The 144,179-nt window shown below is 36.5% G+C and overlaps 12 protein-coding genes across 13 annotated transcripts; 10 read left to right on the forward strand and 2 right to left on the reverse strand.

Moving 5' to 3' along the window:
- Positions 1–27,551: 27,551 nt before the first annotated feature.
- On the forward strand, positions 27,552–31,706 carry LOC116723162 (frizzled-7-A-like). The gene has a single exon (XM_032567845.1). It carries the CDS (start codon positions 28,035–28,037, stop codon positions 29,733–29,735), a length of 1,701 nt encoding a protein of 566 aa, XP_032423736.1. The 5' UTR covers positions 27,552–28,034; the 3' UTR covers positions 29,736–31,706.
- A 6,222-nt stretch (positions 31,707–37,928) lies between these two features.
- On the forward strand, positions 37,929–39,210 carry LOC116723164 (putative gustatory receptor clone PTE03). Its single transcript, XM_032567848.1, has one exon. It carries the CDS (start codon positions 38,050–38,052, stop codon positions 38,983–38,985), a length of 936 nt encoding a protein of 311 aa, XP_032423739.1. The 5' UTR covers positions 37,929–38,049; the 3' UTR covers positions 38,986–39,210.
- Positions 39,211–42,115: 2,905 nt separating this feature from the next.
- LOC116723163 (olfactory receptor 52J3-like) lies at positions 42,116–43,223 on the forward strand. The gene has a single exon (XM_032567847.1). The coding sequence runs from the start codon at positions 42,127–42,129 to the stop codon at positions 43,072–43,074; it is 948 nt and encodes a 315-aa protein (XP_032423738.1). The 5' UTR covers positions 42,116–42,126; the 3' UTR covers positions 43,075–43,223.
- Positions 43,224–46,495: 3,272 nt separating this feature from the next.
- LOC116723535 (olfactory receptor 6N2-like) lies at positions 46,496–47,873 on the forward strand. The gene has a single exon (XM_032568555.1). The coding sequence runs from the start codon at positions 46,635–46,637 to the stop codon at positions 47,559–47,561; it is 927 nt and encodes a 308-aa protein (XP_032424446.1). The 5' UTR covers positions 46,496–46,634; the 3' UTR covers positions 47,562–47,873.
- Positions 47,874–49,921: 2,048 nt separating this feature from the next.
- LOC116723575 (olfactory receptor 5F1-like) lies at positions 49,922–51,144 on the forward strand. The gene has a single exon (XM_032568602.1). It carries the CDS (start codon positions 49,922–49,924, stop codon positions 50,855–50,857), a length of 936 nt encoding a protein of 311 aa, XP_032424493.1. The 3' UTR covers positions 50,858–51,144.
- A 1,015-nt stretch (positions 51,145–52,159) lies between these two features.
- Positions 52,160–53,161, forward strand: LOC116723547 (olfactory receptor 5F1-like). Its single transcript, XM_032568570.1, has one exon. It carries the CDS (start codon positions 52,204–52,206, stop codon positions 53,137–53,139), a length of 936 nt encoding a protein of 311 aa, XP_032424461.1. The 5' UTR covers positions 52,160–52,203; the 3' UTR covers positions 53,140–53,161.
- Positions 53,162–56,479: 3,318 nt separating this feature from the next.
- On the forward strand, positions 56,480–57,994 carry LOC116723399 (olfactory receptor 5F1-like). The gene has a single exon (XM_032568250.1). It carries the CDS (start codon positions 56,483–56,485, stop codon positions 57,425–57,427), a length of 945 nt encoding a protein of 314 aa, XP_032424141.1. The 5' UTR covers positions 56,480–56,482; the 3' UTR covers positions 57,428–57,994.
- Positions 57,995–61,351: 3,357 nt separating this feature from the next.
- Positions 61,352–62,953, forward strand: LOC116723409 (olfactory receptor 151-like). The gene has a single exon (XM_032568268.1). It carries the CDS (start codon positions 61,396–61,398, stop codon positions 62,329–62,331), a length of 936 nt encoding a protein of 311 aa, XP_032424159.1. The 5' UTR covers positions 61,352–61,395; the 3' UTR covers positions 62,332–62,953.
- A 583-nt stretch (positions 62,954–63,536) lies between these two features.
- LOC116723405 (olfactory receptor 142-like) lies at positions 63,537–64,970 on the forward strand. Its single transcript, XM_032568263.1, has one exon. It carries the CDS (start codon positions 63,851–63,853, stop codon positions 64,778–64,780), a length of 930 nt encoding a protein of 309 aa, XP_032424154.1. The 5' UTR covers positions 63,537–63,850; the 3' UTR covers positions 64,781–64,970.
- Positions 64,971–71,722: 6,752 nt separating this feature from the next.
- On the reverse strand, positions 71,723–98,339 carry agpat3 (1-acylglycerol-3-phosphate O-acyltransferase 3). 2 transcript variants are annotated; one of them, XM_032567807.1, is made up of 10 exons: positions 98,098–98,339; positions 85,020–85,077; positions 84,021–84,252; positions 80,570–80,739; positions 80,309–80,470; positions 78,262–78,415; positions 78,071–78,173; positions 76,102–76,177; positions 75,797–75,995; positions 71,723–75,689 (listed from the first exon to the last, which is right to left on the reverse strand). In XM_032567807.1, the coding sequence occupies exons 3-10, from the start codon at positions 84,196–84,198 to the stop codon at positions 75,598–75,600; spliced, it is 1,134 nt and encodes a 377-aa protein (XP_032423698.1). In that variant the 5' UTR covers positions 84,199–84,252; positions 85,020–85,077; positions 98,098–98,339; the 3' UTR covers positions 71,723–75,597. The 2 variants fall into 2 exon arrangements, with proteins under 2 accessions (XP_032423698.1, XP_032423699.1); XM_032567808.1 differs by lacking the exon at positions 98,098–98,339 and adding an exon at positions 92,175–92,198.
- Positions 98,340–102,206: 3,867 nt separating this feature from the next.
- Positions 102,207–116,239, reverse strand: LOC116723507 (pyridoxal kinase-like). Its single transcript, XM_032568513.1, has 11 exons — positions 115,990–116,239; positions 114,537–114,591; positions 110,889–110,993; positions 109,132–109,215; positions 109,007–109,041; positions 108,802–108,887; positions 108,672–108,717; positions 108,027–108,138; positions 105,435–105,571; positions 105,277–105,343; positions 102,207–103,272 (listed from the first exon to the last, which is right to left on the reverse strand). Exons 1-11 carry the CDS (start codon positions 116,068–116,070, stop codon positions 103,136–103,138), a joined length of 945 nt encoding a protein of 314 aa, XP_032424404.1. The 5' UTR covers positions 116,071–116,239; the 3' UTR covers positions 102,207–103,135.
- A 5,133-nt stretch (positions 116,240–121,372) lies between these two features.
- On the forward strand, positions 121,373–135,675 carry chpfa (chondroitin polymerizing factor a). Its single transcript, XM_032568207.1, has 4 exons — positions 121,373–121,891; positions 125,471–126,035; positions 128,614–128,796; positions 130,099–135,675. The coding sequence occupies exons 1-4, from the start codon at positions 121,602–121,604 to the stop codon at positions 131,359–131,361; spliced, it is 2,301 nt and encodes a 766-aa protein (XP_032424098.1). The 5' UTR covers positions 121,373–121,601; the 3' UTR covers positions 131,362–135,675.
- The last annotated feature ends 8,504 nt before the right edge of the window (positions 135,676–144,179 follow it).

Genomic DNA, 144,179 nt, shown 5'->3' on the forward strand with positions numbered 1-144,179 from the left:
ACTTCTTTACTAAACAAAATAAATTCTAAAAATAAAAATTTTTGACAAACTGTCATGGAGTGCAGGGTCTGGTGGTGAGGCAGACGCTGTAGACCCAGGTACGGAGTAAAAATGGTGGTTTTAATGCACAGAGTTACAAACAAAAATCCAACACAGTCCAAAAACCGAGGCAGTACTGCTGAGCGGAATCCAGGGCTCAGCGCAGGTAGCAACAAGGCATACAAATGGACTAGACGCCAAACACACGACTGAACAGACGCCAAATGAGACGAGGACCCGACAAAGACACACAGGTGACACTAAATGCACAGGAGGTCATTAGGGAACGAGAAACACCTGGGAGTAATCGAGGGGAGAACAGGACGACACGGAGACACAGAGACACAGAAAACTCGAAATAAACACACAGAAAAACACGGAATATGACACAAACCAAAGTAAAACCCAAACACGTAGCATTAGGGGAAAATAAATTCTGTTAATTTCACAAACTCTTCAGTATGTTTTATTTTATGTACATAGGAACAGAAATATAGTTACAAATGAACATAAATCATAGAAAATGTAGTGAATAATTACTAGGTCTTGGACATTGAGACAAAGGATTTTACAGTCAAAACCACATTAAGGCTTTGACAGTCGGTAAACTTTTATTATTGGTCATTTAAAAGATAAGAATGTGCCAAGAACATGTGTCTAAATTGTACGTGTCAAGTTCCTGGTTCAGGAACCAGAGGCAACAGTATATAAGAGATGGTTTCCAATCCTTCCAAACACTAAACCCAAGGCCACAGAAACCAAGCTGAAGAAGAGAAAATAAATCTGTTGTCAGGTTGGTGAAAATCACTTTACCAGCATATCCATTTATTATTTTACACAATGATTTTCTGAATGCATACTTTCTTTATCTTTGCAGACGGTGATTTAGTTTTCAATCAGCATCTTTTCCACAATGAAGACTCTGACTTTGCTTCTTTGTGCCTTCTTGGCTCTGAACCAAGCTGCTGGTAAGTATACCTCCAATATAAGAATTGATAGCTGCTATTTGATTTCAGAACAGCTTCACTGAATATTATTCAGTTGTTCACAATGCCGCTTACAAACAAGATAACATAGTAATGTAAATTTGATACTAAAAGCTTTGTTAAACTCACAGTTGTTCCTGAAGGACAAGATGGAAACTTGGAAAATGCAGGTCAGTAAATCTTAAAATGTTTTCATATGACTAATATATATATATATATATATATATATATATATATATATTTTAATTTATTTATTTTTTTAACAAACCAACATTTTTCCCCAATGAAGTCCTTCAACCTGAGGCTGGGGACACTGTTCCAGATGGTGAGTCTGATTCATTTTGTTTGTAATTTATTGATACATTAATTGCTAAATACTGCTCATCATATTTATTTTGCTACAGGAAGGACTTTACATCAGAATGTTAGAAACCTCAGTTGAACTCTTACAATATTTTTAGTCATTTTAAGAAAAAATGTTGTGGTGATAACAATGTCAGTTTATAACAATCTAAATATTGTTTCAAAAGATCAAAAATGTGACTGCCTTGTGTTATCAGATTATTACTATGGTTATTATTTCACTTGTTTTTTTTTTTTTACAAATGAGTGCATTTTTTATCTTTTTGAAAGAGACTGACAGTAAAAGTTAAAGTTTTTTTTTTATTTTGTTGTGCAGTTTCATTGATAAAAGTATAATAATTATTAAAACACTCATTCAAAAATCCTTTGTTTGAAAACTGACTGACTCTTTCTGGAGTAATTTCTTGGATGGCTACTTTTTACTTTCACTTTTAGAGTAAATATATGTTGATATATTTACTAGAGTACATTTTTGGGTCCTCTGCCCAGCTCTGTATTTACCAGAGAGTTTTCCTGTGTGTTGTCAGGAGACCCCCAGGTCATGACTGTGCAGTCTTGTTCTTGGGGCTGGTCTCTGTTCAATGGTCGATGCTATCGGTACTTTTCAACGTATTCAACTTGGGCTCAAGCTGAGGTGATCTCCCGTCCCTTTTATCAAAAATGTTCTTGTACACTATTAGTTATCTGATACTAAACATTACCTCTGTCACCTCTGCAGAAAAACTGCTTGACCATGCAGGCAAACCTTGCATCAATCCATAGTTATGAGGAATACCAGTTCATTCACAGGCTGATATTAGATTCAGTGAATTCCCACGTAGAGACGTGGATTGGAGGCAGTAATGCACAAGAGGTATCAGTACAAATGCTTTTTGTAGCTTTTTCAATAAATTATTGAATGAAATATATAATCTGCAATATTATTGTTTCCAGAGTTCTGTTTGGTTGTGGAGTGATGGAAGCAATTTTCTGGATGCAAACTGGTGTGCTGGACAGCCTTCTAGCGGAAGCCGCTGTGCAACAATGAATTTTGATGGTAAATTAAATTATGCAGAATGATTTCCCGTTTCTGAGAAGATTCAAGGACTCAGTTTACTTTGATAATATACATTCTTTTATGTCATAATCAATCAATTGTCTTAAACCAGTTTTAGCTTCTTGTAAAACTGAGATCTGTTTGTTAGTATTAAAAGACATTAATGATTATTTTAGAGTTTTTCTGCATATTTTGGTTTTCTGACTTCTCTTTCTGCTGTTCACAGCAACTGGGTGCTGGAGGACCTATCATTGTACTTACACTCGCTCATATGTATGTGTCAAGGGAAACTGATGACTCCACGGCTCCCCAAGATGTTAAAAACAAGCAAGCAAATGAAAACCTATGTTTTTGTTTCTGTTGATCTGCATTAATAATTTTATGTCAAAAACATTGTATTTTAATTAAAGCCTTTTGGGTTTTGCTTTAAATCTTTACATGTAAATCTAATGCATGTATACACCATACTAATTGTAGTAACACAATGTGTGCAATAAAAAAAAGATTTAAAAAAAATTGGATTGTCTTTATTGATGCTTTTTCATCAATACTCACACACTTTTTGTACATGAAAACAAAAAGTGTAAAATCAAGACAAAAACTAACAGAATTTAGACACGAGTAACTCTTAAGTCCATCCACAAGTCTCAGGTAAAGGCCTGAAAGACCAAAGTTGAGTCCACAGTGAAAGCATGCAAGTCTCAAGTCCTAAACCTTTAATGTCAAATCTTAAACAAATAATTTTACCAATGACGTGATTGAATAAGAGTATTATCACTTTTAAGATTCATAAACAACCAGCAAGACAAAGTAAACTTACAAAATGTATGAAAATTAATGCCAATGTTTCCATCTTTTTTACAAGAAATATTAAGTGAAATAAACAAAACATCCAATATATTTATGAAATGTTAAACAAACTGATCCACTGTAATGAAAAACAACAAAGAAAGCCCAATTAATTAATGTTAACCAACATCAACAGATAATCTTTTACAGTATTATTTAAAAATAATCAAAATTATTCATTCAGCTCTATAATAATCCATTTGGTGATCAAGTTCATTTCTCAACGGTTTTGCTATCCGCCATTAAGGATACACTAACTTTGTGGGTTCAGGACAAAAACACACAGAGTCGCAAAGTACACATAATAATCAGAGGAAATAATTAAATTTAAACAATGGAAATAGTAACTATAGCAAACCACGTTATACTTGTAAACACCTCAAGCATTGGTGACACGACCACCATCTTGGATGATGTCACACGCCCCTAATGCCCAGTTCACACTTTGCCCCCATTTTCCCCTTACAACAATCTTAGAATGTTCTGCATTCTAAGATTGTCGCTTGCGATAATCACAACCGATCATCCTGCAGTGTGTGGTGTGTTACGACTGATCGGGTCTAGTTGTTAGAACCTCGGGACAGCTCCCATCTGAACATATTCAACATGCTGGATTATCTCAGTGTGTGGGGTTTTTCTCTGACTGATAGTGAGAACGCAGCTTGTTGAATGTGACAGGTAGCCAATCAGGAAGAACAGATTCCCTTAAAGAAACGACAGAACAGAAAATAATTTAAACACACAAATGGTATAGACAGAAAAAAACGTAACTTTAAAAAAAAATAGAGCAGTCGCGTTCGCCGTCTCCACGCTTTTATCCAACCCCTTTTCTTTTTGTTACATTTTTTATGATTAAAATAAGCTCACAAACTGTCGCTATTGCTTCTACATTGTCGGCCATGTTTGTTTACTCTAAATTCACGTGTGTTATAGTGGGCATTTCCTGTATTTTCGGTCTGGAATCTGAATGTCGGTGAGAAATCAGTTTGTGTGTGGTGTGTTGCTCTTGCTGTGTGGCTGGCTGAACACCACACACTGCATGATCGGGCCTATCCAACGCGTTATACCTACGATTTTGGTCGGCTAGTGTGTGGTCTCTCAGGTTTTGAAAATCGGCCGACGATCGGCCGACAATTCTAAAATTGTGTAGTGTGAACTGGGCTATAGTTGATTTATTTCTCCTGAGGAAGCTGCATGTGTAACAGGGTTCTATTTTAACAATTATACAGATGAAAAGTTTGTCAAAATGTATTTATTTTTTAAATTTATTTTATTTAGTCAATAAGTTGTTTTTCCATACATTTTTGGTGTATAAAGTTTTGTTGCGCTGCTCTTGACAGTTGGTGGTTACCATAGCAACCAGTAACTGATAGTTCCTCTTCCTTTTTCTGTTGCCATTAGTAACTATGAGGCAGAAGCTGCTGGACAGTTGAGAATCGAGAGATGTTAACCACCAGCTTGATTTCCTCTTTTGTTAGAATAAATACAGAGAACCTGAATGTGTCTGTCGTGAAGCCGACCTGCTGGACCTGAGACGAACACAGACGGGTTACATCTGGTACCGTGACCTCGTGGTTACTGAAGATCAGCTTTGAGCTAATCTGACGTCCAAACGGTTGAAGTCATTCTTCACATGAACATTCGGGTTTTTCTGCTCTTACAGCACTTTGTGGATCAGATAATTACGACAATTAAGTTCAGCTTTTACCCGATTTTCACACGGTTTGGTTTGTTACAATGGCAGAGATAAAGTTATGATGCAGGATGTTGTCAAACATTCAAATTTTGTGGTGTCGTGCTGAAATACTGTGTTTTACGCACTTTAACAAGGGAAAGCCTATGGCAGAATAAATGCTTAAATGAGTTCTTTTTTTTTAATATTAATGAAGAAACAAGTTAATCTCTCCTCCCTCCACACACAATGGTTGTCTCTTCTTTTGTTTTTCCCCATTCTTTTTCTATTTACCCATGTTCGTGATTTGCTCTTATTTGCAATTTTAGTGTTTTCTACATAAAAGCATCCAGCAGGTTTTGGCTCAGACTTTTACAACAACTCTTAAAACAGAGAGAGGGGAAAAAAATGAGCAACGACTGGTATTTCAGAGAAGGAACATTTAATATTTTTCTTGTGTTGGATCCAAACATTAAACATTAAAAGAGCTCAGCTGCTGGCAGTAGCTACTGATAGGATCTTATTTCATTTCTTTTTTCCCAGGTCATTTGATATTCAATGTCAGCGTAAATGCTTTCAATTACTGTGGGTGTGGTCATCTCAAGTTTTAACATTGTCTTTGTGTGCAAACTAAAAATCGAGAGCTGATCAGATTTGTACAAACCAATTAGATCAATAGATTCTAAAACTAGAGTGTTTTGAACCTTTGAAACTGAGGGCTGTGTGAGAAATTAAGGGCCTGAAATTATGTAGTCATTAATAGCATTGGTTGCCATTTATCTAAAATCTGACATAAGGTGCAAGAATCTTGCATCATCCCAAGAGTGCTTTATAACCATTTAAGGTTATTTAATAATAATGCCTCTAAAGGGTTAGGACTTTTTAAACTGGACTTGGCTCCAGTTTCACTCACTTTTGTCAACACCTGACCGTTATCAAGGGATTTTATTAAAAAGTTGAATTATCAAGGCTTAGTAAACATTCTCCATGCTTGGTAAAAATTCCTGTAATACCAAGGAAAATACAGTTTGAGACTTATAAGAAATTATTTTAGCACCAACAAACCTCTATACAGATAGATAACATTTCTAATGAATTGTAAGTTGGTTATTTGTTAACTTCTTACAATCTTATGGCTATCATGTACAGTCAGTTATCTATAGGCTAATTGGCTAAGGGCTAATAGCTACCATGAAAGCTATTACAGAAGTTTTGGAACCTGTTAATAACATCTTAGAAAACAGCTGTTGTTGCTCAATGATATTAGCAATACAAACTAATAACAATGCATTTCTCTTAACTTTAAGGTAAAATACAATATATATAGAGAGAGAGAACTGTGTGTTCCTCTTGTTTAAAGAAATACAAACCATCAAAGGTCCTTATAGTACATAGTTTATATTGGTTACTGATGCAAAATTTTAAATGCAAAAAGCTGTTTTTATGTCCTAGATCTGGTAGTTTTAGTATATTTCCCACTGGTAACTCATAAAATCCAACTTCTGAGTACAAAGAGAATGAACTACTCTTTGTACTAGTTCTAAATTACCATAACGTATGGTAAGTTAGCTATACGCCAGTGCTGAACCAGCTAATAGCTAACATGTTTATTCTATGTTAATTTAGCTTTTAGCTAATTTAGCTAAAAGTAATAGCTAACTTAGTTCATGTATCATAACTAAGCTAATGGCTTTTATTGGTAATGATATTATTATAGGCTATATTAGCCCACAAAACTTCAAAGAACAACAAAGGTAAATCTTGTCAACAGTGCTTGTGTTTTTACATTTTACATTATTAGTGTCACAACAACACTTTTTTGTCAAATTGTTTGCATTTTATACATTTTTAGTGTCTATTTTTGTTATTGCTGTTGTTTATTATGATGTGTGCTGCTGCCTTTCTTGACTATGTCATCCATGTTAAAGAAATCTTGATCTCAATGGGTTTTAATCTGGTTAAATAAAGGTTTGATTTAATTTAATTTAATATGATAAACTAAGTAAAGTGATGCATCTTGTAAGTGATGTGTTTATTTTTTATCGAAGACATGACTTACAGATGCTGTTCGTCTGCCCATTTGAACCACTCTTTAAAACTTTTCAAAACAGTTTTAAAGGATTACAATAAAGCCTCTCATTCTCGAAAACAAAATATCTGGAGCATGCCAAACTTAAAATGTTTGCACGTATAGTAACTTGGAATCTGAAGAAAACCAACAACAAAAACCCAAATTCGATTGAACCCTCAAAAGCACACACACTTGTAACCTCATGTCGTGACCTGAGCAGCCTGTATTTCTCCTACCAAGCTCTCGTAAAATATTACTGCTGCTGGAAACAACACAACCCAGGTTTACAAGGCTGCAGAGGCTGCGTGTGTGCATGTGTGGGTGGGTAAACCCATGCAGGGTTACAGCCAGGCCACAGAGACGCAGCAAGAGTGGCTTACTGACCACAGCGTCCTGCGCTCACACGAACGTTCGTCTCTTCATTCATTCATGCTTTTTGAATGAATGATGCCTGATATCTTACTTTGTGCAAATATTCTGTTCCAAGAATTATTACAGTGGCTTTACCGTGGTAAAACTGTTTCTGATTCTTTGTGAAAATAGTTTCGGTAACAGTTTAATATTTTAGCAAATAAGCTTCATGTTTTAACATAGTAAATGTCTGTTAAATTTCTCTGACACCAAATACTGAGAAAACAAAATGGAGATGTACTGAACTGTGACTCAGAGAGTAAAGGGAGGGGTTTTCTTTTAACTATCTGGCATCATACTTGTGCGTGTGCATTTTCGTGTGTGAATATGTGTGCAAAGGCAGTATATTTAAAGAACATTGAAAACACATGTCTGGAGCTTGATAAAGAATATTTTAGGCACTGGGTAATTTGGCATGATCGTACTCAGCAGAAAACACACAAAAAGCTGCCTTTCATGGAGGAGCTTTGGGAGAATAGCATGTATTAATAAAAATATGAATATCAGAGACTTATTTGAGATAAAGTAGTTTAATTCAGATGGCTTTAAGAAGCAAATGAACATGTAGGAAATCTATAGATAAGTGGGTTTGCACTGTGGCTCATGCTCTTGGGTTAGTAAATGTTTGTATGTTTTAAGGATGAGTGGTTTACTGGCTCTTCAATAAACCAAACAAACATCTGCTCTAAATATTTAATTAAGTTAATAGCATATAGAATAAATTAAATTAATGCATCTCAGTGTTTCAGGTTCTTGGAACTGACTAAATGACTTCTTGGTGGAAAACTGGGGCTGTTTCACCTGTCATGGGGTTTAAGGTGGAGTTTATTCCTCAGAACAATAGTACGGTAAGTGAAAAACAATTACAAAATGTAAATAAATTGGTTGGCATTTGTGAAAATTGCTATTAAATCCAAAAGTCTAGCCCTCTTGTGCTTCATTTAATGTTCCCTCTTACTTTTATTGGCGAGGAACATAAAAAAGCTAATCACCTCAAAGGTTTTCTATTGGATTTAAGCCTGGATTGTATATATTAACAAATGAATATTGACTTTTTGCTTGGTGAACTGTTCTGCTGTAATTTGGCAATGTGCTTTGGAATGCGTTTTATTCCACAAAAGAAAACACTTTCTAATTTTACACCAGTAAAATAGCCAAAATCGTGAGTTTTAGATGCATGAAGCTGGGATTGCAGAACCAACATAAATGAATAACAACTTCCAGCATTTATTGAGCAATATTTATATGATAAATGTCACATTAATAATGTTATTATCTGCATTAATATCAAAGTATTTGTCAGATCACATGGCTAGTGGAGGATCATCTAGCGCGCATGTGTCAAACTCGAGGCCCGTGGGCCAGATCCGGCCCACCATAGCTTTTTATGATTCCCTGTGAGTTTTAGTCTAAACACTAAATGTGCTAAAATAATACATTATCAATCAAATTAATGTAATTTTTATCTGTTTACTGCCAAATTATATCTATATACAATAGATAATAATTTGCAATCTCTCCAGTCTCTTGCAAATTATCATGGAAATTCATGCAAAATCAACAAATCCCTGCACTTTCTCGCATTAATACATAATTGGTAGTTTATTGCAGATTTTTCTCAAAAATTATCAAAAACCTTTTTACTTGTTGTACTAAACAGCTGCCTAAACCTTAATTGATGTCAGATTTTAGTCCATGATCTATTCAGCTAGTAATAAAAAGTAGCATCTACCGACATAAATAAATGCAACTGTGGTGCTAATTTGGAAATATTACAAATATTTTTAATATAATTTAATTTGAAGAATTCATTGATACTTTTAACAGTTTGTGAACGGGTTTTATCAATGCATTCTGGCACAACCGGCCTACTTTTAACCTTTTTTTATTGCTTTTCTTACTTGAGTGTAATTTTTGGCTACTCTACCCACCTCTGATGAGACAAAATGATGAAGAATGAAGCTGATAGTAATCTGCTCTTTTCTCCTACTTTTGATAAAACAATTTGAAACTGTGTCCAGCTCAATATAACTTAGGCAAGTTGCAGAAAACCATGTCAGTCACCACATTGCTCCTGGCTGCTAGAGTTGACATGTTTGATTTATTTACTCTCCGTTAATCACAGCCATCCATAAAAGCAGCATGTTAACTGATAGATAATTGATTTAGTGTTGTTCACCTCCTTCACACTGCAATGAAAGACTAGCGTTGTCTTGAAATGGATCCATCCCAGAAAAGTGTATTCTGAATCTTTGGTTCTTTTTTTTTTTTCAGGTGTGAAATATTTTAGTTTAGTGAGATAACATGACAGGAAAACGGAGAGTCATAAAAGGTGGAGAGTGGTGGCCATCTGGCTCAGGTCAAACTCCCACTGAGCGACAATCGCCGTGGTGAGTGTGTGTGCGTGTGTGAGTGTGTATCCTGCAGTGTGAGGTGATGACCACAGCTGGGTGTGGGGACCCTGGACCCACAGGAGGTCAACCCCGTCTTCCCCTCCTCCTCATGTTCTTCAGACTTTTCCCTGGATTTCTCCTCGGTTTGGTTCCACTAAATATTACCAAAAAAAAAATAAAGAGAACATATTTTTTGATAGGTTTTGTTGCCGTAAAAGAAAAATAAGTTTATGTAAAGCTTAGTGGGGCAGCCATTGTGAGTTCTCCTCCTCCATTACTTTGCATCAATTAGCACGTCACCTCAAAGACTTTTGTGTGCTCTGTGGGGGAGGGTAAGTAAAACACCAGGACATTGTGTATACTGGGGAAAATAACAGATTTGCCTCACCGTTTAACTCACTTTAAACCTCCTCTGCAGCCACGTCTTTTTGTTTTCAGTATTTTCCTTCTAGCTGATAAAGTAAGAGAACTCCAAGTCAATTTTTTGGGGATATTTCACATCGCTTTCCTATGATGTAATCTCATGCGGTCGTCATTCTTGCCATTGTTTAACCACACACACTGGCACGTCACATTCTCCTGCATCTTCGTTGTTAGAATGTAACCAGTAAAACCAGTGCAACAATTTGCTAACATTGATCAAACACTGTCTGAAAGAAAAAAAAGTCTGAAAAATATGAAATCTCAGCAAAGTCAGAATTAAGGATGGAAAAAGGAAATTAGAGTTCTCTGTTTTTGTTCCTCGTTCCTTTACTTCCTTCCTCTCTTTTATCTGATCTCAAAATATTTAAGAGCAGATGAGAAACAAAGTCAGGCGCATCAATCAGTTTGGAAAAAGGTTTCAAACTCTAAGGATTTTGGGTCTCAAACACAGTAACAAATATCAACATGTGGATAAAACTGAGGATTAAATGTAAACACACGTGTTATACAGCAGAAAAATACTCAAAAGCGCCCCAGCAAGTCCACAAAATCACTCTTAGATAATCATTTTAACATTTAGACTTGCACATGAAAATTTCTACAAACAGATGTGCAACTATACAATTGTACATCTTTGAAAAGCAGAATTAGAGCCTCCTGCACAACCAACAAGAATGTAGCCAGTGGTTTCAGAATGGTAAGTCAACAAAAAAACTCTTGCCTTTTCCAGCAGCCATTGTACATTACATACAACGGTAACTGAATAACTTAAATCTTAATTTTCTCTGCACTCATTTGTAGATTATTCATAGATCATATTTGCATGTGCTTGCTTTTTATTTATTTATTTACTTTTATTTTCTCACATTGAATCACTTACGTCACTCTTAGGTATCTCTTATAGTTATATTTCTATTATTAATATTTAAGACTTAGGATGGAGCAGCTCGTCAACTAATAAGCAAAGTGTATTCTATTCTAAAACAAGCTGGGAAATGTGCTGGAGCTCCACTTGGGTTGCTAGGTAATGGGCTGGTCTAGCTGTGGTTACTAGGCAACAGCACAGTGCCTTCTGATTTGTTATGTTACATTCCAGAGGTTTTGAAACAGCTCATTTTCCAGACACGAAACTAACTAACGAACGAACTAACTAACTAACTAACTAACTAACTAACTAACTAATAAAAAAAAACTTTCTCCAGTTAAATAATGCTGAAATTTCACCAAACTAAACTATAATTACATTATTTTAAGCCATCACGTCTGATTTAAAGTGATTCACTTCAACAGAAAATATGTAATGTGCTCCAAATTTATTTTTAGAGTGTATAGTGGCAGCTCTAAACCTATAGGATGGGGTTCTCTTATAGCAACATTAGCATAACACAAGCTCTCTTATAGGAGGTAGAAATGTCTTATCACCTGAAATCTAATAGGCCTTCACCTCCTTTGAGAGTTCAGCCTTTCTTCTGCTTGGGATTGGCATTCCTCCACAAGCAAAAAAATGAACTGAGATGGTATCAGTTGTTAGGAGAAGTTGCATGCTCAGGCAGCTTTTATGCTAACATGCTGCTGCTGTGAGAGTTTCTCCTTCCCTGCCTCAGGGAAGACACATTTCCATTCTGCTGCTTAAACCAGACAAACCAGTTCAGCATAGGACTCCTCGGCTGTTTATGCTGACAGATTTGTAGGAAGTCACAACAGCCAACAATCCTGTAGTGCCTGAGCGTTGACTTGATCTGGCCTGTTCACTTCCTGTCCAAAACAGGAAAAATAAAGACCCGCTTCTCACCGACAGAGTGAAGAAGTTTGAACTACTAAGTGAGTGAGAGCAAAGTGAAGAGGTGGACAGAGCTCCCAAAAAATATTCTCAAGTAAGAGTAGAACTACTTCAACAGCCATCCAGGAAATTACTCAAGTAAGATTTGGTAAAAAGTCGACTCAAGTACTGAGTAACTAACCATATTATTATCGATTTAATATTTAAAATTTATATCATCAGATGGACAAAATACAAAGTGGAAATTTTGGCATTTTAAGGATGAAAATTACAATAATTTTGATATAAAAAAAAAAATAACAAGCTCAGATAAAAAAAGTTTTTCCTAAGTTTTTCTTTCTATAAAAAACTCATTAAACTTTAACACAAACTGCAGGTGTGTGTCTGGTGAATTTTTAATTTAAAAAAGTTTGTTTTTCATGGGTAGAAAATCCAGAAATAAGAGTAGAAATACTTCACAATAAAATTACTCAAGTAAAAGTAAAAAGTACAGCGTAGTAAAAGTAATTTTTTTCCAAAAAGTTACTCTAATAAATGTAACTTAGTAAGTATAAATACTCTGAATGTGAACCACTTCCCCCACAGTAACATCAGCAAGACCAAAGACAGGAGGTTGGACAACGGGGAGCTGCAGGAGACACCAGATCCCTGCAGAGCTTCAACTTTAGTATGCACATCACTGATGATCTGTGCCGGTTCGTTAACATAAACACTGTAAAATATACTCAGATGGTGTGGGAACTATCAGCTCATCTTAAATGAGAACAAAACAAAGGAAATATCTGCAGATTTGAAAAGAAAGTTTATTCATATCATAAATTACGTAGATAAATGTTTTGTCCATGTGAGTACATGACAGAAATGCTCCTTTATTTGTTTCAAGTTTAGTTTTTTAATATGTGGGACATTACATGTTATTAAACATTTATATGTGACGTTAATGAATATAATAAAGATAAATAAATGTTCATTTCTAATAAACATTTAACACAGGAACTGAAAGACATTTTAAATGTCCAAAGTACATAAACAAAACAATAAATAACATAAACACTGAACTCTAGCAGTGTTTTCATTACAAATATATATCGCGCTAATGTCGAAAACCCCCCACAATTTTGCGATTGCGCTGTTTCCATTAAATAAGAAATTTAAATCTTACGTGAATAAATTTGTTTGTGTGATAAATCATGATAAAACATAGTTCGCCATCATCCAGCTACTTCCTATTGTCTTCTTCTTTGTGGTTTCCACCAGTAGCAACATCTGGTTTACTGTGAAAAATGTCTCTCCATTGCAGTTTTGCAAAATAAAGTAGCTTCAATACAGCCAAAAATCCTTTCATCGTTGCACCAAAACTTATTATTGGAAAACGAGAGTTGTTTCAAAATTTATTTTCAAAATGTCAAATTTTGCATTTATACTGTATGGCCAATGGAAAAGCTGCTTTTGTAAACAAACATGACCTCTGAAAAAGGGGCGAGATGAGTCATCCAGTTTTTGGTAGAAAGAGACAAGCAACCATACAAATGGAAATTTATCATGCGATTAATTGATTTACTGCGACAGGCCTATTAAATTCAGGGCCACACTGGAGGAAAACTGCTATCAAAACAAGTTCGTCCACCTAAACTGGCAGGTTGGACAAGGAAAGCATCAAATAGAGAAGCAGCCAAGAGGCCCATGGTAACTCTAGACGGCCTGAAGAGATTGATAGCTCAGGTGAGAGAATTGGTTGGCATGACAACTGGGCTTTTTTTTGGAAAAGTACCAAGGAAGCCATTATTGAAATAAAGACATAAGAAGTCCTGTTGGTAGTTTGCCCCAAGCCATGTAATGGACACAACAAATGTAGAAAAGGGTGTGGTGATCAGATGACACCAAAATGCAACTTTTTTGGCAGAAAATTAACACTAATGAAAACGCCACCTCAACAATAAAACATGGTGGCGAAGGTTTTATGCTGTGGGGAAGAGTTTATGGGAAGATAAAACTAAATGCTGGGTAATCCAGGAAGAGAACATTTAAGAAGTTAAAACAGACAGATGGTTTCAAAGGCCTAGTTAAAATATGGCTCTAATTTAATTAAATATCTGTGGCTGACTGAAGTTTGCCTGTTTTGCAAAATAAAATGAGCACAAACGTCCAATCTCTAAATGAGCAAAGTTGGTAGAAACATACTCCAAGGATGGAGCTGTTATTGCAGCAAAGGTTTGTGTTAAATATTAACTGATATGGGATGAAAAAAAATAATGCAACATGTTATTTTATTAATTTATTTATTAAAATAACATAAAAAACATTTTTCTTCCACTTCCCAGATGTTCCACTTGAGATTGTTTGATCACATAAATTCTACTGAAACACGATGTTGCTTGTAAAATGGCTTATTAGGGACATTTTAGACAAAAAAGGTGGGGATTAATCTCAAAATTTTGAGATAAAAAGATTTTGACATTTCTGAGCTTGAAAAGTCAAAGATTTGCTATAAAAAAATCAGAAATTTTGAGATTAATCAGAAATGTTTCTAAAAAAAAAAAACAAGGAAATTTCTAAGCTTCAAAAGTTGAAGATTTGCAACAAAGATTTGCTCCCAACAAAACAACTCTGAAATTTTTACATTAAACAAAAATTTTCAAGAAAAAAACTTGGAAATTTCTAAATTTTAATAGTAAAACATTTGCTAGAAAAAAACTCAGATTTTAAAATTATTCATTCTCAAAAATATTCCAGAAAAAGTTTCAAAAGTCAAAAATTTTTAAGTTTTAAAATTCAGAAAATTTTCTAAAGTTGAAAATCTTTTACTTTTTATACTAAAAAAGTCCTAGTTTTTCCTTTTAATTAATTTCAAAATGTTTGTTTTTCCTACCACATTTTCAAGCTCAAAGTTTTCCAGCTTTTTTCTAGAAAACTTCTGAGATTAGCCTAGAAATTTTAGATTTCTTCTGGCAATTTTTTGACTTTTCAAGCTGAAAGATTTCAGCTTTTTTCTAGAAAACATCTGAGATCAATCTAAAAAAAAATGTCTGAGTTTTTTGCCAGACATTTATTCCTCTTTTTCTACCTACAGTGGCACTAATACGTCGTTGTATATTTGTGTAGGACAATTATGAAAAGGTTCGTGTTGTGTGCTTCTGAAAACAGCAAACTGTCTCCCTGGTTTTACAGCTCAGTCCACCAACAGAAGGCAGATAGTCGTCAGCTTCCTGCCACACATGTTGTCAGTGTGGCAGGTCTGAAGTGATCTATGCCACCCAGAGCACAAACTGTTTACCTCCCTGCCATCTGGTACACAGTATCAATATCAGAGCTCTGTGCTAAGGATCAGTAACTACTCCCAACCTCTAAAGCAAGTTAACTGAATCATCACCTCTATCTGATAAATGTGTTTCAACACAGCATGATGTTTAGCCACATAAGCAGACAAAGTGTTTTAGTTTGATGCCCAACATCCAGAAGATGGATACTGTGTACATTTTTGTGCCTTAAAGGTAAACTAGTTCTCATTTTACAGATACTTTACTTCTCCACAGTGTTGCCATGAAGTTGGCTTTTGTGCTTTAAAGAATGTGTCTCAGCAAATGTTGGAGGTAGTGTTGTAAAAATTCCTAAGCGAAGCTCGTTCAAGGTGCTGAAGTTTACCAGCGTTCAGTTGGGCAGCAACAAAAAAAAAATCCAGTTTTGCTAAATGTAAACCTAAACAAAGGAAGAACTCAGAACAGGATTTAAACCCAAGACCTTCTGGCTGCAAGGCAACAGAGCAAACTGTCATCTGTTATGCTTCCTTGATCATGTTAGGATTGGTCTATGTGCTACAAAAACATTTTCATTACTTTTTTGTTTGTACAAAATCATTCCTAGGTAATAAGATTTTAGTCAGCTCTTCTCAGAATGAGATGTTTTATGGCATCTTGTCACTTTAAATCCAAATAAGCTGCTGCTGGCCACACCCCCCAACTCAACATTCACATTCCTTGTGAAAATGTCTGCAAACAGATGCGCAATTATACAACCGTACAATTGAAAAGCACAAGTAGAGCCTCCTGTACAACCAACCAGAATTCAGCTAGTAGTTTCTGGATGGTAACTCAACAACAAAACCTTTGTCTTCTGCAGAAGCCATTGCATAGAGCGTAGAGCAGTAAAACCAGCTGACCAAATGTGCTGGAGTTCCGCTTGGGTTGCTAGGTAACGGGCGGAACTCTGCTGGGGTTGCTAGGTGACGGTTGAGTGCCCTAATTGTGGCTCAAAACTTGGGTTGTTTTCAGAAGCAGTTGAGACACAAATGGAAGTAATAAACCTACAAACATGTTTTTTGCTTAAGCAGACATCTGAAATCCTCTTTTCTCTTGTTGACTCAGTCTGGTTTTAATAGTCCTGTCACAAATAAAGAAAATTGGCCCAAATGTCCTGGATGTCTTAATAATTAAACAGTGTTTTCCAGATCACAGCCTGAAGGTAATGCCATCCGGTTTCACAGTCATCTTTTGAAGGGATATTTCCCCAGGGAGGCGATGAGTTACTGGACAAGACCTCAGCTCTTTTGTGTACGCTGTAAAGTAAATACATGGCTGCTGACAATAGGACGGGATTTATTTCCCATGTTTGAGTCGGGTTACAGATGTCTAAAGCCCTGTTCAAACAAGAAACCCGTGGTGTGAAAACGGAACATATTTACAAATGAATACATCACTTTCACTTTACACAGAATGAAATCTGGAGAGTGTAGAGCCCTACAGGCTGTTTGCTGCCAACTGGAAGCTTTCAGGACATCCTAATGAGAGCAGCTGTACATAATAATGTGAAATTATAAGCAGCTGCTAGAAGTGTAACACCTGTGGCAGAAATGGCCAGCAGTATTTGAGTATCTTATTAACATGGACGGTTGGTCAAAGATCAGAGAACAGAATAACGGTGAGTATCAGATAAAATCATGCAGCTTGCAAATGGATTAGGGTTTTTCTCCCCATTACTCTTAACATAATAATGTCCTGCACACTTTAATGCACTATCAATTTGATCAAAAGGGAAATGTTGTTGGCTCAATATGTTTGGTTTTTTTTCAGGAAAAGTATCCTGATCCTTTATCCATTTATCTCACTTTAAATGTAATAGCAGGGATTGTGTTGCAACAAACACCAAATAGTATAAATCTTAAATGGGTTTTAATGGTCCACTTGTAAGCTAATTTTATTTAAAAAATAGCTGCAGTATTATTTATTTCATCCATCCAGATAACTAGAACCATCAGGGAATGGTGCATGACTTTAGCTAACGTCTACAGATCATTATTTGGAAAACCATAAATGTTCTAACCAATAAAAGTTTAATTTTGAATGGATTAAAACAATGTTATGGCTGCTGCCAGAATTTAACTGGCCTAAATGTTGTAATCTAGTATTTTTATCGCCAACCTTCAGTCATTTAGGACTTAAAACAAACCATAATTTACCAACTGACATTAAACTTATTTCTCTGGTGGATACATAACTTGATGAAGGCAAAATTTACATATACAAAAACAACAAAACATAAAATATTATGTTTAAAGTACAAAACATTTAAAATCTTAATCAAACCAACACTTTATTTGACTTTTTGCTAATGTACATTATTTATTGGAGTAATTTAACCATATTTCATATTTTCTTACAGTGGATTACAGTAGGAAAGGATCTAAATCACGAGCTATCAACGCCGATACAGATAAGTCTGGGACAAAGCAACCGAAATTGTAAAAGTATGAAGTGGTTAGGCGGTAATGTGGCTAGCAACCAAAATGACATAATGATTGTTTAGGCAGTTTTTGTCAGTTTACTCGTGTTTATTTGGGTTTCAAATCAACTTATTTCCATTTTGTGCCTATAAACAAAACATTTTGTATCCCGTTCTTTAACCATTACATGACCCAGAAAGGAAATTAGTTGTTGTGAGTCAGATTATAAAATTTTCTTAAAGAGTTGTAGATATCAGATTTGTGGAAGGCCTAACTGGAAGTGTTCTTCTCCTGTCCCGCCCGCAAGACATAAAAACATTGTACGGTGTTTTTGCAATTACTTTGAGATTTCAATAATGTATTTCAATCAAGGTTATAATCTTAACATAATGCAACTTTAACAGATTGATCATCAGCAGTTTACCCCATTGTATTATAAGCCTGGCGGGCCATCAGGCTTTACTTCCTGCCCCGCCAGGCTAAGCATTGTTTATTTTAAGTGATTTAAAAAAAAAAAAAATATATATATATATATATATATATATATATATATATATATATATATATATACTAGTAACAGTTATAGCAAAGACAAGTTAAGATTAATATACAATAAAACATCAGTAATCTTTAGCAAACAATAAAAAGACAATGACATTTGATTATGCATACATACCCTACAAAAAGACTAGTTCTATTTAATTCACTGCAGTATTTTCTTTGTTGATGGTTTATTTCCAGAATTTCCTGTCAGATTTTAAAAGTTGTTTTAACACAAAAACACGGTGGGGCAACTTGTGGCCCCCACCACCAGGCTTAGCTAGATTTTTTGGGGGGAAACTCAAGTCTTCACGTTTTTAAAGTCCAATAAGAACAATTGGACACAAGCTAACTTGCATCACCAAAGTTCATCTGTTCCTCAGTCCTCCTAACTTTGACCATATTTAATTGGTTTGTGTCTCCTCTTCCAGTTGCAACAATATATTTTTGTAACGTAACGTATGGGTCTTGGCAACTGGGCAATCTGGACTTCTTGTCCAAGTAGTTGAGATATCAGCCTCCGAGCTTCCTGGAGCCTGCCCTACCGGCCCGAACACCCCCTCTGCAGGTCCAAATAAATCGCTCTTTCATCACGGTGTGTGTGTATGTAGTTCAGTACTGTAGACTCTCTGTGTTGCAATGACAGACACAAACCAGCTGCCCACATTCCTCTCTCTCTCGCCGTCTCTGCTGACTTCTTACAGGGATCTCCCCTCCCCCACCGCTCAGCAGCATGTCCCACACATACCTCTGGCTTGCCATATATACACACACACACCTACCCGTGACACATTCACAGTAACACAAGGAAACTAGGCGAGAGACAACTCAAACTATACGATCTAATCCTGTGGAACCACATTTTGCAAGTTAACCTTCTGAACTGGTTTTTAAGACATCACATGCAGCCCAGTGGGTTTCCACCATGTTATAGCACAGAACAACCCCTACAGCTGTGTGATCTATTTCTGCTTTCCACCATATAGTTACTGTGACTGCTGCCTCAGTGTGGGTTCTCTTTATAGCAAGAGTTTTTAGCCTGCAGTACTTACTGAGTTCTTTTTCAGTTTTTCAGAAACTCCAAAAGCTTTTAATTTAGTTACACATTGAGAAGTCACTCAACATTTTCACTTAAACTGAGTTCTTCCCACAGATGTAGAATCTTAATGCAATGCCCTGCAAAATGCATTCATGCACCAAGAATTAAAAAAAAACCATGATACACTTAAATAAAATCCTGTCTAAATAACTGCCTTCAAAAGGCACCAAATTAGTAAATAATTTGCATTCAGAACCATTTTTTCAGCGATTGCAGTTGCAGTTACTTCTCTGGTATGTTTCTACCAGCTTTGAGCATCTAGATAGTGACATTTTGTCGACTGTTCTTTACAAATTAGCTCAATCTCCATTAGATTTGATGGTGAACGTCTGTGAACAATTTTCCTGCCAGATTCTTAATTAGATTTCGGCCTGGACTTCAGGCCATTTAAACACATTAATGAGGCGAAGCCTGCAAGCTAGTTCAGACAGGATTTCTGCTGTACTGTAGCTTCACATGTGATCTTTCTAACATTGTTGAATAAATCAAGCTAATGATTTGGGCAGCAGACTTCCAGCTGTACTCTGCAATTCACTCGCTGCACCTGACTGGCTGCATTGTTAGGGTAATGTCCCTTCTTCAAAGTGATCTTTGAGAATTTTTGCAGAAATGGTTTTCTTCCAGGATTTCACTCTCAATAGCTCCACCCATTCTTGCATCAACTCTGACTAATGGTGCGTTCCAGTTACCTGGAAAGTTTGAATTTGGACCTGGATTTGACGTCAGACGTAGCAGCGTTCTAGTTAAGAAGTCATAATTTCAACACCCATAAACATTGTTTGCAATATCTTCAACAAACATAATTTTACGCTTTACTTTCAATAAACAAACACTACTTTTAATTTGTTCAGTTTATAATTGCAGTTGTGACATTGGTTTTAGAAGCACTCATATAAATCTAAAGTCAATGCCACATTTTGCTGGTCATGTGAAGAGCGGCCATATTGAAACGCAATTTCCACCTTATGAGTCGTAACTGGTTCTTGTCGGCGTTGCTCCCAGTTTCCCATTGGGAAATCTGACTTTGAAGGGCATTCTACTTGATTTTTGCAACTGGGAAGTTGGGATTTCCCAGTTCAACCACAGCTGGAGTGTAGCATTGCATTTTACTGCCATCGTCATGGGTACTATGGGATTTTGGAAATGTCCAAAATATTGTCCAAAAAAGCCAAAAAACAGTGACTTTCATCAAATATGTCAAATTTATGGAATGCCTAATTGATGCCGTTGTTCTCTGTCCTGCCCAGAAGACATAACAATGTTGCACGTTTACTTTGCAACACCCTTTCTATGTACATCATTGGAAAGCTAAGATTCTTCAGATTCCAATCATGTTTTCCAATCAACGATACAATAACAACTGTAGACACAGTAAATGCTTTTGTCAAACCAATTAGAAATGCAAAATAATGTCTGAGTCATTGTTCAAAGCCTCATATCATTGACGTCTTAGATCCATCTCGAACAAAAACTGTGTTTTTACATCCACAAGTGTCCAATTAATGAGCTCCAATAAAATAATCCAGAATAAGTTTTATGTCGACAATCCAACATAATGTGAAACTGAAAACCTTCAAAATATCCTGACAGTCAGCCAGGTCAATATCCATGTTTTGCCTTAAGTTTGTTATTAAGTCACACTTTTTCCAATTTCTTTTCCTGGATTCAACATTTGTGCTTTAAGCCTTTTCCCTGACCTGTCTGATGTGTTTCTTGGCCTTCACTGTGATGCATTTTTATAAATCAGCTGCATTTATACTGGAAGTAAATGACACAAAATTGACTCTATTTACTAACTAGGGGACTTCTGAAGGCAACGCGTTTGAACAAAAATGGACACCACAGTTAAGATGCTTTTCTAAAGAAATCTGACACCATGTGTTGGTTTAATCACATAAAATCTTAATAAAATGCATTTAAGTTTGTAGTTTTAACATGAGAAAAAGGAAAAAAAGGAGTGTGAAAACTTATAAGGAAGCATAACCCATGATCCCTAATGTTCATATTTTTCTGTTTTACTTGAACAGTTTCCAAACATCACCGCCAAAATGTGCAAAGCAAGCGTTAAGCTTCCCAAAATCTTACATCTGATAGTAAAGCAGGGAGGCCTACAGGTTTTATAACACCAAAAATGTATAAACACCACCCAAAATTATGTCTTTGTACCACACCCACAGATTTTGCACATAAACACACACTGAGTGACTTCATGTTTACAGTATTGAACCCATGAACACCCACCTTAACGTTCAAGCTCTTTGGAAATTACTTTACTCTTTTTCTAAAACAAGAGCAACTGCACCTACACAAAGCATGAGGATGTGAAACTGTAGCTGCTTTTTTTTTTACAATCGTCATAAAACCTTTTGCTTAAGAATCTATGAATCATCAACGTTGAGAGTGTTTGTCAGAAACACTTAAGATTCTGGTTAGACCAACTTGGTGAGCCAACATGTCCTGTAAGCTGAAAATCTCCCTAACCAAACTAAACTGTGTTTTTCCACATCAGCTCAACATTTAAATAGTTGTTCAGTGTTGGGTTTCACATGGCAGCTCAAATGCTTCACGTAGTGGTCACACTTCAGTGCAGTAAAAGCACGGTCCAAACCATCAGAAATCCTTTTTGGCGGCGTGCATCTCGTCGTGTTCTGCTTTAAGCTCGCTTGCCGGCCTAACCCATTTCTTTTCTCCTTTTCTTTCTCTCCCTCTTTTCCTCTCTGCTGCAGACTTGAGAGCAAACAGTGACCGACTGTCTGGAGTCCCGCTGGAACTGCCCACAGCTGCTTGACCGCTGCAGACACTATCCACAAACATATGCGCGCACACAAACAAACAGCTATAGTTAGTCGTGATGGAGTGCGTCCCATTTGACCCGGTGTGGCTGCTAACTGCTGGGTTTCACACCGCAGAAAGCCGGGAGGAGGCAGGGACAGAAGCACAACAATCTCTGCTACAACTGCTCACTCGGTGGCCAAAAGTCTGTGTTTGGACAAAGCTTATGTGGAATGGCGCTCATGGCAGCTTCATTGGGATGATTTGTCATCATTTATCACTGAGCTCCAACAAATCCTCACATTACACAGCTAAATTATAATCAATTGTCGTAAAAGTCGGCTGTGTTCGCTCTTCTGGTTCCTAAAGCAAAACATTTGTCTTCTCCATAAACACATTTTTTTCACAGAAAAGCTTCAACGGTTAAGATGATTGGGAACATGATTTTGGTTTGACATAGGTTTACATTGTACGCTCTTAATAAATGGCACAGCTTAAAGCGACTGTTTATAATATCCAGGAAATTGATGCATTTCAAGTTGGACGAAGTCCAAGCTGCAGGCGCGGTTTAGTTTACGGTAAAGCTTCCCAGACTTTCCTGCTGGAGATTTAGGAGCTCCACATTCACTGCATGGCTGTAACATGGAAACGTTACCACTAAGTAAATTGAAAGTAAATTGAAAGGAGGGACTAATAAATACAAGAATATGAAAGAATGAGGTCAACGGCCAACACTCTGTGTATATCTACTTAGATAAGATAAAAGATAAATGTTTTATATCGATTATAATGATAATACTGGGAAATTCAAGTAATACAACCTAACTTTCAAATGAAATAAGACCTTTTATTTTTAAAGTATTATTATGCAAAATTCCATTTGGGTCTAAAAACAATCCAAATGCTTAAAAAAATGCCCAGTTGGCGTTAAGTTTAGTGTTTTTTCTGGTGTCTGGAAAATGAGCCATTTCAAAGAATCTTCCAAATGTAACATCACAAATCAGCAGGCACTGCCCATCACCTAGCAACCCCGGCTAAGTCCAGCCCGATGCCTAGCAACCCAAGCAGAGCTCCAATATGTTTGGTCACCTGGTTTTACTGCTGTATTGGCTGTACGATGGCTCCTGGAAAAGACAAGTATTTTTTTTGTTGACTTACAATTTAGAGACCACTTGCTGCGTTCTTGTTGGTTGTGCAGGAGGCTCCACTTCTGCTTTTCAAAGATGTACAGTTGTATAATTGCTAATCTGTTTGCCATTTTCACATGTCAATGTAAACGTGTGAGTTGGGGGGCGTGGCCAGCAGCAGCTTATTTGGATTTAAAGTGACAAGACGCCTTTGAACAGCTCAAAACAGGCAGAAGTGAGCAGATTAAAATCTCATTATGTGCAAAAGAATGTAATGGACATGTTTTGTTCTGCCCATAAACATATCCTGACCTGTTCAAGGATGCAAAACAGCTCACCTTTAAAAATTAATAATAAACATAAGAAACTGATGCATCACTTTTACAGTCATGGCTCACCAGAGTAACTGGGGTTTAAAATCCTTCAAAATGCCAAATAAGGATGTTTTAATCATGAACCTGATGTGCCCAAAATAGCTGTCTGAGGAGCTAACTTCTCCTTTAGGAAGAAGACTTTAGCAGCTTATGAATCTAGCAGAGAGAACTGAGAAGTATTTGAAATCAGCCATTCCACCGTAATGACAGTCATCTCTATGTGGAGGACACAGAAAACAACATCCATCATTTCCAGCTCTGGCTGTCCATCCAGCTAAAACCCTAAAATGTAATCAAGGTTTTCTAACTTAGGCTTTGTTCTCTATAAAAAATACAAAAACCAGATTAAAGTTTGTCTGCAAGAACAAAAGCAAAGAACAGGAGATCTGGAATAATGCTCTTTGGAGATATCAGCCTAATAGTGAAATATTTGGACATTAGACATTCCAAGAGAAGCACGGAGGTGGAGGTGTCATGGCTTTGGAATGTGTTGGTGCAACAGGGCTTGGCCAGTTCAGCACCACAGAATTCAGCACGACTCCCACCATGTGTCAGATGGTGCTTCAGAAAAATGTGAAAAACATCTGCAAAAGACATTATGGACAGGATCCTACAACACAAAAGTTACCCAAAAGATACCAATAAACTCCACAAAGAGTGGCTGGGAATTAAGAAATGGAAAGAGTCAAAGCTGAACATGAAAGAAACACATCAAACGTCTCACAGCTGAAAGTAAGGAGTTTCCTGACTTTCTTCAGACGGGCTACAAGAGTTTCTCTGAAGTTATCTCAACCAAATGGGATAAATCCAACCATTTGGTGTTGGGGCGAACCTTTTCCTTTGACTAGAAGGCGTTTTTGCTTCCATCTTTAATTAAATAAGTAAAATGATGTTCATTTGTTTAAGACAGAGATAAAAAATTAGATTGGATGTCAGATGTGAACATTTCCTAAGAAATACCTGATATTTGTTAGTAAATATACCTGATATTTGTTAGTAAATATCAGGTATTTAGCGCTAAATTTGAGTTTACAGCCTCCTATTTTTATCTTTCATAATAGCTGTGATAAAAAGATTTTATGATGATTTTAAAGTCATGGATGGAGACTCATCAGACTCGAGAAACATTACATCTTCATTCCTACTGACTATTCTATAATGGACCAATCTTTTATGCAAATTTTTCAGCAACTATTCCCAAATTTCTATAACTTAACCAAAGTCTTCATTGTTCCATCCACATCAATGATCTGAATATTCATACGTCTTGAACTCTTTTCACATTTGATCATATTACAAACACAAAATTTGGTGTACTTTATGAAGATTTTATGTAACAGACAAACATGAAGGAAAAGAAAAAGGACACAAAGCCCTGGAAGTAAAATCTTCACAGCTATAAAAAAGTAAGTTGGTAGGAACTGGTGGGTGGAGCGGCGACATGTCAGATCAATATCTTCACCAACTCCAGCCTTTAATTGTTATACAGCTGTGATCAGCTCTGCAAACAGAAGCGCTGAGCTTGAAATGAGTGAGTGTGATAAGATTAGAAGCGTAGTTCTTTCACAATACAGCACTGACACCAAATTGGAACGACTGGATCAGATATAAGATAAATTCATGCTGGTCAAAGTTTTAATTTAGCTTTATATGTTAAACAGCAGCAGTGGGGCTTTGAATGTTATCTAATTACAACACCTCGCAAAAAAACTATGAAAATCAAACCCACGTCTTGTTTTAATAACAAATATCCGTATATCTTTTATGTCTGGTGTCTTTTTTTAACCAGATTCAGAGCAGAAAACTCTCCTTTTGGCTGAACCTCTCCTCCTACTTCTTTTCCTTCTCCCCCTGCCCTCTTTGACCTCTCTCTTCTTCCTGTCCCTTCCCCCCACTGCAGCCCAAACCCCCACCTCCTTTCATCCCACTCAGGGCAGAAATGGACCAAATGCAGCAGGGGCCACCATGCAACCCCACCCTCCCACACTGGGTCGTCCTTTGGTCTGATTGATCAAGCTGCCACACTAAATTACAGCTGCTTTTGCCTGTTGTTGCTCTCAATTCCCACAATGATGAAGGGAGCTGCGCTGGATTGTTCGCAGTGAAACACGTAACCGCCCGACCGCATGAGGTGCCTGTTCATATCTGCAGCTTAAAATACTAGAATCCGTTTAGGTTTCTTTAATTTTTCCTATGGTTTGCATTTCCTAGACGCACAGAGAGAGACTTTGTGCACAGCAGCAGGAAACTCTAATAGTCCAAAGTCTTTAATGTGCCGAAAATACGACATGGACATTTTTGGGTATGTAAAATAAAACTCAAAATCAAAAACTTTGCACCTTGGATTTTGCTTCCAAGTAGCCAAATCTTTTAATACCTTTAAAATCCAACTTGAAGATTTGATCATCAGGTTTTCAAGAACTCTATATGTATTTTCTTTTAATGAGAAACAACTAAAAACTTGGGCTTTTGGAAGAAAAATAGCAAAACTGTATTAAATATTTAATAATAAACGATTAAAAAAGCCTATAGTTAAATTAACAATAAAATTAAAAAAGGTGTCTCTAAGATATTTTCCTCCATTTCTGTCAGTTTTACCAGTGTGAAATGCCAAAGATAACATTTTGACAAACATAAGATAAGACTCACTCTTGAAAAACAAAAGAATTCCTAAAGAGTTTTTAGCAGAAAGTTTGGAGTAAATCGGCATGTCTTTAAATACATCTGAACAATCAGTGGACAGAAACCAACCAAAACCTCACCATCTTTATTTCAGTGTCACAAAAAGAAAAAGATGAACTGCAAACATTAACGTGAATAAAAATAAATAAACGATAAGCAGTCAAAGATTTACTTTGGGAAGATTGTGGAAATATTGTCTGAGGTTGAGCTTTTATTAAATTTAAATTCGTTTTTGGATGTTTTCAACAGAAACCAGTGTCATAAAACAAACAAAAAGTGGTTATTTATTTACATCTTATAAAATATTATTGAAGTATAAGCTGTTTTCTAAGTAAAAAAAATGGATGATCATAAAATCAAATTTAATTTTTTTGACTTATTTTCTTTCATAATTAAAAAGAATCAAACAAAATTAAAAAGAAACTATTTCCCAATATGTATCCCAATATTTCACCATGAGATGTTTCTGTCTATAGAGGCTATGTTAGGGATGAGTATTTTCAACAACAGGCTCACAAACAAAATTGACAACAAATACATTTTTAAACAACTTTTAAAAAAAGTTGTTTTGTAGTTAATAAATATGCTGGATAAAAACTTTTTTAGATACGGTTGTGGGAGGAATTAAGTGCAAAAGAGAAAGGTCTCTTTTGATGGTTTCACAGTTAGAAATGTTTAAAATTTGTCCTTTCCTTTTCTCTTCGTTGTTATAGTTTAAAATTATATTTAGACCAAATTAAAACTTGTACTCATCTTTTATTGATTAACAAAATGGAAAACTGTCTATTTTTTATTTGTCGCTTTCTTTATCTTATCTTAGAAAAAATAATCTAATAAACTCTTTTTATTACTGATTCTCAATGACAAAAACGAATTATCAAAATATGCCATTCAGTCTTCAACCACAAATCTCTTTTTTAGGGCATCAAAGGTGTAACATATTGAGAATATTAGGTGTACCAAGACGAAAGATAAAGACTTAATTAAAACGAGCAAAGATCCCACTAGAAAACTTAATTGTTTGGGTTTTAAAAAGTCTCCGGTGTAATGTAATTACTGTAACATACTTTCCTTTGGTGGGGAAATGAACACCAATCAACATCGAGTCCTGTAGGAAAACAAACGCTCTGATTGGCTGAAAGCGCGGTGTTGGTTTTAAGGCGGCCCGCGCTCGGTGCTGGAGAAGGGCGGGTGTCTGGTGAATGGAATGGGCGCCTTGAAACCGGCGGAATCCTCGCGGAGAGAGGGGAGCGAGCCTCTGGACTTCGAACCGCCCAGCATGTGAGCCGACGGTCGGCGTGAAGTTTAGCCGAAAAGCCCTGGAAATACTGCCCGTTTCTGAGTCTGGATTTTGGACTGAGCAACAGCTGAACGCGCTGGGGTTGTTTTATGTAGATTTTTTTTAAACAGACGTGAGTTGAACTGCAGTTTTCCACGGAGTGTGAGTGAAGAGTGGACTGCTTGGAGTCACTTACAAAGAACATTAAGAAGTCATGACACGACGAACGTTTTACTTGGATTTATCTTCGTAAACTACAAGTGAAAAGTCGACACAAGCCTCTGAAACTCAAACAAAGTGGACTAAAAGTTAGGGCTGTCGACATTTATCGTGGATTTTTCACCGTTTTCGGACGTTTTTAAGTCTCTCTACTTGGATCAAAGTTTTTCTATCCCACCCCCTCCTCCTCCTCCTCTTCAGCTATGGCGGCGGCCAGGTTCACCGCTGGCTCCGCGCTGCTGCGGATCATGTGGCTGCTGTGCGGGATTTCTCTCTCACCCACTTCTTCTGCTCAGCATCACAACAGCGAAAGTGGGATATCCGTCCCGGAGCACGGTTTCTGCCAGCCCATCTCCATCCCGCTCTGCACCGACATCGCCTACAACCAGACCATCATGCCGAACCTCCTGGGCCACACCAACCAGGAGGACGCCGGGCTGGAGGTGCACCAGTTCTACCCGCTGGTGAAGGTCCAGTGCTCCCCGGATCTCAAGTTCTTCCTGTGCTCCATGTACGCCCCGGTTTGCACCGTGCTGGAGCAGGCCATCCCGCCGTGTCGGTCGCTGTGTGAGCGGGCACGGCAGGGATGTGAAGCCCTGATGAATAAATTCGGCTTCCAGTGGCCGGACCGCCTCCGTTGCGAGGCTTTCCCCGTCCACGGAGGCGGGGAGATCTGCGTGGGGCAGAACACATCGGAACCCGGCAGCCCGTCTTCCTCCTCGTCTCCCCGTGCACCCGAACCCGTGACCCCTCCACCCATAGGTGGTGGACAGCACACTCATCGGATCCCGCCCAACCAGTTCTCCTGCCCCCTACAGCTGGAGGTGCCGCCCTACCTGGGCTACAAATTCATGGGGGTCAGAGACTGCGGCGCCCCCTGCGAGCCCACGAAACCCAGCGGGATCATGTATTTTCGGGAAGACGAGGTGAAATTCGGAAGACTTTGGGTCGGGATCTGGTCCATACTGTGCTGCGTGAGCACTCTGTTCACGGTGCTCACCTATTTAGTGGACATGAGGAGGTTCAGGTACCCGGAGCGGCCCATCATCTTCCTGTCCGGCTGCTACTTCATGGTGGCCGTGGCCTATGCTGCTGGGTTCTTTCTGGAGGACAAGGTAGTATGCGTGGATAAATTCAAGGGGGAGGCCTATAGGACTGTGGCTCAGGGTACCAAAAAGGAGGGCTGCACCATCCTGTTCATGGTGCTCTACTTCTTCGGCATGGCCAGCTCCATCTGGTGGGTCATCCTGTCCCTGACTTGGTTCCTCTCCGCCGGAATGAAATGGGGTCACGAGGCAATAGAGGCCAACTCCCAGTACTTCCACCTGGCCGCGTGGGCCGTCCCGGCCATCAAAACCATCACGATCCTTGCAATGGGCCAGGTGGACGGAGACGTCCTGACCGGAGTGTGCTTCGTGGGGATCTTCAACGTGGATGCGTTACGCGGTTTCGTACTAGCGCCGCTATTCGTCTACCTGTTCATCGGTACTTCCTTCCTGTTGGCTGGCTTCGTGTCGCTTTTCCGGATCCGCACCATCATGAAACATGACGGCACCAAAACAGAGAAGCTGGAGAAGCTGATGGTTCGGATCGGGGTGTTCAGCGTCCTCTATACGGTTCCGGCCACCATTGTGATCGCCTGTTATTTCTACGAGCAGGCTTTCAGGGAGCAATGGGAGCGCACCTGGCACATGCACACCTGCAAGCGCTTCGCCGTCCCCTGCCCGGTCCACAACTTCGCCCCCATGACCCCGGACTTCACCGTGTTCATGATCAAATATCTGATGACCATGATCGTCGGCATAACTTCCGGTTTCTGGGTCTGGTCCGGGAAGACCCTACAGTCCTGGCGGAGTTTCTACAAGCGTCTCAGCAACGGGAACCACGGAGAGACGACGGTGTGAGGGCGAAACATGCGCGAAAATGAGGTCAAAAAGCTTTCATTTCATTAATCCTAGTTGGATTTTTATTTTTTTTAAACTGAGTTAAAGTGTTTTACTGTTGTGGCAGCAGCACGCAACACCTTTAAGGAAGTTGGAGAACCTTCCAATATATTCACTAACTCCCCCGTTCCCCATTTTGTCAAAGAAATCATGACTTTTGTATTCTTGGACCATAAACTGCTATAAAATGGCCATGCAAAGACTTAACCCTTTATATATACATATATATTCCTTTGTTACAATTTGAATGTACTCCCTGTTCACCCTTGAGTTTGTCAGTGGACTGTGCGAGAAAAACAATGAGATAAAATAATTTCATTCATTCATTAGGGAAATTACTGCAAAGCTTTAATTGATGTTAGAGTTTGCAGGGTACATTCTCTTCTGCTTTAAATGGGAGGAATAGTTAATCATCATGTTTATGTGCCAAGTGGCTGCCTAGATTTTCCTCTTTTTTTAATCTTCTGACTGATGAATATTCACTTCTGTTTTGAATGTTCACTCCGAAGTTGAATGAAGTTATGTACTGGTTTGCACAGTGATCGTAAATGTAAAAAAAAAAAGACTGTTACACCACAGATTGACCTGGATTTTGCTTTTTTAATTTTTTTTATTTTTAAAGGCCACACACACATGCTTACAGAAACCTGGAGACACAACGGCTCATTGTTAGTCTCTGTGTGTGGTCTCTCTACTTTTGGATTACCCATCAAAAAAGCTTTTTTTCCCCCTCTTTAAAGCCTTTAAGGCACCCAAAGCACCATTTCAGTGATCCAGATTTAATCCATGGGAGTGCAAATGGTTGTTCTGGAGCTCTAATGTTATTTTATCCGGGATAAAATTGTACTCTGAGTTAGCACCTGCATTCTGCTTGGTGTAACTTGCCTTATTTTTCTTTTAATTTCATGAAGTGTTACATTCTTGCAAGCCGACTGAACATTTTTAGATGTTTTATTTACTTGTTTTTACTTATCTGGGTTTTTTTTACAGAAGCTTGAAAATCTGAGAAGTTGCATGTTGTTTCTGTGTTAGAAGGAGGTCAAATAGAAGAGTTTGTTACTGAGGAGAGGGTTGTTTTAGGAAATAAAAAAACTGGTTTACCAGATTGTGAGAAAAGAAAGTTAAGGTTGTGTTGTACCTGACTTTTAATCATGATGATTTCCTAGTTTTTTTGATACAGGATTGTATAGAAATATCACCTTATTTTAGGCTTAAACCTGAGTTTAATTGCTTTTAGTTAAAGTGAGACGACTCCTGTTGAATGTCTTTGTCTTATCTTGATTAGGAGAAGTAATTACCGGAGTCGACTTGACGCTTGCAGCATTTAAAACAAGTGACTTCGTCATTCAGACTAAACAAAGAAATTAGTGGCGTTTTGTCAGGAGTCAGCTGAAACCGCCTGCTTCTCGTCTCGTAGCACATTTTCTCAAACAATGAGAGCAAGTCAGCAGTTTGACCTTCGCGGTTATTTAAATTCCTAAACATGCCCTGTTGTTTTTTATGTATATTCTCACTAAAATTGTGCATACTTTGTACTTCATGCTGTATTTAAAGGCAGTTTGTATATACCATGCTGTTTTCTTCTTCTCCTCCTCCTCACATGGATGTACTACATACCTCAAGACCTGGTTAAGTTCTGCTCAACAGAAAAATGTCACTTCATGCATTTTTACCAAACAAAGCAAAGTGATTCTGTTATTGCTACCAGACTGACACGTTTAGTTTGTTCTGTTTGCAGAAGGAAAATTAGTTTTTTTGTGTTTTCAGAACATATGCAAACCAGCCAGCAAACAGAGACTCTTGATTTTTAAATGCATATTGTATTTAAGGGGGGGAAAAAAATACTCATTTTGTCTTTTTTTACTTGTATTTTTTTAAAAATGAGATAAGCCCATTGTACATGTACAGTTTGAATAAAAATGATAAAGTTTGTAATGTGGTGATTATCATTTTGTGAAGTGGACCTTGAGTTGTGCTAATGTTTAGTCAACATTAGCAAAGTTTACAGCAAAACAATAGATAAAGCTATTGAGCTGGACTGTCGGATAATTAAAGTTTCAGCAAACGTATCTGGAAAAAACACATTTTAAAGTGTTTGTTTCTAGGTGTTGGAGCTGTTACTGTGCAGCAGCATTTGGTTTTACAGCCCTCTGAAGAAGTGCTTGAGGGATGAGTCAGATAAGTTTATTAGTCCAGTCTGCAGATTCACTTTCAGCAAACACAGCAAAGAAAAGCTAAATGAAAGCAAAGGAGCTAATTTTGTTGGCCTTTAATGTAGATGTAATGTAAATAGACTGTCGTCTATGTTTAGCAGTCTATAAACAGGACGTAAGTGTGACACATTCACCACTCTTAAAGTTTTATAACATCAAATAAATAAAAGTATTAGGTTATAGGAGGAGTCATTGTTGTTCTGTTTTGCAGTTAGCTAGTGAGTCATCAATGAATTAAAGTGCTTCAGATTATCCTTTACTTGGCAGCCATGAGTCATAAAACTGTATTTTTAAAATAAATACTACTTGGAAAAAGTGCATTAATCCTTGGGAGGTTCTTTCATTTTGTGCTCCACCCTGATCACTGAGAGCAGGGTGTCCAAATCTGACCATTTTGTAAATATTTCATGCTTTATTGTTGAGCAACCAAAAAATCCTCAAGATCTTAGTTTTTAAAAAAATGTTTTGTATTTTGACAATTTTGGCCACCCTTGCCTTAGAGACAAAGCTAGCTCTTTTTAAATAATACTATAGAAATATTATGTATCATAGTGTTTCCCATTTTATATAGGAATGCCATTATAAGCTTCAGTCCTCACTATGCAGAAAACCTTCTGCAGTTTTGATACGACCTTGGAATATGCCTGACATAATAACAATAGGCAGAAATTTAAAGAGGAGCAGCAAAAGCAATTGAGGTGGATTAGCAGAGCTTACCAACAACTGATGGTGTCATCCAGGATATGTTGCTGTGAAATATCCTCTCTACAGATATTGAGCTGATAGCATCTCATGAGATTGTCATAAACTAACAGTTTTGACTCAGAGGCATCTTCGGGTGTGCTGCAAGACTGACTGCTACTGGAAATCCATTACAACTCTGAAGATTATTGGATGATATGAGTTCTGAGAACATTTGATTTTCTTTTTGGATAAATAAAGCAATTTTTTAACTGAAATGAATGAAAGTTTAAGCAATTAAAGTTTTTATTTTATTTTTTAAAATGTTCACATTTTGCCTATTTCATACATGCAAACTGTTTTTTTTTTATCTCAAGAATTTTGATTGGAACACTTTTGCAGTTTTGATCAAAGTTTTTAAATAAACTTGTTCATTTGTGTAATTTAGACACCAATAATACTTTTTAATCACAACATTTTTTGTAACGCTCCTTCATTTCAATCATCATTATATAGAACAAAAATGCATTAATTTTAATAATTCTTTTTGTTTTAGTTTGTAATTTTACAAAACTCTTAAAAATCATCTATTTAGAATTTCATCTATTTAGTGAAAATTATTGGAAATTATTTCCTCCTGTTTGAAAATAATTATGAATAAAAACAGTTTTTCCAGGTTGGCAGAATCTCCTTTTCAGCTGAAGACAGTTTGGTGTATTTTGTCAAACCCTTTAGAGTTAAACTTTGGCTTCTGTTCTTAACAGAAATGTGAGTAAATTTATTATGATAAACTGTTAAATTATGGTAAACATCAGTTAGAAGTAAAAAATGTCCTGGTAATTCTTTTTTGTTTGTTTTTTTACAGAAATTTTTCATATTGTGTAAAGAGAAAACAGCAGAAAGGCAAATTATGTGATTTGAATATTTAACTTTTTCCAGAGTTTAAACCCTATCTGCAACACATTTTTTTAAACGAGAAGAAATAACTTATGTTACTTATTAATGTTCTAAAGGAAATTAAATTAAATTAAAATATGACAACCGCATGTGCTTGGGATTTTTACCAAGAGTGAAAACGTGACTATTTATTTTTAATTGCTTGTGCCTTTATTGTTTTCCTGTCTGGGACGAAAGTAGCAGAAATCATTAAATAAAACACGATTGCACTAAAATAACCTTTCATATTCCTAACATTGTAGCTGCTGAGACAGAGTTTTAGGCTATTTCTTTAATTTATTGTGATAATAATGTAAACAAAAGCAGGAAAAATGAGACAGCAGTAAATTCCTAAGTCCACATCTTAAAAACTCTCACACGTCCCAGTACTTGATTCTAAGAGACTCTGGTTCTGTAATCCTCTGCATAAATACTGAAACCTCGACTCATGCTCTGAGTCTGTTTCAAAGTGCCACAGGACCACAGCATGGTGAGTGAGTTGTAGTTTATCTCCCCTGCTGCTGTTCTCATTTCGTCCAGCAGGGGGCGACACGCACCGACATGTAAAGTTAAATCCACTTTGAGACGTGGAGTGATACTTACATCTGGTGGCAGTAGCTGCTACATGCAGCTTTTCTTAGTAATAAACGCACAAAATTAATTTAGATCAAGGTTTCATGTTTGCATCTGTAAGGTTTCATATTTTTGTTTTTAAAACACTTATTAGACGCAAATCTGCATCAAAATTATGCAACAAAATCCTAAGAACCTTGTAGGAATGTTACATAAATTATAAAATGCTTGATAAAAAGTAAGTAAAACTAATAAATAAATTGAGAAACATAATTTGTTTAAATAAAGACCAAATTTTAGCTTACAAAAATATTTTTATTCAAAACAACTAATGAAAGAGTTCAATAATCACAGCAGTAATAAAAAGTATTGCCTGATAAACTGAATTATTTAAAGACAAACCACACCCAAACTTAAAGTACAATAAAACTACAGACATAACTACGGTTAAATTATGATTTAATAATCTTAATTGCTACAAATCAAATAAAAGCCAAAATAAAAAAAAATCTTCCTGAGTACATTTATATAAAAATCAACGACGACTTCTTCTCTCAACTCTTCAGGAAGGCTATTCACAGGATGAGGTATAATAATAATAGTAACTGATGGGATTAATACTATTATTGGTTTTAAAACCCTGTTAAAATCTAATGTAAATTTGGAGTTTTCCAAATAACTACCTGAAATTTATTTACTTATGATATTTAAAGAAAACCAGAAAGCAGAGCATTGCAGTTATCCACTGTGTAGATTGTAACTCCCCACTCAACATTTACACTCGCCCGTGAAAATGTGCAATTATACAACCGTACATCTTTGAAAAGCAGAAGTGGAGCCTCCTGCACAACCAACAAGAATGCAGCAAGTGGCTTCTGGACTGTAAGTCAACAACAAAACACTCGTCTTTTCCAGCAGTCATTGTAGAGCACATGCAGTGGTAAAACCAAACGTGCTGGAGCTCTGCCTGGGTTGCTAGGTAACGCGCTGGGCTTCACTGGGGTTGCTAGGTGACGCTACATTCCGGAGCATCTTGAAACGGCTCATTTTTGAGACAGCTAAAAACCACTAACTTATTGTCAAAAAAAGCTGGGTGTTTTTCTTTAAGCACGTTGGCTGTTTTTAGAAGCAGTGGAAACCCAAATAGAAGTGTAAAGATGTGCAAAATGTGAATTTTGCATAATAGGTCCCCTTGAAAAATATACATCAACCATGACAGCCCATTGGTTGATTTTGTTGAAGATCATTGGACTAATCCGATTAAATCTTTGACCATGGTTCTAAATTTTGCGATTTGAACTGATAAGAGATAGAAAAGTAAAATGAATGGAAGTCAATACAAAGTCCTAATATGGATATAAATACAAACATGTGTGTGTGTACTTGTATATCTGCATATGTAAATACGTAAAATACGGTTAAATACTAACTGGAAAAGGATTTATATTAATGCAATTACTTATTTCATGTCACATATTTAATTTAATTGTTAATATTTTGTAAAAAAAAAAAAAAAAAAAATCAGTATTAATTGGCATTAACGGGATTTTTCTGTATTTTTTTTTTGTCAAAACAGCCAAATTTTGCTGATCATGATTGATTTGTAAAAGCAAAAAAAAAACAACTTTATATGTGGTGTAGATAAACCTAAATGTGGAGCCATGCAAACGTACTCATACCCCCTGGATATTTTCCCTTAAGTAAAAGCCAGTTGCATTTTGCATAATTAGTTACTAGAGTCCAGTCGTGTGTATGGAAAAATTTAAAACAAGCAGCATGATAAATCTATGTATGTAATCTAAATATTTTTTTGGCAGGTTTGAGGTTATGCAGCATCTAAAATAGTTTTAATAAAAGTTTTAACTTGACAAATCTGTAATCTGAACATATCTGTGAAAAGTCAATCTGATGTAATCAGTCTGGACATCAGGGATTATGTTTATGATGCCAAAACATAAAAGTTTGCTCCCTGTTGTTGTGACATGAAAACACAATGATTAAACCTCTGGGTCATTAGTCCGCTCTCTCTCTGTTTTCCCTGGACATTAATTTAAATTTAATGCTCTGGGACTGTTTTCCATGAAGATGCAACTGTGACTAAACTCGCTTTACCCCACTGTGGGGCAGCTGACATTAGAGAGGATACGAAAAGAAAAAGCAACCCCTATAAAGGTCAAATACTGTATATACGTTGTGTTTTAGTATTAAAGAAAATAAGACGATCAAAGACAAATTTTATCTAAATAAATAATAAATGTGTAGTTTATGAGCAAATCTGTATCTCGCTACGTTTCCATTGACCATATAAGAAACTCGGGAATTTAAAAAAACTCAAATTGTTAAATTAAAAGTTTTTGAGCTGGGCGTGCCCTGGTGGCGTAGTGGTTAGCGCGACCCGTATTTGGAGGCCTTGAGTCCTCGACGCAGCTGTCGCGGGTTCGACTCCCGGACCCGACGACATTTGCCGCATGTCTTCCCCCCTCTCCTTCCCTGTTTCCTGTCAGCCCACTGTCATATAAGGGACACTAGAGCCCACAAAAGACCCCCTGGAGGGGTAAAAAAAAAAGTTTTTGAGCTAGGGTGAGATTGTTTCTTTCGGCTGTTTTTCACAAAACAGCAATAGAAACACTTATTTTGCATCACGAGTCACATGACCAACAACCGGATGTTACTACTGGCAGAAACGACGAAGAAGACAACAGGAAGTAGCCGGAACATGATGACGCGATGTGTTTGTTAATGACATCACCTGACCAAACTTCTTCATGTGTGATTTTAATTACCCAAAATGTTTTATTCAAATCAACCCCAGAAGAGTGGATTGATCAAAAATATTGATAATATCAATAACAAGTCAGTGTCAGTATCAATATCAGATTGATAATAGTGTTGTAAGATCGATACTTTAGTTTCAGACTTCCACGTAAACTTTTATTCTCGTTTTCTATTATTTTATGTTTTCTCTATCTCAAAAAATATTTTGTTTAGATTTATTCTCAAGTGGCTGTTGCACTTAATTTAGGAAAAATCATTTTAATATGTTTTTAAAGTATTTTGTAGAAACGTATAAACTTTGTCCAAATTCTGTCTGAGTTTTGAACAAAATAAACCAAAGGAAAATCCACAAAAACACCAGAAGGTGAGAAGTTCGACTTTATATCAAACTTAAATAAAAAGTATTATTGGTATCAGTACTGCATTGTTTATCCATTTTTGTAACTAGTCAAAGGTCTGCAGATGTGAATTACATTATGCTGTAATCTGGTACAGTGCATAAAATGATTTTTGGTTGAGCTCTAAATGATCCTTTCTTAAATAAAGTTTATTGTTAAAAGTATTGCGATTCTAAATAAACTAAATAGTAAGAAAAGTACATGGATATCTGAGCAACTCTCTTTATTCTGGCATTCAGCATATATTTCTGGTAGTTATTGCTGATATAAAAAGTTTAGTGTGATTTGATGTCAAAAAGTTTTGTCCTATTGTACAGAGTATTTTCAAATGTTTCGTAAAAATGTTTGGAATGTTTTTTGCTGGTATTGTTATTGTATGAATGTGTTTTACTTTACGGTTGGCGAGCCGAAGGAACATTTCCATCTTTTTGCACTATAATATCTTATTTTATTTCATCTTTCACCCCAGTTACAGTAGTTTTCTTACTTTTTATGCAACCTTTTTGGGTAATTAGCCTCTGGAGATGAACTGAGCTCTGATTGGACTCAACAGGCACTAAATGAAGACTCACCTGACTTTTGTCCGGGGCAGGCGGTGAATTATTGCAGCCGGCACATCCCATCACCTTCACACTCTGCAGCTCACATTCATGGAAAAAGCATCTAGGATTGACAGAGAGACGTGCTCAGATCAACATCATGATCAATGCAACCATGTTGGGTTCATTCACCTTGTTGGGATTTAAGGACAGTTCAGCAAAATACCGCCTGACCCTTTTTGCTCTAACCCTGCTGTGTTACATTGTGATTATATTTGTGAATGTGGCTCTTATTCTTACTATCATACTAGAGGAAAAGCTTCACAAGCCCATGTACATCTTCCTGTGTAATCTGTGTTTTAACAGTCTTTATGGGACGGCGGCTTTTCACCCTAAATTTCTCTTCGATCTGTTGTCCAACACTCATGTCATTTCTTACGCTGGTTGCCTCCTGCAGGTTTTTTTCATCTACTCCTATGCAACAACAGACTTCTCCATTCTCGCTGTGATGTCTTACGATCGGTATTTGGCCATCTGCCGCCCTCTGGAGTATCACTCCATCATGACCAAACAACGGGTCACTTTCTTGGTGTGTTTCTCCAGGCTGGTGCCAATGATCTGCCAGTCTGTCGTCGTGATCATGAGCTCCAAGCTGATTTTATGTGGCTTCCAGATAGAGAAACTATACTGTGAGAACTGGTCCTTTATTAAACTTTCATGTTATTCGACAACGTTAAATAATATAGTTGGATTTTTTGTCATAATTCTGTATTGTGGCCACGCTCTCTTCATTTTATGCTCTTACTTTCAGTTGGTCACGTTTGCTTTAAGGTATCCAGAACGCAGGAGGAAGTTCCTGCAGACATGCATGCCGCATCTAATATGTCTGATTAACGTCACCGCCACGCTTCTTTTCGACGTCATGTGCGCTCGATACGGATCGGAATCGGTGCCGCAGAGTCTGAAGAACTTCATGGCGATCCAGTTTCTGATCATCCCTCCGATGCTTAACCCGATCATCTATGGTTTGAATTTAACTCAAGTTCGCAACAGTTTCTTCAGATTGTGCAGGTACAAAAAGCAGGTGGAGGGGTGAGGATGAGGTCGGCCATATGTATGAAAATATTTATTGCATTTGCAACTTTTATGGTTTTTTATCCTGGCATTTCGTTACGCCATAACTCAATATTCTAACAAATTTTACAAGAACTAGCTGCAGAAATGATTGAAAATGTTTATCATTAGCTATTTTAAAGGAAACTTGTGCAATATTTTGTTTCAAAATTACAAACAAAAAAATAAAATCCAAAGATTACATCAAGATTTTTGAGTGTTACTTTAATTTTTTTTTTGCTTCCTTTACTGTTTCTTCTTGTTTGTTTGTTGTTTTCCAAATATTAACAATTTAAATGACAACAGACATTGTTTAGCATATTTCCAAAATGATAAAGGATTGGTAAAACAGTTTAGTGTGTTTGCTTAATGTGGTTAAAAAGTGAAAACGCCACAAAAGAATCACATGAAAACTAAAAAGTTAAACACTAAAATTGTCAATAATTCTAAAACAAAACGGAAAACTCTGATTTAAACATTTAACATTAACAGCAAACACATTCTTATATTTTCTTTCTTCAGGTTAATTTTATTAAATTATAACACATGGCAACTAATTTTCAATTGAGTATTTAACACCTAACTAGGGAAACAGCCCAGTTTTGTACCCTTGACCTCTAATTTCTGCACATTGTGGAAGTTGTCATGTTCAGGAAAAGGAAAAATTGTTGCTCATTCATTAAGGGACTAAAACTACGATATCTTAACTAAAAACTGATTTGTTTTTAGCTGGAAACAGTCTGATGTCCATTTTCTGGTTTAATCTTATTATACAGTCAGAAAATCCAATTCAATTTTTGGTTTAAACAAATTTTAAGAGGCATCTGTACATTTATGTGAATCTAAATAAATTATTACAGTTCAACTAGTTCAGTGATTGTAATTACATCTTCCAGTTTCCATTTGCCGTCACTTTGCTGCTGGAACAGGAGCAATGAAGAAGGATTTATATTTTTATTTATATTTCTCTTCAGAACGTGAAAACCCACATTATAGATTTATTAGACAGGGATAGATGTTTTCCAAGCAGTTTCTGGAAACCCTAAATTTGGTTTCTCATAAAATTAGAAACTAAAAGTTTGTCTATTCACTACAGCATATTCACTGGATACTTGGTTGGGTCTTTTTTGAATGAATTATTGCGTCAGTGTGGCGTGGCATGGACGTAATCAGCCTGTGGCTCTGCTGAGGTTTTAGAAAACCTTTAGACTGTTTTCATAGAGGCCTTCAGCTCGATTGCATCAATGGGTCTTGTGTCTCTCATCTTCAGTGTCAAACTCAAGGCCCGGGGGCCAAAACCGGCTTGCCGAAGCTTTTTATGTGGCCCTCTAGGGAAAGTTACATTAGTCAGTCCCTCCAGTTTTTCACAATCACGGAAATTTATGCAAAACAGACCCCTGCATTTTTTTTTTAGCACTAATGCGTAATTATGAGTTTTTGCAAGTTGCAGGCGGCAGTATTTCTTTAATTTTACCCTGCTGCTTGATGCCAAGTTATAATCGATACAGCGAGTAACAAAAAGTCACATTTACTGTGATAAATGAGCGCAAATATTTCTAAATCAGAACCTCAAAATCAGAGAGTTTGATTGCAAAAAAATCACAAAAACCATCAAAATCCTGGAGGGACTGATCAGTGTAAAAAGATGTTTAATATTATTCAATTCCAAGAAGTACTTATTGAATGTAGATAGCTATTTATTAATATTTTAACAGTTTTAATAGGCTTTTAATCAATACCTACAGGCATTACTGGCCCTTGAAAACAATCATGATATTTATACGGCCCAAAATAAAAATGAGTTTGAGACCCTTCAATTAAAGGTTACCTACTATGCTTCCTTGAGAAGCTTATAATAGATCCAAGCTATATAAAACATGTTCAGTGCAGTTTTTACACAAAATCATTCTCAGATAGAGATTTTAGTTTGAGGTTTGAGTTCCTTTCAGAATGAGATGTTTTAGGGTTTCTGTCACTTTAAATTCCACGGCTCCCAACTCAACATTTACTCTCCAATTTGAAAATGGCTGCAAACAGATGTGCAATTATACATTAAACAACAATACAGCTTTGAAAAGTAGAAGTAGAGCCTCCTACACAACCAACAATAAGGCAGCAAGTGGTTTTTGGATGGTAAGACAACAACTAAACACTTGTCTTTTCCAGCAGCCATTGTACAATGCATACAGCGGTGAAACCAGCTGATTAAATGTGCTAGAGCTCTGCTTGGATTGCTAGGTGACGGGTTGAGCTCGGATAGGGTTGCTTGGTAACGCTGCAGTGTGACTTAACAACAAGGAAGTTTGTGAAATGGCTCATTTTTCAGACACCAAAAAATATTAACTCACATCCAAGACAATGGCTGGGTGTTTTTTAATCGCGTGGGTTGTTTTTAGAAGCAGTAGAAACCCAAATATAAATATACCGTATTTTTCGGACTATAAGCCGCTACTTTCCCCCCCACGCTTTGAACCATGCGGCTTTTCTGTGGATTTTTCTTCAACCACCAGGGGGCTCTTTAGCATGAAATGAATCACTGGAAGTCAAAATTGTAAATCAAATAAGAAAGTGCTAATTTTCTTTTAGAACAAGCACATGCTAGCAGCACGACGGAGAAATGTTTTCAAACTCATACCCCCTCATCATGGAAACAACACGAAGAAGTTCATATGATGCAGCTGTTGAAGTTGAAGGCTATCGATCTAGCAGTACAAATTGATAGTCGCTAAGCTTGGCGTGAACGAATCCATGGTTTGGCGTTGGAGACACAGGGCTGCGTCCTTAATAGCAGATTTATTAGGGACGCTCCCTCTGCTGCGACCTTGTGGAAAACCGAGAGCGGCGGAGATACCAGCGGCTTACAGCCCGGTGCGGCTTACATATGTACATTTCCAGTTTTTTAAAATAAACTTTGTAGGTGCGGCTTATAGTGAGGTGCCCTCTCTATAGTCCGGAAAATACAGTAAATGATTAGCAAAATGTGAATTTTGTATCATAGGTTCCCTTTAAACCCATCTGAGACCAACAAAGTGGAAGAAGGAGGAGGCTCCCTTCAGATTCAGCTATAAATTCACACCTTACGCAAACAGGTGTGCAGACGATGAGATATTCACTCAGTAGCCAGATGAATCACTCGTCTGTTGTAGTTCTTTTTTCACTCTCAGGTTTCAATGCAACAACCAGCTATACAGTCGCATTATTCTCTCTTACTCTACTATGTTATTGTCTTATTTTACTGGTAAATGTTGCTCTCATTTTAACTATAATCTTCCATCAGAACCTGCATGAACCCATGTACTTTATTGTGTGCAACCTGTGTATTAATGCGCTTTATGGGACTACAGGCTTTTACCCTAAGTTTATGTATGACCTGTTATCTGGAGCTTATGTCATAACCTATGCAGGATGCTTCCTACAAATATATGTTGTTTATTCTTATGCAATGGTTGACTACTCAGTTTTGGCACTGATGGCTTATGACAGATACGTGGCTATTTGCAGACCGCTGACCTACCACTCTGTGATGACTCGGCAGAGGACTGTTGCTTTAGTTTGTTTGTGTTGGATGGTTCCTCTGTGGTGTGAGCTGCTGGTCGTCGGCCTCACATCAGTGCTCAAGCTGTGCGGTTCCCACATCGACAAGCTTTACTGCGAGAACTGGTCCGTTGTTAAACTTTCTTGTGGTTCGACAAAAGTAAACGACGTAGTTGGTCTCATTGTTATTGCGTTTTATTTGGTTCATGTTCTCTACATCGGCTGGTCATACGTCCAGCTTGTAAAGTCGGCCCTGAGCTCCAAAGAGGGCAGAGGAAAGTTTATCCAGACCTGCGTGCCACATCTCATGTGTCTGTTCAACGTCAGCACTGCTTTGCTCTTTGACCTCATGTACTCCAGGTACGGATCGACATCTGTGCCGCAGGGTTTAAGAAACTTCATGGCTGTGCAATTTCTCATAATTCCACCAGTTGTGAACCCAGTTATTTATGGGCTGATCCTCACAAAAATCAGAAGGAGGATGATGCTTTTGTGTACGTTGATATACCAACGATTCAAACTAAAAGGGATTGTCTGAAACATGTTTCTCTTGCACCTACAATGAATGGTTTACAGGGTTCCAAAGTGTAAAAGTGTGTGAAAAATATCTAATTAGTTTGAATACTACCAGTAACCAGGATCTGTTATATGTTTTTGTAGAAAATTGCCCTGATTTGAATTTTTTTTTCTTTGATTTCATTGGCTTTTGACACAGAATGAAATATTTTATTTGTTGTGCATCGTTTCTTTCATGTGTTGATTAGTTTTATTTAGATTTTTTGTTTTATATGTTTGTTCAGTACTATGGTTAGTTTTACTGCTTCAAAAGTGCTTATAAAAAAGTTGGCTTGGCTTGAATTGATGCTACAGTATGTAAATAAACTGAAATTAAATGCATTACAACATGCACTTTTGTTAAACTTATGGATCAGTTTGGTCTGATCAAAACTCAAAGATAAGTGCATCATTATTTAGAAAATAAAAATATTAATTTTGCAGCTTTTTGTTTCTCTAAACTTCTGTAGATCAAGGTTTTGGACGTGTTGTACTTAAACTGGGTCTGTTTTAGATGAAAACTATTGGTGATCTTTTTTTTTGAACTTATGAACAAAGACAATAAAGACCCAAAAAATGTGCTTTAAAAATATTTATTAGTCTAGATTCAAGAGTTTCTTTTAGCTAGATTTTAAAATGAAGCTAATTAAAGTTTATCCAGGTTCTCACTCAGCATCATGTGTCATAATTTAACATACACTTAGTAAATCCCATTTTGCAAAATGCTTTGTTTAAAATGTACAAAATATAAGAAAAGTGCTTGGAAATTTTAACATTTAGAAATTTAAAAAAGAAAAATTATCAACTTGTAAAATTAAAATTGTGTCGGAAAACTTTTGTTTTTCGTGGGAAATGCTAATAAAAATTAATTGCACTCATACAAAAGATATAAAAAACTACAATAGAACAGATTTGAGCTTATGTTTGTTCATTTAAAGCATAAACTTACTTATGTTTGCTGAAATAATCACAAGGAAAATTATGATTTTATTCATATTAGATTTTTACACAAATGTACTTCTAATCATTGGGTCATTAAGTATTTTGTAGTGAGTTTTACTTTCTTGGTTGTAGAGTAACAACAACATTCTCACGGCGTAAAACATGTATCCAGTTTAGAGGAAAGTACGGCACCTTTAGGGGGATGATAACTTTGGGTTACAGCCCAAAATACTATTCATGCTTTATATGAACTTTGAGATCATTTCACAGGAACTTGGAGCGTTTTTGGACTTTTCAAGGTAATCGTTATACCTAATACTTTGATGAAGCTTACCGGGAACTTTCATGGGACTTTCCTGGAACCTACCAGAAACTTAAAGGAACTTTAATTGAAGTGCTTTCCTGTAATTTATGTGAAACTTTCTTCAAACCTTTACGTAAACTGTCAAGTACTTTAAGGTAATTTATTTGGACTTAACTGGGGTTTTAATTTGACTTTTTCAGAACCTACTAGGTGCTTTCTTCAGACTTACAAGTTATTTTCATACCAATTTGCTTTCAATGTAAATGTCTCCTACTTTTATGGAACCTTGTAGATCGCACAAAGTTCTTCCATGGAGCCTTCATAAATGAAAATATTAAAATATAAAGATACTTTGGTTTTATTTAGCAGGGACTTTCATGAGACTTTCCTGAAATGTACCAGGTAGCTTAGATTGAATTTACCACTTACTTTCATAGAAATTACCAGGTACATCTATATAGCCTCCTATTTATTGTTGGTGTTTTCTTTACCAGATACTTTCCTGGAATGTCCATGAAATACCTTCCATCACTTTTTGTTCCACTTTGAAGGAATAAAAGTAAAGTAACTTCCTGTTTGTAGATTAAACAATAGTTCAGTGTGATGTTCCAGAAGTGGCTGCAGTGGGAAACCGTTTACTTCAGGGAGCATTGTGGCCAATATCAAGGTAATTATTACCCAACGGTTACTCTATGCTGCCCTGTGGGATCGGATCAGAAACAAACATCTTTAAAATCTGCTTGAACTGTACAGGATTATCAAGAAAAACATAATATTTACTATATAAAAGCTAGAACATTTGTTTTTAGGTGTTTGTTTTTATAAATTGTGATTCAGTGTCACATAGGAGGTCCTCAGAGAGCGTTTTGTTGTTCCTGTGTCTAAAGCGTTTTGTGGCGTAACTATAGTGAAGGTGGTCAACAGGTCATTAATGTCACTGTCCTCTGAGAGTAATTAATCCAGCATGAGTCACTGTGAGCACAAAAACAAACTCTTTGATAAGTTACCTTTAGCTACAGAACAGATAATAGTAATTTATTAACTAAATCTTAATTCATTTTAGTTATTAAGTATTACTCAATTCAGTTTTGTAGTTTTATTTTTTTCCTCTTTCTAGTTGGTGGGAGGTTTGCAGTTTTCAGATTAAAAGGAGACAAGTCAAATGTTTAAAATGTGGGATTTTATTCAATAACCTAATAATGAATATGTTTTCTCACTGATGTTACTCTGACGTATTCACAGCAATGCTTCATTTAAAATTAAAGTACACAAAGGTCAACTTTCTATACCACATGTGTCCAAATCAAGGCCCGGGGGCCAAATCCAGCCCGCCATAGCTTTTTATGTGGCCCTCTAGACACCAAATTACATCACTCAGTTTATCTAGTTTTTTTTTTGTTTTGTTTTTTGCAATTACAGAAATTAACTCAAAATCAACAGACCCCCGGATTTTTTTAGCATTATGCGTAATTATGATTTTTTTTGCAAATATTCCCCATAAATGGTCAAAAACATTTGGGTTAAGTGACTGCTACCTCCCACCTGCAGGCGGCAGTATTTCTTTAATTTTACCCTGCTGCCTCAGCCTTGCTTGATGCCAAGTTATAATCGATACAGCGAGTAACAAAAAGTCACATTTAATGTGATAAATATGCGTAAATATTTCTAAATTAGAACCTCAAAATCAGTGAGTTTGATTGCGAAAAATCACAAAAACTATCAAAATCCTGGAGGGAATGATCAGTGTGAAAAGATGTTCAATATTATTTAATTCCAAGAAGTACTTATTGAATGTAGGCAGCTGATTGTTAATATTTTGACAGTGTTTTATTAATACATACTGAGACAACTGGCACTAGAAAACATTCATGATCTTGATAAAGTCCAAAATAAAAATTTGTTTGAGTCCCCTGCTCTTAAATTCAGGTTTTGATTTGGAAAAAAATGGAAAACCATTTATTTCTTTACTATGCAGTACTTTGTATTTAATCCATAGTTGTATCTAAGTTTAATTTAAGCAGCTGATGTGTAAGCTGCCACGTTAATCCAAATTAAAGTGTTGGTTTGTGTGCTAATTCTCCAGAGTAGAAAGAAGAGAATGACGTCTAAAGCCAGTCGATGATAAAGACTCATTCATTTCCTTTGTTATGTTCACAACTCTTCAGCTCTGACTGAAACAGGTTCATCAAATCCTATTGTGAAGGAAAAAACTCCTGATGTGTTGCCTAACTTGTCTGGTGTTTTCTGTTGGTGTAAACTTGTTAGTTTTGATGCATTGCTGAATTTAAGGGGATGAAATGGAAAACATCTCCTTGCCGTTTTACTTCAACCTCACCATGTTTGTGAACATTGGACATTACCGCTTTGCAGCTTTCACCTTCTGCTTGCTCCTCTACAGCTTCATCATCTGCGCCAATCTGCTGATGATCCTGGTGATTTCCCACTGCAGCGCATTGCATCAACCCATGTATTTATTCATCGCCTTGTTATCAGTCAACTCTCTGTACGGTTCTGCTGGATTCTTCCCCAGGTTTCTCATGGACCTGCTCTCTGATGTCCATTTGATTTCTCAACTGGCTTGTTTTACTCAGATTTATGTTATCTACACGTACGGTTCAAATGAACTGACCATCCTGAGCATCATGGCGTATGATAGATACGTGGCTGTGTGTCATCCTTTACATTATCACAGAAAGATGACGTCTAGAGCTGTTGTTCTGCTGTCGGTTCTGGCCTGGATCTTTCCAGCTCTAAATCTTACGGCAGGAATACTGATGTCTTCCCGCCTTCCTCTGTGTGGTAATGAGATCCAGAAAGTGTTTTGTGCCAACTGGAATGTGGTGAAATTATCATGTGTCAACACTGCTCTCTATAATGTTCTAGGAATGCTTCTGACCATCACTACAGTTTTTCTCCCACTCTTTTATGTGCTTTACACCTATTTACGGATCCTAGTTGTATGCTGGAAAAAGTCAACAGAGTTCAATGGTAAAGCGTTGCACAGTTGCCTACCACATATCGTTTCTTTTATGATTTATTCTGTCGCTGGATTTTGCGATATCGCCTTGAGTCGATATAACCTGGAGGACATAAATCCATTTGTTGCTGTTATTTTATCCTTTGAGTTTGTCGTCATCCCTCCAGTTCTGAATCCTCTTTTGTACGGCCTCAAGCTGCCAGATATCAGGAGGCACATTTTAGGTTTATTTTTCCATAAAAGATGACATTAACCCAAACATATTTCTACAACTGAAAAGATTGTGGTACGGCATCAGGAAACGAACCCTAACGATTGATGATGGTTAAAATTTGGCCAGACCATCACAGGAAACTAATTTAATCCATTAATGATTCAGTTTATTTGACAAACTTCTACCCTTCAGCTAATACAAACTCATGTTTTTATGCACATACACGGAATATAAAAAGTCTACACACCCAGATAAACTGCCTGTTTTATTCACCTTTAATGTGACATACAGATCTGAAAATAATTAAGACCCCGCTGCACTGAACCCCATTGAAAACCTCCTGGTTATTCCATCAAATATTGATTTCTGAACTCTTCCTGAGTTAAAACATTACTATTATTGTTTATAAATGAATATGAAATTGTTTTCTTTGCACTATTTGAGGTCTGAAAGCACTGCATCTTTTTTATTATTTTGACCATTTCTCATTTTGTGCAAATAAATGTAAAATTTTTTCTTTATATCCAGGTAAATCAGGGGTCTGTAACATTCAATCAGAACCATTTTTGCCCTCAATCCAGCTAAACGCTCTTCTATATCTGTACGTGGAGTGAAGCTCGAGTTAAACATGGAAATCAATCAATGTCCAAACATAAAACTGTTTAAAACGTCGTTTAAGAGGATGGTCATCACTGCATATCAACATGAGAAATAACTTATGTTGTTAATGAAGCTGTCATATGTTACTGCATTGTGGTGAATTTATTAAGAAATAATTTTTAACATGTTAAAGATGAGCCTGTGTGAATTGCATGCCCTTGCTTATACGGGCATGAAATTATGAATGGGTTGGAAAATACTAAGAAAGACTGTAAAAACATGAATAGTAATTCACTGAATGATGCTGCAGATGTAAGAGGGGAGTCCATGTGTAAATATAACTACTGTTCTTTTGCTTTGTTTGCTTTTGTCTTATTTATTATTTAGCAGCTTTTATTTAAATTATTTTTATTCTTTTATTACTATGTTCAATAAAGTCAAACTCAAACTCAAATAAAACTTGTTCAGAGCCGTTAATGTTTCCTAACCATTGTAAAAAAATAAAATAAAATTTGATAGGAAATCTTTTAAAAAATAATACTTTTATTTCTATTTTTAGCTTTTGTCCCTCAAAGGGATATTTATCAAAGTGAATAAATGTGGCAAACACGTCTGCATGAATTTATGTCTGTTCTCTTTGGATGATTGGCAGGATCTGATCAGAAAAAAATAAGTCCAAACAATGAAAAGCGCATGGCCAAAATAAAATGTGTAATTAACAGCAGGAACAACAACCTGAGCTATTGAGGCAGAACAAGCCAGCTTAGTAATCAACAAGTTGATGCAGTAGATCTTTGGTATGTGGGATCTACAGAACCTTGATGTTACTGTTGTTACTGAGCTAATAAAGATGAGGTAAAATGGAGTAATCCAAGCAAGAAATACATAAACACCAACCCTTTCCCAAAGGGAAAATGTAAAAAGAAAAAAAACTAGTTTCCTACTTAATGGTGGTAAACTTGACTGTGACAAAGTCAGAACCATAGCACTGTCTACAAAATCAAAATTGGGAGATGGTGGCAGGAGTTCATCCTGTAAACATTCGCCTCTGTGGTTGCGTCTGGTGAAGATACTTCACCCATTTTGCCTGCTGGTGGATGGTACTTCTATCAATATACCCCAGGGGACACTGATAGAAGTACCCTAGAAACTCATGAGATCATGAGCATCTTTTAATATGTCCAACCAACAGTTCTTTAACTTTGAAGCTAAACTGTTAGCAGTAAAAGCAGAAACCAGCTCCCTGCCAGTGCAGTTGGGTAGAAGCAACAGCTTCTTCAATCATCTCTCCAGGACTCAACAACATGGAGTGTTACAGAGTGTTGACAGAGGCCTTAAACTCTAAGCCTCAGCCTGAGTCAATCAAGCTGGATTGCATGGCATGTTGAACTATGGTTTGCAGTCATCCATCCAGGCATTAGCTTTGGTTCAAGAAAGATGAGTTTGATGCAGAGAATCAGTTAGTAAAAGGGCCACTGCAATTAATTTTAAAAACAACACAAATGGAAACCAAGCTACTCCTGATACTTGAATCACCTGGCTGAGTAAAGTATTTGGTCCAGAATGTTCTGTAAAAGATAAGACATCCAAACACTGTACTTAATGAAGCGACAGTAACTACTGTTGTGGTAGATCTTTTTTTTTTGGGCTGTTCCATCCCGAGTCACCTGATGTTTACACTTTCTGTGAAACACGTCACTGCGAAGTGTGAACTCCTGGCAACATCACAGATGAAAAGAGTCAGGCTGATGATTCGACTTGTAATGGGCAGAGGCATGTTGAACCCATCTGCTATGATGGATAATGTTTCAGTGACTTCCATGTTTACTCTATCAGGGTTCAGTGGCACATTCAGCCACAGAGTCACTCTCTTTCTGCTCACCTTGCTGTGTTATTGTGTGATTTGGTTGGTGAATCTGACAATCGTTTTAACAATTATCATGGATAAAAACCTCCATGAACCAATGTACATCTTCCTCTGTAATCTGTGCATCAATGGACTTTATGGGACTGCAGGATTTTATCCTAAATTTCTCCATGACCTCCTGTCCACCACATATTTAATTTCTGTTCCTGGATGTTTTCTGCAGGGTTTTGTGATTCACTCCTCAGCCTGTGCTGACTTATCTCTGCTCGCTCTAATGGCTTATGACAGATACGTGGCTATATGTCGTCCTCTAATGTACCACTCTATGATGAATACAAAAAGGGTCGCTGTTTATGTATTTTTTGCTTGGATTACTCCATGTTACCTCATCTTTATTAGCTCAGTAACAACAGTAACGTCAAGGTTCTGTGGATCCCACATACCAAAGATCTACTGCATCAACTTGTTGATTTCTAAGCTGGCTTGTTCTGCCTCAATAGCTCAGGTTGTTGTTCCTGCTTTTAATTACACGTTTTATTTTGGCCATGCAGCTTTCATTATTTGGACTTATTTTTTTCTGGTCAGATCCTGCCAATCATCCAAAGAGAACAGACATAAATTCATGCAGACGTGTTTGCCACATTTATTCACTTTGATAATTGTTGTTGGATCGTTGATGTTTGATTTGTTGTACATGAGATTTGGCTCACAGGAGTTTTCGGAAAATGTGAAAAATTTCATGTCAATGGAGATTCTTGTCATTCCACCAGTGATAAATCCCCTGATCTACGGTTTCAGACTGACTCAGTTAAGGAAAAGAGTCTCTCATGTTATATGCTGCCGTGGTTCAGAGTTTAGATAAAGTCATGAACAAGTGTAGTAAGTCTGTGGTGTGAAATTTCATGAATAGCTAAATGTAATTCGTTTATTTTCTTCTTTATTATATGCTGGTATTTTATACAGGTATTTAAAGCTTTTAATAGATTTGTAAATTGTCACTGCATTTAATCTATTTTTCTTGTCTGTCTATTCTAAATGCTAAAAGTCATGGACGTCTTACCTGGTAGATGCTGTGGTTAATTTTGTGACTAAAATAGGTCTGGACTTTTAAAATTTAACTGAATAATTATTAATTATTAAAATGTTGTAGAAAGCTTCACATGTGTGGATATATATTTTGAGAGCAATGAGAAAAAAAACCATAAATGGAAAGAAAAACATGTTTTGGCTCAATGTACAAAATTAAGGACATAAAACTATCCAGTCCCTACAAGGGAATAGATAGAAACCTATACTGACAGGAAAACAGCATTTTATACTATGTAAATAGCCATTCATCAGCAACAAAATAAAAAACCCTTTCTCGGGCGTGCCGTGGTGGCGTAGTGGTTGGCGCGACCCATATTTGGAGGCCTGGAGCCCTCGACGCAGCCGTCGCGGGTTCGACTCCCGGACCTGACGATATTTGCCGCATGTCTTCCCCCTCTCCTTCCCTGTTTCCTGTCAGCCTACTATCATAGAAGGGACACTAGAGCCCACAAACGACCCCCTGGAGGGGTAAAAAACCCCAAACCTTTCTCTCTTTAATTTCTAGTAAGCTTTTTGACAATACAAATTTTATGGATGGGTGCAGAAAAGAGCGTTTAGACTTTCTCAATGTCGGTCATTTTGACTGATGGCGTCAAAAAAATCCAGTCATAATCCATTCTTACCAATAAGATCTTGACTGAAAATAATGACTCATTCAAATTTCATTTATTTTCATTTGATTCAAGCTCAACAGTTCAAGTAAGAGGTTGTGTCTGCGCAGAGAAAAATAAATCTTCTGAGCCAGTCCTTGGACATTTATATGTCTGATACAAGTGGGTCTTGTGAAACAAAAAAGTTTTTTTTGTCACAGTTTACTATTGTGAGTAGCTGCCATATTGAATCTTGAAGTTTGAAAAGTTTGCAGAAGTAAAATGGCGTCCATTGCCATTTCTTGTCCTATATTATTAACACATTTCATTATCAGTCAAGATTGATACAGACAACCAAAGAGTGAGTCATGAGTGGGAGAAGTTCCTGATTGGATGTTCAGATCTTATGTGAAATGAGTCTAGTCTCAAAAGAGTATATAAGAGGAAGACTACATGAGAGAGATGGAAAGTCTCTGAAATGACGCTGCTAAATATCATCATCATGTCTGTTTGACAGAACATTTCTGCTATGATGGATAATGTTTCAGTGATTTCCATGTTTACTCTTTCAGGGTTCAGTGGCACATTCAGCCACAGAGTCACTCTCTTTCTGCTCACCTTGCTGTGTTATTGTGTGATTTGGTTGGTGAATCTGACAATCGTTGTGACAATTATCATGGATAAAAACCTCCATGAACCAATGTACATCTTCCTCTGTAATCTGTGCATCAATGGACTTTATGGGACTGCAGGATTTTATCCTAAATTTCTCCATGACCTCCTGTCCACCAGGCATTTAATTTCTGTTCCTGGATGTTTTCTGCAGGGTTTTGTGATTCACTCCTCAGCCTGTGCTGAATTATTTCTGCTCGCTCTAATGGCTTATGACAGATACGTGGCTATATGTCGTCCTCTGGTGTACCACTCTAAAATGAATACAAAAAGGGTCGTTGTTTATGTATTTCTTGCTTGGATTACTCCACTTTACCTCATCTTTATTAGCTCAGTAACAACAGTAACATCAAGGTTCTGTGGATCCCACATACCAAAGATCTACTGCATCAACTTTTTGATTACTAAGCTGGCTTGTTCTGCCTCAATAGCTCATGCTGTTGTTCCTGCTGTTAATTACACGTTTTATGTTGGCCTAGCACTTTTCATTATTTGGACTTATTTTTTTCTGGTCAAATCCTGCCAATCATCCAAAGAGAACAGACATAAATTCATGCAGACGTGTTTGCCACATTTATTCACTTTGATAACTGTTGTTGTATCGTTGATGTTTGATTTGTTGTACATGAGATTTGGCTCACAGGAGTTTTCGGAAAATGTGAAAAATTTCATCTCAATGGAGATTCTTGTCATTCCACCAGTGATAAATCCCCTGATCTACGGTTTCAGACTGACTCAGTTAAGGAAAAGAGTCTCTCATGTTATATGCTGCCGAGGTTCAGAGTTTAGATAAAGTCATGAACAAGTCTAGTAAGTCTGTGGTGTAAAATTTCATGAATAGCATTTTACAATCAGTAAATGTAATTCATTTATTTTCTTTTTATTATATGCTGGTATTTTATACAGATACTTAAAGCTTTTAATAGATTTGTAAATTGTCACTGCATTTAATCTATTTTTCTTGTCTGTCTATTCTAAATGCTAAAAGTCATGGACGTCTTACCTGGTAGATGCTGTGGTTAATTTTGTGCCTAAAATACGTCTGGACTTTTAAAATTTAACTGAATAATTATTAATTATTAAAATATTGTAGAAAGCTTCACATGTATGGATATATGTTTTGAGAGCAATGAGAAAAAAAGAATAAATGGAAAGAAAAACATGTTTTGGTTCAATGCAAAACCCACACAAAATTAAGGACATAAAACTATGTCTAGTCCCTACAAGGGAATAGATACAAACCTACACTGATAGGAAAACAGCATTTTATACTACCGTATTTTCCGCACTATAAGGCGCACCACATTATAAGGCGCACCTTCAATGAATTGCCTATTTTAAAACTTTTTTCATATATAAGGCGCATCGCATTATAAGGCGCATAGAATAGACGCTACAGTAGAGGCTGGGGTTAGGTTATGCATCCATTAGATGGAACTGCGCTAAAGGGAATGTCAACAAAACAGTCAGATAGGTCAGTCAAACTTTATTAATAGATTACAAACCAGCGTTCTGAAAACTCCGTTCATTCCCAAAATGAATAAACAGCTGTTTTATTATTTTCCCCGAGGTAAAGTAAGTGACGCGGTATTTTCGTGACACAGTTTATCTTTTAACAACAACAAGGTATAACATATAGTGGAGGGGAACTTTTCCTCGATTCAATAAACACGTAAAAACAGTCTGATACTGTTACGGTAAATCAAACGTTAGTGCGATCACAATATATATCCACTTCCGCACCATTGATTCGTTCATGTTAAATTCTCTGGCTGCTGCTCTATTCCCGTGTTCTACTGCGTGACTGATCGCCTCGAGCTTAAACTCTGCGTCGTAAGCGTGTCTCTTAATAGGAGCCATTTTGGGGTCTTTACACAAAACCCGGCGTGCACCGCGCGCTTCTTCTTCTACGGGGGAAAATGAAGTCGGCGGCTGCTTACCGTAGTTGCGAGACCTGTTGTGGCTCAATATTGGTCCATATATAAGGGGCACCGGATTATAAGGCGCACTGTCGGCTTTTGAGAAAATTGAAGGTTTTTAGGTGCTCCTTATAGTGCGGAAAATACGGTATGTAAATAGCTATTCATCAGCAACAAAATAAAAAAACCTTTTTCTCTTGAATTTCTAGTAAGCTTTTTGACAACACAAATTTTATGGATGGGTGCAGAAAAGAAGAGCGTTTAGACTTTCTCAATGTCAGTCATTTTGACTGATGGCGTCAAAAAAATCCAGTCATAATTCATTCTTACCAATAAGATCTTGACTGAAAATAATGACTCATTTCATTTTATTTTCATTTGGTTCAAGCTGAACAGAAAATCCATATTTTGTCACCACACATCAAGCAAATAAATACATGCAACTTTTTTCTGCAGTAAGAGAAAAACAAATACTCTCTGGGATCCTAGTACCTGCAGAAAACCCCCCAATAAATTATATCATTACACTTAAATTATAAGCTATTCATCTCACAACCTCCTGGTCTGAATGAACAGTTTGTAGGTTATGTCTCAGGGTTTTGATGTTGATCTGAAAGATGAATCTATGGTGCACTGGACACTGGAATTACAAGCTCCACGTCAGCCAAACCTTTTAAATGGGGGAACATTTCTTCAATTGAAGCGATCGGAAGTCGTCAAGACTCTCTGAGCAATGGGATTTCCTGAAATCCCTTCACAATAAACCTCCCCTATCGCGGATAGGCTCTCCTATCTGCATTGAATATGTGCAGATTCTCATATTCATCTCATTTTGCTTATCTTTACATAAAACCCATCTTTGGCGCAACTACAAAAAGAAGAGCTTACAGAAGTTGACTGTGGCATACAATGATTCTCTGAGAATACTATGGAGACTCCCAAAGCACAGTAGCACAATCATAATGGTTGTCATTAGAGGCTGGGCCAGGCAGTGCAAAAAGGCCTTTGTACTCCAGCCCTGGTTGTGTTTGGACTCTCCTGCCTCGAAAGTGGGCAGGATCATCATATCAAGCAAATTCTTGCTGAAGCTGCCAATGGAATCTCCCCAGGGACAGTAGATCCCTTTTCCATTCGTTGTTGTACCGTCCAGCTCCTTCTGTACGCAATGAAGCTGAGTAAAAGAATGACCTTTGCTTTACCTTCTAATTAAACCATTAAAAATATTTCTAATCTGAATATCATCTCCAATCTGAAATTTGGTGCCGCTGAGCCACAGCTGTGGCTTGTGGGAATTCCCCCGCAAGATCAGGAAAAGCCCTCATTCAGAGTCCTGCCGACTTCTGATCGCTTCATTTGGAGAAATATTACCCGATTTAAAAACTTTGGCGGAAGTGATGCTTGTAATTCCTGTGTCCAGTGCAGCAGAAAGCACAGATTCATATATTAATCTTTTTTGCTTGTCTTTAGATACAGCCCATCTTTGGCACAATTACAAAAAGAAGAGCCTGTAGAAGTTGACTGTGGCATACAATGATTCTCTGAGAATACAATGGAGACTCCCAAAGCACAGTAGCACAGTCATAATGTTTGTCAATTGTGGTGTTAGAAGAATAGAAGAAATGGATTAATGCCATCAGCCAAAATAACATTGAGAAAGTCTAAAGACTCCTCACAGAGATCTGGACGTTGACTCGTTTCTGTCCCAGTCCGCAGCCAATGCACTAATCAAAAGCTGATTTCAAACTAACCCTGTCCGGTGACCCGATTGGAACCACAGCTTTAAAGGAGTAGGGTGGGAGCGGGCTGCAAGTGTTAATGACAAAACGCCGGAACCGGGTTTGAACCCAAGCAGGTGCTAAAGGGGCGGTTGTTTGTGTAACCCTGCGATTTGGAGATCTGAGGAGAAATTTTGGATGGTGCTACTATTCCAACTGGTGTTGGGTTACCAGTCACTGTTTTGAACTGTTGACCATAGCAACCAGTAATGTTGAGACACAGACAATGCACAGTCTAGGTTCAGAAGCAGTCTGTCAGATTTACTGAAAGAAAAAGTGAGCATGAATCTGAAGGCGCTAATTGGATGTTTAAATCTCATGTGAAATACGTCACTGCATCTTAGTCTCACAAAGGAAGATAAGAACAGAGCAAAGATGGGAAAACTCAGAAATTACATTGCTAAATATCATCATCATGTCTGTTTGACAGAAGATTTCTGCTATGATGGATAATGTTTCGGTGATTTCCATGTTTACTCTTTCAGGGTTCAGTGGCACATTCAGCCACAGAGTCACTCTCTTTCTGCTCACCTTGCTGTGTTATTGTGTGATTTGGTTGGTGAATCTGACAATCGTTGTGACAATTATCATGGATAAAAACCTCCATGAACCAATGTACATCTTCCTCTGTAATCTGTGCATCAATGGACTTTATGGGACTGCAGGTTTTTATCCTAAATTTCTCCATGACCTCCTGTCCACCACATATTTAATTTCTGTTCCTGGATGTTTTCTGCAGGGTTTTGTGGTTCACTCCTCAGCCCGTGCTGACTTGTCGCTGCTCGCTCTAATGGCTTATGACAGATACGTGGCTATATGTCGTCCTCTGGTGTACCACTCTATGATGAATACAAAAAGGGTTGGTGTTTATGTATTTTTTGCTTGGATTACTCCATTTTACCTAAATTTTGTTGGGACAGGCACAGCAATAACATCAAGGTTCTGTGGATCCCACATACCAAAGATCTACTGCATCAACTTGTTGATTTCTAAGCTGGCTTGTTCTGCCTCAATAGCTCAGGTTGTTGTTCCTGCTTTTAATTACACGTTTTATTTTGGCCATGCAGTTTTCATTGTTTGGTCTTATGTTTATCTTGTCAAATCCTGCAAAATGTCTGAAGAAAACAGAAATAAATTTATGCAAACATGTTTGCCACATTTGTTCACTCTGATGATTTTTATTGGATCTGTGTTGTTTGATTTGCTGTACGTGCGATTTGGCTCGAAGGAGTTGTCGGAAAACATGCAGAATTTTATGGCGATAGAGTTTCTTGTCATTCCACCAGTGATAAATCCCCTGATCTATGGATTAAGATTGACACAGTTAAGGAAAAGAGTCTCATATGTTATATGCTGCCGAGGTTCTGTGTGTAGATTAAAGGCATAAACGAGTTGGGCAAATATGTGGTGCAACCTTTCATGAATTGCATTGGTGGTTTTAAGAAAGACTTTGCCTGAAAACTAAACAAACATCTAGTTCATAAAAGTAATTTGCTATATGCTCTTATGTTATACAGTTATCTAAAGCAGTGGTCTCCAACCTTTTTATTACCGCGGACTGGTCAGGACTTAGCGATTTTGCTGCAGCCTGGGGGGGAGGGAGGAGAAACCGTCAGATAATGCCTCTGCATTTGGTGTTCCTGCTGAAGCCACTTTTTTTTTGTCCCAATTTTCCCTTTACCACAATCTTACAACGTGCTGCAGTGTGGTGTGTTACATGGTGGTGTGTTGTCTTGGTCCTTTTATCGCAGCCTGTGGGGTTTTCCCTGACTGGGAGCAAGAACGCAGTCTGTTGAATGTGACAGGTAGCCAATCAGAAAGCGAGGTGACATAAGAACGGAGGGGAATCCCAAACAGTTGACATGGCAACTGAGAGTCCAGTGGACATCAGAGGTGATATATGAACATGTTTATTACTATATGTAAATGTCATTTTCATATATGTTTATTATATGTGGTTATGTTTATTCAGTTAAAAATGTTAACTACGAAAAAACATAACTCGCCTCCAAATCATAGTGCAGCAAATAGAGCTGCTGCTCCCGTCGTCTTTTATCAAACGCCTTTTCTTTTTACGTCTTTTATCGCTTAAAATGAGTCCACAAACTATCACTGCTGTTTCTACATTGTCATCCGTGTTTGATTATTATAAATTCACTGTATGTTATGTTGGAGATTTTACTGGATTTTCTTCTGGAACCGGGATGTTCGTGAGTGGAATCGGTTCGTGTGTGGTGTGTTGCTCCTGCCGCGTGGCTGGACACACGAACCGACCGAACCTGTTGGACTTTTATCGGCTCTGTGGTCAAAGAGGTTTGGAAAATCGGCCGACAATCCTTAAATCGTGCCGTGTGAACCAGACCTAAAACTCACAAGCTCTACTCTACTCTCGTCTCGACCACTGCCCTAACGCTCTCCGACGCTGGTTGCTATGGTAGCGTTTACATATCCCTTCTAAATCAGATACAGATGCGCCACAAAAACAAACATTTTACTTTCGTGAAAATTTTAACTCACGATAACGACTAATGGGAGCCCTGAGCTTGTTTCTCTGCAATGAGACGGACCCATCTGGGAGTGATGAGAGACAATGACAACCGAAGTGTTGCTTATGCACAGGGTGCCTGGTCTCTAGTGGCGAAGCAGTTTGAAGCTTCATTGCCTCATTAACGAGCCGGTCACCATATCATGCAGAGCTTGGACTGTGGGAATCACCTACCGGGATAAAAACCATTCTCCTGTCTCTTCTGTGGGCCTTTTCCCCTTTGCAAAGAAACTTTCCAAAGACATCTGATCTGTTTCTTACTCATTTTGCTGCTTGTGGAATCAATGTTGGCGCGCAAGATGTAACCGAGAGAATCCGGTTAAAGGATTTTCAAAATAAAAGATCCTCCAGACTCAAATAATACATAAAACGGAAATATTTAATTATTTCTTGTGCGGCCCAGTACTAATTGGTCCACGGACCGGTACCGGTCCGCGGCCCGGGGTTTGGGGACCACTGATCTAAAGCATTTGTTGTACTATTTGTAAAATTTCATTCTTAATTTCTTCTTTACAATCAGTCTGTTGTAAACCTTAAAAGTCTTGTATGTTTGAGTAGTACAGCGGTGTCAAACTCATTTTTGTTTTGGGCCAAAGCAAGATCCTGAATGCTCTTAAAGGGCCGGTTGTGCCAGAATGTATTGATAAAACCTGATCACAAACTGTTGAAATATCTATGAATTAGTAAAATTAAATGCTATTGAACATCTTTTCAGTCCCTCCAGGATTTTTGTGATACTTTTTGTGATTCTTTTCAAAGTGTTTGTGTTACTAATTTGGAAATATTTGAGCTTATTTATGGCAGTAAATGCAACTTTTTATTTAGATCGTGGACATGAATTAAGGCTGAGGCAGCTGTTTAGTATAAGGCAGAAAGTTTTTGACAATTTTTGAGACAAATCTGCAATTAGGTATTATCCACAATGATTTTCAAGAAACTGGATGAACCAATTGATATAATTTGGCAGTAAACAGATAAAAACTGCATTGATTTGATTGATAACATAATATTTAAGCACATATTTAGTGTTTAGTCTAGAGGGCCGCATAAAAAGCTGTGGTGGGCCGGATTTGGCCCATGAACCTTGAGTTTGACACATGTGGCCTTGTAGTTATTGTGGTTCATTTTGTGCCTAAATTATGTCTGTTTTCTTCTCCTGAATATTTATTAAAATGTTTTTAAAATCAACAGATGCCTGTATGTTTTGAGAGAAATGAAAACATCATAAAATAATTACCGGAGAGGAGAAAGGTATTTTTTTGGCTCTATGTAAAACTGATTAGGACATTTTTACAAAAGCATACTTAGTTTGGTTTTAGATCATGTTACAGTAATAATTTTACCTTAAAATATGCACATTTAAATATATAACACAATATCTTGTCCCTACAAGAAGACAGTTATAAGCCTAATTTAATAGAAAGAAAACAATTCATGCTATGTAAATTGTTATTTATCAACACCAAGGTAAAATAACATTTGCTGATCAGTTTCTAATTATAATTTTTTACGAACTGTATCAATCTATCAATTGATGTTATTTATAAAGCACCAGTCACTAAAAGCATCTCAGAGTGGTTTACAGAATTATAAACAACAAATCCATGAGATAAAATCGAACAAGATAGAATATAAAGGACAGAATATACTAATATCTGAAAAGTACTTTTGTGAATAATTTCTGAAGCTATACAAAAGATGTGGCTTCAACATGTTTTCCTTCTCACTTTGTCAACTTTTAGTACATCTGGTCAAACACTGAAAGGTGATTTAATTTAGCTGTCAGTGGGATCAGAAAACCAGAAGAAAACTTTAGTAAGATGATTCCTCTGCTAGCTTAAGACCGTCTGCTGCAGTGAGACATGATGAAGCCTTTGCCAAAAGGGCAAACTAAGGTTTAACTTATCAAGTAAAACAAATAAAATGATTAATTGAATCAAATATTCAGAGACTTCTTTAGATTCAGTACAAAAGAATCCATGTCGCATGTGAAACTTCATCGCATAGAAACACATTCAGGTATTATACTATGATGTTATTGACAATCACCATTTGGATCAGTAGAATATTTTACCAACTAGTAAACAAACTCCATACAGAAAGCAAAAGAGACCAATAGAAAATGTGAATGCCACAATACTCTGCAATAATCAATTTTCCTGCATAGTTCCCAGGAGATGTAACTGTAAAGTCAAAGGGATTACAAAACTATTGACACAAAATAATTCATTTTATCTGCAGCAGTTTGATGAATTGGTGCAACACACCCATTTTCCTCACCGGAAAGTAAAAGATTACATCTTCGAAAAAACTTTTAGATCCAAAGTCAGTTTGTTTATTGGAAAAACAAGTCATGTACACACCAGTAATCCTCCTGTTCACAAGAACAGTTCAAGTAAGAGGCTGTATCCGTGCAGAGAAAAATAAATCTTCTGAGCCAGTCCTTAGACATTTATACGTCTGATACAAGTGGGTCTTGTGAAACAAAAATGTTTTTGTCAGTTTACTATTGTGAGTAGCTGCCATATTGGATCTTGAAGTTTGAAAAGTTTGCAGAAGTAAAATGGCGTCCATTGCCATTTCTTGTCCTATATTATTAACACATTTCATTATCAGTCAAGATTGATACAGACAACCAAAGAGTGAGTCATGAGTGGGAGAAGTTCCTGATTGGATGTTCAGATCTTATGTGAAATGAGTCTAGTCTCAAAAGAGTATATAAGAGGAAGACTACATGAGAGAGATGGAAAGTCTCTGAAATGACGCTGCTAAATATCATCATCATGTCTGTTTGACAGAACATTTCTGCTATGATGGATAATGTTTCAGTGATTTCCATGTTTACTCTTTCAGGGTTCAGTGGCACATTCAGCCACAGAGTCACTCTCTTTCTGCTCACCTTGCTGTGTTATTGTGTGATTTGGTTGGTGAATCTGACAATCGTTGTAACAATTATCATGGATAAAAACCTCCATGAACCAATGTACATCTTCCTCTGTAATCTGTGCATCAATGGACTTTATGGGACTGCAGGATTTTATCCTAAATTTCTCCATGACCTCCTGTCCACCAGGCATTTAATTTCTGTTCCTGGATGTTTTCTGCAGGGTTTTATGATTCACTCCTCTGTCTGTGCTGAATTATCTCTGCTCGCTCTAATGGCTTATGACAGATACGTGGCTATATGTCGTCCTCTGGTGTACCACTCTATAATGAATACAAAAAGGGTTGGTGTTTATGTATTTTTTGCTTGGATTACTCCATTTTTTCTCATGTTTATAAGCACAGGCACAACAGTAACATCAACGTTTTGTGGATCCCACATACCAAAGATCTACTGCATCAACTTGTTGATTTCTAAACTGGCTTGTTCTGCCTCAATAGCTCAGGTTGTCTTTCCAGCTTTTAATTACACGTTTTATGTTGGCCATGCAGTTTTCATTGTTTGGACTTATTTTTTTCTCATCAAATCCTGCAAAGCGTCTAAAGAGAACAGAAGTAAATTCATGCAGACGTGTTTGCCACATTTGCTCACTTTGATGAATTTTGTTGGATCGGTGTTGTTTGATTTGCTGTACGTGCGATTTGGCTCAAAGGACTTGTCAGAAAACGTGCAGAATTTCATGGCGATGGAGTTTCTTGTCATTCCGCCGATTATCAACCCCTTGATCTACGGGTTGAGACTGACACAGTTACGAAAAAGAATTGCACATTTCTTATGCTGCACAGGTTCAGTGTGTAGATAAAAGTCATGAACAAGTCCAGCAAATCAACTCCTGCTACATTTGATACACTGACACCAATTATCACCAATTTAGTGTAATTGATTAAATTATACCAAATTGGTAGAAATTACAAATTTCACCAAATGTATAATTTTTTCTTTTGTTATAATATGGCATATAGTCTAAGACCAGTGTAACCTGTAATGGCTCCTCTTTTGTAACCAAAGTATCTAAACATGTAAAGGATTTTTAAAATCTACTTAAAGTCAAAGTAGAGAAACCAAATAAGCAGCAAATATATAAAAAAAAAAACTTGGAGATGAAGAAAATAACTAAATAAACCAGAATAAATAAACAAGCAAAGGAAACGATTAAAAAAAATCTGTATTTGTAATGACCAACTGTGTAAACAACTTTCACTATAAGGTTGCATATATTAGATTTTGTAGTGTGTAAATATACATAGTAAGAAATATGCAAATCCTCTCAAGATTATCTACTGTTGTTTTAACTAAGAGTTGTTTTTTCTCTGCTTGAGTCTGAAGACAGGTGTTTCTAAAAAGAGGACTCCTCTGCAACATTACAACAATGTTGATTTGTTTTGTAAAGTCGTGTTCAGTAAATTTGAATGAGGCTCATTTGTCAGATAAGAAACACATTTTGAAAATTGCAACTTTTAAGCAGGATATTAAACATATTTTCCACCAAGTCTATATTTCTGTGTTAAAATTTTTTATTTTTTTTGGTCGGATGTAATATTCTAATCTTAAATGTAATTTTTCATTACTGTAAGCAGAAAAATATAATTAGCAGAAATAAAGGCTTATAGACATCAGACTGTAATGTTTCACTTAGTGAATCAAGCCACTAAAATAAATACATTTTTCAATAATGTACTAATTTACTGAGTCTCACTGTTTGTATTTGAATCCATGCTTTTACAAACTCGACTAGAAAACAACTTCTTTTTTTTTTTTTAACTTATCTCTTGTTTTCTACTGAGCTTTCCACAGCTGAACCTCAGAAGCAGCTTATTTGGATTCAAAGTGACAAGAGGCCCTAAAACAGCTCAAAATAGGCAGAACTGATCAGACTAAAGTCTCATTAGCTCAGAATTATTTCTACATAATTATTTTAACATGTTCATTGCCAAAAATGCGATGAACATGCTTAACTTATTCAAAGAAGTATAATAATTGGTCACCTTTAAGATGTAGTCATAAAAATAGAGTTATCAAGTTTATTTTTTATTGAGATGATCAAAAGTCTCATAACTGACCAGCACTAATCAGAAATGTGTCATTCAAACAGATAAATAGTTTGTTGCTAAGCCACTCAGGTTGGGGAATATTCAGTTGTTGTTTTTCTGGCTCTAATTGGTTCGTTAAGTTTGCAGAAACCAGAGGCTGGAGTCTGAGCGCTGCTCTGTCAGTCAGAGTGGTTATTAATATGTGAGGCAATGGGAGGAGAGCCAGAGAGCAGCACACTGAGCTCCATCATGTTGTAACGTCTTACAGGCTGGACTCTTTGCTCTCTGATTATGGATAATGTTTCTGTTGTAAGAACCTTCACTCTCACAGGAATAAATGAGACTATGGACTACAGAACTACAATATTCTCACTCACTTTGGTGTATTACTGTGTGATTTTATTCCTAAATATCTCCCTCATTGTTATTATTGTCTTGGATGAAAACTTGCATGAGCCCATGTATGTCTTACTGTGCTGCGTTTGCATTAACGCGGTTTACGGCACCACAGGTTTCTACCCTAAGTTCCTGTTAGACCTGCTGTCGTTTGCTCAGGAGATTTCCTACGAGTGGTGTCTCTTCCAGGCCTTCGTCATGTACTCGTTCGCCTGCGGTGAGCTGTCCATCCTGGCCGTCATGGCGTACGACAGGTACCTGGCTATCTGCCGGCCGCTGCACTACCACTCGTTGATGACGAAGAGAAAGCTCTTCCAGCTGGTGAGTTTCTCGTGGCTGACGCCGTTCTGCGTCTACTCCGTCAGTATTCTGCTCACTTCCAGGCTGGAGCTGTGCAGGCTGAAGATTAAGAGGCTGTTCTGCATGAACTGGATCATCGTTCAGCTCGCCTGCCCCCACAGCGACACTCTCTCCAATAACGTCGTTTCGTACGCGACGATGTTCCTCTACGTGTCTCACGGCTTTTTCATCATTTGGACTTACATGCACCTCGTCAGAGTGTGTGCAACCTCCAAGGATGACAGGGTGAAGTTCATGCAGACGTGCGTGCCTCATCTGGTCTCTTTGATCACTTTCCTGACGGTGATCGTGTTCGATCTGATGTACATGCGCTACGGCTCGGCGGATATGCCCCAAAGCCTGCAGAACTTCATCGCCATAGAGTTCCTCCTCATTCCCCCGATGATGAACCCGCTGATTTACGGATTTAAGTTGACCAAAATACGAAACAGAATCCTGAGTTTGGTTTATCTTAGAGCCCAATGAGAACATACTGATTTATTGATTGACAAATTGTGATTGTTTCTTAAGCACCACAACATAGAAAATGATTCCTAGAACTGAGATAAGAACTGATGAATCCAGAATGTAAACATAAGATAAATAAATCCTGATTTATTTAGTGTTTTTCTTGTAAATTAGCTGTTTTAATGCCAAATAAAATCGTCTCACATTACATGGTTTCTTTCTGTATCTTTTCAGGTTTCCAACACTGTAAAACATTTGAGCCACATTTAGTTGTGACTGCTATCTCCTACTATTTAAGTCAAATAAATTTAGCCAGTTTTAGATGTTGAACCTAAATGTGAGTTTGTGAAAGATAAACTTACAGCAGTAATTTGTGTTAACTTTTTATTAATTTGATTAAACCTCTAGGAGTTGAATATTCTAGAGTTTTTAGGTTAGCATTTAAAAACACTGAAAGAAGAAAAAGACAGGAGTGGGAACCATTTCCCAGAATGCTTAGCGGCATGTTTCTGTAGCCTGAGATGGAAATATGTTACATTGATCTGCCTCTTGTGTTTTATTAAGGCAAATGTTTATTTTAATGTCCTGTTCACACCAAATGTTTTTGAGCTGAATTCATTGTTGTGTTTAATAAAATTCATTATCAGATCAGAAATTTTATTTATGCAATTTGAAGCAAGAATTTAAATTATTCTAAAGTAAAATAGTTATTTTAACTTGACATTGTGATTGAAAATGATAGATAAATGTGGCTCTTTAACCAGGTGAGGGCAGTTTATTTCTCATATATTGTGAAATTTGATTTAAATTGCAGCATTAAGTTTAAACTCACAATTCAAGATTAATGAACTTAAAAACAATGTTTAGACAATTTGTCTCTTGTTGTTGAATCAACTTCATGAATTTTAATTTCTGACTTTAAACCAAAAATGATGTTATTATTGACTTGAATTGATTTTCAAGGCAGCAGGTGGACTTTCATTTTCAAGTTGAACCACCTTCAAATGTTTTACAGTGTAACTGAACAGGGGCCTGCTACGCCTCCTGAAACGCAGCAATCTGCAAAAGTGTTTCTCATTTTCTCACCTTTTTCCACTTAACAACAACAAACTTTAATATTTCCTCTAACAGACTGACAGAAAGTGATGCATTACAATGAAGTAGAAAACAAAACTCTAAAAACTGTGGCGTTCATTTGTGTTGAACCTGTTTTTACTGCAGCAGCAGCTGCACTTTGCACATTTTTCTTCAAAATAGACACTGATTATCTGTGAACATTCGTTTTTAGGTCTCAGTTATATTTACAGTAGGTATGGGCCACTGTAACATCTTGAGTTTATCTGTGTTCATCCTCCCATCAACTCTGACCTGTGAATTTCTTATACTCAGAGCAAATTACACGGATAAACTTAATTTAAAAGGCAATCATTTGTACTGGATTTTATTTAGGGGCAACAGAGTAAAATTGTGTCAAAACATGTCACACTTAATAAAAAATGGTATCCTTCCACTTCACAATCATATATTAATAATCTCAGTAATGTACGTTTAGGTTTCTGGCTGAATATTTGAGCAACATGCTGTATTTGAGATTTTGTTTTATCTAGATTTATATTATAATCACATTGCCTTTACATAAGACAGTAAATTCAGGTTATGTCTTTTAAGTAACAGCTAAAAGCAACACAGACACTAACAACTGTAATTTGTATTTTAAAAGTTTCAAATTGCATCTTTGCACTCATTACCTGAATAAAAACTAAAAATATACAAATATACTATTGAACACTTTGAAATTGGGGATAAATAAAGTTTATTCAGTCGTCCATATAACCAAGCATCAGCTTCCTTTCTGACATTTTTTAGTGAATCTAAAGTTTTATCTTATTTATCAGGCTTGTGTATCATTTCAGAGGCAAATAGTCTGATGAACAATCAATTAAGTTGATCTGGGATTTGATTGGGTTTTTCAGACACGTTTATTCAAACTTCACGCCAAACTTTATTTGGGCCTGCGGCAATTAATTTTTTACTTATCGCTATTTTAACCCTTCCTTCTTACGACATCATAAACAAATTATTTCACATGGGCTAAATCCAATATCAGTTAATTTCTCTTGGAAATTATATTAACTTTTTATGAATTTTTGAGGTAATAATATATTGTGCAAATAATTTATTTTATTGTAAATTATGTAGTAAATTCTCTGTTCCTCAAAGTTTGCTTTTTATCATTTGTCAGTTTAAGCTTAAGTTTATATTTAAAATGATAAATTAAGAAAGCTTTAAAGGTTCCCAAATAAACTGTAGATTTTAATATTAACTTGTATGTAGCTGTGATGGATGGATAAATAACATTTAGCCAACAATATGGGAGACTGACCTCCGCTATGCTGCATTTGTTTATTTCTTGTGATGTTTCTTTAAAATTTTCTTCTTCTTAAGACATTTTTCCAGCTTAAGTTTAGTAAATAAAAATAAATCATGTTTGCATTGATTCTATCTGATGGTTATTTATATCATAAACATAAGGGGTTGCTCATTGAAGACTTGCATGATATTAGTGATTCTTGTGATGGTGATAAATATTGAGTAGCGTACATTTTACTCATTGGTTTGGTTTCTCCAGCATCCTGAAAGCCATTTGGTTCATCTGTCAAGCTGCTCGTTGCCTTTTGTTTGTGTTTGTGTTCAGAAAATGGAGAGTTTCTCTTTGAAGCTGCATCCTTTCTATTGTTGCCTTCAGCACTTGCTTTGTATCTTTGTTTCCTTTCTTCCTTCGTTTGGTTGCCTCCTTGAGTTCTTTTGGTTCTTGTTTGTGATCAGTCATCATTTGTTCGAGTTCTTAATCTTTTCTCTTACAACTTGTCTTCAAAGCTGCTGTCTCCTTCGTTTTTTCATCCAGAACTTTCTTTTCCACTTCAGTCTTTTACTTGGTAGCTTTTATTAGCTCATCTTTTGCAACACAGCTTGCTCTTGGGCTTCTTATCATGTCATCTTTCTCCCCAAGAACTGTTGTTCTCCTTACTGTCCTCCAATAATCTCCTGCCGATCTCTTCTTCTACTGCAGGGGTGTCCAAATTTTTTGCAAAGAGGGCCAGATTTGATAAAGTCAAGATGCCCGGGGGCCAATAGTTTGTTCGGACATTTTTTAACTACAAAAGTGTCATGCAAATACACACTGTTATAAAACAATTTTCATTGTCACAATTATCTTTATTTTTCAAATGACAAAAAAAAACAAATATAAGCCACTCAGGCAGATGAGAACAACTCTAAAAACACAAATTCTGCTTTTCTTTCATATCTGCAGAGTCAGATAACATTGAACAAACTGTATGAAATACCTTAAATTTACATGAGTTTAAAAATATCTTTGCCTTAAGAACATTTTAAACAGGAGTTATAAGTAATGCAAAGTTGTCTGTTATTATTAAATCTTAAAACAAGTTAATTTTGCTCTTGTCATTTACAATATCTTTCAGAAAGTAATAGTTTGTATCACATCTACAGGTTCATAACCAAATCTTACTCAAGAGTTTAATAAAAATAAGCGCCATAAATCCAAGTGCATAAATGTTCTTTTGGCTTTTCACTGCTGATAGTGACAGACGTTACCGTTCAAAACACTCAGTTTTATGTCCTCAACTCTCCGTGCCACACTGTTACGTGCCAGGCAAACATTCGCAAATTCTTGCTTCTTCTCAGGGCAAATGTTCTCCACCATTTTCAAAACACAGTTTTGATAAATGTATCTTCAGTAAAAGGTTTGCCATGTTTAGTTATTAACATTAACATCGTAGCTTGCTTTGGTGGTATTTTCTTTTGACTCAGGCCCAAAGAAATCGCTGTTGTGATTCCAGTGCAGGTTGGAGCTGCTTCAGTTTTTCAGCACGGTCACTCCCTGTTAGCTTGTTGTATGTGTTAGCATGTTTAGTCTGGTAGTGTCTCTTTACGTCAAAATCCTTAAACAAGGCAACCGTCTCATTACAAATTAGACAAGCACAATTGCCTTGATTTTCAGAAAAGAAGTATTGTAATTCCCATCTCTCTTGAAAGCGGCGGCCCTCACTGTCAACTTTCCTTGTTTTCTTTGCAGTGGCCATGGCACAAATGAACGGAGAGGGGTTTGCTGCACGGAGGCAGAGACTGATAGTATTAAAGTGGTGCTGCCACCATTTGGTGAAAGGAGGAATTACAGTTTCAAGTTTTATGATTTATTTATTCTGTTTCACAGTGAAGGCGGGCCATAAATAATACATTATAAGACCGAAGCTGCGGGCCGTATGAAATCTGACCGCGGGCCGTGATTGGCCCCCGGGCCGGACTTTGGACATGCCTGTTCTACTGCCTTTTTCCTTGAAGCGTTGATCTGATCATCTTTTTCTCTGGTTTATTTAAAGGCGATTCTTTGAACGTGTTAGGATTGGTCTATGGTCTATAAAATATGTTCATTACATTTTTGCACAAAATCACTCTTAGATAGTGAGATTTTAGTTTGGTTTGAGTTCCTTTCAGAATGAGTTGTTTTAGAGCATCTTGTCACTTTACATCAAAATAAGCTACTGCTGGCCAGCTTTTAGCCAACACAACGTTTACACTCGCATGTGAAAATGGCTGCTAACAGACGCACAATTATATAACTGTACATCTTTGAAAAGCAGAAGTGGAACCTCCTGCACAATCAACAAAGATGCAGGAAGTGGTTTCTGGATGGTCAGTCAACAACAAAACACTTGTCTTTTCCAGCAGCTATTATACAGCAGTAAATCCAGCTGACTAAACATGCTGGAGCTTTGTTTGTGTTGCTAGGTCGTGGGCCGGGTTTTCCGGGTATTGCTAGGTAACGGCATAGTGCCTGCTGATTTCTGATGTTATATTCCAGAAGTTTTAGAAACGGCTCATTTTTCAAGCACCAAAAAACATTAATATATTACCAAAAAGAATGGTTGGGTGGTTTATTAAGCACTTTGGCTGTTTTTAGAATTAGTTAAGACCCAAATCAAAGAACCAAAAGGTGCAAAATGTGAATTTTGATTAATAAGTCCCCTTTCACATGGAGATCATTCTCAGCTTCCCAAGCTTTTTTTCAACCAGCTTTTCGTTGGAGGTCGACTACATTTCTGTAATTATTTATTTAATTTTGTGGCTCATAAAGTGAATTCCCTTTTGGTATATTTTTAACCAGGCCAATCAGAGAACAGAAGGAGAAGTTGTAAACTATAACACTGAGTTTCTGGACCTTTGGCTATTGAGAAACGTCTGCTTCCCCAATCACTAACATTTGACTTGTATAATGTGTCAAACCTAAATAAAAATAGGTAAGTGCAATTGTGTAACTTAAATGTACAAGTATTAGGTTACATTCTTCTTTTTCTAAATAAAAAAATATATATCAAAGAATTATTGAAAATATTTTGATATATTGAATAGTTTTTAAGAATATTAAGCAGACTTGAGTCAATTTGAGCATTTTGATTCGAGTTAGACTCCCCAGATGGGGAATTGTGATTTTTTTTCGGCCCCCCTAGTAACTGCATCACACTCATAAAATAAAATAAAACAAATGAGGCCTACCTTATTTAAAGAGAAGCTCATTCCGACGACGACTTTTCTGGGATGCAAAAAGGTTAATAACCTCATGCTTGATGACAGGAGCGTGTTGTTCCTCCATACTGCGACGCGGCGGGCCTCATCCAACTGACAGGCGATAACTTTACACGGTTCCCAACCAGACTTGACTTGTTTATTTATTTTGTAAGATAAATATTTTAGATAAATAATTCCTTGTTGGGTCCAAGCTGCGACTCCTCTAAATGGCAAACACCGAAAGCAGGAAAGAGATTTGTTAGCTAGTAGCTACACTTGCCGTTAGCCAAACACCCGCGTACACGTCCACGCTAGCCACGTTACTGTACGTCGATCCTCATTGGCTGAATCGTCCCAAACCGAGGAGGCGTGGCCAAACGTCTGTCAATCATTCTTCTGCGTGCAGGCGGCCATAGAGAAACGGACGGCACTGATTAAATGAGAAGTTAGTCCTTTGGAAAGACCCAGGGATTGGTTCTGCTGTAAATTTAACAAAATGTGATAAATTATTTTTAATGTGTTTATTAGGTATTTTAACATGTTTAGTTTAAACACCAGTGAGGGTTTATCTCTACTTGCTCACTTATACCAGCCGTCCCTGTCAGTATGTAACATTTATAAAATGTTTATTTTTGTTGTTGTCCCCTCCAGGGGGTCTTTTGTGGGCTATAGTGTCCCTTATATGAAAGTAGGCTGAAAGGAAAGGGGGAAGACATGCGGCACATATCGCCGGTCCGGGAATCAAATCAGTGACGGCCGCGTCGAGGACTCAAGATCTCCTAACGTGGGTCACGCTATCCCCTACGCGACCACAGCACGCCCCATAAAATATGTTTTTACATATTTGCTAAAACTATGTTGTTACCTTATGATACATCTGTAAAAAGACAGACCTCTTCCACCTCCTGCCTGAGCTGTTATTGCCATCTGAACAATTGTACTGCTCCTGTCAAAAATCAACCAATCAGAGTCAGGGGAGGGCCTTAGTGCTGTCAATCACTCAGGTATGCAATGCTAAATGTGCTAATGCTAGAAAAGGAACTTAATGCAGAAAAACGTCTTATTTTCCATCATTTGAGCTGTAGCATTCATGGCGGGCTCTACTGTTGGACGACGCTGTAGCAAAGTAAGTCTCATACCGTAATGTCACAACATAGTGACAATTTCAGCAGCTATTTTTTTAATTATAGAAGTACTGCAGCTTTAAATGGTGATCAAAACACAGGAAATCAATAAAACAGCAAAATATACCACAAACGTTTTAGATAGAATCCCTACAGATATCCAAAGAATCCATTAGAAATCAAGTTTCTCTGTTACACAAAGCATGATGACTACAGTGGCAACAGCATCAAGAAACACACAGGCATCTTCCCCAGAAAGCCTCTTTATTCAGATTCAGAGTTAATGCCACAGCAGTTGCATCACCAGTCTGTAAAAGAATCCCTGAGTCAGAATGAACTCGATTCGCTGCCTGTGCAGTAAAGCACATCATGCAATAAAAAAAAGAAATAAAGGAGTGCAGTAAGAAATGATTAATGACTGCTCGGACTGAAAACTGCTGTGGGAGCAAAATTTAACCTCGGTCTCCTCTGGTCGCTGGAGGCATTCATCACTGTAACACTTCTGCTGCTGCCCCCTAGTGGTAGATTTGGTTGTAGCCTGAAATAACGGTGCAGTCAAAGACAGTGCAATGTGGAAAACCAACTACTTCTAAACAAAGCATTGTAATTATTTACATTATGTACATAAAACCCATTGATTTTAGGGAGGAATACTAATAAAAGCAGCTACGCACAGCTCTAGTTTCTAAAGGACATTCAGATTTAGCTTATTTACATATTAATGTGTCGCATATTAATTTAGTGAAGTTTGTGGATGCGTCATGAAAAACAAAGGTGAATGAATGCGACTCTGAACATGGGTGGAGAAGATGCTCTCCTTTCACCTGCATGGCTTCATGGCTGCATGTTCATACAGAGAAACTCAGACAAAGCCAAAGAAATCCAAGGGTAAGAGTTGCTTTGTGATTAAATCCTTTAATAATCTCAAGTGTTTAAATGGAAGAAAACATAAAAATAAAAGCTGTAGAAAAATAACAAAAACAAAAAACTAGCCAAACAGCCGATGCAAGAGGTGCAACTAACGGGGAGAACTGGAGATTTTTCCAACGTGAAATGCTTATAGCTGGGCTTTAATTTGTTAATTGGAAATTAAAGAACAGAAAAATAAAAATATTTTGGACTTTTCCCCCCCCAGAAACCTAAATTTGGTTTTCAAGAGTGACAGAAATTGTTGGGAAAATTTGTATCAGTTCTGGTTACAATAAATGTAAATATAAGATCCTTTTAAGTGGCATAAAAAAACCTGAATAAATCACAGAAGCTGCAAATTTACCAGATAAAAATGTCTTACATTTTCCAATTTCACATGAGTTAACTTCTAAATATTAAAAATATAAATACTAATAATAATCAAGCAGCACTAATTTATTAAGGGACTCAATTAAATAAATAAAGTTGTCTATAAACATTATTAGATGTTATAATTTAGATAAAAATTTATGTATCCAATATTTCAAAGATTGGTGGAAAACATTAACTGAAATTTGAATGTATTTGTAAAAAAATTTGAAATGTTTTCAATATTTACCAATTGCATGTTTAACAAATCATTTGCACACAATTCCAAATTAATTTAAATGATCACATGTATAAATGCTGATTTAAGATCTATTTATTCTTTAAATTGTGTGGTTGTTTTGGCCCTTGATGCTAATTAAGGTTTGCACGAAATCTGTCCGTTTATAGATGACTACGGAAAGAAGAACTGGACATTTCTCCGCTCAAAAATAATGATGCTTTGCTTTCAAAATGTGAAAACCTGCGTGCAATTTTATATTCAAGAAATCAAAATCTTCCTATAATGTATTCAACAGTGATTTTTATTCAAACACAACCAAAAAGTTTCCTAGAAATCATCTGAAATTATTTAAAGTGGATAACAAAAGATTTTTCTATATAAAAAACAACTCAGAGATTTAAAAAAGTGGGTTTGATGCAACAAAAAACCAACTTCCTATAAGTCATTTAATCAAATAAAGCAATTTATCTTCTCTTACAGATTGTTTTTTTAAATTCCTAAACAAAACAAATAATTCCTTTTTTGTCCACTTTGAACATTTAAAGTGATTTTTTCCCCCAAACAAAACCCTCCCAAAAAGAAATCCCTTCAATTAACATCTTCCTATTAGTCCACGGTTTAAATGATTCAGTCATTTTGCTAATTAACTCTTCCTACTCCACCATGCATTATTGTAAAGACAGAAATGAAGGGTGAAGATTTAAAACATAACAAAAGTGGCGTTATGCGTTTCAAAGGGAGGTAAATAAGCAATCCCTTGCCTGAGCAAGCTTGATTTAAGGCAAAGGTTAAAAATACTCCTACTGCAGTCTATGCTAACAGCTGTGTGGCTACATGAAAACAGTTGGTGACCTTTGACCCTTGATTCTGCTGCCATTCATGTTCCACCGTGAGCTGCGTTTCAGTGTCGGGGGGGGGGGGGGGGGGGAGGTCGAAACGGCACGTTAAGGAGGTCGGAGGTCGTCCGCCTTACACGTGGGTGAGAAAACGAACACTCCTAAAGGTGGAGTGTTTGTTTGAAATCCGATAGGAGAAATGGAGGAAAAACGGGAAGTTTGTGTTTTAAATGAGGGCAGGTTTCCTCGGTTTTCACATTCAGAGTCCTTGCTGCAGCTCAGCAGACACCAGCCCATCTGAGAGTCTAAAGTCAGGATTATAACTTTATATTTAACTAATTTTTTAAAAGAATTTCCAACTAAATTAACGATTAATTTCACCAGAAATAGATTACAATGAAGCAGATGATTAGAGATGCACCAAAACATCACTCTTCAGTGTGGAAGTGGTTGCTGAAGGAAGAAAACAAGTCGTTTGTAGACGTTTGACTTTTTCTTAAGCAAGATTTGTTTTGAAATGTTGCCGAACTTTTGGAAACCTTTAAGTTTTACCTAATATGAAAAACATATAAAATCTTACCAAGTGTGTTGGATGTAGTTTCTGGTGTAAATATCTTACTACACATTAAATAATACAAAAACAAGCTTATTACAAGTAACTTTTCAGCAAGAAATAGCAGCTTGTAAAGACGTAATAGTAAAAATGAATGTATTCATTTTTCAAAAAGCTATAGTTCCACTGGCAGATTTTATTTTACCTGTAACGTGGGAAAAATTTAAGTTATAAGGTAAAAATTCTGCCAGTGGAACCAGTACTCTTGTTTTTAACCAGTATTAAGAAATTATTGATTTAAAATAAGCAATTATATTTAGCTGAAAAGTTACTTTTAAAGTTAGTTAGACTTGAAATATAAAAACTAAGATATTTGCACTAAAAACTAGACCAAATGTACTTGGTAAAATTTTGTGTTTTTGCAGTGTACAATAAGGTGACTGAGAAATTACTAACATAGAATGCTTAAATATTAGTGAACCGTTTCTTTTGACAGCAATTATCTTCTTATTTTGCTTCAAAAACACTTTTAATAACGTTAATGTTCTTAAATCCAGAGGCTTTAGCTGGAGGTTGGATGTTGGGTTATGATTGGTGGATCTCTAAATGTCTTTTCACTGAATTATTTCCTATTTTTTTGCATTTAGTTCAATAATTTTAGCCATTTTGTGGTTTAGTTGTAGAAATCTGAGCGCTGTGAAGCGGCCTTTGAGTGGTTTGTGTGAGCTGATTAAGGAAAGCCAGGCTGGGCCGAAAGGCACCGATTTCCATCAGAACAAGGGGAACGATGGATCCTGGTGTTGGGAAGAAGCACTGCCGCTGGACAACAGAAATTAATCGGTGTGGATCAGGATGTGTTGCGTGAGCTTCAAAGGAATCAACAGCTGACAGGAAGTGGGCGTGGCTTTTAGAAAATGATCTCAGGCTTATGATTCTTGTTTAACGGACTTAATTGGGAGTTTGGTGGGTTTACAGCACTGCATCTCCCCCCCTCCTTATAATCTGTGATAAACCAGAGAGCGTCATTCCCACACCTTCTCGTCTTCGTCTCTTCCTCCGCTGAAGGCAGGATTTTCTTCTCGTTTTTTGACTCTGGTGTTGGTTTTGTTTTCACAGGTGGGCCTCCTCCCCGGCCTGCCAACGGCAGGAGGAGGATGGAGTTGGACGGGGAGTGAGACGCCGCGGTGAGACGGGGTCGGGGGGGGTCACACAGTTTACTTTTTTTTCTTGGCCTCTTGGTCTCCGTAACTGGAGCCTGTTCTCTTCACCTCTGTGACCCCGATGAGACGGCGAACAGCAACTGAGGCTGGCAGAGGACAAAAAGAGAAACAAAAGAGAAACAAAAGAGGACATCGACGTGAACACAGTGGATTATATTTTCCTTCCGGTCCAAGCGGCGCCTGTTGAACCTACCGATGATGAGGAAGGTGATGAAACCGATGATGAGGAGCGGGGAGCCGCTAACGATCACCCCACATGCTAATTTGATGAGGGGCGACAACAGAACGGTGGCCCAGAACAGGAAGTTGAGCAGCGTCCACGGGCGGCGCGGGGGGATGATTGTGGGTCCAGGGAACTTTCCTTCCTTGTCGTACTGCTCCTGTAAGGCGTCCTGACACACAAAACAACAAAAACATTGCATTCAACACACAAAAAGACACACACATCTACTGAAACATGCATGACGAAGGTAAAGACCCAGTTAGGTTCCATCTTACTTTCTCCTGGTAGAGCTTGTGCAGCCAGTTGGCACACTCCTGTTCATTATCCGGAATATCCTCCACAGAAAACCGCCTGGACGGGAGAACGTCAACGATTAGAGGGATTAAAGTAAGAAATCCACCAAAAACAAATCATCACATCCGGGGCACCGATTTATCAGAGCCGATTTCCTTAACTTTGATTGGCCGATACTTTCATGTTATTGACTGATCTTATCTACCTCAGCGAAGGTCTAAAATTCAGCCACTGTCCTTTTCTGCTCTCACATGAGAAAGGTTTTACTGATAGACCGTCCCACCAGGTCATGTCTGCAGTTAGCCCTTCCAGACAGCCAAATTTGCAGAACTGTAACTCTGTCACACTTTGCGCTATCTGAAAAATAGCAACGGTTTCTGAAAACGGAGACGTTACGCTTTCCAGCATATATCGGGTTATTACAGTAATTTCACTCCTGCCTTTCCAGGGAGTGAAGTTAATCTGGGGGGCACTTTGTTCATAGAGTTAATTCCAAAAATAACTTGCTAGATATTGAAAGTTACAGTTGTTATGGATAAGTGGGCAAATATATTTACTCACAGGACATTTAAAGAACTGTGTACACTTAAAATAAGCAAAAATATTCAGACGGAGATTTGAAACTTAGGTCTTAAAGGTCACAAATTATGTTTAGTGACTTTTCAGACGAAAAAAGTTGGTATTAATCAAAATCATAATTGGCCAGAAAACCGCAATCGGTTCACCAGTACTGGTTACCAACAGTTGTAGTTCCAGTTGGAAGTAAATCTCTAACAGAAAGTTTTTGTTTTAAGTGGCAACATTTAATAATAATAGCCTAAAATGCCTCCATCTTCAACTTTGTGGGTATTTTTCCTTTGGTAAAAGATTTCCAGCTCCAGGCTCAACACATTTTATATTTTCTACCAACTCCTGATTAGTTAAACACAGAAACTGAAATCTGGTTCTTTTCCCTAATGTCTTTTGGGAATATTTAAAGTTTTTCCTTGTTATTTTAAAGTTATACTTTGAGGTGATGAATATTTTGTAATTTATTTACTGATTGTGATGCATCACTTACCTAGCTTATTTTAAATATTATTACCAATTACATGACATACATGTGAGGTTCTTTCAGAGAGGTTTTATATTATGTACATTTAAGAAGGCTGAAAAATATTAATGATAACTTGGTGACCATAAACACACTTTTTGGGATGGCTCCTGGCTGTCGGTGCCAAGTGCCAAAATAAAGTTCAAATACTCCAAATCTGTTTAATGGTGGTAATAAAAAAGGTTTAAAAATGTCTCTGTAATGGGATAAATTCTCACTGTCTTAACTTGACATAATTATTATTTATCAGTTATTTCTGGAACATGCCAATATTGTGAAAAATGTATAGATACCAATTTTAGTTGTTTTTGCCATCTATTCTTTTTGTTCTTACTGAATTTTATTGTAATTGCGTATTAAGAGGACAAGAATTTCTTTAATAAAGATTATTATCACTCATTTTAATTTTAAAATAATTTTTCTCCTCACCTTTAATCACAGAAATGTATTTAAAAGTAGTAATAACATGTTTTCCCAGATCTTGAAAATTAAAGTAAATTTAATAGTTTTCCAGACTTTTGAGAAACGTGGTGTGCAGTGCATGCTTTCAGCCACCAGAGGGCGCTCTGCTAATTCATTTAAATCCCAGAAGGTAACTGATTTGTCTTTCCCAATAAGGAAATCCTTGTAAACCAGACACATTAATGCATTTCTGTCTTATTAAGTTTAAATAATCAATAATGTTGTTGTCGTTATGGATGGATTTCATCCTGTCTGTTTTTATTTGGAAGAATGCCTGACCAATAAAACCATTATTATGAACCCATTAAGACGCTGGAGTCCAGCCAGCTGATAAAGGACACAACCGAATCAATTTCTCATGTTTTATTTAAAAAGAGAGCATAAAATGAACTCACTTAACACGCAGGTCAGCTTTGTATTTTTTGCCGTTGACGATGTCCAGCAGAGTGGGAATCTGGTTGTCCTTGAAGTTCAGAGTCACATCATACACAGCAGTGACTGTGAAACAGAGGAAAACAAAATGAGAAACAAAAACCTGTGGGTTTTATCCCAGTTTGTGATGTCTGTGTTTGCTGACGAACAGCACCTGTGCCTTTCAGACACTGCATCGTGGTGGTGAATCCTTTGGTTCGGGGTAGAAGGTGATACTTGAGCTTGGGGAGGCCTTTACTCTCCGCCACCTGCATGCTGATTTGGTGTTTCTTCTCCGTGAAGCGGGTTCCTTCACAGTACAGCAGAAACTGTGGAGGCAGAAGCTCAACTTATACACAAAAAACATCAAAGTGAAGGGTTTGGGTGTCCTCTTTTCTCTAGTCCCATTTAATCTGCTTGGTTGAATTACAGATCAAATGCACCTCAGTGAAACATGAGGCTAAAACAATGTTACCACAAAACCTCACAGGACCACTAAAGCTGACAGATGGAGGGCAAACCAACTTAACTCTGCCCGACTTATCAGGGTAATAACGTCTGATCTGGTCCAAATAAAACTGATGCTTTTAAACATGCTGAGAAAGAGACGGATGAGACACAGGAAGAGGGTTCCTGCAAGTTGGGTTTAAGACTTTTTAAGACCTGCATCGCGACAAACGTACAAAATAAAATCGCAAATAAATAAATCGGAGGGATTCGCAGCAGAAGTGAGCCAAAGGCTAAGACGAACATTGTCCTGCCAACTGCTGATAAATTTGCCAATGATGGATTTAAGAAAACGTTAGCTACCTCTGACATGTTAGCAGCTAGTTAGCGGTAGCTAACTTAAACTTTTGCCTGACGGAAAAGTCCTGTGGAAAAACCCCCGCTACTAATGTGAGACCAAATAGTCAAACATTAGAGACCTGTGATTCACATATGTTATGCTAAGCTAAGGCTAACTTACAAAAGTAAGACCATTTAAAACTTTAATTTTAGATGTATTTAAGACTTTTTAAGGATGTGCGGACAGCCTGAAGGAAATAATCTACTGCAGCTCTGTGCTTTAAAAAAACCAGACAAACATAACGGGGAAAAACTCAAAGTATTGGGACAATGTTAAAAAACTTGAGAGACCCGACTAAAGTTAAGTTATTAATAAAAAGTCTTGTGGAAAATTTTATTTCCGATGGTTTTTTTTCTTTAAATAAAACCAGTAAAGAACCACCTTGATATCTTGATAGTCTCCATTTGGACAGAGACTGTTAAAGAGATGCTCCCACTGATATGATTGAAAAGCTGCCATTTTGAAAAATACTGCAAAGATTTGATGAAGTAGTTCGCCTGGACTTGGATTTTTTATTTTATTAAACGTTTTCCTACCTGGCACTTTTGCCCATTCCCCCTGTCTAAGTTGAAAGATTTAAGTTTTTGAATCAGTTTAGGTTACAGAAACCTCATAATTAATTTTAATTATCGTTGTTTTGTTTACTTATTTTGGAAACTTCAACTATCTTCTAGTTCCACTGGTAAATGTCCTTTAGATATTAAAGTTTTTGCCATTATTTTTATTATTATTTTAGCCAAAAATGGTGAGTGATACTATTATTGTTTATCGCAATCATTTCTGGGGAAATTTCATCCAGCAAAACTTGTTATCACCACCAATCTATCTGTGATAAAATGTGTATTTAATCTTTATGTTTCAATTCAGGGAGGATATTTTATTATCTTAATTCTATGAGATGGACCAATCCGAAGAATTAATAAAATTATATTTGAATAAGCGAATGTCTACAGGTATATTACAGGGTTGGCCGTAAGTCTCCATACATAGGAGAATGTAAAATGTATATTTCTTTTATATTTCAGATTCCCAAGAAGATACGTTTGACAAAAGAGCAAATAATTTAAATTATACTGCTGGCTGGATCGGGAAGCAGTCTCATGGTTGCACGAGACTTTAATAGAAAACATGGAACGAGCATCAAACACGACACTGTAGCAAAACTTATTTGCAAGTTTCAGAAAATTGGAAATGTTGCAGAACAACGATGAAGTGGTCCAAGACGTGCAGCGATTACACAGAGTCCCACAAAAATAAAAACAGTTGTCCAATATAAAATGTTTATTTTTTCTATGTATGGAAACTTATGGCCCGCCCTGTAGACTTAAAATGAATAACAACCCATCCCAGTTCAACATGCCACCACAGCACTCACCCACATATATTCAGGATAATCTTTGAGCCTGTCCAGGCCTGCAAAAACCGTTTCTCTGTCCTCTTCCCACTTTCTTTTGCAGAAAACGATTTCTAGAAAGTACCAGGTCCAGCCGATCAGAGGGACCTTCAGTAGCTCGTGTTTGGCCAGCACTTTTGAACTCTAGAGGCAGGAAAGAAACTTTTACAGTTAGAACGATGTCAAAATAAAAACCTGAGCTTCCTGCCAATGTGTGTAGACACAGTTTGGAGCTTCACTGACCCCTAAGACCCCGTATCTTTCACACATGGTCCAGCCACACAGGAAGTCGATTTCAAAGTTGTGGTTGAGGATGATGATGACGTGCTCCTTGCCGAACTTGTCCACCGTAGCCTGGTCAGTGTATAGGGTGCATTCTGTGCCCGACCACCACTCCAGCATCATCACCAGCTCTAAAAAATAAACAAAAACAAATGACAGAATTAAACGAACTTCAAGAAAAAATTTAAAAAATGCTGAATCTGCTCCAGTGTTTAAGGTCACCGTTTCAAAAATATCTGTCAGGGGTTAGCGTTAGCAGCTGAGTCACACAGTCTGTTGTGGAAGTAGGTGAAAGTTTAGCATCCAGCCTGGTGTCTGCTCTGTCACACATGCAGTAAATAAAGAAACTCTGCTGCTCTCTTTATAGACACAGAGCCTCACACTCTTTGAACTTTCTCACATTTTATCACATTAATGTAGTTTATTCATCCAACATAAGATAACATGTAATTGAGAAGTAAAGTGCAAGATGAGTTGAGCAGAAACATAAAGTAGAATTGGTGCAACCTGTTTTTTCACTTCCAATATGACACCGATATCGCAGCTATGAGAATTAGCCAATACTGATCAGATATCAGCACAAATCATACACACTTCTACCTATTTTGTAGTATGGAATATTAGAAAATGCTTTATCAAGCGATATTACTCAGATAACAATAGTCAACAACAATAGGTATGCAAACAACTGACCGCTGACTTGTTTTCTGGATAATATCGGATCAATATCCTGCATCAGCAGAGTCATTTTCTTTCTGTATAAGATTCAGTTCAGTTTTATTCAAGTCCTGCATGGGCAATTCATGGCGCAATAATTATATATATAAAAAAATACACAAAAAACTAAGGGACAAACTATCAAAGACAATAAAGTGTGCCAAAAAAAGACATTAGATCTAAATTGATACATGATAGGAAGAGTACAGCAGGTTATATCATCGACAACCAACAGTTGCTGCTAACATCGGTAATATATGGAACAAAAAAACGGAGAATTTAAAAACACAAACTGTGTCTATTTACACCCAGCTGTTATGTGAAGGCCTCACAGGTTTGTTGGAGAACATCAGACAACAAATAACATCTTAAAAACCAAGAAACACAGCAGACATGTCTGGGGTGAAGTTATAGAGAAGTTGGAACTATGCTTGGGTTGCTAGGAGACGGGCTGGGCTGGCAGTGGTTGCTAGGTAACGGCGCAACGTGACTTAATATTCAGGACATTTTATAAAACGGCTCATTTTCCAGAAACCACACAGCAAAAACACAAAATCATACCAACTAATTTTGATGTAGTTTCTAGTGCGAATATCTTAGTACACTTTAAATAAGACAACCCAACTTAAAAGTTACTTTTTTAAGAAAGCTATATTCTTGTTTTAAGTAAATAATTCCTTAATATTGATGAAATATTGGCAGATAAATTAACTTGTAAGATGGAAAAAAAATGTCTTGCCAGTGAAAACAAGTACTTTTTCATCAATACTAAGGAATAATTTACTTAAAACAATCCTCTGTATTGGCGGTCTAGCCTTTCTGTAAAACAGTGACTTGTACAAGTGATTATTATCTTTTTTTGTGATGTTTTTTTTATTTCTTAAATTATTAATATTATTTTTCTATGGACCTGTTTGTGTCTTTAAGGGTAAAGGTAGTTTTATTTATATAGCACATTTTCAGCAACAAGGCAATACAAAGTGCTGTACAGGATTTAAAAGGAAATACAAACAAAATAACAAACCAAAAGATAGAGCAAAAGAAAAAAAAGCTAATTATGTTGATCCACAAACTAGATACTCCTATTCAGGGTTGGTAACTATCATCTGGTTCGATTCCTTTTCTGGTTTGAAAGAATAGGAGTCTAAAAAGTAGTTTTTCTGGATTCCAAGTTCTAATGCCTGTTCTGGGTTGCTAGATAAGTGTAAATATTCTCTGGTCTTTCTAAGTGTGCTCTACATTTGTAAAAGTAATGAGTACTCTACAGTTTCTAAGTAATAATAACTAAATGTTTCTGTTCTGGAATAATTTTTTCTGGATTCTAAGTTTGTTCTAATTCCTTTTCTGGGTTGCAATAATAGGAGTCTCTGCATAATAATCTAATATTGATCTAAATAGTGAGTACTCTACAGTTTCTAAAAAATAAGCTAAACAGTGACTAATAAACTAGAGTCTCTGTTCTAATTAATTTTCTGGGTTAAAAATAAGTACTCCACGGTTCCTAACAAAATAAAATAAAAAAGAGGAAAGGACACATTAGGGCACATGGCAACATTAGGACAAAACAAAGACATGAGTGAAGGCGGTGACATCACAGGGCCTTGAAACCACGTTGCTCAGCCTCCCCGCAGAAGTCCGATAAGATGTTGTTATCGAGGAATGTCCTTGGGAGCGCTCAGCTCCACAGCTGCATGGACAACAGGAGGGGGTGAGGTGGGAAGGAGCGTTATGTTTACATATCTTCAAGGAGGTTGGAAATATGCAGCCTTTCCAAGGCAACACAGGGAAAGCCAATTCAGATACTGAATGTCTTAGGTGGGGTAGATTATAAATTTCAATCTTCCCTAAAGTCTCTCCGATACATCTCAGTTCCCAATTATCCAAATTAGTTTGGTCGTTCCACAGAACTGAAACTAGCAACTTCTCAAAGATCGATTCCATCCCGTTAATGAGTTTTGAGTCCTCAGTTGGGCTGCGAGTCTCAGCAAGACTCACATCCAACTTGCGTCTCTGTCCACACCAACAGTCTGAATGTTCGCTAGTTCGGCCAAGTCTGTCATAAATTTGTCAATTAGCCAGGTATCCACAAGCTCCAAACAGCAGAAATCCTGTTATCATGAATAAATCCAGGGTGAATCCCACCGGGTGTGTCCCAGCAGGACAAGAGGGCTCTCCTGTTCCCAGTCTTCTCATAAAGAAAATTTGATCAATTGAATTGAGAGATCAGTTGACCAGATCCATAATTTGCGGATTTGGAGGATGTGCAAAGAAAGGCTCCAAAAATATAGAAAAAGACAGGACAAAAACAGAGCAAGCAGGGTAGGTAGGTGCAGGAAGGGAGCAGAGAAAAAAGTGTCCAACTTCACCGAGAGCAAGAGAGGACAAAATAAAGCTAATGATGATGTATCCTGCTAAAATGTCACTTGTAAGATAGTGCATTTGAAATAAAACAAAACAAAGATGTCTGCGCTAGAAACTAGACAATAATATCAAGATTTTGTGTTTTTGCAGTGCCAAAAACAAGCTGAGTGGTTTTATTAAGAGCTTTGGCTGCTTTTAGAAGCAGTTTAGACTCAAATGGATGCACAAAAATTTGCAAAATGTGGATTTTGCCTAATGCTTCCACAAGGCTCTGTACGGCATCACAGTGGGTACAAACGTTACGCGACACGCAGCGGGAGTTTGAAGTACTCACGACTCCACAGAGAGTAGGAGAGCCTGCAGTTGATTCTGCGGTAGAGCTGCCTGTTGATGGGCCAGAACACGCAGGTGCAGAGCTGAATGAAGTTTATGATGAGGCCGCTCACCACAAACACGAAGCCCATCAGCAGCTGCAGGATGAACAGGTTCTTCAGGTAGGCCAGGAGAGCCATGGCTGAGGAGCCTGGAGGGGCTGAGCGGGCTCCTCTCTACACACCACGACCAACCTGGACACCGCACAGAACCAAACTACATTTTACAACCTCACTGGTATTTACACCTATATTAATAATCAATTATTCAGATAATTAATCGGTTAATTGAATAAATAATTGGTACATTCTGCAGATTTTCCACGTAAGTATTTTTATACAATACTAGAAATACATTAAAAGATGTGAACATGCAAATTAATTGTGTTTTTAAAATAAGAAATTAATGTAAAATGCAATAACATAGCAATCCTTTAATGAACGGTTGATCAGTTGTAGCATCTGCAAGAAAAAATACTTCTAATGTGAAAAGCTCAACTCCTTGACTTATCAATACACTGTAGGAATAATTTAACTATTTTTGGGTTAATTAATTAATAATTGGATGCAAAAGATGCCTGATTTAATAGTATTTGAACCAGGTGAAGCTAAAACTAAGTCACTAGAGGAGTTCAGGATAGAACCAATTTACAGAAAAGTGAGGTTCTTTTATCTTTAATGCAAAATTTATAGATCTTTTGTATGGTTTTGGATTAATTACTGCTCTGAGTGTGCTCTTCTTTCAGCAAATTGCCTTTTTTGTCTGCATACTCCAGTAAACGATTAATCAATTACTAAATTAGTTGATGGTTAATCAAATAAACTGATTAATCACGATTAAGCCAATTAATTCAGCCTCAGCTTAAACTTTGATAAAATAGTGTCAACTTAAAGATGTTGCTGCCTCAGCTTTGATTAACTTCAGGCAAATATAACAATTTTCAGAAAAACAATGTTCTTACCACAGTGGAGTTCCTTTACAAGCCGCGTTTACACGGCCCGTCAGCCAAAACCACGGACCTGTGAACAGACAGCAGGTCAGAGAATGAAGGGACACATTATGGCAACAGTGATATTTATGCCAACTTATTTAAAACAACAAAAGTATAAAATAGTTTCTCTTTTCCAGAATGTGCTACAGGACAAAAGGACTTGAAGAGTGAATAGTAAGTAGGTTTGTTCCATCATTATAAACCTTATTAAAGACACAAATAGGTTCATATGAAAAAAAGTATTAAAAATACAAATAACTAATATAAAAAGATAGATTTTTATAAAGATTTGTTTATTTGGGTTCCCATTTGCCTTTGCTGTAACAATGTAGCCATTATTACAAAAACAGTTACACACCTACAAGATTTTTTCTACTTTTCTACTTTGTTTCAGTAAAATATTGTATGCAGGTTAAATGAAAGGACTTCCAATAAAATTACAGCTTCTGATGACGTTTAAAATGACAATTTTGTTCCATAGTTCAAAACGTTTGGACAGAACTGCACCAAGATGCTGTTGCTGTAAAACCACAGTTAGCATGCTACAAGCTGTTTCACACAAAAGCTAATGGATAACGGGATGCACTCTCTAGTTGTTTAAAAGTTTTTGTTAATATTGTGAAAACCTGATGGTTTTACTGGGGATTATGCTGTGAGAATTGCATATTGTAGCATTGGGACTTGCAACAAAAAATAAAATGAAAAATAAAAGCAGAGGCTATTTATTTTTGTATTTAAGCTGCTTCGGTTCTGAGGTGAAGAGATCTGAGCTTCTCAAATTCTTATCTGGAAAAAAAGATTTTCTTTACATTATAGCACCTCAAACCCAAATATCCATATTTTAGAAACCAATTACTTGATGATATGGATTCTGGGTTACTATGGTGGTGAAGAATAAGACATTATGGCAGAAATAATGACTGATTTTATAAGCAGATAATGTCCAGTTGCAGGATTAAGTGACTTATACTATAAATATTAGATCAATTTAGTAAAATTATTTAAAAAGCTGAAACCTGCGTTTAGAAAAGCAGCCAACACACAATAGCAGCAAGGGAAGATTTTGTTTTACAATTTTTTAGAAAGCAATGTAGGTCAAACGTACAATTACAGTGTGTGTACTGAGGTGACTGCACAACACAATACTGAATGGACTGTTCTCACATCTGCAGCAAAGCCCATTAAAGTGTAGGTTAAGCCCGTTTTAACGCGGTTCCGACCAACATTTCTAATCTGTTATCTTGTAGAAACCCCTCAGTTCCTCAGGGACGCTCCACTATTCTGTAGGGTTATTCTACCACAGCTTAAAGAGGAAAAAAATTTAATCCCAAACACTATTTACAGGAGATCCTCTTCTTATATTCTAAATAGATTACAAAAAGGTTTCAAAGTGCTTATAAGCCCACTGCAGTCCTTTTTTGGATATAAATCCGTCACTGCCAGCTACACCTGAGCAGCTTGCAATGAATCAGACATATTTTGAAACAAATGCAAAATTTTTTGAATATTTAACAACAACTCACACAACAAAGGCCTATCCCTACTGCGAGCAACAAGTCACAACTTCCTCAAATGCGTAAAAATCAACCAGAAACTGTGGTTGCAGTCTGAAGTGTTACGCAAATACTACAAGTTTTCAGCTCTCTTTTATTAACTGGTATCTATTTTGTAAATAACGTTTTGCTAGAGTTGCATTTATTTAGTTTGAGGGTTAAGTAAGGTGAAAGTAAAATACTGCCTATTAATTCAATTATAACCAAAGGAAAGCAGCAGCAGCAACTTTTAAACACTTAAGTAGACTTATTTTACATTTCTAGTTGCTGTGAACAGAACCGAGAAGAAACGATTAATCGTGATTAATCGTCAACTAATTTAGTAATCAACTGATTGCTAACTGGCGTATGCAGTCTCAAAACAAAAATAAAAACATATGCAGAAACTGCACAATGAATATATACATTATGCATTTAAAATATAAATACATTTGTCTGTAAATATATTTTAACTTCAACCTTTTAATATTTACGAAAGGAAATTTGTATTATTGCATTTTAGAAAATAAAATGTTTATTTTTTTATTTTAAAAAGGAATTAAATGTGTTTATTTGCATATTTTAATGAATTTCTAACACTGTATAAAAAAGGCCTCAGTGTTTTAATGAAAAATCTGTAGAATGTAGAGTTTTTTTTATCCCATTAATCAATAAACAATCGACAGATTAATCGTTTACTAAATTAATTATTAGTCGCAGCCCTGGAACAGAGGCAGCTTGAATTTAGGCCAAACGGATGTTATGAAGCCAGACTGTTGCAGGTAGGGGAGAGGTATTTTCCAGCGCAATCAAACCCACACACACACACACACGCCCATACACACACACACAGCAACTTAATACACACAGAAGGGATAGAAACGCGAAGCAACCCTGTGTGAGGAAAAAAAGCTACATATTAAATTCAAATTCATCCCAATTTAGGTCAACTTTTGAGGCCAGTAAATGCAGAAGTGTTCAAACACGCAGCATTGCGTTGGTTCCTGTACTGAGAGCTCATTATCAGTTTAATCGACCATAAATATCTCAGCATGATCCTACAAACGTGACCTTTGTGACAATGACGGTTATATTACGAAACATTTTATCTTAAAAGCCAAGAAAGCTGGTGTTTAATAGACGTATACGAACATAAGGAAGGTGAGGGAATAATTTACTACAACCAGAACGAGGAATGGGAGGACAAATCAATTCCTAGAATGCCAAGCAACCTTAAAAGACGACTGTTTAAACACATTATTCACTGGAAAATTCACTGGTTTCTGTAAGTTTCACCAATTTAATGAAACCTAGAACTTTTTAAAGATCAAAATCACATAAATTTCAGACCCACGTGAATTATGGAAACCATAACTTTTATTAAACTTGCTTGATAAATTAAGAAAGTTGCATATCTTTTATTAAATCAGTGTTTTTTGCTAGATCCAACAGACTTCATATCGGCTACGCAAAAAGTTTAAGCCAACTTATCATAAATCATAAATTCATATTTTCAAGACGAGCTTCGTTATAGATTAACACTCTGGTCATCACAACTACAAGAACCAACGTTGGATTTGATTATCTAAATAGGCCAGTTTCAGTACTTTTTAAAGTACTATTCATAAGATGGCACAGTTGCTATGGTGTGTAGTCATGGCAACAGTGTTTTTACAATTGGGAGCAGATGATTAGCGTCTCAAAAGCTCAAATAAAATTTGAACTCCGAATTGAAAATGATGCTTCCTGGATGCAAAGCTTTCAGTCAGAGGCGTCTTTAGATCTGTTGCGAGACTGACTGCTACTGGAGATCCTTCCTTCCTCAGCATTACCATCCATAAAGAGGCTTTGAATATATTTATATGTATGTGTTACAACATAAATTTTCCAGTTGGGATAAATAAAGTATTTCTGAATTGAAATTAAGGAAAAATAAAAACCACCAGCTGTAGATTAAGTGGAATTTAAATTGTATTCACAAATTAATCACCTTTTGTGAAATGATTATCAATGATGATAAAAGTGACAGTAAAAACCATAATGTACGACATAAAGTCAGAGACTCGCAAAAACAAATATTGTGTGATAAAATAAAACTGATCAGTTAGACCAAATTAGTACACCAGTTACATTGTAGCAAAATAAAAACAAAACTAACAATACTACCTATATTGTCTAACTGAGGGATGAAACTAATGATTATTTTAGTAATCAAATATTCTGATGATAAATTCGATGGTCAGAATTGCAGATTTTCCATCTTACTACTTACAGTGTTAGAAATGCATTAAAAGATGCAAATAAGCAAATAATTACTTTATAGAATAAGAAACCAATGTCATTTCCTAAAATGCAATAACATAGCATTCCTTTAGTGAACGCATATGTTAAAAAGTTCCTAGAAAGAGATTTATTTTATTTTATTACAAATTTTGAACAAAGACAAAGCAAAAGATGACATGTATTTATAGACAAAGATTTTTTTTATCTTAAATGCAATATATATATATATATATGTCTTGACGTTACTGCAATAGCAGCCAACGATAAATCAATTACTAAATTAGTTGACAATTATTTCAGTAATCGATTAATCGTGACTAATTCGATTAATCGTTTCACTACTAGATGATTCTGCATTACAACAAAAAGTTTTTGTTGTAATGCAGCAAAACTAAGATGAATGAATTCAAAACTTTACACAAACCTTGTAAATGTGTCCCTTTTTCTCTGATTAGTCCCAGAAAAACTGAAACCACACCAAAGTTAACTTCATGTGAATCAACTCTCACTTCTATCCATTGCTTAGAAGACTATCAGAAAATCCCAGACTCATTTTCCAGCCTCTCTCACATTTGTCAAAAACATAAATTCAAATTTTAAACTAATAAATAATGTCCAGATTTATCAGATTTATACACATCTTTTACATTTCCAGTCAGTCGCTGTGTTTCATCTCAAGCTGCCCTACAGAAACCGTTTGCTGCTGCGACATGCTGCGCTGCAGAATGAGGCATTTCCAAATAACTCATGAACTTTGCTCTCATTTCTCTTTCTACAGACACTCCCTTCTGATCCTATCAGTGTGATGCCACACACAGCACCTACAAAACACTCAACTTCAACAAATCTCTTCACAAACGGCTTAAATAACTACTCTACTAAAAAAAAAATATATTTTAAGCTTAATAATGTCTTTTATACACATTGAACAGCTCTGCAGTGCAGCTTTCTTTTATTAGTCAACAGAGCGGAGAAAAACTGGTTCATTTGTAAACAAGAGCTTTTCATATCATACTGCTTCCATCCTTTACCAGAACAGAAACTTCTTCCCTCCTCGCTCTGCAGAATATCTCCAATGTTGTGGGTTTTTTTCACAAAAACAACCAGGTAATCTCGCCGAGGAAGACCTCGCATCATGAAAACAGTCCACAGCTAACTGCAGCTGTGTGGGTAATTATATTTTTCTGCTTATAATCAGAACAAACTGCTATAAACACAACAGTCATACATATTAGATAAATGCCAGCAGTTTGGAGTAGCAATCCAAACAAAAAGTTAGTGACTTTTTTTCTTTAACTTGATCAAGACTGTTAAGATATTCATTTTGACTATTTTCCCATAATTTTAATTTCTTCTAGTCTGCATCAATTGGTTCACAGTGGGGGGTTTTCCTCCATAGTTCCTTATAATGCCTATTTTACCAGCTACCAGTAGTATTTTAACCAAATCTCTGTCCCTTTTTTGTACATTTTCTTCAGATAAATTACACAGATGTAATGTTCATATGAATCTTGTAGCCAAGTATTTTCAGTAGTGAATTATTTAACACCAAATTGGTGTTATTGTATCACATTTCCAAAAGATGTGGGCAATATGTGCCTACAATTTTCCACAATCTCACCAATGAGGTACATTTTTACTTTTTATATAAAGAGTTTTATATGAAATTTTCATATTGAATTCTGATCCTCGTTTTTCTTTTATGCATTTGGTGTAAAAATTGTTTATAATCAACTTTTTTATACAAACAGGATATGATTCTAACTTTACTTCCTTCATATGAGTTGATTATTACTTTAATCTCAGAGTTAACGGTTAATTAAAAAGCTAAATGAGTGAATGAATGATGGGAATCTGAAAAGATCTAATAAGGAACGTCAACGTCCTGTGCAGTTTTGAAAATATAGACGTGTTTAAATCCGTCGCAATAAGCAATCAATCAATGAGGTTCAATAATTTCCATTCTGATGATTAATATTTTGTTTACTGAGCCTTCATAATCCTTTTTATTTATTGTTTCGCTTGTGTGTGGTTTTCTTGTCCATGTTATTTATTGCTTTTGTTTGTTGTGTTTTAGTTTGAATATTTAAAATATCTTCCAGATCCCGTGTTTATTGGTCTTTGAGAAGATGAACTTGCATTATTGTGCCATTATTAGTATTTTACTTGAAAATTTTCTCAGAATAATATAATTTCTGGGCCAATTTATCGCCCAGTAAAAGTAGCTATTGACGGGCCTGGTAAAGGTAGTTTTATTTATATAGCACATTTTCTGCAACAAGGCAATACAAAGTGCTTTACAGGAATTAAAAGAAAATACAAACAAAATAACAAACCAAAGGAAAGAGCAAAAGAAAAAAATAATCTAATGTTGATCTAAAGTATGTAAACTAGATACTGGGTTTGCTCATGAATTATGGGTGAAAAAACAAAAACACGCACAGGTGGTTTGGCGTAAAAATATGTTTGGATGGACAGAATGAAAGCAGGGCCCACTTGTGAGAGGCTGGAGGACAGATAAGTAACGGTGACTGGGTTAAAGCTGCTTAAGGCTGGGCAGCTGCCTCTGCGCTACATCACCTGAACACGGCTACTAAAAATAATAACCTGCATTTCTATCAACATTCACCGCCAGAAAAGCTGCGCAAACGCCAAACAAACCAGAGGAAAGGTGAGACACTTTGGAACTGGTTTAACTTTTAAAATTGTATTAAGCCTGTCACAATAAACAAGTAAATTAATCACATGGTAAATTAAAATCAGAGGTGGGAATTGTAACCACAAATTATACTCAAGTATGTAAAAAAATATTTTAGTAATACGTTTATTAAAGTACTGAGTAACTGAGGTTATTATCATTTACTATTTAAAAATTACATGATCAGATGGAACAAAATATAAAGTTGGAAATTTTTGAATTTTAAGGGCGAAAATGACAAAAAGTAACAAAATCAGGGATTTTTTTTTTCCTAATCAGTTTCTATCAATAAGAAATTTAACAAAAACTGCAGGTGTGTGTCTGGTGAATTTTTGGTTAAAACATGTTTGTATTCCAGTTGCAGTGTTAATATCCATTTGCATTTAAAGTTTATTGATAATTGAGAATGTGTTTTTTCATTATTATGCCATCACTATTGCAGGACTTGAAAATGGCCTCAAAACAACAATATTATCGTTTATCGCGATAATGCTTGAGATAATTTATCGTCCAGCATAATTTGAAAAATTACACAAGATGTTCCAGACCGCCTTAAAAAATATGCAATAAGTGAAATTTTTCTGCCAATCGACCTGTATGAGCTGAACTTACCAGTAGACATAGTAGGCCATGGCCATGAACACCATCGCCCCACAGATCCCAGTGAAGATCATCACAGCGCTCTGGTTCAGCATTTTGGCTCTTTGTTTGCCACCAAACTCAAAACCAAAGTAAATAATGTGAAAGTACAGGCCTGCGGAGAGCAGCGGACAGTCACAGGCTGGCCTGCTTCATAGCCATGATAATCCCAGAGCAGGAAAAACGGGAGATTATGATGATGACAGCAGAATACAACCAGATCCCAGGACCTGATGGAGGAACTGCCTGATCAGCGTGGGCGCCAAGTAAAGCGTTACCCATCAGCAGCAGGGAGAAAAATCACCAAAATAAACACATTTCCATCATGGAGAGGAGTAAAAACCAAATTAATAACCTCTAAAGAGGATCGTTATGGATGGTTTCCTTGAGAAAGGCAGCAGCAGCTACACATGTACAGTAAGCAGAGTCTTGGATTCCCATCCTCTAATCCAGTGGATCAGATTAGTGCTGATTACCAGGCTATGTGCACCCTGAATATGTCACATTGCATTAACATTAACAGAACCAGACAGAGTTCTGCTCTACCAGGAAGCCGATGGGATCTGTTACGGTACAACAACCACTCTGTGGATTTCCTACATAAATATCAGCTTCTCATAGGGTTTATCGTATCGTTGATCATTTATTGTGATACATGTATTATTGTTATTATGATAAATTCCAATTATTGATGTTTAAACATTCACAAAACTGTCAGTATTGTTGGGATTGTTCATTTTACTACTGTATTTTCTGCACTGGATTACTAATGAATGGTCTATTTTCAATCTTTTTTCATATGTAAAGCACACCAGACAATAAGGCGCATTATGCAAAACAAAACAGATAAGTCAGCCAGTCAAAGCAGTATTTGTATTTGTGGAGCTATGATCACAGAGTGCACCGATTGCCGTTTTCCAATCGATTAGTTCAATCAATTAACAAGCCTGACCTGCCGATTCAGATTACTGTCGTGTGCAAATTTTACAAAAATGAGACTAAAATACATCTCAATGCAGAACGTGTTGCCCAATGAAATCGCCAATGCTGATGGCAGCAACCACAATTCATTTTCCTAAAGTATTTTGGCAAAGAAGCTACACTGAAAGCTGAAAATAATCATTTTCTAAAGCTATTAAAAATAGCTTTCAATGTATTATTCATCTGATAGTTGAATAACCTAAGTAATAAATAAATAAAAAAATTGTTGTGTATTTATTCAATAATTTAGCAGCAAAAATGTTTTTTGAATTGAAAATGTTGATTTTTTTTGTCAATAGTTTTTAATTAAAATGTGAATAAATACAGACCGAGCATTTAACTTGACTACAAGTCCTACCACTACTAAAAATAAATCCCTCCACTATACCAAGTTTGAAATGTGAATTAAAGGTAAATATAGTAGCACTTTGCACGTTATGGTTGAATAACCTAAATAAAAAATTTAAAATAAATTTGTTGTTGAGCTCATGTGTATTTATTCAATAATTTAGCAGCAAAAATGGTTTTTGAATTGAAAATGTTTCTTATTTTGTCGATAATTCTTAATTAAAATGTGATTAATTACACACTATCTTGCAATTAACTTTTAATGAATCCCGCCACTACTAAAAATAAAATCCCTGTAATGTGAATTAAAGCTAAATATTTACACGTCGTGATCCCTGCGTGTTTATGACAGCAGCATCAGACAGAAACCTCTGGATGTTTTTTCCTGGTATTTATAAGCCGACGGACACAAACCGTCACAGCAGGAAAGTGTTAAAGGTCACAGAACCGTCCGGAGGCTCAGCAACCAGAAGCAGATAAAAATACATTGTGATCAGTGGAGAGTGAATTCTGTTCATGTTTCACTGCCCTCACTCTCTGCATTAGTGCGCCGCCCTGAACCCAAACCACCTTAAGGAATACCGCCGTGTATTTTAAGGCTGCACTTACACTACAGCCAAACGTTTCTGTCGTCGGTGAGTAAAAACGGCAGCCAGAGAGTTTTTAGTTTCAGGGCTACAGCGGACAGACACGGAGAAGCACAGCAACAAATCCAGACGGATAAGACGTAATTATACACGTAATGTCACAAATAAATTCATTTATTTTGCTACAGTCATTTTAAAACCACATGCATTTTTTAGATCTAAATTACATACTTTTCTAGAATTAATTTCTTATTTTTTGCAGTTTTCACCACATTCTGAACATTTGTAAACAAAATAAATCCTTTGATATAAAGACTGGATTGTCATCATTTTATCTCTGTTCCCTTTATTCAAATAAAAAAACTACGCTTTTACGGCTTTCTTAGCAGTTTATCATATCGTTTATCAACTATCGCGATTTTTTGTCATGATAAGAATTTTTATTTAAACAGTGTCAGTGTTGTGATTGATATTTTTACTACTTTCTTCACTGTTTGTTCAATTAAAGTATCAATAAATATCAATACATTTGAAAATATGATCAAATGCATTTACCATGCTCAGTTTAATTACATAAATCCCACATATTTTATGTGATGGTTTTCTAAAGAAGCGTATTACAAATGAAGATATTTTTCAGGAGCAGTATTTTTGTTTGTGGGGCTGTAATGTACAGTGCAGAAACAGCCTAAAAAAAGAGGTAATAAATACTCCTTATCATCAATTTTATCAACATTAACACCAAATATTGTGATAGAAGTTTGCATCTATATCACCGAACCATAAATTCTGTGTTTTCCACCTACTGAACACCTGACTCTAATGATTGGGTGATTAACAGGAGCTCTTGGTAGCTGAAGTGGTAATGCAATCATTCGGATCAGGTGGGCTGAAGGACAGGTGGATCAGGATTGATAAATGTGTTTCTGGTACAACTCTAAACATTAAGAGCTACGATCTTACAACTTTTAAATCTGAATCGAAAGTCTGAAGTCTCACATCTACAGGTCATTCAACTTTACAAAGCCCGGTCATGCATTAGAGTCAGGTGTAAAAGTTGCAGGATATTAGCTTTCTAGGACTGGACTTGTGCATCCCTTGTCTATAAAGACCAAAACAAAATGGCCGTCTTTTTGTTTTGTAATAAAAATACCAAAGGGTAAACTATTAAACTTAATGTGTGATGTGGCAAATCAGTGTAAAAACAAATTATGTAAAAAAAAATAAATCAATCTTAAGACAAAAGTCCACAACATATATAAGGCATATCTTAGGGTGTTTTCCCAATCCAAAATTGGGAAATTTTGGATTGGGAACCAAAATTGCAACATTTGTCACATTTTTCAGCTAATGCAGTTCGCTTTCCGCTTTCTCACCACACCACAAAACAATGCAAACGATTTATTTAAAAACATGTTCCTCTCCTCGCCTGTGGGGGCGCTGCACCAAGAACCACTGAAGGAAATGACACAAAACTTCTGACGACTAGAAGAACTTTCCTACTTCACAAAAGGTAAACAAAAATGGAGGAGTGTGAGATTTTAGCAGTTGTAGGATTTCTCTTTTGTCTTTTGTAGAAGAGAACTACCCTGTACATGTTTGTTTTGGTTATATTTACCCAGAATGCCTTGCATTATAGTTCGCTTCCTGCTTTTGGAGCTGGTTCGATTGTCATTAACATTTGCTTTCAAACTGCACCAGAGTTCCCTTTAACTGAACAGAGACGTAGGTTTGTTGGCAATAAACAATAACTCAATTAATCGTATGATAAATTAAAACGAACTCAATAATTTCCATTCCATTTCCAAACTAATCTGATTTTCTAATTGAACTAGAGTCCAATTAAAGTGGACCAAACAGGGCCAGTGGGAATTAACCCTAAATGTTTGTCCTTCAAAAACATGCATTTCACAAAAATAAAAAAGCCTGCATGTTTGAAAATAACCAACTCTAAAAACGCTAAAAGTACTAAGCCATGATAAAGCTGACTGATACCAAAACTATTAAGCTATTTTATCGCTTATTAAATACATAAGGTAAAAAGAGCTCTATGTATTTCTGGGTTATTCCTGAATAACTTCAGACATGCAAATGGTCAAAGCTAATTGGCCCTGCAATCCTAAAACACGATTATAACCTCTTTAAAGCCGCCTCAGCACTTTGCGTGGAAGAGGCCACACTAACAGGCTGTGCAGTGACTGATTACACTGGAGGATCCCTACGTGCCTCGTTTCTGTTTTGGGGAGGACTAATGGCAAAAGGGTGAAGTTATTGCTACGAGTACAAACGGCTAAAGTCGCTGTCATCCTTCAGCTAACTGCATTAATGAAAGAGTAAAGATAAGGTCTTATCAATGTTTATACACCTCAAAGTCCTGCAGGCCAACGCCGAGCTTGATAGGAGGATCAACGGGTTACTACTACGTGTCTGCATGGGAGTGAACTTAGCACAAACACGCTTTGCAGAAGCTTTAATTTGAACTTGCACATTTTTCTCAACAGCAAAACAAACAATTACTTTCCAAACTTTGGTTCATGGCTCAAAAAACAGGCTGTTGGATGTTTAAGAGCTCAATTAAACAAGACTGAACATGAAAAGACCAAGTATTTCACAACCTCAGGATGGAATAAAATTAATATTTCTCACAATTAAGCTATTTTAAACAACAAGCCATTTCTAATAGTGTCATTTTCCTACTTTATGCTGCAGCTTTTATGCACTTTACCGCATAAATTTTACCAAGTAACATGTGCATTATCCAAGAGATTAAAGAAAAGCAATTATGCCATAGGTAGGGCTGTCACAATAACACACTTTGCTGAACAATAAATTGTTCCAGAGGTTATTGCAATAAACAATAATATTGTTTTTTTTGAGAGCATTTTCAATGGTAACAGCACAATAAAGCAAGAAGGCATTCTCAAAGATCAATAAACTTTAAATTCAAATGAATATTTAACACAGGAACCGGAAAACATTTTAAATGTCTAGTTGAGACCAATTCACCAGACTGAAGAGCATCATCGTCTAGTTTTTGTCAGAAAGAGAGAAAAGCAAAAATTATTGAGATCGTTTTAATTTATCATGCGATTAATTGACCTTTGGTTATTGTGACAGGCCTAGACATTGGCTTTCCGAATGCAAATTAATCAGGAAAATCTGAGGGGAACAAACACACTTCCCCATCTAAACTGTAGTATTAATATAGTTTCTGGTGCAAATTCTTTTTTAAAAAGTTACAACAAAACTGTAACTTAACACTGTGCATTGTAACATTCTCCTACAAGTCACAATATTGCTTTTAGGCAAAAAAAAAAAAAAAAAGATGCCTTAGTTTTAAAATGACATTCTAGCACTGAACAATGCACTGGTTCATGCAGAATGAAACGAACTCCAGTAACCTTTCTGCTTGTGTGAGCGTCGCAGCATAGGTCACTAGTAAATATAGCCTGTCATGACTAACTGTGTGCAACTCCAGCTTTACAGCATGCGTCTCTAAACGCAACGCTGCGCCACGACAGCCTTGATAAACTGGGCAGCACTGACAAAGCTTATCTTATCACACACACATGGCTTACTGCGCTTTGAGTTAATGGGTAGATAACTTACAAACTGACTTAAAAACACATGACATTCGTTTGTTAATAATAATAACAGGAAGAAGAACTGCCACATTATCGCCATTATGTAAATGAATGAAATCTGTCAGGGAACTCTAACATAAAATTGCTGCAACTCAGGAGAAGGAAGCTAGCGACACATGCTAGCATGCTAAGTTAGCTAAATTTATGTCGCAACCCGCAAAAATATATGTTTAAAATTACTAAAGGAGGAGTTGTTTTATTTATCTATTATCTGATCATAAATAGCAACTTTTCCCACACCGACTGCATTGTGTCTTAATTGTAAACTGGAGCTAAGCTAAGCTAGTTAGCTGCTGACATTAGCAGCCGGAGTCGGAAACGGTCCCCTGCTCTTACCTGCAGGAGGATCAGTCTGGAGTCGGTGGGTTTAGCGACACTTCCCTCCGCTTTTTGCTCCCTCCGAGGGCGAAAAATGCATCTGTGAATGAACGCTGCGTGCCTGCTCCTCCTCTGGCTGGAAAAATATGCAGCACAAATGAGTTGAAGTGGCCGGATTTAGACGAGCGCTATTGTTTGTCCGTAAAAGCAGCAGCAGCACATTTCCTCAGAGCCCAGTTGAAGGTAGCTGCTGGTCCCACATCCGGTCCGGCCCCTCATTCATTTCCACCGAGATCGATCCAAAACTCCGGCTGCGGACCTCTGCAGGTTCTGCCAGACCAATTACAAGGAAATCAGCCATGTTTTGTTAAGTTTTATTTGGTCATTATTGGTGAAAACTCCCCTATACGCCCCATTCATTCAGCACAAATAATGCTTCAACTCCATATAGTTTCTGATCTATTCAATTGTGAAATTATAGAAGAAAGCAAATCGGAGTGACCGTTTTTTATAATATTCACAAGACTAATTAGAATGCACACTAGAAACTAAAAAAAATAGATGTCTAAGCTGGACCAAGGTATAATCGATCAAAGCTTCAGGGTTCCAAAGAGTGCTTAACTTTTCCCAACAAATACATCTTGGTACATTAAAATATATTTGAAAAGATAGTTACTTAAAACTTAGTTAAACTAAGAAATTATTATACACAGACTGACATATTTAAACATCTTAAAACAAAGAAATACTTAAAGAAGGAGGGTATTTTCTTTGAAAATTACTTTTCAAAGCACATAGTTTAGAAGAATAATGATGAAAAATCAAACAAGATTAGTTCAATATAAGCTACCCTTTTTTGTATCATACATATTTTTAACTAACAAAGTTATTGATCAGAAACGGTCAATAACTTTGACCATTTCTCCATAATAATAATTTTTAATGTGGATTTTAAAACAATGCACATTTATTTCTAGAGTCATAAGTAGTAAACCCTTGTTTGATCTACACTGTTATGAGAAATATTGCTGACTTGATTTTCTTCTTAATGAGGGTAATAATCTAAAGCTCTTTGATAGGAAAACTGTTTTTAAAAAGTATCAAAATATGTTCTCAAAAGGTTAAGTGGAAGAATAAATGCTGTGGAAACTGAGACTTTAAAAAGGGCTGTAAAGCAAAAACCATTCAATAAGTTGGATAAGCTTTTGCTTCTTTAACACGTCGACAATGTCACAGTTTGATCGACTGAAAGCAGTACTGATGCAGTAATTCTTGCAAAATGAGCAAAGTAACCAAGTAATGAGTATTAACTCTACAATACAAGGACATTATTGTACATTATTGGTCTTTTTTAATATTCCAAATGTTGGTTTTGTTTGTCTGCAATTAATATAAATATTTTTTACAATGCTCTAGTCCAAATTAATCTTTAAAAACATAATTGTCTAAAGTTAATGCATTTACTGTTCCATAATATTCTAACACCTGTAGTTTGAATGAGATGAAATGAGATACTTTTTTTTCTTCGAAGTTGGATTCTTATTGTACATCCTTTCTCATCTTCAGCCCCCTGCTGGTGATTATAGAGAACTACACCTCAGATGTCTAAGATAACAATAATGTAACTTTTTAAAGTATCTATATTTTAGCCAGAGTTGGGTTTACTTGAGTAACCTTTTAAAAGAATACTTCTAGGAGTATTTTCTACCTCATTGTACTTTTTATTTTTACTTGAGTAATTTTATTATGAAGTATTTCTACTCTTACTTGAGTAAAATTTCTGGATTTTCTACCCACTGAATGAAAAACAACGTGGTTAATGTTTTAATCAAATATTCGCCAGACAGACACACCTGGAGTTTTTTGTTAAAGTTTCATAAGTTTTTTATTGAAAGGAACTGATTTTGAAACATTTTACTTTTCCTGATTTTGTTATTTTTATGAGTTATGTGAATTATTGTCATTTTTGTCCTTAAAATACCAAAATTTCCACTTAACTTTGAATTTTGGTTCATCTGATGATGTAATTTTTAAATATTAAATGATTGATAATTTGATCAGTTACTCAGTACTTGAGTAGACGTTTTTACCAAAATACTTTTTTACTCTTACTATACTAATTTCTTGGATGGCTACTTTTTACTTCTACTTGAGTAAAAATAGTGCTTATCTTACCTGAGTACCATTTTTTGGGTATTCTCCCCACCTGATTTTAACAAATGTTGCTTTAGTGCAATGCTTTTGCATGTGTCCTTTAAACCAATGAGATTTATTTCTTGCAAACTCCTAATAAATAAACAGTTTCTGCCTTGCTGCAGTGTATAGTGCTGCAGTTGGCCAGACGTAAAGCCCTGCCAGGTCATCTGGGCTAATGCTGGCTGGTCTTATTGTGGATTAGTGCTGGCCAAACAGAACTGTGTCACCTGGCTCTCATTACACGACAAAGAAACCGTCTGGCATGACAACTAAGGCTTCTTTACCTCATATAGATTGGTTTAAGCATCATACAGATGCAGTCAGAAGTTTAGATATTTAGTATGGATTGTTAATGTAAGTTCCATGAATTAAAAGACAAACAACCCAGAATTTGATCCACATGTATGAATTTGTGTTTTTACTAGATAACTTATGATCATCCTCAGATGTTTGTCTAACTTTTCTTTAACAAAAACCAAATATAATTTATAGTCAATCACTTCTGGTGTCATTCTTGCTGAATATTTTATCATTATTCTCATCAGAAGAACTGAGACCTTGAGTCAAAAACCCTTTTATTAGTTTCCTCGGTTCAATTGGAGACAATTGAACCATTTGTTACATTTTCAACTGCTGTGGTTCGTTGTCAAATTAACCAAACCCTTTGTAAAACCTGTTCAGATGGCAGTAGTGCTACATTAATGGACGAAAGCTGCCCTTGAAATCTAAAGAAGTAGTAGTAGTTCCCCTCCTCGTCTGTGGGGGCGCTGCACCAAGAACCACTGAAGAAGAGTGTAGAAGAAGGAAACGTACTTCTTAACGAAATGTAAAGAAAAATATCGGAGCGTAAGATTTTAGTGGTTTCAGGATTTCTCTTTGGCAACAGACAACTAGACATTTCTTCCACGTGTGTTTTCTCCAATATGAAATTAGTCTGTAAAACTGAAATTGCTGGCGATTTTAGTCATAAAATCTAAACCTCTAAGCAGGGTTACTTAAAATTTTCCGAATCGAGGACCACTTAACCTATTAAACAAACACTGATGAACCACCTAACTTGAAATTATCCTGCAGTAACACATCTTAAAATATGCAATCAGAAATAAAAATATTAATTTCTTCATTCACTTACTGTTGTCTTTGTACATCTTAATGAGAAGGGTGGTTCTGTTTTGTAAATGCGACAACAAAACCATGAACAAGTCAACTCTGGGCTTTTTCAGTCATTTACAGATTCTGAATGTGTGGATTCTAAGCTTTCCAATGATAGAAAACATGTGGAAATAAAAAATAAGTTGTGTTGTGTGCATTTTTATTTTAGGGCTATTTGTAATTCACAAGCATAATAAAAGAAAAATAGACTTCTGTACAGTTAAATATAAAAATGTAAATTTTATTAAATTATATCAGTTGTACTTATCTATTGTATTTATTTAACGATTAAATATATATTTTTTTGTATTAAATAAAAATAATAGCTGTTGTGTGAGTAAAGCATTAGCTAGCAAAATCGTAAAAAATAAAACCAACAGTTCTCACCAACTGAGACTCGTTTACGGCATAGAGCCGTTCAAACTCGCCAGTCCTCTCATTGTATTTGTTCCTGCCGTTGTCTTCCCCCCGGTATCTTGTTTTTCTTTTGAGCGACCCGGTTTTAAGCCATTTATCCATTGTTATTTTTAAACACAATCCTTTGCTAAGCTAGCTGTAGCGTCGCACTTTGAGCTGACGTCACGGCAAATAAACGGTCGATTTCATGCAGTACCTCGCCGACCACCAGGGGGCGGCCGCGGAACAGCAGTTGCTTCATCATTTCAAAACCTTATGGAAAAGCGACTTATTCAAACCTTTCGAACCGAAAAAAAACCCCATCTGAATTTGTGACATTATCGCAAAGCCACAAAACAATCAATAAGAACAGAATCGACACCTTTTCAGTAAAAGATTAATCATTTATTGTCTCTGTTCATTAAATTGCTCTACAAATGAGCAACAATTAAAGGTTTGGCACTTGACTCTCTTAACACTACGCGTAAGGTTCTGCTAAAACATTCATCATGACCATCATAATTTCTCGTCTCTAACCCTGTTAAGGCTATACAGTGTGGTCTCTCGTACCGACTCTTTACGAGACGTGACAACAGAGTCAGAAACAAAAACAGCGATCACTTGTGAGTATCTTAAAGATTAGTTGTGCAAACACCTCAATTTGAGATAGGACATGAATCTAACACACCTGCTAGTTCAAGAAAGCATTGCATAATTAAAAAAGATTAAAAACAACCGTCGTTTACATTAATTATTAACATGATCATTGTTAAAGTTACATTTAGTTTAAAATAAAACAAAGTGGAATTAACAGTGTTAGTAAAATTAGACCATGTTTGAGTTAGATGCATAAGATGTTCAACATTTTTGTAATGCAAATTTGAGCAGCTTTCTAAGTTCATGATGTGATAGTTTATTGGATGTCGTTACAAACAGGAGGCTGTTGTGCTTCTACGTATTTGTGACTAGTCCTGATGAGTCCAGACAGACAAAATGCATTTTCATGCAAACACTGGCTTTCTTTTAAGAACTGGAATGAGTTGTGTTACAGAAAGGACTCACTTTTACTATTCTAAGACATTTTTTTAACACAAATATTCTGTTATTTGTTAGAAGTGAAGGGCATCTACATGGACTGTAACAGCGAACACACGGCAGTGAAACCAGAGTGTTTACACACCACACATCCTGCTGAACTCTCAGGTTTTGTAAGGCAGAAACACGAATGCTGTCAGAGATGAGCGAGTCCGACGCGCACCTGGCTGAGCGACTGGAATCGTACCGACGCTCGGTGAAATTCTTCGCAGGTGGTCTACTGCTTTTGGTCCGGAGACTTGTCTAAGACGTTCGCTTCTACGACAATGGAAGGGTTCTCGATGTCCGCTTTGCTCTGGACCATCCGCAGCTCCAGCTGGGCCGGGCTGGGCTTTTTCCCAGGACCAGCCGTCTCTGCAGGACAGGCGGACACACAGTCAGGACTCATTCTCACATTTGCATGTTTGTGGTACAAAATTCAGACTCAAGTCCCAGTTTAAGAAATGTAATAAAACAAAATGTGCGCAGACACGGGGGATGAAAGTAATTTTTGTTTTGGGCCAAATCAAGATCATGAATCCTCTTAATGGGCCGGTTGTGCCAGAATGTAATGATAAAACCCGTTCACAAACTGTTAAAATATCAATTAATCCTTAAAATTAAATATTATTGAACATCTTTTCAGTCCCTTCAGGATTTCACGATTCTTTTTGTGATTTTTTTGCAATAAAAATCAAAGTGTTTACTAATTTGAAAAGATTTGCGCTTATTTATGTCAGTAAATGCAACTTTATTACTTGCTGACATTATTTAAAGCTGAGGCAGCTGTTTAGTAAAAATCTGCTATAAACTACCAGTTATGTATTAGTGCAAAAACATTTGGGGATTTGTTGATTTTTGTGTGAATTTCCACGATAATTCGCAAAAATCTGGATGGCATGATCGATATAATTTGGCAGTAAACAGATAAAAACAGCATTGATTTGATTGATAATAATATTGAAGCACATTTAGTGTTTAGTGTAGAATCTAGAGGGACGCATAAAAAGCTGTGGCGGGCCAGATTTGGCCCACGGGCCTCGAGTTTGACACATGTGACATAGAGGATACATACATACAAAAACAAGAGTATATAAATATAAATTTTCACTGAAAACCTTTTGACTCTTTGTGGTTTTCATTTGCAAAATAATTCATCCATCTGGAACTTTTTCATATTTCATCACATCAAAACCAAAACCTTTAGCTGGATTTGTTTTTAAGAGACCAACATAAAATAGAGCATAACTGTGGAGTTAAAGGAAAATATTAACATTTCACAATTAAAATTGTAGTATTGTGATGTACATTTAAACTATTTATTCAGATGCCCATTATAATTCAGTGCAATTTGCTTTAGAAAATCATATTATTACCAAAATAAGGTAATTTATTCTCAGTATCAATTATGACTTTGCAATTAGCATTACCGACTGCGAGCTAAAAACCTCTCTCCTGCGGCGCGTTATACGGCCTTGTACTGCGGTCAGCAATACAGAGAGTCGTAAATGTGAGTGAAAAGAAGTGGCGTGCTCAGCATCAGATTTTACTTAAAAAAAAACACCATGATGGAAAAACCAAGTTCAGATGTTGGCTAGATACAGCAACGATAAATTATCCTCCAACCGAGGATAATAGTTATTTCTAAATTAAAGTTTGAAACAAAATTACTTATTGTAAAACGTCCTGAATATGAAAACATTTCTATGTGAATGTTTGCACATTTATAAGTAAATTTTATGCAAGTTTTTGAAAACATTTAAAGCTTACAAATAGGACTGTCACAATAAGCAATAAATCATTTAATCGCAAGATAAATGAAAAAGAGCTAAATCATTTCTATTATCATTTTTTCTCCTCCTACAAGAAAAAAATGTAAAAATGGATAATAAAAGTCTTCAGTTTGGTGTTTTGGTCTCAACTAAAACTTTTCGTTTAAGGACAATTTTGTTTACAGAGAATTCATAAAGCTCTCTTATTTGTTCTTTCCATTCTTTTGTTTATTTATTTTGGATATTTAAAATGTCTCCAGTTGCAGTGTTAAATGTTCATTAAAATTTAAAGTTTATCGATCTTTCAGAAAGCATATTCACTCAGGTGAGCTCAGATTTCAGAAAAGGAACTCTTTTAAAACTCAGTTCTGTGCTACTTTATCATATACAATCTCAATAAAAAAACAGAATTTTGTATAATATAAATCAGAATCAAACATACAACTACTCATTCCTCTTTGATCTACAGCACGACTATTTCTTCGTCAACATTTCAGAGAGTGGTGCAGCCAGTTGTATTTTATTGGAGTTAAAATAATCCTTGACTTTGTTCAGAAAGCAGCTTTGAGACAAACAGAAAGCCTGAAGAAACAAAAACAAACCCTACCAACGGCGTAAGTGATGGTCCTCTTGATGACATGGTGCATCACTGAAACAGTTTTTTCACAGGCAGTCTGAAGAGTCAAAGCACATCCGTGTTAAACCAAGATGATTTTTACTGGATGCACACGGAGTCAGGAGTATTTTACTGAACACGACTCGTACCTTCAGGTCGTTGGGGTGAAGGTGAGTCCAGGCGAGCAGCATGGCAGCAAACAGGTCGCCCGTCCCCACAAACACGGCGTCGACTTTAGGGATGTCCAGGCAGATCCTTTGGTTGGTGCTGGTCCCGTCAGGTTTCCCTGAGGAGAACACAGGGTTCTGATGAGCAACAACAACAAACCTGGAACAAGTCGAGCTTATTTCTATAGCACATTTCAGCAACAGGGAATTTCAAAGTGATTTGCATCATAAAATCACAAAAATACAAAGTCATAGAAAACACAGTCAACAACAGAAACACTACATTTTGTCTGGTGGCATCATTACTCATCATAATATTTATAAAGTTTCATTTATAAAGTTTCTAAAGCAACTCTAAACAGGCAGGTTTTAGTCTTGATTTAAGTGAACTCAGTGTTTCGGCAGCTTTACAGTTTTCTGGAAGTTTGTTCCATATTTGTGGTGCATAGAAGCTGAATGCTGCTTCTCCATGTTTGGTTCTGGTTCTGGATGCAGAGCAGACCAGAACTAGAAGACCTTAGAGGTCTGGAAGGTTGCTATGACAACAGCAGATCTTTAATGTATTGTGGTGCTCAGACGTTCAGTGATTTATAAACTAACAGTATCTTAAAGTCTATTCTCTGAGGTGCAGAGAGTCGGTGTAGGGACTTGGGTTGATGTGCTGTATCTTACTGGTTTTAGTCAGAACAGCTGTAGCTGGAGGATTGATTTAGATGCTGTTGCAGTAATCAATGCGACTAAAGATAAACGCATGGATGAGTTTCTCTAGATCTCGCTGAGACATCAGTCCTCTAATGTTCTTCAGGTGATAGAAGACCGACTTTGTAACTGCCTTTATGTGGTTCTGAAGGTTCAGGTTGGAGTCCATCACTACTCCCAGATTTCAGGCCTGATTTGTGGTTTTTAGTTGTAATAAATGAAGCTGTGTGTTGATTCTGGTTCCTTCAGATTGAGGCTAAAATCCCCCACATGCTTAGACTTGACTTTGATTAGTAGTAAGTGAACATTGATCAATATATTGTCAACTTCCTAAAACGATGGCCAAAGTATTTTTTTCGTCAAAAGTGATTTTTTTATTTTTGCCAAATTCACCTTTGTTAAAAAACGACTGTAAAAATGGCCATTATTTTATGAAGGTGACGATATTTGACTAAATGTAATGCTAATTGCTTAATTTGCGACTGTAAGACGTTTTTAAAGCACTTCAGGGCTGAAACAATTCCTCGAGTGATTCTAGTACCTCGATTATTAAAATTCCTCGAGGAAAATTTATCTGCCTCGAAGCTTTGTTAAATTATATTTTATTATTTAGTGCACCGTGTTCTGGCCGTGTAATTACTTGCGTTGCTCAGCGCTCTCACTTCCGCCCGAGTTGTTGACGAGAGATAAGTGTTAGCTGCATAACGACCGGTTTTCACGTTCGACCTAGGAGGATTTTATTGATTGATGATAGATAATGGTCTTTGTCGTTTTTCAGGGGACCAATAAGCATCTTTAAAATGACGGGAGCGATGCCTGGAGTACGGCAGCTTTTCTCCTCCCGGAGCTGCTGCCTGGTGGCGGTTCAGAGCGAGCAGAAGGGACGAGCATGGCGGGATTATTTATACAAGTGAGCAGATAGACTGAACACTGCGGGCGGCAGTGTTTCAGATGCGTAGCTTCGTGGATGAACCGGAAAATTTATTTCATAACATTCCGATCTCAACAAATGGGTGGCAGAGCGCATCGTGATGTTATGTAGCTGGTAGATGTGTTTCTGTGTGTGACAAACAAAGATGTCAAGTCCCATCGCTAACATAAACACAAATGCTAAAAATGTCTGGGCAAGATGAGAGTCCATCTATTAAACTCACTGAATATAAATACATAAACAAAAAGCTGGAGTATAGACATTTTTTTAGCATTTGTGAACCTGCCTCTTTATTATTAAATTTAATATAATTTCAGATCTTTGTATAAATTTTCTTCAGGTTAACTTAGAAAGTGAGCTGTTATTGTTACAGGTTAATTTTCTAAACTACAGAAAAGTTATTGTTAGGGAAGCTCAAATGTGAAAAATTGGACTGATGCTGATATCCAATAGTGACACTGCTGTTATGTTAGATTTACCAATGTTTTATTTTATCTTTTTTTTTTTATCAGATTACTTGATTAATCGTAAGAACCTTGTTGCTGAAATGTTCGATACAAATAAACTTGAACTTTATAGCAAAAAGTCAATCAGTATTTGCAGATTTACTCTAACAATGGAAAGTACATAAACATGTCAACTATTTCTTCTGTAATTACATTGTAGTGAAGAAGTATTTGCCCCTTGCCTGATTTCTTCTGCTTTGGTTAAACGATAACAACCAAATTAAAAAGTAGTTTAAAATCATGACTAGTTTGAAATATTAATTGCTGACTAAAACTAGTAACAACTGGATGTGGGACCCCTAGTGGCAACAACGAGGCAGCAGCAGTCCATAAGGGTTTGTGATTTAGTTTTTTTACATCACTGGAGGAATTATGACCCATTTTTCTCTATGCATAATCTCTAGACTTTCCAGTAAATAATAACAACATCAACTTTACTTATTTTTTGGCTCCCCAGTGCCACCAGGAACTGGTCTCCCTGTTTAGAGGGCAGATCGGTGCTGGTGAGGACAACCGTGTCTGGACCCATTTCATGAAGCAAGTCCATCACCTGCAGGACAGAAAAAACAAAATTTACTTTGAGGAGTATTTTTACTATGCTGTACTTTTTACCTTTACTTGAGTGATTTTATCATGAAGTATTTCGACTCTTAAGTGAGTAAAGTTTCTGGATTTTCTACCCACTGAATGAAAAACAAACATGTTTTATCCAAAAATTCACCAGACTCAGGCACACACCTGCAGTTCTTGTTAAAATTTTATATGTTTTTTATTGAAAGAAACTGATTTGGAAACATTTTCTTCTTCCTGATTTTGTTATTTTTGTTACTTATATGAATAATTGTCATTTTGGTCCATAAAATACCAAAATCTCCACTTAACTTCATATTTCTCCACTTAACTTCATATTTCAGTCCGTCTGATGATGTAATTTTTAAATGATTGATAATTTGATAAGTTACTCAGTGCTTGAGTAGACTTTTTACCAAATACTTTTTTACTCTTAATTGAGTTTTTTCTGGCTACTTTTTACTTTTACGTGAGTAAAAATCATTGAAGTTGTGCTACTCTGAGGATTCTCACCTTCACAGCATCGTCTTCTGTGCTTATTTTCCTCCCAGTTAACAATCTGATAAGAGCAGAAAACCAGATCGCTCACTTAGGAAACATGTGACACCGTTTGCTCTGTGGTAACAGATTAAAATGAACTTACTCCGCTTCAAACTGGTTCGGAGTGAGAATATCCGACAAAGGCACTACTTTGTTCTTATAGACAGGCAGCAGGTTCTCTGGAACGTACTGACAAATACAAACAGAAAGTATTTTTTAACAACAATCATTACATTTCATGGAGTTTATCAAATTTCTTATATTTCAATGAAAAAAAGAAGCATGGGTATTTGGTAAAGGCTTCCTACCATAGCACCATGGTCTCCCATAACAGGATCACAAACTGAAATAAAGACAATATTTGTCATCAAGTGATTAAAAATAAAAAATAAAAGATCAGTTTTATTGTTTTGAACTGGAAAATGTTGCCCACCATACACCAGGCTGGGGTTTCCCTTCTTTAGCTCCTGGATGATATCAACCACCACCTCCAGGAAGGATGTGTCTCTGCTGTACCCTTAGAGGAAAACACAAAAAAACTTTATTATGTCAATCTGACTGCAGTAAGCATTTATATGTTAAAGCTTAATATTTATGCAGACTATAACTCAGCAGTTTGTCAGCTACATAATCAAATGAAACAGTGGCAAAAGGAAAAACAACACAGAGCAACCATTTTACATTTATGGTCAATAAAAATAAAAAAAGAATGTATTTTATTTATTTATTTCGAACATTATAGTAGTATAAGATTATGTACAAGCACAAGGAATGCAAACGACATATTTTTCTACCACAGTAATCTTAACATGCTCGAAAAGGAATAGGAAGAAGTAAGAAACTTATGAACTCCTACTTGACAAACTCAGATGGACCCTCATTAAGAGACTTTAGGGAAGATTGAAATTTATAATCTACCCGACCTAAGACATTCAGTATCTGAATTGGCTTTCCCTGTGTTGCCTTGGAAGGGCTGCATATTTCCAATCTCCTTGAAGATATGTAAACATAACGCTCCTTCCCACCTCACCCCCTCCTGTTGTCCATGCAGCTGTGGAGCTGAGCGCTCCCAAGGACATTCCTCGATAACAACATCTTATCGGATTTCTGCAGGGAGGCTGAGCAACGTGGTTTCATGGCCCTGTGATGTCACTGCCTTCACTCATATCTTTGTTTTGTCTGAATGTTGCCATGTGCCCTAATGTGTCCTTTCCTCTTTTTTATTTTATTTTGTGAAACTGTGGAGTACTTATTTTTAACCCAGAAAAGGAATTAGAACAGAGACTCTAGTTTATTAGTTCATTAGTCACTGTTTAGCTTATTTTTTAGAGGAAAAGGAATTAGAACAAACTTAGAATCCAAAAAAAATTCTTCCAGAACAGAAACATTTAGTTTTCATTATTACTTAGAAACTGTAGAGTACTCATTACTTTTACAAATTTAGAGCAAAATTAGAAAGTCCAGAGAATACTTATACTTATCTAGCAACCCAGAACAGGGTTAGAACTTGGAATCCAGAAAAGCTACTTTTTAGACTCCTATTCTTTCAAACCAGAAAAGGAATTGGACCAGATGATACTTACAAACACTGAATAGGAGTACCTCGTTTATTTACTGTGGATCAACATAATTAGATTTTTCTTCTTTTGGTTTGTTATTTTGTTTGTATTTTCTTTTAATTCCTGTAAATCCCTTTGAATTGCCTTGTTGATAAAAACGTGCTATATAAATAAAATGACCTTTTACCTAGTAGTAGTTAAAAGCATCAACAATTTAGCTTTTGAGCTCACTGAAAATAGATAGACGTGGAATTTGTAAAAACCACATTTATCTACAGCTAAAGCTGCAGGTTGTTTTCGTTATCCTCACCTGTCTTCCTGCAAAAACAACTCAAACTCAAATTTAACTTTTAATATGGACAAAAATGTTTGTTTCCACTGGCAGATTATTTTACTAATATAACTTTTAATCAATAATGAGGAATTAATAACTTAAATCAAGCTCCTATTTCTTCCTTAAAAGTTTTGTTTTGTTTCCAAGTGTGCTGATATTTGCACTAGAAATGAGTCCAGAAATACTCTGTAAAATTGTGTGCGATGATACATTTGTGATATATTTTATTTACACAGTGATTAGCAGCCATATAAACAAAAACACATTTTATGCTTCAAGTTGTTCTTTTAAACCCACCTGTGAGAATATAATCATACTGGGTCACTTTATTAAGCTTGATTCCTTCGTACAGCACATTCAGCTCCTCCGCGGTCAGCACCTGTCCCTTCCAGTGGGCGTAGCCTGAGCAGAAAGGTCAAAGGTCAGGTTGTTGTTTTAAGGAAGAAACAACCTACAGGAGAAAAAATATCCAAAAACAAACTTATTTCTGTTTTTTCTTTTAGCCGATTGATAAATGCAGATAAAAACATTTTAATTGAATGTCCTGCATGTTTAGTCTTCCAGGGCCAAAAGGGGCCTCAGCACCGACTGAATGGGAACGTTGTCTGGAAACCAGTTCTGCTTTTCCTTTGTTCCCTGTTCACCCCTAACCTTGAACAAACAAGAAGAAGCTGCTCTGATTGCAAATGCTCAGGGACAAAACAGACACACAAAGACATGAACTTGTCATCCTGCACACGAAGCTCAACACCGAGCCAATAAATCAACTCTATAAGGAAACTCACAGTAAAACATGTGCTGTGCTTCGCAGGGGCGATCACAATGTTTACACATACCAGGAAGAACTGGACACAAAGATCACAGCTCATTAGTTTACATGAAAGCTTCAAAACATAAGAGCTTTGTCTTTCCAAGGAACTGATGTTGGTTTTACTTCAAGTAATTCCAATGTAAATGTCTCTAAATCCTTTGAAGGAAACACATTCTCCACATATTTTAGCACATGAAGCTCAGAAAATAATCCCATCATCTCTGCATGTGTCCTGGAGCGTTCTTGTTTCACCAGGCTTTTGTTTTCCTTCATGTGGTTCTGAGCAACGTTTTTACAGCCAAACTGGGTCCCAAAGGCACCAGATATCTGTGGGAAATGGGAGAGCAACACATTGTTCCCCACATGAGGCTGCACCAGTTAAAAGAAAAGAAAATGTTTCACATTTGATATGAAGAACTCCTCATAAAACCGTCTTTAAATTCCCTAAACTTAACTCCCCCTCTTTTTTTTCAGCTGGTGACACTAGTTGTCAAAATGCAGGTGAAACTTGGAAAAATCTAATTCAGGCATGAACTCAAAAGAAAAATGTTAATATGAACAGCCACAAACTTTTGATAGATGAAGAGCAGAGTTGAGTGGGGTTGTATGGAGTACTTATGAGAAGTCAACATATTACTTACAGAGGAAGTCAGAAGGATCCTGGTTTTAGAGAATCTGTAGCTGCGTTTCCATTACAAATGAGTGTAAACTTTATAAACTTTCCAGTAAGGTCGAAAAAGATTAAAAACCACAATTTCCATTAAATAAGAAACGCAATTGGAATCACAAGTTAATACGAAACAATGCTGCACATTCTGGGAGATGTAGGCAGAGGAAAGGCTTTAGCTGCTCAACCTCTCACAGCCAGCTAACAAAATGTTGGTGGAATCAGCTAACTCTCTCTCTCTTTGGTTACCTAGCAACAACCTATGGCGTAGCAAACAGTTCACTCCCCCACCCCCCATCTCTGGTTACCTAGCAACAACCTGCTGAGTAACTGGTGCAGCAGCAGTTTAAGGTTTTGCCACCATGAATCATAACTGCTTAAAAATAAAAAAACAACAGCGAGGAATGAAAACGAGATACAATAGGAAATGTCATGGCACCAGTTTTGGCAGTATTTCAGATATTTAAAAATCTAATACATAACTATCGATATCCACTGATATACAACTCTTATATAGTATAAAAAAATATTAAAATGAACTAAGAGTGGATTATAAAGCTGAACCAACTAAATACTTCTGTTCTTGACCATTAATATGGACAAGATAACAAATTAACTTCAATGATTTGCTATAAAAAAGTTAATAAGCTGCAGGGATTCTTTCAATATGTACTTCAGGTGACGAGGCGATTTGCACCTTTGAACTGATGTCCAAAGTCTAAACTTGGACAATCCAGTCAACAATTTCTGATAATTCTCCGTCAGAACAGTGTATGCAGCTATAATCCACTTACATTCTGAGAGAAGTTTTTCCCCTAATAAACATCCGTTCGCTAAGATATTTCATGCTTTTCTTTGATGGGATCAAATCTTGATGGGGTTTTATGTTCTAACAACTCATTTTTCAGAGTAAGGAGGAGGCGGTTCTGAGAAAAACCATTAACTTTTACTCTTGACCCTCATCACTTTGTTTAAAACGAACACGTCTTTGACAGTAAGACAGTAAAGATCAACTCTGCATCAGTCATCAATCATATAATTTGTCTAAACTTGTGGCTTTAAATCTAAAATAAAATAATGCATAGACAGATTTCTACAGCGCTTTATGTCTTTTCTAGGAAAAGATATAAATGGAAACAATCCATGTTTTCTTAGAAAGTGGTATTTTTTTCTTTTATGCTTCATTGTTGATCCTTCTTCTTTTTACATCTTTGAGAGGATTAAGATTTTGGTTTGGCCTGAAAACTGGTTTTGTCTCCCTAAATAAAGAAAAGATGGACATAGCAGTCCAAACTAGTAAAAGACAAGTTAAGAAACTCCACAAAAACATAACTTTAGCATAGAATGAATTTTTACATGTGCTTTTGGGAGAGTAAGTTGTGATTAAGATGGCTGGAGTCCCTCTCTTCATGTCTGAACCACATTTTGACCCAGACAACAACAGACTTCTGGGAAACAAGTGGGCTGCAGTCAAAAACAACCGAGTGGGATCGTCTAGACTTTCACACAAAAGACATTTTTGCTTGTTTTACTGTATTTAAGCAAACATGTCAGATCCTGTAAAAAAATAAATAAAACAAAGCTTTGGAAAAGTATGAATACCTCTTGAACCTTTTCACATCGTAGTCATGCAAAAATCAGAAAGTTGTATTTAATTCATTGGTATTTAAGTAGGAAACAAAAAATATGAGTTGAATTTTCTTTAGCATGAAGAAAGAAGCTTACATCTTGCTAGCAGATTCTCCCACACGAGCTATTGTTCTTTGCAGCTCCTCCAGAGTTACAATTGACCTCTTAGTAGGTAATTTTCTTCAATGAGAGTTGAACTCGTATAGAGAACAGATTAAACACAGCTGGGGTAATTAGCTGACATCTGAAGGCAGATTGTTGCCATGTATTTAATCTAGGGGAGTGGGAATACACAAGCACTCCACACTTTTCAGATTCAGAAACAAAAAAGACTAAAACACTGAAAAAAGTGTGGATACTTTCTGCTTTACATTCATGCACAAATAAAACAGATTGAAGTTTGTAGTTGTAATGTGACATAATGTGGAAAGGTTCAAGGAACATGAATACTTTTTCAAAGTACACAGTCAAATGTACAGTTTTGACGTCTTAAATATATTTTTAAAAAAGGGACTAAAACAACAAAACAAAAACAGGACTTTCTCATGAAAGTAAGCTGTACTTTGTTTCCCAATGCTTAATGGTGTAAAGGATGAGCACTGAGGATTCGGTTATTTTTAAGTGGAGAATGAACTCAGCTAAGGTCTAGATAACTTTTCTAATCATATGTGAAAAACCAAATCTGGAACAAATAGGCCATCAGTAGCAACTGCAATGACATGCTGGCACAAAATGAAAACAGAAAATGAAAAAAGATGGCGTAACTTGTTTGAATAGAAATGATTAATTTCCTGATGAAAGTTACAAAGCATCTCTGCGAAGGGAAGACAAAACCAACCTGTGTGATTGGAAAACTGCACAGAGTTGATGGAGTCCACTTCAAAGCCCAGCACCTGGAAAAACAGGGAAGATGCAGCGGTGAGAGCGGAGAACAATAAGGCTGACCTGGATCGGTGTCTTAATTTCACTGAACTGTGAGAAGGGCACGCCTCAGGATCAAATTATGTTTCCTACGAAGAGGTAATTCCCAGAGAGGAAAAACATTAAACAGACATTGAATGAAGAAGACTCAACACATAGCATTCAGCTGATTTAGACTTCTTTAAATTTAGGCATCATAGTGATTAATTTTTAGCCACCATGATGACACAGAATCCCTGTGTTATCCCTTTCAAACTGTATTTAATAAATACAAACTATTAAATAATTTGTGATGGGCTGCAAGAAACTAAAGAGATTAAAGACTTATTGTCATGTTTCTAGAGCCATGCATAATGTCATGTATTTTTTTTCTTCTTATGTATGATTTTGCATATGTTGTCAATATTATGTTTTATTATTTTAAATTGTTATTACCATTTCACTTCTTAATACTTTTTATATGAAAAAGTCTATATAACTTCAGAGTGATTTGCAACAGAATCATATTCCTTGATTTTTCCACATTTTGTCCAGTAAAGACTGAAAATTTTAAATGTATTTTATTTGGATTTAATGTGACAGACAACAACAACAACAAAAACATGTTACAGGCTGTAAAAAACCTGAGACTAGGAAGAAGGCTCAGCTTCTACCAATACAACAATCATAAACATGCAGAGCTGAGCAAATTCATGTGCTAAAACGGACCAGTCAAAGTCCACACCTAAATCTAATCAAGAATCTGTAGCAAGACCTGAAACTGTCTATTGACAGGCAGTCTACATCTAATGTGGCTGAGCTTGATCTGTTTTACAAGGAGAAATAAGCAAAAAATGTAGAGCTCTCTAGATATGGAAAGCTGGTTGAGACATACCCAGAAATACTTGCTGCTACCATAGCAACGAAAGGAATGACTCTGAGGGGGTAAAAATACATGCACTTCACACTTTTCAGATTTGTATTTGAAAAAACAAATGCTTGAAACAGAACAAAATGCAACTTTGTGTTGGTCTATCAGTTGAGATCTAAAAAAAAAAAAGTTTTAGAGGGGTTAATGCTTTTGTCAGATAATATACAAATTAATCTAACGTTAATAAATCACTTCTATATTGAAGAGTCATTTGTCCTACATTAACTTTCATATAACATTAATGATAGTTTTAGGTGTCACGCTGAGCAGTGGACCGGTCATAATTATAAAACCGGCCTGTGATGTACATTTGTTCAGTGCTTTAGCTCCGTGTTTAAAATCAAATTTGTCGCGATAGTGTCTAACAAATTAGGTTTCCAGAGCTTTCTCTGGCTCTTAGCACGACGCTTTCTCATTGTAAAACTGATATTATTTGAGCGCAGGGTGTATTTCCACATACCTGTAACGGAAACGTTGCCGACTTGTTCCCTACGTAACCCCTGACAACGTGACTCTGGATAGACAAGACCCGACACTCCATTACCGTGGTTTAAAAACACCCGAGAGAGGCTGCGGACGGGTTTCAACCTAAAACCAGCATTTAAAGCCGACTGACACGCTGAAAGATAGCAAATGAAGAGTCCACCATTGAAGGGCACAAGCCGCTGCTGCTGCTGCTGCTGCTTGTGACAGTGTTTTTCTTCAGGCAGCTGAAAGGACACCTAACGTGAGGAGTTCAATGAGCGGTAACAAAAGTGGGAGACGAGAGCTTCGACGAGCTCTTCGAGCGGTAGCTCAGGGGATTTTCCAGTAGCAGTTGTGGTTAAAGGCTATATAAGCGGTTAATGTCTTACATGAGTTTTTAATTAGCATAAATCTAGACGGCTTATCAAACGTAAGCTTAAGACTAGTCTGAGAGGAATGCTAATTCTGCTGTCGAGCCTCATGAAAGGTTGATAAAATAAAAAGTGCTTTACACAAATGCGTTTAACATGCACATCATTAGCGGTGCACCACCCCGAGCCATAAATTTCCATGTATAATTATCAGTTTCCGTTTAAAAAACCACTCAAGCAAATATGATCATTTTCAAAGATAAACCTCAATGCATATAGCATTCCACCATGTTTTTATAGATTAAGTTGTTTTTAGACAATAGAAGCACTGTATGCCTCTCACATAGTAATAAGCTGTGCTGAATGTGATTTTATGTCAGTCTCATCCATAAATGATTGCAAAAATAGTAAAAAGGTATGTTTTTTTAAGATAATCCATATTCATGAAGTGAATACAAATAATTTGGCTTTATGAAAGATGGACATGGCAGACCTTAATACATGTCCCATGAGGACTGCTTATAAAAGGTGATAAAAGTAAGGACTTTTGAGCCATTTGCTCTTTATATGCGCTTTTCAAAAGTTTCTTGCTAAGCAGCAACAGCATTTTTGACACTGAGGTTTCTCTGCAGGTTGCTGCATTCATGTTTAGGAAGAAATAACAGGAAGTTGCATAACAATTATTACTTGCTCACTAAAATATGCTGCCTGCAACTTTACTGAGTTTATTATTACTTGAAAACTTTCATAAAGTGTAAGTACATACAGTGTAACTGCAAAGAATTCAAAACTCATCTTGCTGGGATGAAAAACGGAAACATGCAGTGACTTATAAAAGTATTTTTCACTTTTGTTAAAACACATTTTTATGTGTAAAATAGCACAAGCTCAGTCAAACAGAATGAAACAAGTCTGTGAACATTAGTTTTCAAGTTTTGCCAAAGATTCTCAGTTAGATTTTGGTCTCATTGTAGCTCCATAAGCCACAAGGTTCACTCTTTAAATCCTTTCATCCTTCTTTCACATGTTTCTCTGACTCCTACGTGGTTTGTGGGACTTGTATGTATGTGTATAGAACTGAGAGTTATCCTGTAAACAGATTTTTCATGATTATTCCATAGATTAATGCTCTTTTCACCCGTTTGGACACTTTAGGTGAATGGCTATCCCTTGATGGACAGTTACGCTATATTCTTTCTAGCTTCAGTTTCATATATTTCTCAAGGCACTGTATAACAAAAAACAACAAAAACAATTATATATATATGTACTGTATATAGATAAATAAAACTATATATCTACATTTTTTAACGTTGAATAATAAAAGTTCTTATTGTTATTCTTAAATCCTAATATATTAATCTGATAGTAGATGTAGATTTAAAATGATCGCAATAAACTAAAAATGTCAGCAACCGCGTCTTCACCGTTCAACATCTGTTGTGTTATGTTTCTGTTGACCACTAGAGGGCACAAGAGAACAAAGCTACAATGAGCGTTTCAAATAAAAAATTGTAATTTAACTAAAACTCACACAGTGGAATATTTTTTATGTATGTTCATTTCAAGTTGATTACTTTGTAAATAATAGCATTTGTCATGATTTGAAGAAAATAAACTAGTTTTAAAAGGGTCACCCTCTTTAAAAGCAAGAAAGTGTTTCTGTCTTTGTCCTTTATTCAAACACTTAGCCATTGTATGGTTGTAGCTGTGATTCCACAATCTCCACTTAAAAAATAACATTGAATCATATGAGGCTGTTTAACCTGTTGAAAGTGCCTCTCCTAAAATAAAAACTGTTGGGATATTAAAAAGACAAAACAAACCTGTAAGTTGGCAACGCTGACTGTTCTGGACTTCTGTTTGCTTTTCATCAGCGAGAGAAAGAATGGAGGTCTTGGTATGAAATGGGGGAGACTTTAAAGACATGCAGGTGATTGTGAATGACCCAAACACAAAGCTTTCTGCCCCCGACACCTGGGTGAGGAGCACAGAGGCCACACAGAGCCGAGACGGAGCCAGGTGGAAGAGCGGAAAGCTAATCATCAGCAGCATGCCTGCAGGGCAGCTGCAGCACAAAACCTTCACAGAGGCTTGTTAATAACATTTCCCTCACTGTGAGCCAATAACTAGTGTGTGTCAGTGTATTATTGTCCTTATTCTAGATGCATCTCTGACGTTTATGTAAAACAGAAACGAAAATAAACTGCAAATTGCAACCATTTTGGAAATAAATTATGTTTTTTCCAATATGAAAGACAGAATGATTCTATTATTGGCCTGTGCATCACCATCCAAGAAGATTGGAGGATTAAGGTTTATGACGACAGCGCAGAGCAATAATCCCTGTCAGTGTTAAGCAGTTATAGCATCCTCTACTGAGGGTCAGAAGAGGAAACGGGACCCAAAAATGCATTAATTTAATCAAAACAAGGAGAAAAACATGGAAAATAAATCACAAATACATTCAACTTTAAATATAGACATTAAAAGTATTTTTCGCTATATATAAACAACTCTTGATGAGGCAAAACATTGACCATTAAACTACAAAAATAAGAATATTTAGTTAAAGTAACAGAAGTTTTCTTCTATAATCTCAGTTTCATTTATTCAGATTTTAAAAGGTTTGTCTATACAAAAAAAAAACACAAATCTGTGATGAATGAGATTTAGTAGAAGAAGAAAAAAGTAATCTTTTGATAAATAGAGGAGGTTGTTTTCTGTAAACTCAGTGTTACAATCACCACCTTGCAATCTGTTGTAATGTATGCGTGGAAAGTAAAATCATAATTATCTTTTTTTCCTTTTTAAATGTAACGTGCAAAAACATCTTAAATTACTTAATATAAGGTAATCATGAAGAACTGGATGACAGATTGATTATTAAGTTAGCTAAAATGTCTTTTTTACAATGATTATTCCATGTCAAACTCATTTTGAAAGATGAAGGAATGACAGAAAATCCAGACTAACATTCATGTTGTAAGATATAAACCTGGTGGGGTTTTTATTTGTAGCAACATGAGTCGATAACTGTTTATTTTTCTCAATTTTTATTCATTCAAGCACAAAAGGAACCCAATTCATTGACAGATTTCAGGCTACAAACTTGTACAAGTAAAAAGAATAAACAGTTTAATATTCCACTCCACATTTCATGCAATAGTCATACTGGATTTTTATTATAGATTTGGAGTGAAATCTCTTGTTTCTTCAAACTTCTGCACCATCACAACAGCTCTAAATGACACTTTCATTACGATCAGTTTAAAAATTAAAACTGAAGTTTTTGTTTTGAGTTTACCAGCCTTTGAACTCAGAATTCAATATTGGATATCATGTGTGTAAAAGAAAGAAAACACTATGTAGTTGAACTTTTGTAAATTTAAATCACTAAATTACTTGAGTAAATAATACTGGATATCAGTTTATCACAATGTTATCTTAATATTTAGTTACACGAGATACTGAGTCGTAGTATTATTAGCATATATAGCTAATAATACTTAGCCTGGCAATGCTAATTTCATTGGTTTTTGACTTGCAACTGTAGTTTAATTCAACTATTGAGTCTAGTTTTGACTTCTAGGAATAGCAGAAAAGATGGCATTCTGATGGGAACTGTAGAGGAGGTGAAATACCACAGGGATTGGAAAATCTGTCGACGGGACGATTATTAGTCATACACTCCACAAATCTGGCCTTAATGGAAGTGAAAAACCACAGCTGAAAGAAAGCCATAAACTATTTGAAGGACACAGTAAGCATATCATAAATTGGGTCAGTAAAGACCAAAAATGTGTTTCTTTGGTTTATTTTTGGTTTTTGTTCAGAACACAGTGCATGGGGGAAACACAAAACACAGAATCCCCATGTAGTGAAACATAGTCGTCACGGTGTGTGAACACATTTCTTAACCAGGATCAGAAAAGCTGTAAAAGGTTGTGTAAAGTTGGATGAATCTACATACAGAGTTATTTTGGAACCTGACCGCAAGACTTAAAACCAGATCAGAAACTCACTTATAGCAAGATGAATAAGATGGAATGGTTTGAATTAAAGAGTATTTATGCACAGCAGTCTATAACTAAATATAATAAATAATTTGCACCAACACTTGGCAATTATTCTTCATACTCACTTTTGTTGACCTGAGTGCATCTACAAAGTGCACTGTATTTTTTTTTTGTTTTGCAATTATGTAATTTATATTCATTATTTTCATTTTGGTCAAACTCCAAATTTCAATACAACTTTACTTTTTAAATGTAAAAATTTTTTAACAAAAATGTTAAATATTAAATGATGTTTTGATCAGTTACTCAGTACTTGAGTCGCCTTCTGCCGAATATATTTTTACTCTTATTTGAGTAATTTTTTGAGTGGCTACATTTTACTTTTACTAGAGCAAAAATATGTTGAAGTAGTGCTACTCTTATTTGAGTAAATTGTTGGGGTAAGCCATCTCTGTCACTGGCACATTTCTTTAAACCAGAACATATTATTTTTAATAACTGCACTGTATTTTTTAATATCATTTTTAGTTCTGTTTTTATATTTTTGTTTTTATATAGATGCTTTGACTTGCCTGCCACTTCTATTCTATTCTAGAATATTTTTGAACTTCCGTCGCAGTTCTGCACTACTTTATATTCTAGTCAATCACATAAAACGCACTAAACCTAGAAGTGACTTGAGAAAATTTATAAAAGTTATACATATTTAAGGTGATATTCAGTGTTTTATCAGTTTGATAGGGAAAAACACTTTGTTTAAGCATTGGTTGAAACGCTAACACTAAGAAATATTAAGGTAATTTTGACGTAAAATCGATTATTTCGGTCACTATGAGCCAACTGTAAACGCCAGCCATGGCAACCAACTGCCAGGCGGATGACGTTTCTTCATTTTCCTGACCGTTACCTGTCTTCAGCCGGCTCATCACTGTGATATCCCTCCGCCCCGCGCAGCCGGGAGCCCCGCCTGCCTCATGATGCTTACGCCAAGCCGGGGAGGAGGAGCCAGGCAGCGGACACTGACACGTAACAGTCCTGCGTAGAATTTAAGGAAGGAGCTGCATCTTTTCTAAAAAAACTCACTTTGATACAGCTGAGTCTCTTCAGACTTGATGAACAACCGAGCTGTCCCGTCCCAGAAGCCCCGTTAGACCGGCTTCCGGAAGCGACCGAAGCGGGACTAGCAGGCAGGAGCGGAGGGAGAGCCGACGTTTAAAATGAGATTTTCAGTGTTTATTTCTGTCCTGCGGTCGCTCGGCCCCGTGGTAATCGGCATTTCATTGGGCTTCACGTTGAGTTTGTTGAGCGTGAGCTGGACGGAAGAAGCGTGTCCCCTGGAGGGGAAGGAGGGCGAGGATGTGGCTTCGGGTCAGGATGGACTCCTCAAAGGAGCCCGAAAGCCCAGCTCCATTTCCACTGGCAACGATGTGGAGTCCGAAGAGGATTTCGAGCCAAGAATAGTCCCTTACAAACAAGTCCAGCCGAGTGCTCCAAAGAAAGTTTTCAGGTCAGTTCAGGGTCACCGTTCATTCTGGATTTTCATACACGCTTCAAATAATATTACTGTGGGCTGTAATTTACTTAATACGAGGACTAGTTGATGATAAAGCATGTCAGACCCCACATGGTGCAGATGTACAGGTGTCACAGTCTGGCCTGTAATTTTAGGAGTATTAAGGTAACAACAGGCTAGTAACAGCCAGGGGCGACCCCAGAAAGTTTTAGAAGGGGTGGCCATATGGGGGCCAATGCCAAAACACATTATTTTCACTTTGTTTCCATAAAAAGTGGGATTAAAATAGCCATTATTAACTTGGTCTCACCACACACAATAAATATTCATAATAAGTTTTTATATTTAACCACTTTAAATAGCAGTGTTAGTGAAATAATTTCTTATATTTTAGAACGACAAAAAGGAGGAGATATTTTCTGAGCCTGCAAGTTAAAAAATTTGCTGGATGGATTCTGATCAATTCTTATTTTTTGTGCAAAGTTTGTTTTGAGGGTGTGTTGAAAAATATCTTTAACTACTGAAACAAAACAACTTTAATTAATACAGTTTTGGGTTTAGGGTAAAAACAGGAGAGCTACAACGTTATAAAAGTTGTAATAGCATTAAAATTTTAGAAGTTGTGATCCAACATAGCTAAAGATACTACTTCTAAAACAGTGATGCTACCAGGAGTTGCTCAACAAATGATACTTGAGGACTGTTCTGCTGTTTTCACAGTTGGAATAAATATCAGGTCATTTATTTTATTACATAGTGATGATTGTTACTGTAGAATCTGATATTTTAAAGTACAAAAAGCACAAAATATTCTGACTTCAGAGAAAAATAATCAACTTGCATTATTTCTTTCACACAAAACAACAGAGTTAAGTTATAAAAGTTAAACAAATTAACTACAGGATAATAAATCAACATCTGTTTACTGTTTAGTTCATTTAAAAAAAATCTGCTTGTCTTCACGTATATCAAACACAGTTTTGTCGGACCAAAGTTTCAGCAATATATTTTCAACTTGTAAGCAGACAAATGTGTTGTTTCTGCAAAGCAAACCCTCCAGTTAAGTTCTCAGAATAAAGAGGGCAACCTTTTTTATTTTGTTATCAATGATCTTATCAGCTAGTGTCAAATGTGTTTGAAAACGGTTCTTAAATTATACTGGCCACTTCCACACCACCCAGTTCCTTCTGCTCTCCTCACACTCGCCTCCACCGCTAGTGGTAACTATTACAAGACAATTTATGTTATCTGTCCTAAATCTAATTAAAATATGAAGCAAACCGTCAGACATTTGTAGATGCTTATTAATACTAGCCAGGCTTGAGGACTGAGGCTGAGGTTGACAAGGTGCCACTGTATGCCCACACACTGAAAGATGTCTAACTTACATTTTCTGCATAAGCAGGCAAACATTTCCAAGAACCTGTGGATAGAGACCTTGTTTGAATGTTAACCCTCACACCCAAAAGTGGATGAATTTTATTTCAGTCCCTTGAAATAGTCTTTAGGTTTAGGAGAAGGTTTTGCTAAAATTAAAGATGTAATTTTGAAAATTCCTTTAATTTATAGGCCGATTCTTTTTAGAATAATAGGTAGTGGCATCTAATGATGCCCCTTCATGCCTAAGCATTCCTATCTTGAAAACTCTTTTATGTTCAGCTACTTAGATTAGTTTAGTTTTTGTAACTGTGAATTATGGAGATAAACGGTTATAAAAGGCTTATATTGCACATATTATTTTTACATTGTATTATTCCAACTGTAATATGATAAACTGTGGCCCCTGATCAAACCAGAATAACTCTAATGTTCCCTACTGCTGGTCAATATTGTTTATTGGAGTCATAAAACCAAGTTTTTCTTTCAGAAGACCAAGAGTGGAACATTGAAAATGACTAAAAATGGAAATGAAACAAGCCCTGGTGATTACGACTTGATGGACGGTTGGGACAAAATGTCCCTCAGCAGACGGCTCTTAAGTTACACCAGAAAAAGTCCAGAAATACTCATGATTTAGTTGCTTTACCAACTTTAAAAAGATGGAAACCGAACCTAAAGTAATCTTACAGTTGTGTTTGTCATACATCTAATGAACAAGCCGTTATGGATAATAATTTTTAATATGTAACCAGTAGAAGTAGACCAGTTTTCCTTTTAAGTTGTGAACTCTTCTAAATGCTACTATTTGCAGATAAAGTTGCTCTATTATTAGATGAATCATCAAATGGGCACGGCTCTAAACTGGGTCCTCAAAGATGCCATGTGGGTTATAAAAAGGAAATGAAGTTGGCTGCACTGTTGGTTATGATGAATCGCTTTGCAGGTTCCTACGCGTTTAATTTTCTAAAGAAGCTGTAATTTCCTTTGCTAGTGTTTCCATGTGTGTCACAGCGATTGACATATCTATGGCTTCAGCAGTAGCTTGTGAAATCACTTGACCCGCTTATCTGGTTTTAATAAACTGAATGTAAGATTTCATGCAGCCAGCCAACCTGTTGCCTTTAGTTGTATTTTAGGTACTTTAGGCTGGTATGAGAATACCACGGTTTCAAGGTGTAAATGCAAAATTTTAAAGTGAAAATGCAGCGCATTATCATTTTTATTATTAAAAAACAAAAAGCAACAATTAATCCTATTGTTGCTAAAATAATACTTATGGTCACACTTATTGGAAATGTTATGTAGAATGTTTATTTATCGGCATCATTTTCTAAAGTTTGCAAATAAATCCACATTTACTTTACTCCTCTCTCTCTTTTTTATGATTTTAATGCCATTACTTTCTGTTTTAGTTTTGGATGATCTTCTTTTCTTTTTCTGTTTATTGTTTTTATGTACAAGAAATGAAATATTTTGGGTTTTATATTGTAATTATTTATGAAGTTTAGTTTATTTTGATCTATAGGTCAGGTATAAATATAAGCCTCATACTTCTGCTAAGGCTAGATAATAAATCAGTAACAATATATATTGTGATAGATACATGATCAGTATCAATAGATAATATGTCTAGAATATTCAATATATAAAATATTCACTGAACTCTGATCCAGTACCGCACAGCATTCTGGGGAATGTAGGCGAAGGAAAGACTTTAACCGCTGAACCGTTCACAGCCAGCTAAGCAAGATTGGTGGAATGAACTAACTCACTCGCTCTTTGGTTACCTAGCAACTCACTCATTCTTTGGTTACCTAGCAACAACTTGAGAAACTTGCGCAGCAGCAGTTTAAGGTTTTGCCATTGTTTCTCTTAACTTTTTTAAAAATAAACCACACCGACGTGGAGTGAAAACTGGATAAAAGAGGAAAGGCCTCACCATTTTGTTAGTATTTCATATATTTAAAACAAAATACTGATCAATAATTATCTATATGAAACGTTTATATTGTGGTATATTTTTTTAGCCATATCATCCAGCGCTAGCTTCTGGCTGAACATTTTCAGTCAAGTTGTTTAAAATGTTGAAGCGTTTTGAAATATTGTGATGACTCATTGAATAAATAAAAAGATCAATCAATCAAACTATCAAACAGCTGTATTGATCCAGTCGTTCTCCACCTTGTTTCTCAGGGCTAAGTACATAAGCACGGAGCTTGGCATGCGGGAGCGCCTGTTTGTTGGAGTCCTGACCTCCAAAAACACCATCAACACCCTCGGTGTGGCGGTGAACCGCACCATAAGCCACCACCTGGACATCGTGGTCTTCTTCACCGGCTCCCGCAACCGCAAAGTCCCCCACGGCATGTTTGTGGTCTCCCACGGAGACGAGAGGCTGATCTGGAACATGTATCAGACCATCAGGTACGTCTTAGACCACTACATCAACGAGTACGACTGGTTCTACTTCGTCCAAGACGATGCCTACACCGAAGCCGACCGGATCAGAGAGCTGGTGGAGCACCTGAGCGTGAATCGAGAGCTGTACATGGGCAGTCCTGAAGAGTTCATCGGAGGGGAGATGGAAGGGAAGTACTGCTATGGGGGGTTTGGGTACCTCCTGTCGCGCAGCTTGCTCCTGCGACTTCAACCCTTCCTGGAAAACTGCAGGAACGACATCCTGAGCTCCAGGCCAGATGAGTGGCTCGGCAGATGCATCATCGATTACACCAGCACCAACTGTGTCAGTGAACATGAGGTAAGTTGACTTAAACTCACTCTTCTTTTCCATTTTCAAAGTGAGGACCACCAGGGGGCGATGTGGTGGCCTGAGAAAGTTGGAGAGAAAATGAGAAAAAACATGCAAAAATAAAAAATAGTTGAATCCCATAAATTTCTTCACCATAATTTTGGTTTTCTGTTTTTTGATCATTTAAAAAAAAAAATACAAAAGTTAAAATTATTGATTTTTAAATGTAAATTCTGAAATAAAATTTCAATTCATCAAACTGCTTTTCTCCTCAAGCTAGCATAGCAAGCAAGAAATTTAACTTAATGGTAGAAACAGGCAAATTTTACAAGCATACATACTTCTTATTCAAGTATCTTGATTGACAAGAAGTCATCGAAAATTATCCTGAAAAAAGAAAAGAAACAAAGCCAGTGAAAAACAACGTGAAAGCCATGTATCATGTATTATAATAGAAAATATGCATAAAGCATATTAAACTAAAGTTTATAACAAAAAAAAGACCAAATTAAGCATCCGGCAGCCCATTTGTGGGAATAAATTACAATTTGATGTGATTAATATAAAATATCACAAAGAGGGAATTGTGTTGACTAATTTAATCATCTGGTAACAGATTTTCTGCTACATCTAAAATCAGAAGGTATAAGGTTAGCATATATGCTAAATGAATATAATAATTATGGAATAGTGAAGAAAAAAACCTTCTGAACGTTTGTTTCTTTATATATACCCTGGTTTGAAAACAGGGTCCTGGCCAGAGGTTAATGCTCTTTGGGGAAACGTTTGCGAACTCCTGGCTTGCAACACAAACATGAAGGTATAAAAGATGTTTTTTTTACATGAGAGCAGATGAAAGGAAGCAGTCCTTAGTTTAAACGAATGTTAAGCTGTAAAAACGAAGAAGAAGAAGAGTCATCTGGGACAGCTGCCTGCAGTGGGGGATTCTTCTCCTCACAAGGAAAACATAACCGTCCCTGCAGAAATCATTACTTTGCACTAGCACTGACAGACAGCTCTATAGAACTGTAATTACGGCGCTAGCAAAGAGATGGCATTCATATTACAGAGGAGAGGGCTCGTGCCCTTTAACTTCCCGCTGCACCCGGGGCATTAAGGGGCAGGTAAACAGGCACAGGGGACACAGCTGAGAGGTTGACTTAGGTTCAATGGTGTGAAAATCCCCTGTGGGTCAACATGCTCTGCTCCTATAATGTCATTAGCATTTAAGGTCAAACAGGCTTTGTCCCAAGGCCTGCAGGGAGGTTTTTTGTTTGTCTTTCAGCAGAGTTTGCATCAGTTCTTCTAGTGTTAATGTTTTACTTACAAACATATACAGTGCAATGCAAATAATTAGTTTCCCTTGAATATTTTTTAGTTTTGGCTTTTTTTGTCACACTAGTTCCAAAGATAACCTGAGTAAATACAAAGTTCATTTTGCAATTGATTCAGTTTTTTTTAATGAAAAAGACTATTGAAACCAACCAGAAAGTAATTGCATCTCTTGGTAAATCTTGAATTAAGTGATTAGACACACTTATTTTGTTCAGTGTACATTTTTTATCCACATTGTTTCAGTAGAACCTGTATGAACGCATGAAGTAGGCTAGTTTCTCAGTTATGGCGCCAAAACTCTGGGTCTCACCAAGCATTCATGAAAAACAGCTTCATAACGGTGCAATCACAAATTCTGTTCTCAGTCATAATATCCTTCAGGGCTCCAACGATTAATCGACTTAATTGTGATTAATTGATTACTGAAATAATAATCAACAAATTTAGTGATCGATTAATCGTTAACTAGGCAATACAAACTCAAACAATGGCCTTAAGTGAATTTATTTTTTTTTTGACTCACCCAGTAGATATGTAAATGCTTTTTACTCCCATTTTTCCTGCTTGGCTCCTGGCCAAAGCTGCAAACTTTCTTGTTGCACAATTGAGGGGGAGTAACTTGGCTATCAGAAGAGCCCCGAGCCAGCAGCGCTCAACTTAGCCCTTTAGATAACGGAGACAGGCAGGGGGAAGTTAACAGGCCTCAAATAGTTGAGAAAACAGCTTGAACACAGAGCCAGACATCTTTTTTTTCCTGTACAAAGGGAACGCTGATGCCAATTAGGCACGGACAATGCTTCACTAAGTGTTGGGCTACAGGCTATAAGCTGTTGGCAAACACTGGTAATAGAGCGGCCTCGCTGCTTAGCTAAGCGCTTCCTCCGTTCTTTCTTCTCTTAATGGCTTCATCAGATTCTTTTCAGGGTTTTTTTCAGCTGGAGACTGAGATTAGGTCCTCAGCCACGTATTTTGTTTTATTTTGACGTTCCTGTGAATTTGTCAAAGAGCAAACACGGTTGCTAACCCCGCAGCGAAAGTCTGTTTTTTTTTTGTTTTTTTTAGCATCACTGTGAAGTTTCAGCTCACTGAGCAAACTTTCCCGTGGAGATGAGCCTGATATGCTGTCTAGTTGGCACGAAATGTTTGAAAGGAAGTAACGCTCCGTAACAACCAGGCCTGGAACGGCATTCGGCGTACTTCTGTCATGCCATCACGTCTCATGAAGAGCGCTCTTTGTTTGTCTTCTTTGCAGGGACTCGAGTACCACCATTACAAGCTCGGAAAAAACTCGGACCCAAATAAAGAGCAGAACGAGAAGTTCAAGAGAGCCCTGACTGTTCATCCCGTGTCTGACCCCGAACAAATGTACCGGCTGCACCGATGCTTCTCCGAGATTGAGCTGCATAAGACTTACAATGAGATTGCTAAGCTGCAGGTAAGCAGATTGCCAAGAGTCACAAATCACCTGCGAATGAGTTGGAAATTCAATCTCGTCTTATCATTATTCCCCCCGCAAAATGCCAAAAACAAAAGATCTGACTAGAATACCAGAAAAAAGATCATTTATTTCAGTTCAGACATGAATCTCATTCACTGCATACAGATTGATGCATTTCAAGTGTTTATTTTTTATGATTACGACTAGGGTTGAAACGATTAATCGTGATTAATTCAAATAATCGTTAACTAATTTCTTAGTTGTTAATTGTTAACTGGAGTGTACAGACAAAAAAAACATATTTAGATCAGTAATTAAGCTAACGTTGTACAAAAATATATACATTTGGATTCAATCTAAAAGCATCTTTCTATAAATTTATTTTAGTTAAAACTTCTCAAGAGCATAGTGTTAGTTTCAGCTGTTTCAGATTTACTGAGGAAATGCTGTAATATTTTATTTCATTCAATAAAATGTCTATTACTTTTTTATTTGCATCTTTTAACATATCTCTAATGCTTTATTTAAAAAAAGGCTTACGTGGTTAAATTAAAAATCTGTAGACTGTGCCATTTTTTAACCAATTAATCATCAGAATAATTGATAAATTAATAGTTTACCAGAAGTAGTTGTTAGTTGCAGCCCTAATTCTGACTTTTCACTTAATTTTTATTTTGTGTCTTTTATATAACAGATCTGTTTTCATATAACATATCAAAAGATAAAAAAGTGTTGTTTTTTTTAATCTGTTATCTTGTCTTTAGCAATGCTCCATTTAATTGTTTTCTGCTCATATCAAACACTGTGTTGCCACGTTTATTTTTAGATTTCCAAATGAAACCCAATCTTTACTTTAATCTGAGAGGAGAACTAAAAGGTGTTTTGCTTAAAAAAACCCCAAAACATTATGTTTGGTTTGTTTATTATGTTTGATAATCCTTTTTTTGCAACTCAACTTATGAGAAATGTAACATTTTTAAATGTAACTAAAACTTGCAAAAACCTTCATTGAGCAGATTTTTCTTTTACTTTTTCTTTCCACTCAACTTTCCATGAATTTGCGTCCTTACTGCAGACTGTAAGAAGGTGAAGCAGTGACATTTTGTACAGTTTCGGCTTCATTGTTTTTTCAGAAATTGCACATCTTTGAGTCTTTGTACTTTAGTTAACAATTAATCGATTTCTAACTTAGATGGCGATTATTTCAATAATCGATTAATCCGATTAATCTTTTCAGCCCTAATTAAAATAGACACATTTTTCAATGATATTAAAAAAACTCTTGTTGTGTGTCCGCAGGCGGAGATAAAAAATGTCAGCGTTCTCGCTTTTGAAGGCAACCGAAGCGCCCAGTGGCCAGTCGGGGTCAATCCGCCTTTTGAGCCTAAATCTCGGTTTGAAGTTCTAAAATGGGAGTACTTCACGGAGGAGGAGATTTATTCGTGCATCGACAGCGCTCCTAAGTGTGAGTTGCGGGGTATCGATAAACTGGATGTGGCAGAGGTCATAGACACAGCCATAGAGGAGCTGAACAAAAAGTACATGCCCACTTTACATCTGAAGAAGCAGCAGCTGATTAACGGATACAGACGCTTCGACCCCACCAGGGGCATGGAGTACACCTTAGACCTTCAGCTGGAGGTCATTAATCAGAAAGGTCACAGCCGCTCCATCACCAAGAGAGTCCACCTGGTGCGACCTCTGAGCCTCATAGAGATCATTCCCATGCCCTACGTCACCGAAGCGACCAGGGTTCACATCATTATACCTCTGACTGCAGAAGACCGCAGCTACGTCAACCATTTAATGGAAGTCTTTGCCTCCAATGCCTTTGAGACGAGTGAAAACGCCATCCTCACGTTTCTGTTCATTTACGACCCAGAGGAGGCTCAACACGTGAACCACAACGACATATTTATTGACGTGAAGAATCAGATAAATGTTTACGAACGAAAATACCCCACGGTGAAAATCCCCTGGATCAGCGTCAAGACGGAGATACCGTCCCAGATTAAGTTCATGGACATCATTTCCAAAAAGCACCCGGTGGACACTTTGTTCTTCCTGGCGCACGTCAACACGAACATCAACGGCGAGTTTCTCAACCGCTGCCGCATGAACTCTATAAATAACTGGCAGGTCTTCTTCCCCATCCACTTCCAGGAGTACAACCCCGATGTTTCCTACCACAACCAGCCGCCCCCTGCCACAGTCGACCTGGTGAAGGATGCCGGACAGTTTGACCGCAGGTCATTTGACGAGGCGTGCTTTTACAACTCCGACTACATGGCGACGCGATCCCGCATGGTGGCGGACGTCCAAGAGAACGAGGACATCCTTGAAAGCCTGGACATTTATGACATTTTTGTGAAGTATTCTGGTCTGCACGTATTCAGAGCTGTTGAGCCAGCTCTTCACCAGCAGTACCGCTACCAGCCTTGCAACCCGAAACTCAGCGAAGACATCTACCACCGGTGTATTCAGAGCAACATGGAGGGCCTCGGGTCCCGATCGCAACTCGCCATGCTGCTTTTCGAACAAGAACAAGGAAACAGTACTTGAAGTTTTTCACCTGCTTTATTTTTGTAAAACGGACTGAAGATGTTGGAGTCGGTTGAAAAAAGCAACAAGTCTTCTACCAGCTTTAAGTCCAACCTGACGGTTCTCCCTAAAGGCTGTTTTGTCAGCTTTGTCTTTTTTAGCTAGTTTTGATAAACAGACAGAACACAGGTTTATAATGAAACCAAATGTGTTAGCTATGCTGACAAATATAAAAATTGCAATAAGCAGTTTTGACCACTAGGGGAGGCAAAAAAACTAGAGACTCGTGGCTTTGCGGTAGCTATGAGGAGTTTGTGTCGTCTCCTCAGTATTCAGGTGGAAATCGCTACCAAAGACTGAGAATATTCAGGGGTAGGCATGGGCCGGCTGCTGCATGTTGTTATGGTCCAATTTAAAGTTCTTCCATTGAAATCTAACAGAACTAGTTGCTGCACACTGCCAGTCAGCTGGCTGAAGAAAGGCCACTTCTTTTCTCTTGAGCCTACAAGAACAAATTTAGATTTGGCTTGGAAAGTAAAGTAGCTCCACCGAACACACTTGCTCATAAATACAGTTGGAAACCATCTTTAGTCGCCAAACATTTGACATCCATTGACTTTTTAGGACTGAATTGAAAAACGTATTAAAAATTGAACTTTTTTTTTTGTCTATTCAACAAAATTGGGCCCAAACAGGTTCTTAAATGAAGTCTTTGCTGCCCATCTTTAGGTATCAGCAGATATGTTTGTGCTGACATATTTTCACTCTATTTATCCATATTTTAACATTGTTTAGACACAATCCAACGTTGTTTTTTTAATGTTTATTCGATGGAAATGTGTTTGGGACAGAGTGAAGTACTCAGCTTGACTACTGGAACAGAAAGACATAAAAGGCAAGGTTACTTGAAAATTACTCCAACATTTAGTGGTATTTATTAAATTTTTATGTTAAATTCAATATTGCAGTTCACAATAACCTCTTTAATATTTTATCTCAGTAAGAATGAAATAAATTCAATAATGGTACTAATTTTTTTCCTTTAAATATTTTTTAGATGCTGTGAGAAGACTGGCCCATGCCTAGTTAGGAGTAATTATGTTAATTGGTCACAATTAGAAGGAGGTAGTTTCCCTTTGGGAACATTAGCTTAGATTAGCTGAGAAAGTTAACAAACATGTCTTTTAAAAGTATTAGCACCCTTTGAACTTTTTTCTTGCCTTTTCTCACATTGCAACCACAAACTTTGATGTGTTTTATTTAAATTTGTAGAATATTATATGGAGTACTGGTACTGTATAACTGTGTAGGTTATGCATGATGCTTCTACATTTTATTAGATTAATTAATAGTCAGTTTTACAGGGGCGGTAATACGTATTTTCCAAACATTTTTATAACGCAGCATATGAAATATTACACCTTGAAATTGGGTCTCTGTCTTTTTAAGAAACTCTTACTCTTTCTGACACTTCACCTATATCATGTTATAACATTAAAACATGATAAAAAGCTAAAAAAGTTGATTTTAAAGTATTTTTTAACCTCTACCTGGTTTAACTGTAAAGTGTCCCCACAGCATGATGCTTCCACCACCATGTTCCAAAGTGTATTTTGCTTTTAGGTTTAAAAGTTTGTATTTTTTTTTACGGTTTTATTGGCAACAGATTACATTTTTTACATTTTAAAAACCATGTACTTACCTTCCGCTTCTCGGTTATTCTCTACTTTATCCCTCAAGTAAAACTGTTTGTGGTTGTTGCATTAAAAAAAGCATTAAGACGTTCAAGGGGAAATAATGCTTTTTGGAACGTGTATCTTGGTTGCTTCACATTCTGATGAATGAAATTTTTTTTCATTAGGATAGAGTGAGCTAATGGAGTAGGTATGTTGGGTTTGGAAACCAATTAATCAAAACAATAAGCGGTTTGTAATTTAAAAAATGTCATTGCTGCTTTTCAGAGGGGTTTGACTTATGAGCAGCGACTGGTTTGCTTTTTGAGGTCGCCCTTTGATTTAATCCGTATCATTAAATTGGAAGTTAATGTTTTATTTTATTTCCAGCGGTACATTGCACCACTGCTTGTGTGCCCCAGTTCTTGCACTTTTTATACTTAACTGGTTTGAGTGTTCACAGAAGTGTGTCTGTATAACGTGCCTTGACAAAGACATTTCATATGTTGGCTGTCTTGTTTTTTATATATATATATATATATAAAAAGTGGTATTTTGGTATTGTTGAACTCGTATGGCTGGGAGAGTGGAGCTTTCTGTGTGTTTATAACGCCTGCCACAGCTGGGAGACTGAAGTGGGTTCTCGGTTGAGTTTTTATTGCGAACTTGGACCATGAACCCGACCATCTGCAGGCTGAACGTAACGTGTGCCTCGAAACCGGGAGGAGCTCTCTGGAAAGTATCTGTTGGGTTTGATTTATGAAGACTCGACTTACTGGAAATGCTTCTTATTGAACATTTTTTAATGGTACAAAACAAACGAGCCCTATGAATAATGACTTTGTTACTGTCTGGATGTCGGGATATATTTTAATTACATTAGAAATATTTTTCTATGTCAACAGAAGCAGAAATTGGAGAAGGTTTAGCTGTTCCAAAGTGCTTTGGATGATTTTTTTTTGGTGTGCTTGAACTCCAGATGTTGTGAAATGCAGTAGGAGGTTTCTTCTGTCTCTCAGCGGTAATGGATGTAGTAGTGCTGGACAGCAGTAATTTATTAGTACATTAAAATGTGCAATATTACAGATAACACAGCTGGACAGGCAGCTTTTAGGCGACAGGATTTTAAATTTCAAAGACATATTTTTGTTTCTTCAAGTGCAGCAGTGTGTATATCACAGTACTGTTCATGACTCGTACCTTCTGTTTGAGGCAGAGTAAATACACTGTAATTTTGCTGACAGGCCCTTTTAATGTATTTTGCTCTCTGTAGGCACTTTTTCATCACATTTGCTTTGAAATACATAAAAACCGAGGCGAGTCCTTTTATTTAACTGTAATTGGATTTAATATATATGTTGGAGACACTACAGCCGCCGTGGTGGTCCGCCGCATTTCTTTTCTGTTTTATTCACAGTGTGAACACGGAGCATTAAGTTCAGTTTTATGCTTATTTTTTTTTATATATATATCTGCTAACTTGGTGTGAATGTTTTCCTGAAGAGTCTTCCAGAGAAATCACTGTGAAATAAGGAGGTTGAGATTACAATATGAAGTTACTAAAATGTGCTGTTTTCTTGCCTTTCTGTCAGCATGAAAGGTCTGGATCACAAGTGTCAAACTCGAGGCCCGTGGGCCAAATCCAACCCGCCACAGTTTTTTATGTGGCCCTGTAAATTCTAGACTAAACACTAAATGTGCTCAAATGTTATTTTATCGATCAGATCCATTCAGTTTTCATCCGTTTACTGCCAAATTATATGAATCAGTCCCTCCATTTTCTTGCAAATTATTGTGGAAATTCACGCAAAATCAACAAATACCCACACTTTTCTTGCACTAATACTTAATTGGTAGTTTATTCCACAAAAATGGTCTAAAACGTTCTTACTTGTACTAAACAGCTGCCTCAGTCTTAATTAATTTCAGCTTATAGTCCGTGACCTGTACAGTGAGTAATAAAAAGTCACATTTACCGTCATAAATAAGTGCAAATATTCCCAAATTAGTACCACAAACACTTTGATTTTTATTGCAAAAAAAATCACAAAACAATCGTGAAATCCAGGAGGGACTGTAAAGATGTAATATATTATTTAATTTTAAGAATTTATTGATATTTTAACAATTTGTGAACGGGTTTCATCAATACATTCTGGCACAACCGGCCCTATAAGAGGATTTATAATTTTGATTTGGCCCAAAACAAAAATGAGTTTGACACGGCTGGTCTAGAATCAAGTGAGGCATCGGATTAATTATCTTGTGTGGCTGAATGAAGGCTCCTTATGTATTTTTAATGATTTATTTATCTGTCACATCACCTAAATAACACAGTATTTTCTGCTTTCATGACATTCTTTGTACGCTCCATTTTTAAACATCTTTCCACAGCAAGTTATGTTTTATTTTACCTTTTTTTGAAGTCCTAAAGTCATTTTAATATGTTGCGTTCATTCTACATTTATTTCCACAAGAAGCTGAAGTTTTCCCTTTGCACCCCATTCACTGGTTTGTACTGTTTTCACACACATTGGTACTTGTTAAACCAAAGCGGTACAATTTGGTTAATGCACATGACTCATGACGTGTATTTGAGTGCTGTAATTCTCAATAAACTGTGAATCATTGTAATTTTTCTAAATAAATAATTTTAAATATGTATCTGTGTGTTTGTGTATCAAAATTCAAAATAGTAATAGCTGTAAAAATGGCATATTTTTCTGAAAATGATTTATTTTAACATATTTAGAAAACATGAAAATGAAGATAAAATATTAGTTTTTTTTATATATTTATATGTAACAGGGTTTTTTATTGTAAATGTGAAGTTTGCCAAAATGTATTTATGTTTTTGAATTTACTTTGTTTAGTCAACAAGTTGTGTTAAAACTGTTAAACCTGCTGTTGGCAGTTGGTGGTTACCGTAGCAACCGGTAACTGACAGCCCCTCCCCCGTTTTTCTGTTGCAGTTTGTAACTGAGGGGCAGAAGCTGCTGGGCTGATGTTAACCACCAGCTTGATTTCCTCTTTTGTTAGAATAAATACAGAGAACCTGAATGTGTCTGTCGTGAAGTCCGACCTGCTGGACCTGAGACGAACACAAGACGGGTTACATCTGGTGCCGTGACCCGGATTCGCTCTGGAAATAATTAAGAGCCCACTGCACTGAACCCCATTGAAAACCTCATGGTTAATCCACCAAATATTGATTTCTGAACTCTTCCTGAGTTAAAACATTAGTATTGTTGTTTTCTTTGCATTATTTGAGGTCTGAAAGCACTGCATCTTTTTCGTTATTTTGACCATTTCTCTTTTTCTGCAAATAAATACTAAATCTTTGCTTGGAATTTCAGACATGTTGTCAGTAGTTCATAGAATAAAAGAACGATGCTCATTTTACTCAAACATGTACCTATAAAAAGTAAAATCAGAGAACCTGATCATTTTAAATGGTCTCTTAATTTTTTCGAGAGCTGTATGTGTGTAGATTTATTTTTATTTTTTGCGTTCTACCCACAGATTTCATTTTGTCCTTTAGGTGTCAGCACAAGTACGCGCTTCGTCCAGGTTTGTACTCCGCCGGTGACTGCTGGTTGCAAAGATGAAAACTGCAACTGAACAACATTTGAGAATCCCCAGTTTTATTTGACATAAAAAAAAAAATCAGATTTTTTCTAATCCTCTGCCCTGAGCAGGCGGTTTCTGTCAGATCCACCATTCTGATGTCTGGGTTGGGTTAAAAACAGGAAAAAAATGTTGCGACCTTAATTACAGCTTCAGTTATTTTGAGGGTCTATGTGCACTACCCTTAGGCATGCTGTAAAACCACATAACTACAGAGCAGCAAGGTTTTAATTGTAAGTCATTATTTTGTACTTCATTTTACGCTGAGTCCCAGGACTTTCTCCTCCCTTAAGGGCAAGCAGTCTGAAAGTCGACTGGCACTGTAAAAGTATCTATAGATGTTTTTTATTTTATTTTATTTTAGTTTACTTGGATGGCACTGAAACAAAACTGGTCAGATTGTGGAACATATTTTACATTTTAGAGGTTTAAATCGAATAGCTTGTTCCAGAAGTTTTCTCGATAAACGATAATATTGTTTTATTGGAACCATTTTCCAGTATTGGTAATGGGATAATAATGCAAGAACACATTTTTAAAGATAAATACACTTTAAATTATAATGAACATTTAATACTGGAACTGGAAAACATTTTAAATAAATAAACAAAATGTCATAAACAACAAATAAAAATAATTATGAACAAAATTGTCCTTCGAAAAAGGGATAGTTGAAACCAAAGCATCAGACTGAAGACTTTTCTCATCCAATTTTGGTAAAAAGAAAAAAAAAAGATAAATCATGCAACTGGAAATTATTTATCTTGTTTTAATTTATCCCAGATTAATTAATTTATTGCTTATTTCCACAGGTTTATGGATGAGTAGTAAAAAAATGACACCACAAACTGAAGTGACGTCTGGACTTTGAGACACAGTTAGGTTTTTTTTATCTAAACTTTAATAGTTTTTGTATTTACCATATTTGACATTTATAAAATCTGTTCTAACAGAGGAATATTCACATCATCGTAACACTTATATACAACATGTATGCTCTCTGTGCTCCCTCTCTGGGATGGTCCATTTCCATTTCTGTCGGAAACAAGATGAAATTTCTCCCACTGAAATCCAGACAGAAGCTTGCATCACCGCCATCTTACACGCTTTTTTCCCTTCAGGCTTCAGCTTAGAAATATTTGGTTGACAAAAAAGAAAAGAAAAAACCAGATATTTCAAACTGTGGCCGGTTGGAATATGTGGGTTTTACTCATAATGTACTAAGCAAATACAAGCGCGATGCCATGGAGAAAAGATCCAAAAAATGAAGGACAGGATCTCTGATGAAGAGTTTGAGGAATCCCAGAAATGAGAGCAGCATGTTGGGAAGCAGCAAAGGTGTCTTTTTGTCATACACACAGAGTTATAGAGTAAAAAAAGTACTTTTTTTTTCAGGTATCTGTACTTTACATTGAGTATTTTTTACTTTTACTCACTATCTGCACTTTCTACTCCTTATATTTTCCATGACGAAAAAGATAAAGAGGGAAAAAAACTCACCTCTAACACAAAAAGTGTCAGTAATTCACCATACAGTTGGATCCAACCCAAGCAAAGCAGAAGAAGAAAAACAAAATGGAGGCTTTAACCTGAGTGAAAACGCAAACAACAGGAACACATTCAGAGACGCAAGACATTCCCCATCTGTAGCCTTGTTTTAAAAAATCCTTCATCAATTAAATCAATTAAATATTAGTGACAAATTCGCTGTGGTTTGTGCAAAATAAATGGTCCTGATGGAGATTTGGTTTGAAGAAAAACTAGAACGTATATGTATTTTTTTTATTTATTTCTATGCTAACAGAGCATGTTGTGAGCAAAAGTAAAAAATTTTATGGTATTTTGTATGACTACAACATTTTTACTATTTTAGACTTATTGAAAGTCACTCTCAGTTTTGGTACTTAAAACTTCAACTTGTACTTTTACTAGAGCACATGTGTCAAACTCAAAGCTGCCTCAACCTTAATTGATGTCAGATTATAATCCATGATCTATACAGCGAGTAATAAAAAGTCACATTTACCAACATAAGCACAAATATAGAAATACACCCAAATTAGCCCCACAAACAATAATGAAATTCTAGAGGGACTGAAAAGATGTTAAATATTATTTAATTTTTTTTACTCTATGTTTATTGATTAAATATTATTTAATTTTAAGAATTTGTTGATATTTTTACAGTTTGTGAACGGGTTTTATCAATACATTCTGGCACAACCGGCTCTTTAAAAGCATTCATTATCTTCATTTGGTCCAAAATGAAAATGAGTTTGACATCACTTTACTAGAGTATTTTTTCATACAAATCTCTGTTTATAACTTTAATTTGAAAGAGATTCCAGAAACAAAATCACTGAGGATTTGTTTTAGTACGAAGATTGTTTTTTTGTTTTTTTTTAGCATGTGTAACAGAGTTTTATCTTAACATTATAAATGTGAAGTTTGTCAGAATTTATTTATTCTTTTAATCTATTTTATTTAGTCAAGAAGTTGTTTCTCCTGATATTTATTGGAGAATGTAAAAGTTATGTTGCTCTTGGCAGTTGGTGGTTACCATAGCAACCAGTAAATGACAGCTCCTCCCCCTTTTTTTTCCCGTTGCCGTCAGTAACTGCGGTATTTATCTGTATTTTCTTTACAAGTGTTAGCTTTTGACATATATTTTGGACAAATGCAATCATATGCAGTGTTTTGTGACTTACTTTGCTAGCTTTTGTAAATGTTTTTTAACTGATATTGTTATTAATATTGTGCATTTTAGCTATGTTTAATTTTACAACTACTGCTAACTAATGCTAACTGCTAACTGTGACTTATTGTTTTGTAGTTTGTTTAGAGTTATTTATTATATTTCATGTATAGGGGCAGAAACTTCTGGACTGATGTTAACCACCAACTTGATTTCCTCTTTTGTTAGAATAAATACAGAGAACCTGAATGTGCCTGTTGTGAAGTGGACCCACTGGACCTGAGACGAACACAGATGGGTTACACATGAACTCCAAAAAAGTGCATGTAGGTAATCATCCAGGTCTGTATTCAGCTCAGCACACCAGCTCCTGTGTGACTTCTCAGAGGATGGCTACAATTATTGATGACAGAGGAGAAGATTGCTATGCATGGCCTGCACAGGATGCCATCAGAGACGGTGATTGGGAACCTTTTGAAAATGTCAAAGTGACACATGATTATGAATATTAAACATCCATGTATGGAGCATGATTACTTGAAAGGGGGAGGGAAATCAACAGTCGGAGGCTGGGATCTCATTCCGAGCCGCGTTGAAATATGGCAGAGCAGCGGCGACTGAATATATCAAATAGATTAACAAAAGCGTCATTTGTTAACGCCGAAGGGCATATATCATCATTTTTAATTATTTTTTAAAATTTTTTATTTATGTTCAGGCTTGTAACTCACAATATCTCTAAGAATAGACCCAAAAGTTGCCAAAAATTGTTGCCATAACATTTGGAGCGCTTAATTCAGACATCAGGGCTTAATGCTAAAGTGGTGATAATAAGGCTGATGCTCACAAAGTAAAAATATTTATATGCCAATTTATCTAATGAGGAAGAGAGTCTAGCAAACCGATACCTTGTAAGGAGTTTAAAAGCTTTCTCTTATGATCCTAGTCAATGGAACAGACTCTGTAGTTTAAAACGTAACAATTCTGACACAATTTTGATGAATAAAATTTGTGCTCTGGTTCTGACCAGCATTATTACTTTGGTCTGAACATATGTACAGATCAAAGTAATAATGTAACAAATACATTTCAACAACTTTGGGATATTAAAAAATTGTTTTACAGGTTTTAAAGTAAAGAAATGAAGCCAATTTTGTGGAACTTGAAATTTTGTCAAATCTCTAAAGTTTGTGTCATTTCTGGTGAGGATAGGTATGCTTTTTTCTTGTATTCATTGTACAGAGTTTTTTTTTTTTTTTTTAAAGTATGGAGGACCAATCCTGACATAATTAAGAATGAATGAAAAATAAATGACTAATTAAAATAACTACAGTACCAAAAAGCAACTTGACAAATAAGTGTGCCATAAAATATAACAAGATAATAACGAAAAAAGAGATTTATTTAATAATTATTAATTTCTGCAGGATTTTTGGCAATTATTTTTAATGAGTCATTTATTTATTTCTGTATTTAATCTTAAATATGGCAGGATTGAACCTATTTTTTACACTCTATTATTATTTATATATGTTACATGCCATTCATATTTTTAGATTTTCTATTTTTAAAATATGATATTTGCCCTTTAAATCACACAGTGAAAATATTTTCATCACCATTTATGCAACAATTTCACAAACTGCACTGTCTTATAACTCTATATCTAGATGAAATAATATTAATAACATTTAGTCTCGTGTTTTGCAGTAGTGGATTAGCAGCTACTGCATTTGGCCCAATGTGGTGATAGATGGGCACTTTAATAAAAACAAAGCACAGCCATAAATCGAGAACAATTATTTCCTGAATTATTAATCAACGATGAGTTAACTGTGCAGACAGAAGGAGCTGCAGTCATTTATTTATTCATTTATTCAGATGCGCAGTGATTAGAGCAGAACACTAAATTATGTTAGCTTGTTTTTTTTATCACTAACCGATAGTTAAAGGTAACCTTTGTGCAGTTGTGTCCATTGCAGGAATCAAGGAACGCTGCAAAACAAAACATGGAGTCTTCATGATCTGCCCTTTTTTTAGAAAAACTGGAGCAAAATTTGTGCCCGGTGCAGAATGAGATTCTTACGGAGGAGGATTAGGGCCACCGGAAAAAAAAAAAAAAGAATTCTGACTTTAATCTCAGAATTCTGAGAATCTGACTGAGATTAAAGTCAGAATTTTTTTTTTTTTTTTCCGGTGGCCCTAATCCTCTTCTGTAGATTCTTGCAATATAAACAAACAAAAAAAACCAACAAAACTGTAAATGTTTGCTGGGATTTACAAAAAAAAAAAAAAGTAATAAAACCCTTTGTATTCCTTCGTTTTGTCACATTTAAGCCACAAGCATGTACTTGCTGGGATTTTATGTGACAGCATGTCGCTGCAAAATGAAAGTCAACTATTTAAATTTAAACAGTTTATAGTACCTTCATATTTACTACTGTTAGCTCTTATCATCCGAAATAAAATACAATTCAACCAGTTGCTCTCAGAAGTTACTTAGTCAGTAAATAGAGTCCACCTGTGTACATTTTATTTTACTCCTACTCTTCAGTGAATATTAGTGAACAGTTTTATGAAGACCAAAAATCGCAGCAGCCATAAAGTTGTGGAGAAACCTGAAACACGGTTAGGATTTAAAATAAAATCTTAAAGTCTTACTGGCACCTACTGCCATTTTATATCACAATCAAGTAACTACAGTATGTAACCCTCAGTTATTATAAAAATCCTGTAAATTTCAAACGAGTTAAAAGAAATTTGACTTTTTAATTTAACGCCTTGAAATTGGGTCCCTCTCTCTTAAAGAAACACTTGCACTTTCTGAAACTCCACCTCCAGGAAGTCATCATTGCTCTGCTGTTAACCCTGTAACGACGTTTTTAAAAGCGTTTCACTGAGAAGTGGCTCAGATAATGAGCTTCTGCAGTGTTTGCTAATTGCTGCTAGCTAGTCTGAAGGAGCTGCTCTGTGAGGCGGAAGCTTGAAGACTTGGACCGTAGCTCTAAGGAGGAGCTGCGCCTCGAAGGCGGGGCTAGGTCCAACCAGTGGTTGCCATAGAAATTAAAAGATTTCTCAAACATGCATGAAGGAATCAAAGCAAAACACAAGGTATGTTTTTGAACAGGGAATGACATTATAACATGATGTAAAGCTAAAAATCTGCCCCTTTAAATTTGACTTTGTAGTTTGATGCTTTGAAATTGGGCCTCTGTCTCTTTAAGAAGCTCCTGCTTTTTCCCACACTCTGCCTTCACAACAATGCTTCTCGTTATGCCGTTTACAGCTGTTCTTAGGAGCGTTAGACTGTGGCAGCATTATGCTCTGGGATTCTTTTTAATAGCAGGTAATGGGAAGCTGGTGAGGGCTGATGGGAAAATAGACTGAGCTTAAATTTAAAGCAAATTTTAAATTCAATCTGATTGAGCCGGAGGGGAAAAAATAGGCAAAGATTTCATTTTTGAGACGTTATTCAGACTTTATTCTGAGATTATCTGAAAAACAGAATGTCTTTAGTCAGAGGCTTTTTAGATTCACTGTAATACAGACTGCTACAGGAGAGGTTTCCTGCCTACAGCCATCACCATCTACAGAGACTCTGAATTATCTGAAGTTACAGCAGCATTTCGTTTCCCTTTGGGATCAAAAAAGTATTTTTGAATTGAATTTGAGACATACTTCACCAAATTTGCAGCCGTATTCCTGTATGTATTTGTGATAAATTGTAAAAACAATGCATCATTTTACTCCTACTTTACAATACACAACACTGTGTTGGTCTGTCATATAAAATCCCAGTAAAATACGTTAATATTTGTTGTTTTAATGAGACAAATTGTTACTAAATTCAAGGTGCCTTTGAACCAGGCAGCTAGGAAAATAAAACCAGCAGAACATCATGAACAGCGACGGTCACAGAATAAAAAGATTGAACAGCTAACTGTGTGGTCCCTGAATGTGTTAAAAATAAAACAAGGAACCTCAGACTAAATTTTTAAAAGCTCTCGCCGTGTGAATTTAGGGATTTTCCTGCAGTGGAAAAAGCCGTTAGTGACTAGACTGGCCTTGTACGATAGTGGAAAATATGAACATGAGGGAATCAGAGTAAAAGTTTTCATTATTAATTTCCATTACCGCTCCTCTAACTTGTGCTCTTAAAATTTACCGTGTCCTTGTCAGGTATTTTCACGCCTAACCCAAAAAGACTGCTCCGTCGTCTGCAGCCGTGTTTATGTTGCAGAAGTTTTTGCCTGGATTTCGTAGATAAAAACCTACAAACCAAAATAATGCCTGTCTAGTTTTCCCGCAAACTTCTCTGATTCTAATCCACTAATTTCACTGGATCAGCTTAGCGGAGCTGTGTCACCTTAATGTAATCAGTCATGTGTGCAAAATGTTAAAGTATGCATGCAAACACACACACACACACACACACGGTAATAAGCTGCTGTGCTTCTTGCAGTCGCTGCGGCCCACATCTGAAGGAGATGACTTGGCAAAAGAGGTAAGATTCTGTCTCTTATTGCTTATGTCAGCTGAAAGTTGTGTTATTAACCAGAATGAAGGGTTGGATGGAGGGAATAAAAAGAGAAATCAGAGGAATAATTCAAGTACAGCTGTTTTACAGCTAAAAACATAAACAGCTTCTGATCCCATTGCAAAAACTTGTGTGGAAATATAACAAAAGGGAAAATATACAACAAAAGTATTCGCAGCCCTTGAAGTTATTGCCACCCTAAAGCCACACAGTAATGATTTCACTGGGATTTTACCTGCATCATCAACACAAAGAAAAGGCCGACTTTGAAAAGGAGTTAAAATGACGCTGGATTTCAAAATTTCAC

This window comes from Xiphophorus hellerii, chromosome 7, assembly GCF_003331165.1.
Source record: "Xiphophorus hellerii strain 12219 chromosome 7, Xiphophorus_hellerii-4.1, whole genome shotgun sequence".
Taxonomy (NCBI): domain Eukaryota; kingdom Metazoa; phylum Chordata; class Actinopteri; order Cyprinodontiformes; family Poeciliidae; genus Xiphophorus; species Xiphophorus hellerii.

Excerpts from the sequence above, each read along its gene's own strand:
- chpfa (XM_032568207.1), top strand. The coding sequence starts at position 121,602 with ATGAGATTTTCAGTGTTTATTTCTGTCCTGCGGTCGCTCGGCCCCGTG. Across the intron at positions 126,036-128,613 it reads ACTGTGTCAGTGAACATGAG|GGACTCGAGTACCACCATTA; the intron begins GTAAGTTGACTT and ends TCTTCTTTGCAG. Across the intron at positions 128,797-130,098 it reads ATGAGATTGCTAAGCTGCAG|GCGGAGATAAAAAATGTCAG; the intron begins GTAAGCAGATTG and ends GTGTGTCCGCAG.
- LOC116723507 (XM_032568513.1), bottom strand. The coding sequence starts at position 116,070 with ATGGAGTGTCGGGTCTTGTCTATCCAGAGTCACGTTGTCAGGGGTTAC. Across the intron at positions 108,139-108,671 it reads CAGAAGACGATGCTGTGAAG|GTGATGGACTTGCTTCATGA; the intron begins GTGAGAATCCTC and ends TCTGTCCTGCAG. Across the intron at positions 103,273-105,276 it reads GACCATCACTTACGCCGTTG|AGACGGCTGGTCCTGGGAAA; the intron begins GTAGGGTTTGTT and ends CCTGTCCTGCAG.
- LOC116723163 (XM_032567847.1), top strand. The coding sequence starts at position 42,127 with ATGAATCACTCGTCTGTTGTAGTTCTTTTTTCACTCTCAGGTTTCAAT.
- LOC116723575 (XM_032568602.1), top strand. The coding sequence starts at position 49,922 with ATGATGGATAATGTTTCAGTGACTTCCATGTTTACTCTATCAGGGTTC.
- LOC116723409 (XM_032568268.1), top strand. The coding sequence starts at position 61,396 with ATGATGGATAATGTTTCAGTGATTTCCATGTTTACTCTTTCAGGGTTC.
- LOC116723535 (XM_032568555.1), top strand. The coding sequence starts at position 46,635 with ATGGAAAACATCTCCTTGCCGTTTTACTTCAACCTCACCATGTTTGTG.
- LOC116723164 (XM_032567848.1), top strand. The coding sequence starts at position 38,050 with ATGATCAATGCAACCATGTTGGGTTCATTCACCTTGTTGGGATTTAAG.
- agpat3 (XM_032567807.1), bottom strand. The coding sequence starts at position 84,198 with ATGGCTCTCCTGGCCTACCTGAAGAACCTGTTCATCCTGCAGCTGCTG. Across the intron at positions 75,996-76,101 it reads ACAAGCTCTACCAGGAGAAA|GACGCCTTACAGGAGCAGTA; the intron begins GTAAGATGGAAC and ends TTTGTGTGTCAG. Across the intron at positions 75,690-75,796 it reads CATCACCTTCCTCATCATCG|CCTCAGTTGCTGTTCGCCGT; the intron begins GTAGGTTCAACA and ends GTCCTCTGCCAG.
- LOC116723162 (XM_032567845.1), top strand. The coding sequence starts at position 28,035 with ATGGCGGCGGCCAGGTTCACCGCTGGCTCCGCGCTGCTGCGGATCATG.
- LOC116723547 (XM_032568570.1), top strand. The coding sequence starts at position 52,204 with ATGATGGATAATGTTTCAGTGATTTCCATGTTTACTCTTTCAGGGTTC.
- LOC116723399 (XM_032568250.1), top strand. The coding sequence starts at position 56,483 with ATGATGGATAATGTTTCGGTGATTTCCATGTTTACTCTTTCAGGGTTC.
- LOC116723405 (XM_032568263.1), top strand. The coding sequence starts at position 63,851 with ATGGATAATGTTTCTGTTGTAAGAACCTTCACTCTCACAGGAATAAAT.